Source organism: Cupressus sempervirens, chromosome 5 (genome assembly GCF_028749045.1).
Source record: "Cupressus sempervirens isolate cs-2001-9-10 chromosome 5, ASM2874904v1, whole genome shotgun sequence".
Classification (NCBI taxonomy): Eukaryota; Viridiplantae; Streptophyta; class Pinopsida; order Cupressales; family Cupressaceae; genus Cupressus; species Cupressus sempervirens.
The window spans coordinates 569,113,541-569,257,719 of NC_143122.1; the positions used below are offsets into that span (position 1 = coordinate 569,113,541).

At 34.7% G+C, this 144,179-nt stretch overlaps 1 protein-coding gene across 5 annotated transcripts; it reads left to right on the plus strand.

Annotated features, from left to right (window-relative positions):
- Positions 1-14,412: 14,412 nt before the first annotated feature.
- LOC149557203 (uncharacterized) lies at positions 14,413-73,606 on the plus strand. Of its 5 annotated transcripts, none has more exons than XM_089831920.1 (4): positions 14,413-14,651; positions 14,833-14,925; positions 56,489-57,736; positions 73,186-73,606. In XM_089831920.1, the coding sequence occupies exons 3-4, from the start codon at positions 56,678-56,680 to the stop codon at positions 73,402-73,404; spliced, it is 1,278 nt and encodes a 425-aa protein (XP_089688046.1). In that variant the 5' UTR covers positions 14,413-14,651; positions 14,833-14,925; positions 56,489-56,677; the 3' UTR covers positions 73,405-73,606. The 5 variants fall into 5 exon arrangements, with proteins under 5 accessions (XP_089688046.1, XP_089688048.1, XP_089688049.1 ...); XM_089831923.1 differs by lacking the exon at positions 73,186-73,606 and adding an exon at positions 57,841-58,177 and having other exon boundaries at positions 14,416-14,651; XM_089831924.1 differs by lacking the exon at positions 73,186-73,606 and adding an exon at positions 57,845-58,177 and having other exon boundaries at positions 14,420-14,651.
- Positions 73,607-144,179: the final 70,573 nt, after the last annotated feature.

Sequence of the window (144,179 nt, forward strand, 5' to 3'; positions counted from 1 at the left end):
TTCCTCTTCTTCTGGATCTAAAATTGCACCTCATAAATCTATAGTTATTGGATGGGTTGATTAGCCTCCTAACTAGATTGACTAAAATGGTTGGATCTAAAATTGTTCCAGAAAGATTGTTAGATACATAGGGATACCTTTCTATATTGAACCATCTAGAAAAGAGATGTGGTAATTTGGATTTATAATCAGATTGAGAAAAAGCATGTAAAATGGCAAACTCACATGATAAGTTCTTATCTCCCATGCAATCTATTACTCATTCTCTTGGTTATTTGCTAATTACTAGTTCAATAAGTTGGAAAAAATTTAAGAGACTTTTTTTGGTTTGATGGTGTGGGTAATGGAAAGAGGCATTGTGTGAAATGGGAATGGTGTTGAAGTCTCAAAAGATCAGGAGGTATTGATATCATAGATTTGAAGGCTCAAGGGGTGGCTCTTAATACTAAGTGGATTACTAAATGTTATGAGGGAGATGATCTATGGAAGCTTAAAATTAAGAACAATATCATTAAATCTAAACTGAGAAAAGGAAAATAGTGGAAGGACATCCCTTTCTTTGTTCTCTTGTTTGGTCATTTTGAGATCAAGGTGTTTGACTCTAATATATTTTCTTCTCTTTGGAAGGATTGGACTAATATATTTTCTTCTCTTTGGAAGGATTGGACTTAGGTAAGACACTTTCTCTTCTCTAGTGATTCTATTAGTAGGTAGCCTACTATCTCTATTACAAATATGTCTATATAGCAGGGAATATACCTCAATGATAAACTTCTAGCCTTAACCCAATGTTGTTTTGCCAAAGGCTGGTATGATAAAGGGATTAGATATGTTAGAAACCTATTAGTTAACAACTAGCTAGGTTATTGGGAGAGTTTGAAAGAGAAATTTAACATTTTTGTCATACAAAAGAAAACATATTCTTTGATTTTCAAAGCTATAGGATCATTCTTCCATAGTAAAATCATTAATTCGAAGCAATTGATTCAATAGTTGACATGAATTGATGGTAATATATTTTGATGGATCTACTAAAAGCATTTATAACATGATTAAAGATAGTAACTCTATTGTTGATTGTATTAATCATAGCTTTAGTTTTGGTTGGTCCCTTTCTAAATGACATCTTACTCTTGATTGGTTTTGGTAGTACCCTTGTGAACCAAACAAGGTACATTTTAAATGGATGCTTTTACTCAAGAAACTTGTTGTTGGTTATAAATTAGAGTCCTTTTGTCTTGAGGATGGTGCGTGTTCATTCTGTTGGAAGCCTAAGTCTTATTAACACCTTTTCTTTGAATGTAAATTTTCTTGTGAGATTTGGTCTTATTTTCTTTGAAAACAACTAATTTGGAACTATAATAGTGGCATGCAATTCTTTCTAGTTTTGTTGAACCTTTCACTATGAGTTTGAGTAAGTTTTGGTTTGTTCTTAAAGTATGGAAATCCTTTGGTTTCTTTGGATGAAGATGTTTTTTAGCACACAAAGTAGGAGCTTATTGGGTTTAACATTAAACTTACCCATTGGTGTTTTTCAAAGAAGATGTGCATTCCATCTATTATTTTGACTTATTTTCTAACATGCTCAATCAAAGAGAAAGAGAAAGATTGAACACTTATCTACATGTCAATAACCTTAACAAGGAAAATGACAACCAAACAGAGCAAGAATACTATAATGTGTAGGGGTTTGAACAACAATAGGAGGCTTTGATCATAGTCACTAAAGCAATTAACAAGCTGTAATATTAAGTAGTGTTGTAATGGTTTAATATTATGGTCTTTTTGTATATGATCAATAGTATTGTGATTATGTTAATGATGTGGTTTTGGGTGACTTACCTCCTGGACAGTTGGGAGAGTCTCCCAATCTTTTGATAAAATTTTTGTAATTTCAATCTTCAAACTTTATTAATATAATTTTTTTTATTAAATTAGAAATACTTATCAATTATAACTAGCCTATAGATATGGTTGTAATCAGTAGAAATCAAAGGCATGTCATAAAAAAAGTTATCTTTATCTCCATTAATTGTATTAGTAATGACAAGTTACACCAAATTCCATGAACCTACATATCCACAATCTTGATTGATGTATTCAGAATAATTCTCAACAATGCAATAACAAAGAAAACATTAATAGCCTCTCATTTACAATGTCCAATTGTGATAATTGGTACTCATATTAGAATCTAAGGATTGTGCTTTTCTATCCTCTTACAACCATGAATAATTTTTTTATCCACACCTAAACTGTTGAGATAATGGGTGTTGCACACATTGCATAATATTGTTATATTTCATTATTTTATTTTATTATGTAATGTTGTGCCTAGATGGACGTGCAACATGTAAAGATTCCCATTGGATATACTTGATGAGTTGTATTGTAACATTGTGATAATATTTTATGTAATTATTTAATATTGGGGAAAAGAGTTATATGCCCAATATTAAATGTGGGGTTAGTGGGTTAGGTAGCAAATGGTTTTAGCACATGATTTATGTAATACCACTTAGTGGTTTTTTGTGGGGCTTTCTACTATATAGGCAACCACAAGGGTAGTTGTGACAAAGAGTAAGAGTTAGAAAGGCAAGAGTCGAGCGGGACAAAGCTTGACAGGTTAGCTAAGGGAGCATTTGTGAAGTTTGGAAGCATGGCATGGGATGTGTGGATTCATGCTTGTTCACATAGTTTTCTCAGTTGTGGCTATGGCCATGAAGGCTTCCATGGTTGTATTGCAATGGTATTTTTGCTGAATAATACATGGTGATGGATACTTTTGGAGGCTGGGTTTTTCCCTCAATGAGGGTTTCCTATGGTATATCTTGTGTTACAATTTTGTGGGTATGTTGTCTATTCTCTTGCATGTGGGTTTTAATTCCTTATTTATTTCAGATCTATTATGAGTTATGTGGAAATGGTTATATTCTTTCTTGCCAAGTTTCCTTACAAGTGGTATCAGAGCTATGGTTTTATTATTGTAACCCTAGATTGAATCCATGGGAATGCATGAGAGGATAAAAGAAAATGGCAAGATATATGAATGATTTATTATAGATCTAAGGGTTTTGGATTTGTTGTTATGATGGGATGTTAAAAGATTTTGGCATGTGAAATTGTTGGACAAAAAGAATTTTTTGCTTGTTTCATTTAAATGAGGGTTTTGGGGGGGTAGCTTGCAGAAATGACCTCCTGGGTAAAAACAGACCTCACCATTGGATCTAGGTCGACATTTCCATAAATTTTGATATATAATATGCCCTAGTTTGGCCATGTTCAGAGAAAATGAAAGAGTTTTTTGATTTCAGCCCATGATGGCTGTCAAATTTAATCTCATCAGAATTTTCATCACAAAAAAAAAATTTAAAAATGAAAAATCGCAATGAAAATGGTAAAAAGACCGTCTTAGTAAAATGGCCATAACTATCTCTTAGAATATTGAATTTCAGAGTTCTTACAGGTGTTGGAAAGCTAATTCAGAGCACTACAACATGGTATAGGTTTGGTTCTATGATTTTGATATTTTGTCAAGTTTTAAGAGCTCTAAATTGAAATGTTTTTTATTTTGAGCATGGATTAGGGCATAACTTGGGCATGCAGAGTCAGATTTTGGACTTCGAGTAGTCAACGAAAAGCTCTTGCAGAGCTCTACACATTGGATTAGATTTGGTGCAAGTTTGGCATGATTTATTTGGTGATATATTGATTTGAACAATTTATGGTATATATTTTGACTATGGTAACATTATGAGTTTATGGCATTGGAGATTTAAGTTTTGATGTCATTGTATACTCAAGTTTGGTCTCATGATGATATGGTTATCAGTTTTTGGTTTGGATATGTATGATGACTTGTTGGATCTACAAGTTGTGTACTATTGTAAGCAATCTATACTTACAGGTTGCATTTATAGCTTGGTTATGGGTTGTCTTTGCCCAACGATCTTTCATTATTCATGCATATTCGGATTGGTGGCTTGGATTTGGGTTGTCTATGCCCTAAGTCACATAATTTACTATTTTTTTCATGTAGAAGGGATGATATATTGTTACCAGGTATAGTCATGGTGGAGGATTTTGGTTGACTATTTTATGTTGATAGGTTGGACACTTTGAGAGATAGATGCTTGATTCATGGATGTGATCATAGTGTCATGGATTTTTGGCATGACATGATTGGATATACAGGTACATCCTTGATGTTCATTAGCTTAGATTTCTAATTCAGTTATGGTGGTATATCTTCTTGGTTGAGGATCATGGTTATTTAGTTTCTTTTGAGGAGCTCATGATGTACAGTTTGAGTTCTTTGATGGTTTGATGCCTTGGTTGATTCTCATGGTTAGAGGATAGTTTTTCATCATGATGTCATGGATAGCTTGGATACATGGTTTAGTGGGATTTTGTGACAGTGATGAGGTGATAGTGCAGGAATAGTTCTTAGTTTGATTTGGATTTTCATGTAGAAGATGGATTTTATAATGCCATAGGATACTTGGTACCATGGTTGAGTGGGAGTTTTTTGGCATTGATATATTTATTGAGTGTTTGCAGATGTCAGAGGTTTGTCTTAGATCATGTTGCTGCAGAAGCATCTTTGACATTTGCATGGTGCACTTTTTATCTTCATGGTGTGTGAAGATGGATAGATCTTAAGGACTCATGGGGTTCTTGGTTATCTTCATGGTGTCTGGAGATGGTTCTTCCTGGTATGTGGAGATAGTTTTCTTCATGGTGTGTGGAGATGGTTGCATCTTGAGGACTCACAAGGTTCTTGGCAAAGGTGTGGTTTATGCTTTTATTTGGCATGTTATCCTTGGTATGAGGATGGTTTCATTATTATGTCATGGTATACTCTTGATACGCATTTAGAGTTGTGACATGTTATAGTATGTTCATGTGGAGCATGTTATCTCTTTGGTTGAGATGGTTAGATCATGTTGTCATGTTTATGTTCTTGAGGCCATGGTTGAAACTTTGACATTGATCTTGGTTTAATTTCTTGGTATTGAGTACACTGATCATAAGCTGAATACTTCATGATATTGCTATGTTGCATTTGGAGTTGGCATGGATTGATTGGTTACAGGTGCTCATGGATACTTAGAGACGGTAGTGATGTTGATTTCTCTTGGATTAGAGAAGTATTTGTTGGGATGGTTGATGGTTTTAGTAGGAAGTTTGAGGGGTAGCCACTTGATATGGACTTGAGAGGAGATTGTTCTTAGATGAGTTTTTGTTGGAGACTTGGGTATCTTGATGAGCATTCTCATTCCCTACTCTTGGTCTACTCGATGGTTTGCTACTTGAGAGGTATAGCCCATTATTGTTCTCAAGTGCATTATATTTATGTTTGTCTTTCATGGATATGGATCTTGAGCTATGGTACATGAGTTAGTTTTGGAGGGTTCATTTGAGAGATGGTTTAGCATTGGTTATCTCCATGTGCATATGTTGTTATGTTGGTTGAGTTTGGGAGATGGTTTTATATTGGGCATATTCCTTGGTCTAGGAATGGTTTTATGAGTTTGATCTTCTTGTGAGAGGCTTACATCCATGATTAGCTATATGATGTGGTTTGGGTATTGTTGAGGCTTCTTGTTGGGGTTTAATGGAGGAGATCATACTTGCACAATTTACATCTAGAGGTGTGTGTAGAAGGACATGATGCAGGTTATGATTTTCATGGTTGCTCTGGTCTTGGTTATCTTCTTGGATGTTCAGTTTTGCCTACATTGGATTTGAGATTGGTTAGAGATTGTGATCACTAGTTTGTGCTCATGTATGTCATGTGAGATATGACATGGTTATTCTTTTATCTCTTTCCTCTATTGGTTGTGGAGAATTTGGGAGACTACTGGAGACTTTTTTATGAGAATTGTTCTTTCAGGATATCAGTTTGTGTATTGTGGATATCCTTGATACTACATGGATTCACTTCTTTGAGATGTTGTGAGTGGATTGGTTATAGATTTGACATTATCTTTTGCAGTGGGAGCTTCTTGGTATATATGTGGTAGGTATTGCTCTTGAGGCTTGTGATTGTAGGTTACAGATTGGATATGTCGGTGATATGAGATTTACTTGTTATATCTTTGAGGTATGGATAGTTGGATAGGTTTGACACTTGTTGTGGGTGCTATTCCAGCTATGGATATTTTGACAACTACGAATACATGTGATTACCTTTGGATCAGGTACTAGGATAGAGAACTTGGTGTATTTTGATCCATGATGGTGGATGTGCTGGGAGGGATTGTTCCCTTCTTCATTTATGTGGCTACAGATTGACCCTATGCAATGTATACAACAAGTGGGAGATTGTTGAGATAATTTGTGTTGCACACATTGCATAATATTGTTATATTTTATTATTTTATTTTATTATGTAATGTTGTGCCTAGATGGATGTGCAACATGTAAAGATTCCTATGGGATATACTTAATGAGTTGTATTGTAACATTTTGATAATATTTTATGTAATTATTTAATATTGGGGAAAAGAATTAAATGCCCAATATTAAATGTGGGGTTAGTGGGTTAGGTAGCACATGGTTTTAGCACATGATTTATGTAATACCACTTAGTGGTTTTTTGTGAGACTTGCTACTATATAAATAACCACAAGGGTAGTTGTGACAAAGAGTAAGAGTGAGAAAGGAAAGAGTCAAGCAGGACAAGGCTTGATAGGTTAGCCAAGGGAGCATTTGTGAAGGTCGGAAGCATGGCATGGGATGTGTGGATTCATGCCTGTTCACATAGTTTGCTCAGTTGTGGTATGGCCATGAAGGCTTCCATGGTTGTATTGCAATGGTATTTTTGCTGAATAATACATGGTGATGGATGCTTCTGGAGGCTGGGTTTTTCCCTCAATGAGGGTTTCCTAGGGTATATCTTGTGTCACAATTTTGTGGGTATGTTGTCTATTCTCTTGCATGTGGATTTTAATTCCTTATTTATTTCAGAGCTATTATGGGTTATGTGGAAACGGTTATATTCTTTCTTTTCAAGTTTCCTTACATAAACACATATATATTTAACATAAAAATTAGAAACAAATTATGAATAAAATACATGAATAACTTTTAAACAATAAAAAATATATGTGATTAAAAATATACATGTGCACCCTCACGGGTTAGGTGAGTTGGTCTAAGGTTGTGGGTAGATCCCTATGGTCTCGGGTTTGACTCCTTGGCCCATCATTACCCCTCCATGGATACTTCGGGGGTGGGGGGGTATGATCCCATGATTGCAGGATTAGTCTCACCCCAAGTTCACCCCATAAAGAGAAACTGCTAGGCTTGGGTTGTGGGGATACCTGACAAAAACAAAACAAAACAAAAAATTAGACATGTGCACAAGTACTTGGTATCTCCCAAAAGACTCAACATAGTGTTTCTTGACTCTTTCTTGATGATGTGCCAACCTCGTTTGATGCAAAATGTGTCTTGCATCATTCAACAACATCATGTGCTTTCTTTATGCAAACTCCCTTATAATTTTGATACTTTCGTAGAGTACATTTGATGAAAGCTCCAACACCATCATGTTCACCTTTTCCATGCCCACTTTCAAAGAAGCTCCATACATGTGATATGTTTTCATTATGATTATATCTACAAAGTGTATAAAATGGTCCAAATGATTTGAGTTGTGCAACACACCAATCTGAACAAACATAATGTTTATCTATATTTATGCCTCCTTCTTTCAGATTTGCAAAACTTTTCTTGAAATAATGTTCTACATAATTGGCATTCTTTATTGATGACTTGTGTTTTATTTGTGCCTTGAATAACATCCAAATGTAATTGTTCCTGAAAATGACACACATGTACCATAGTAGTAACCTGCTTTGAAAAATAGTTGTCTAATTGAATAGCCTTTTGATGAACAAAAGAATAGTTTTCTACAAAATCAATAACTAATAAAATAGTTCCAAATAAAAAATTATCTCTAAGTGTTTGAAAATTTTGTGCTTACCACTTTGCAAAAAACATGATGAATATATGGTTGAATCAAACTTTTAAATTTGTCCATAAATGCTCCAACATGTATCTCTTCTTCAATATATTCTAACCTTTTGGATTCTTTCCCAAATTTATTTGCATTCCTTACATACTTGTAATCCATGCAATTTATCATTTTTGTGACATCAACATCTTCATTTTTCAAAGGAAAAAGAGCCAAATTAGCACTTGTTTCACATATTCCTTTAACACAAATTATTTGACCAAATGGATCATCTATTTTCTTACATAAAATAGATGAGATGAACTCACTTCATCTACTAGGAGGGGCATTTTGATATCCAAAAGTATCTTCCACAAACTTTTGGTAAACTTGATAGTGGAGATAAAATTCAATATGATAATGAAAAAAACAAGTTTCAAACACTTTGTTTCTCCTAACATTTTAATCTTTCAAATAATATCTTCCCTATATATATATATATATATATATATATATATATATATATATATATATATATATATATATATATATATATATATATATATATATATATATATATATATATATATATATATATATATATAAAGATTTGAACTACAAAATGATACATTCATTTCATGTAGTGTTTTGTCCAACCAATGTTTTGCATGATGTTCATAATGATTATATCTAACCCTGTGTTTAATAACATCTCTAGTATTGAATGAATGATGAGTAAATTATCATTCCAAAATGATATTACCAAATTCTTAATTCCATCATCAACCCTATAACAACAAGGAGCTCTACACATAATTGCCCAATTTCCTTCCAAAGTGATATCATCCAAAAGCATTCTCCTCTTATCATATAAATTGATATTGTTTTTCTACTAAAACCAATATGTGATAAATTGAAGATATTTGTTTGTTTTGAGGTATAGTGCTACCAAAAATGGATATCAACATAACTCTTCTTGTTATGGTGTTATCTTTACTTTGACTTTGCTTCCCTATGGAGCTCAAACCTTTCCTAGTATCTATGCTCAACAATTTTAACTGCTCTTGCAAGTTTTTTCCTACAAAAACACAAGTAATCACATGGTATTTTTCAAGTGTTTCCAAATCATCAAATTTAATTGTTATTTATTTTACTATCTTATTCAAATCTCTCTTATTAGAAAGACTTAACAGTTTCATATTAACAAGTGATCTCAATTTGTTCACATCCATTACAAGTAAATGATCTGAATTTCTATAAGTTATATTTTTCTTTATACTTTTAGCTAGTCTTATGTGTACATCCATACCAATTGGAGCAACTAATCCTAGCCCTTCGCCAACTTCCATTGCTTGAGCTTTTGCATTGTCACATCTTGAACCTGCTCCGACATCTATTTGTGCATCTTGTAATTGCTTTTTGTGAGCTACATAAACAAAAATAAATGAAATTAGAACATATTATTTAGAATGTTTAAAATAGATAGTTATGAATTTACAGGTGCATACCTTTTTTATTTCGATAATAAGATGTCATTGTTAATACATGATTTCTTTGTTCTACACCAAACAATCTATTTCTTGCATGTTTACTTTGTCTTTCTTTCTTTCATCCCATCTTCATTCTTCACAAAAATTGTGATATGTAATTCACAAGTCCCCTTCCCTTCTCTTCTAAAATAGAGAATAAAAAAGATTTCAAGTTGCTTTTAAAACAAAAAATCTCTTACATTTTATAAGTCTCTTTTTTTCTTGAAAAACAATGAGCTTGAAGAAGATTTCAAATTGATTTCACAAACGAAAAATCTTATTTATACCAAATACAAAAAAAGTAAAAAATAAAAAAAGATGGCCGACAAGGGCTTCAAGCGAATCCCCCTTGGTAGAAATTTGGTGAAGGAAAAAATAATCAAATTTTCCCCTAGGGGCTTCGAACAAAGCCCTCTAGGCCATTAGACTTGGCTTGTAGGTGAAGGTCTCATGGGCCTTTTGTGTGAAGGGTTCTTTGTGCAAAGGCCCCATCGGCCCTTTGTGTGAACACATCAAAATAGACATTTGTATTGAAGTCATTGAATTTTATGACATTTTTTTCCTTCAAAGGGCTCAAAAAATGGTTAAATAGGACCATGTTTTCGTAAACTCAAACTCAATACAAGATTACTGTACTTTCAACAAGTTTTCTAATGACTATACTTTTAGTATGTGTCATGTCTATTGTGATGTTTTATTTTTTATTTTATTAAATATAGGTTGTCTGACCATTTCACTAAACTTTATTTGAAGCTTTAGGAAAAAATAAAAAATAACAATTTTTTTTTTTTGAAAAATGTGTGCTAAAAAGGTATATGTGTTACCTTTCTAGCAAAACAAGAAAAAGTGTATTTTGATTTATACAAATCAAATTATATTTGTAAAAAATAATATATATCTAAATTACAGTTAAAGAGACTTTGCCATTGAATAAAATCTACAATCTTTTGTGACAATGAATGAAACCAACTAAACTTGGTAGGTATCAATGTTACCATTCTAGCCTTCATATTTTTGTCATTATGATATTTTAAAAAAAAAAAGTTATGTTGATCAAAAGAACCATCACTCTTTGCAAATGTTGATTTTTCATATAAACCACTTCTCAAATTAGAAGGAAAGATGGACTTCAATCAATTCAATTTTATTTTTTTAACTATAGTTAGAAAATAGAAACAAAATTCAAAAAATCACTAGTTTACATCATCTTCAAATTCTTTATGATTTTTAGTAACACACATTTAAAAGTGAAGTTTTTAAAAAAAAATTTGTTTCAAAGTCAAAGTTGGCCAAAAAGTGGGAACCAATGTATACATACATACATGTATATAAATTCAAAAGGATATTATTCGTCATTTCTTAATTTTGTTCAACCATTGTGTGTGCAATTTATTTCAAGTTTGAAGTTTTGTTCAAGTTAAGGTAGAGAAACATTGAATTATCTTATTAAGGTAGAGAAACATTGATCTCTCCTTATTTTCTCGTTCTTTATGTTACAAATTGGTTTCATTTTATTATACTTTAAACCAAGTGCTTTCATTGATAAAAACAATACTTTTCCTAAGATGGCCGACATTGTTTATTTTTGCACTTTGAAATATTGAGGTTTCAAAAGTCCATTCATTGTGAAAAGCTATAAATTAGTTATTGGACAATTTTATGATTTGATTCAAATGTGGAATTTGAAGAATTCAATATATATTCTTGTGTGGCATATTAGAAAAAAGTTTGAGATTTTATTTTGGAATCGATTCATAATCATTTGCATATGGATATGACCAATTGGATAAATGTAGATATAAGTGAGTAATGATAAATTGGGCAATTATACCTTGAGTTTGGAATTGGAAATTCATTTGATATTAAGATATAAGTGAATAATGATAAATTGGGCAATTATATCTTGAGTTTGGAATTGGAAATTCATTTGATATTCATTTTTATTTTGCTTCATGGAATTTTGGGCTTGCTCCTTAATATGGTGCCTCCCTTTGATTTTAGTGTTACTCATTGATATTGTTCCATTTTTTGTGATGACTTATTAATGTTGGAAAACTTGATACTTTAATGTTTGTCCATCACTAATTTTTCTTTATGATCTTGTATGGAAAGCGTTATCATGTACAATGTGTAACATTCATGGTTAGTGTGTATGCTCTATGCTTGGAAGTTGTATAAGTTTGTCTATCCTCGTGTGATTTTTGTGTTTGAGTCTTGGGTTCATGTGATCGTCTCCATGAGTGTAGTGGGGTTGACTTAAGGGTTTCACATGGTTGTGTGGTTTCGCAAAGCTACAAATAATATAATTATACTTAAAATGTAGTTTTATACTTTAAATATATATTGGACACTCCATCTAAAGAATGATGTAATTTTATGATATTGATATAGATTAGAGTAGTTTTGCATGTGCTAGTGTTGGTGGTGCACAATTATTATGTTATCTTTCTTTATGAGAAAATGTTGTATTTTGGTTAATAGTTTAGGCAAAGAATATTGGTGCTTAAAATTTAACCTAGGGGTACCATGTGGTGTCTTAACCCCCTCTTAGTTTTTTCTTCTTATGAATTAAAATGAATCTATGTCCTTAGACATTTTTGACATTTTCTATTCCATCAAGTACTAGATCAATATATTCATATTTTTCAAACATGTCTTAATACCTTGTAGTGTTGTGTTTCCTCACTATCTTAGGCATTAGCATGTTTAAAGGGTAGTAGTGTAAAAATCAATCATCTAAGGACACTAGCCGAGAGTTTGAATACTAGTGCAAGTGTAGGATTCTAGAACATCTATAGGAATATGACAAGTCATGCTAGAGTCCCTTTAGCATGTTTGTGTCTTGATTAAGCGTATAAGTCCCTTGTTGGCACTCGCTCTAGGGTCCTAAGAGTGCTATTTGACCTTGAAAAAGATGATATCAAAGTTTTCGGGAACCATGTAAGGGGTTTTGAGTATGTTTAGAGTTATTTTGACTAGTGTTGGTTGTGTTTTTGTGCGAGTTGGCAATTGCTAGCCACACATGAAACATATGACCTAGGAAAAGGTCTAGTTTTCTAAGTTCACACTTGTAACTTAGGGGAGGGTCTTGTGATTCCAATCACCATGTGAACCTTTTCTAATGTTTTAGGCAACCTTTCCTCTAGCTTGGTTAGCTTTTATGTTATTAAGTCTCTCACTTGTTTAGTGTTGCATGTTGATAAGTTAACCTAATTTTGAGGTTTGAGCTTTACAACTTTTTGTGATGCATGTGTTTAATGCAACCTGTCAACAAAAAGAGATCCATGATTTATTATGAGTGTTTAGGGCTCGTTTGGTTACTGGAATAGGAAGAGAAAATTAGAATATGTTTTATATGCACTGTTTGGTACACTCAATTAGAATTGGGAATAGAAGACATATTCTAATTTTGCCCCTAAAATGAGTATATGTCTATGCCAAAAAAAAAAATGTTATTGGAATAGGCCATTTCTATTCCCAATCTTATTTTAGTTTTTTATTTTTATTTTTTATCTTAATTTTTTTTTTAAATATTTTTTTAAAACATTTTCTTTTAAATATATTTTTTATAACATTTTTAAATTATATCTATTTGTTTAAAAACATGAAATAAATTATATTTCTCATTAACTTCAATGAAATAAAAATGAAAATAAATTAACCTTTTTATCATTATTGAAAAAATTAACCAAAAAATAATAAATTAGAATAAAGAAATTTAAGTGAAATACTTTTAAAAATACAAAACTTGACCTTATTCCTATTCTATTTTTGTACAACCAAACAATGGATTAACATATTCCCAATCAAATTCCAAGTGAACCAAACATGATCCTAAACCCTAATACAAATTGAACTATTCAAAAGAATCTTGGACTTCTCTCAAAACATTTTTCCTTGAAACCTTTACGATATGACTCATGATCAAAAGGAAACTTAACTTTGACTATTTTGACAATCTTAATGTTTCAACATATCATGACTAATATAAACTTTCTTAAGGGTGAGGATAGGACTCAAGGACTTATGTTTATGGACAAAACACTTATTAGACTCATTTGACCCTTAAAGTCTAAGACATCAAACAACCTTACATAATGATAACAAACAAAACAAAAGAGGAACCTACACATTGCCTATTTGACATTATAAGGAAAAATATGTGACAATTTCCATCAAATGTTTTTACCTATTCCATTTACCTAATATACCATCCTATTTCAATTTCTCTAAAATATACCACCCTATTCCACTTTATGTCAAAAATCCTATGATATTCCATTTTTCCTAATAAATTATTTTCCGTTTCCCCAAAAATAATGTCTTGTTCGTTTTATCAACCAGAGTTTCTTTGTTTTGTTTCCGATCAATGTTAACGTTTGCATAATTTTGTCTAAAATGTCTCATCATGTTTCAGTTTCCCTCAAGTTTCGACCATCTCGTCCTATTTCCTTCTCTATAATCATGTCCCACTCCATTTTCGTGAAAATACTTCCCTTTTACGACGTGCAATCCTTTACCTTATTTTGGGATTTAATATTGAAGTTTGTGAAACTAGATAGTAGATATAACATCAAGACGCAGAAATATCTAAAACTCATCCCCATCCTACTCTGGTTTCGCTTGAAAATCTTTTCCTGTTCTATTTTCCCCAAATAACCATATTGCATACCAAATCTCAGATATCATATCATTTTTCACATTTAAAAAAGTTTCATAACTACCTAGTGAAATATTTTATATTCAACTTCTTTTACTTTTGCACGGTTTGTAAATTTGATTCAAATATTAATATTTTAAGAAATATTTCGCCAAAATTGAAGACATGAACACGGATTATACGTAATTGGTGGGATAATGGATCGACCCATCTTGTCTTCACTGATGGTAAAACCTCCCCCTACCCCACGTAAATGCAGGGTGGCATTGGAAAAGTTTATTCCCGCGCTGATTGGGGAATGGATCCTAAGAAGAAAGTAATAATAAACGAACATTGTGGAGAGTGTAATTATGATTTATCAGTAGGTTTGTCATGTAGAGCTCAATCTTACTACATTGGATTCTTGAAAGGGTTGTCGTGGCTTTTTGGGTGCTATAATTCATTGAACTTCACTGTCGGAAGAACTTGTTGCAGCGCAGAGTGGAAGCATCAAAGCAAGGTTTGTAAGCATCAGTATAGAATTCACCTATTCCATTCTATTAAGCTTCTGATGGTTGCATTCAATTTGGGCTAATTTAGTGTCAGTTTCATTTTTATGGTTGAATTCAGTATCCAAATACTCGTGTTAGTTGCAATTTTGTATTGTAAGCAATGAAACTTTCTTTTCTGTTATTTTAAAGGAAAGTTCAAGCTCAATCTGTCGTCATCATTTGTTGAAGTACAAGACCATAACCATAATATTTGCGACTATCTTCAACACAAATTCTGAAGAGGTACTAAATTCTTCTTGTTTATTTTCGTCTATCTTCAACACAAATTCTGAAGATGTACTAAATTCTTGTTGTTCCTGCATCTTAGGCCACTTAAATGACATGAAATGCTCATTTTATCAAGTTAGAACTCTTTCACTTTTATTCTGTGTGGAGCTTAGTGTGAGCTGCATGCTTAACATTTATAAACATGGGTTACAGTATAATGTATGCCATGTTGTAAATAAGCCATATCGGACCGATAATTGGCTGGCCATAGCAGGACAGTCGTCCAGTTGGTAGAGCATTCAAGGATCAAATAGAGTATCCTAGATTGGCATCCTAGCTATATAGCTCAGGGTGTAGCATCGGAACCAGACTAGTCCTAAACACCTGCTGTACGACTTGAGGAGAAATAAGCCACCCCTAAGCTTACAGTGGGCTATCTAAAGGAGCCATTAGCTCAGTTGGTCAAGCATTCCAGTGAGAAATGAGAGGACTTAGATTTAAGTTCTATTTGATTCATATATGCTGTAGCTCAATATATTATAATCATTGGACATCACACCACAACCTTGTCAAATTGTCTATTGGAGTTGTGGGTCACTGTATTGTGGGTGAGGAGATTAAACTTCAGTCATGAGAAGAGTTTCAGGACAGCTTATTAGGGTGAGTATGATTTGAATTTGGATTGCCTCTTGGATCCTGGCTCACTTTATTGCTTGTGAGAGGCACTTGAATTATAATAGCCCCTGGATATATGTGACGGCTTACTACAGTGAGAGGAATTCAAACTCAGATCAGAACAGGGACCGTGAGACATCTTATTGTGTTTGCAATTTGAAATTGGATTGTCACTGGAGTTTAGTGTTTTAAGCTATTGTAGCTCAGTTAGCAGGATTCAACTATGGTCAACGCTGAAATCATGGGCCACCATGGTGCTGGAAGGGGAATTTGAACTGGGTCAACTTATTGTGCCTTCGCACAAATTGCCCCTACTCAGCAACCACTTTACACTAGCACTTTGATCCACTGCTTCTCTATTTAAATCAAACCTATAATGAGCGTTTACCTTTTTCTGAGAGAGGGGCTAGACAAACATGTCGAGCAACCTGCCCAATTCTGCCTTCAACATGGAGAGTTCCCCTTGGCTGGTGGGTTTGTATGCAAGTGTTATCATTAAGTGAGGATAATGAAGGAATCATGAACTATTGTGGCAGCTTACTGGGTTTTTCCGTAGAGGTCAAGGTAGTAACCTATTAAAAAATAAGAAATGAATATGTTTGAGCCTTCAGCTTGACCAGCTGTAATAAAAAATTAATTTGGAACGACATAGAATTCATGTCAAGGGCCTGCAAAAAATGCCCACAGCCCTTCAAATTCTTTCATCTTCACTTGACTCAACCAGTTGATTTGGGACCTGTTGATGTGAGTGTTGTTCCACTAAAACATGCAGAATCAATCGCTGAATGTTTCGAAATGAAACATCAAACACCCAATCCTCTCTTGAATAAGGTCGCTTCTCATGCTAAGCTTGCAAAGTAAGATCATGAAATGACTTAAAGGTTCCCATCAATTGTGGATACTCACTCAATGAAATAATGTGATTTGTTTGTTTCTCATGCTAACGCTTAGGGGATGTATGCTGTTTCTCAAGACTTGTCAATTGGATTTAAGATTTGGCTTCACAAAGTGCACTGGAAATATAATTTTTTGGGTTTTCAATTCTTGAACGTAACTTGAAATTTACTTTTATTTCTAATTGTGAACGCTACGAAGCATGGATGAACTACAACTCTACTAAGTGCAATCTTGTCAGCAACAACATCAACCTACTACAAGATGCTAAGGTATACTTAAATAATTTTCAAATGAATATTTCTTCCTCAATTCCATCAAATAGATGCAAACTAAAGATTAGATATCAACTGAAGTTAAGTCTTCTAAATGACTAGCTAATTACACAAGACACTTACAATCAGCAACAGGCTAGTGGCCTAGTTTAAATCGAGTCAAGCAAGTAAACATCCAACTACACTACTTAAAGAAAATTCTATTCTATTTTATCTCAACGAATTGAAATGAAATCTATTTAGTGAAGATGAAGATAACCATGCAATCATTTGAACTTGATCACAACTAATCACCATGCAAAACACAACAATGGTAAGTAAAGAAAATTTGAGATTATCTTAGCAACAATTCTCCAATATCTCTCTTTACTAATGGGAGGAGCAGTCCTTATATAGGGAGCTTAAGTACAATGAACAACCAAGATTAAATTAGAATCAATAGCCCAGATTGAATCCTACAAACCCTAATTAGGGTTGCCACCCCATTGGTCAATGAGATTCAAGCACCTCAAAATGGACCAATAGCAAAATTACATAAAAATTGCAACCAACCAAATCACACCAACATGTGGGCCAATCGGAATTAAGCATCTAGACTACCAACCAATAAGAAAATAGTTTGCCACTTAGGCTTATGTAACATCCCGCTTTTCCGGGTCTAAATTAACATCTAATGTACTCAAAGGATATAGTTATTATTTCGTTTCATAGGAAGACAGTTATATCATTCATGTTCATGTGAATAAGATTTACCATTAAAATCAGTTAGACAATATTTCTTAACTAAAAATTTGAAATACCATCAAATGAAATTACTATAGACATTGAAAACCACATACCTTGGAAAACTGAGACCGAAATCAAACTAGGGATGCTTCTGCAACCACCTGGGTTAGTCCACAAATACACTATAACAATTTCACATAACGACTAACATCTAAAAAAAATGCTATCTCAAAATTAAATGATAATTACAATTAAATACCACTATATTTTAACTTAGGGCATCACATACCACTGTATCAATTAGGGCATCATTTACTATCAGTTCATTTAGGGCTTCTGATACCACTATATCAATTAGGGCTTCTGCTACCACTGATTCAATTAGGGCTTCCGCTATCATTGATTCCATTAGGGCTTCCGATACTGTTGTATCATCTAGGGTTCTTGCTATCACTCAATCAATTAGGAATTCGGATTCCTTTCCTTTCAATTACTTAATTGTGACAGTAACTCAAGATTAGAAAATGTACTTATATTCATTATTCATATAAATGAAAGTAAAATGATGGTAACAATGAAATAGCTCAATTTAATCTTACCTCCTTCTATATAAGAGTGATTATACCTGTTTCCGATACACAATTGAATGTATGACTTATCTTTGTCTAATGCATGTCTGACAACTTAAGGAGAGGTGAAACATTGTCAAGGGCTTAACCACCCAACCTCAGACCAAATCTTATCCCCACACGATCCCTAATGAGAAAGGCCCTTCCTACCCAGAATAGACAGGGGTCATTTTGCCATACGTTGGGCATTCTGGTATGCAACACACCATACGACTTGGTAGCAGGACATCACAATAACAGGAATATACATGAGCTATTACTTAATTCATATTAAAAATGATAAACGATGTTATGTCATATCTGATACTGCGTCATATTATTACAAATTCCTCTCTTTCACCTCGTCACCCCTTTTCTTGGCTATACAACCGGGTGAATCCTAGGTGTTAGGAATTCTCAAATCAACCGTTCTGTCAATTTTACATGCATCTAGTGTTTCACAATCTGTGATTACATAATTATGTTCTTTAAAGATTTCAAAATTGAATGTTTAATTAATAAAATTAATCATAACCGAATTCTTTTCTACATTAACTCCACCTCTTCATCATTTCATGGCTTCTTTGCCGGTGAATTCCTCGGTGTTAATAGTATTCTGAATTTGTTCAGAAAATTGTGATAGCATGTTGATTCTCTTAATCAATTAGGTTTTTAAACACTACTATTTGAATTCATTAGGAAACCAACAACTTGTGTGTGTGTGTGTGTGTGTGTGTGTGTGTGTGTGTGTGTGTGTATAGTTCTCAACTATTATGCCTAGCCGGCTAAGGATGATTATCCAATCAGAAAAGAAATGAGTTGGAACATATTTGATTCCTTCTCTAACCCATCATTATGTACTGACTGAAAATAGATTTTATACTCAGTGAAAAACAAATCAAGAATTACAATACTTTACCTGATATTGGAAATCGTTTAAACAACCCTACCTAACATGATAATAACAAAAAACTGATGCACTCATATGTAACAGACATGGGACAATAAAAATTAGCATTATATTGTCATGAACATCAATTGAAGAGCACCGATGCATACACTTGAAGAAGGCAGCAATTCATCATTCTAAAACACACACATACAACAGATAATACTTGCACTTCAGCATTGGTAATGGCACTCGTTTCATAATTGCCACCCAAGGAGAAGAACAGTTAGTTACCCAAATGATGAGTTACATGGATGAGGTACAAATTATAAAAGACATGTTGGTTCAATACAACCCCTCATTATATATTAAAGACAAGGTCTTACAATAATTCAAAGGTGGGAATAGAATTCATTTCCACCTCTGTGAGATATAAATGAATGTAAATAAATCTGAGCTGAGATAATTGTGTATGCATGATTGATGCACTATCATGGCTAAGAAACATCAACAACAGTTTTGGCAGATTCCATGTTTTTAAATCTATTTAATATCCCTTGAATTCGGTCTGAAAATAAGTAGACATCAACATTATAGGTTTTATGCAATACGGACACAAGGATACAGCTAATGTGATATATGGAAAAGAATGAATGAAAACAAGTCTCTAATATATTTCTACTTTACGGATACTCCATGAACCAGACGAGCTTAACATTACAAAGCAAACACAAAAGGATCATACACTGAATCAACAACAGTCTTACTTGACACACTGAATATGTTTGGGATGCTCTAAAAACAGGAGTTCCGACTCCAATACTGGTTCGGAGTTTCCCACAAGCAAGAAACGTGAAGGAGAGAAATGGAGGCAATAATCTCAGTTGGAATCACTTGTAGACGGAATTAATCTGACTGGTCTAATCACAGTTACGTGAGAATCACCGATAACGGAAGATAAAGATGGAGAATAAAAGGTTTAAAAGATAGACAGCCGATACAATCATAAGACTCTAATATAAAAGAATAACTTGGCTCATCGGCTTCCAACAGTTACAAGAAGCCATTCGAATGCATCACAAAAATAAAAATATATGAAAAAGAAACAAGGAGGGAAAAGAATAAGGAGTTGAAGAAAGTTGGAAAGACAATTCGAATTGCCAAATATTAATTGATTAATCATGCCAAATGTTAGCATTTAAAAGCAAAGAATATTAAATTCAAAAGAATAAAGTTGGAAGGTTGTAATTCAAATATTAAAATAATTCTAATGTTATTATAACTCGAATATTATTAAAATCTTATATGTACTTATAAACATCACTTTATTAAATTATTAAAATATAAAGTTGCCAAATCTTTTTTTTAACATTTAAATGCACGTATTTAATCTTTTTTTTAAATAATATTTTAACTCAATTATTTTAATTAAATTAATTATTTAAATAACTCATGCGGTTCCACAAATGTACCTTGTTTCAATTCGCTAGGTTCTCTACCTGCCTGCCCAGTAATGGTGATGCCCTGCCTAATTTTTTTCTAGCAATGCTTCCACCCCTTCAACATGTTTCTTGCAAGGAATTTCTCCGTAATTAAATTATAAATTATTTAATCATAAATAATCATAACAGATAACCTTCATCTCAATTTCATGAATTCGTGATTAACGATCAATTAACATTTCATCTTCACTTGAAACCATAACGACTAACTATCTTACCATTTCGCCAAATTATAACAAATTAAACTGCCAACTGACTTCATGCGAACTTCAACGGCTATGTTTCAAGCTAGGTCAAATATTGGGATGTAACAGCTTACATCAAATCATCATTGAAAATAATATTTCCTTTTCCTTTCTCTTTCTTTGCCAGTTTGATGAACCTGGACACCGTATTATTGAGCTCATTCATTTGAGGCACGAGTGTATTTCGAATTCTCCAATCTATTAAGTTCATTTCAGTTTTGGCTGTAGCAACTATTTTCTCCCATTCAGTTGCATTATCCTTGACTAAAGCCATGAGAAGCTTAAGAGATGAAAGCCCTTCCAAATGCTCTGTTCTAATGATACTAACCTCCCCAATGTTGAAAGCGCTCAACTTCTCCTTCAAAATCTCTAAGTTTATGTTTTCTTCCCTTTTCTCCTCAAAGTTGAAGGCAATCTTCATTACAATCAAAGTGTCTGCAATCATAGTATGAATGGAAAGAGCAGGCTGAGCACTATTTTTCCTTATCCTCTCCAAAGTATCCTATATTTGGACTGAAGAAAAGTACCTTGATCATGTTTCTCATTCATCCTACCTTGATCACCTTACCTCTTACCAATAGCTTCTCAGGAACATCAGCCATAGCTTGTAGTTGGGGCATCATTTTATCCTTGATGGGCTGAAAATAACCCCAAAGATTGCTGAAAACATGAAATCTAAGTGTTGAGTGTCTGATATTGCCTCACAAATCTTGGGAGAAATGCCAATCTCTCTTGTAAAACTCTTTCCATCCAAGCTTAAATTTCTTGAAGTCAGATCCTTGAACCTTCTGCATTATCATTATCTTCCCTCTCTCGTACAAATGTGGGATCTCTTTGCTGGATTAGTTTGTAGACACTCCTAAAATATATCTATAAATCTCTAATTCTCCTCCTTATACTTGTTCTTCACAACTTCCTTGTTCACCCTATTTTGCATGGTCTTAAAAACATCTTGAGCTTCCTCATATTCTATTTTCTTTGTAGTAGCTCCCAAGTCATGTTCAATTATTTCATAATCTTAGGGCTGGATGTTATCTCTTGTTTTTTCCACCTTAGGAATGACTATTTGAACCTTACGGGTACCTGAATCATCTCTGACCACCTTGGCTACCCTTCCTCCTAGTTGACTTGTTCAACTTGGTGTATAAGATCTTCAATGTTCTCAACTGGTTCAAGCTCATCAACATTATTCTTCCGTTGAATCATATCCCATAACCAATAAGGTGTTGTGCATTCTCCCAATTCCAATTTGGGCTCTTCTGTTCTTTGGCTTTCAATTGGTATGACTGCAATATCTTAACTTGGACCTTCATTATGTGGTGAAAACATTCCTACTACCTCAGTGGGACTCAAAGAAGAATATCTTGAAGAACTTTGACTATTGTTGTCCTCTGGCTTAGAAGAGATCTCTTGATGCACTTCCTTTTGCTTAGATGGAAGTCTTTCTTTGCTTCGAAGTCATACTTTCTTTGGACGGAGGAGCTCTTTGTTTATGTCTCTTGGTTTCTGGCTCCTTAATTCTAATTCCCTTTTCTTTTGGATTCCTGCTTGATGGAGCCTTTGTAATATTCTTCCTTTTCTTACTAGCTTCACCTTGCTGCCCACTTGATGCTTGAGGCTTCTTAAATGATTCTTTGAGGCTTCTTAAATGATTCTTTTTTGTTAGTCTCTTCAACCTCCTTCATCTTATCATATGTCAGGGATATTCTTCTTTTCACTTAATTGGCCACATTCTCACCTAACCATTGTTGAGTGAAGAGGGAAACTAGAGTCATCAAAGCCTTAAGGCTGACCTCCTTGTCATCACTCCAATCAATTGGTTCCAACTCATGTTTGTAGTGGTGTCAAAGTCTTCCCTAATGATGTTATCATCTTCTTCTAACTGATCAAGAACTGAGATCCCTTTCCACTTTTAATTCTAATCATATCCACTATCAATCTTGAGAATGACCTATTTATGATCTCCAAAACATCTTTTGCACCATCCCAATAGTCTTCTAAACGTAGCATGTGAAGATATATGTTCCCATATGTCTTCTTGATCTTCCTCTTAGGATCAAAGTGAGTACTATGGTAGAGTCTAAACCGTAGTACTCAAATTCCTCATCTATTGTCTTAGCTGCCTCTTGTGATGGACAAGTCTTACTTCCCAAATTGAAGTTGAATTCAACCCACAATCTTTGTTTGTTCTTTTGAAATCTTTGATAGGCAAGTAGTTGCCTTGCTACCTCCATGATAATCATCTTGTTCGTAGGATATCTTGGAAGATTTCTTGGACAAGCAATACTTCCAAATATTCGAATGTATGTGAACTTGTCATATTGGATGTACCATGATCCATATTCTTCAATCAATTTCTTAGCCTCCTCGGAAGGCCTTGCATGTGGAGCCCCTCGCAACGGTCTCACAATCTTCGTGGAAAATGCATCATTTAAAATTTTGAGATTCTTGTGATTGTGAAGGTATAGTTTTGGGTAGCATTTATACACTAAGGACTCATCTTAAGTTGTTCCACATCTTCCCGAACTTGACAATCCTTGGAAGTTGAATACTCTAGCCAGCAGCAGACAAGATAGGATATCATGTAGAATGCCTTCATGATCTTCATCCTCCTTGGTCACTTTGTTCAACATCACAATGAAATCACCAATATCTTCCTTAGAAGTCCAATATAGTTAGTTTGGTCAACTTAAAGATTTTGGAATAATGAATCCACAACTCAACTATCTATTCATCGTTCATCCTCTTTGCACATGCATCCACGTGATCTTTATAGTGTTTCAAAGCTTTCTCCTTAGCGCTAAAGATTTCCTCCATGTGAAGTGGCATGTTGAAAGACATCCAGATAGCCTTTTCTGATAGTAAAGTTACAATCTTCGTCTTCTCTTTCCCATACCTAATTATGTTCTTTTGAGCATTATAATTCCTTGCACATTCAAGAACCAATTTGATGCATTGCATGGTAGGAGGCATAGTTGGCATAATCGCTGAAAAATCGGCGAGTTTCTACTAATTGCCGAGTTTTTTTGACCGGCGAGTTTTTCCCGGATTTAATTGCGATTCGGCTGGAAAAAATCGCTGATTAATCGCCTCAGCGAGTTTCTCAAAATAACTCTCTTTTTTTAATTAAAGTATTATTTTTTTAACAAAAGGCAAAAAGCCTATATATATTATATAAAATAGAGAATTATAGTATGCTAGTAGGGTTGGGAAGAGGGAGATGTGATTGTAATGATGTATTTACTTCTAGTTTGAAACAAACTATTTATTATTTTGCTTATTGTCATCAGCATTCCCAATGAGAATGCAACTTTTTACCCACTATGCATTTATATATATCTAAACTCTACATGTTTCTTTTGTGTTCTCTTTAGTTAACTCATTGCATGCATCTTCTCATTGAATTTTGCAAAAAAATGTATTTTTAATTAAATTTAAGCAGTTTTTTAGGTTCTCGAGTTTTCTGAGGTTTTTCGGAAAACTAGTCGATTTTTTCCCGAATAAACTTTTTGGGGTTTGGCAAGTTGTTACCAAGTGAGAATTTTCCAACAACGGTGGGAGGAAAGGCAGTTGCATGAACTATTCCATTCTTCCTCATCATCTTAGCCATCCTAGAATTTAGATCCCTAGACATCCTTTGCTTCACTTGTATCATTTTGATGGAGCCAAGACGAGTATCTCCAATCTTCTTGTGCTTTGCAGCGAAACTGGATTTTGGTGCCATCTCTTCAGGGTCTTTCCTTTGTAGATTCAGACCTATGATATACTAAACCAGATTGCATCCCAATTTAAACCAATCTCAATTAAAAAGGAGATTTGAGACTCACTTGAATCCAATTCAGATTTCTGCTTTATGACACCTAGTATCTCAACTTGGAGAGTGGGAATTTAACTACAAACAATTCAAATCTGCATCATGAAATTTGAAAGAAAATTGAAGTCTTAAGCCTACTAACAATTCATTATAGTGCAATATATTCAGATTTAAATTTTTTATCCTCCTCTAAATCTAATTTAGAAATGAGTTCGTCCAGATTTTCTGCTTTCCACAATTTTTCACCTTCTCGTATGCTATTTTCTGCCTATCAAAGATGCAGTTTTCTGAAACTAGAGGGCAACTGGCCACCCACTGAGAAGTATTTTGCTGCCTACTAAGATGCAGCTTATTTAGGATTAATTTGCTGCTCTTTCTCAGGTGTATTTTGCTTTGAATTGGTAAGAAAATGATTTGGATGCCTCCCCATTTATATGAGATCAGATTTGAAGGGGCACAACCCCCTAAATAGGCCAACCTGGCCTTTTAATTAACCAACAAAATTATCTATTTAAATTTTTTTAACCTTGCTGTCCAACCTTGCATATAATTTGACCAATAAAATTTATTTATTTGAATTGTTTTCCGGCCTCTATAGGTGGACTTGATGAGGATTTTCAAAGGATATTAAAAAATGACTAATCCTCCCTCCAAATCGCTGCTATCTTGATTGCCTGAGTCTCACTGTGAGGCAGAAATTAGCTGTTTGAGAGGATAAATAATCCTCCTGGGAGGGCAGAATATTCCTTCCACTAAGGAATTTTCTTCATCAATTTCGAATGCTCATCACCCCTCAACACTTGGGTAGAAAAGACTATATTCAAACATCACCATCCTCAAGGGAGGATCTTCATGTGTTTGGAATTATTGCAAGGAGTTGGGTGGAATTTTGACATAGGAGAGGATAAAATCCTGGGTAGAGGGCGGATTCCGCTCCTACTCAAGGATTCCAATATTATTGTCTCAAAAGATTTGTCTTAATATTATCTCTAATTCTTTGCCGAGCTCCCTAACTTTTCCTTTTAGCCACCCAACTTGTCTCATCTCTAAAAAAGATTGGATTGCCCATATTTTAATGGGTTAGAGATTTGTACATGGAGAGGATTTTATCCTCTGGCTGGGCGGAAATACTATGTGGATGAGGATTTCTTTTGTTCAACTCTCCTTCCTTCTTCCATAAAATCCATGCTCATTCAATTAGCTTCCTCTCAGTAAACTTCTCTCAACTTTGACCTCATTGCTGCTTTAACTAGCTTATCTTGGGATGGCAGAAATTCGGCATGCTTGAGGATTGTTCCTTCAGCTGTGAAAAAATTCCTCTAAGATGAGGATAAAATCCTAGGTAGGGGGTGGATTCCGCTCCTATCCAAGGATTGTTACATTTTCTTACTTCATCAATTCTGCTTAGCTCCCCCACCTCCCCCCAGCTCATCATCAACATAAGACTTCATCTTTTCATCACTAACTCATATCATGCCCTCAAGAGATATCAGATTTTGTAGGGTGGAATTATGGAGGCCCTCAGGATTTTGTCCTCTTGCTCACTCATTCTTCTTGTTAAGGAGATATGTCAGTTTGCATGATGCCTTATCTTTTTCTTTGCAACCAAGTCACGATTCACCTCTTCCATATTCATGTGGTGAAAATCTGATATGTACGAGGATAAAAATCCTGGGTAGGGGGCAAATTCCACCCCTACCTGAGGATTCAAACACCTCCACTTCATCAACTTTACCATCATTCCTCTTCAATTCATCATAAATCCTCAAGACTTGACCCTCAATTCGCTCAACATGCATCATGTCACCAAAGAGAGATCATTGCCATCACTTAATGGGGCGGAATTGTGAGGGTCCCAAGAATAAAATCCTGGGCAGGGGGTGGATTCTGCCCCAACTCGAGGATTCTATTCTGCCCCTACCCAAGGATTCTAGTGTTTGCACTTCAACAAATTTTCCTCAACTTACCTTGGAACACAAGACTTCATCCCCAATCATTTGACTCGTCATATTTCATCCAAAAGAGATGAATTGCTAAAATTCTGAGAAGGCAGAAATCAGGGGAAGGCCAGGACTAAGAATCCTGGAGGGCAGGTGGATTCCACCCTGCCCCTAGGATTTTTGCCTTTTCTTTTGTTGCTCCATACTTATCCATTTTTTCTTGGCTATTAAACTCCCTCAAGCCTAGACTCAAATTCAAGGATTAAACTGATCTCCACTTTCTCCTCATTGTGGTCTCAACATGATCAAAAGGAGAACCCAAACATGCTCCAAAACCCAGTGCTACAAGGGCAAGTCAGAAAGAGGGGTCCCCACTTGCAGTGGGGTGATGGTGTGTAAACCTCACAACCAGACCTAGAATCGGTATCGAGATGTTTATTTTTCAAAATTTATAAATGACAAGATAACTGTCTGATTTAGCCTTCTTTTCAATATAACATTCCTTTATTGGATTGTTGATTCATGCAATGTCATATTTTTGTGCGACCCTTTGCAAATTGCATTGGCAAAGAGTCATGCCTGCTGAGTTTTGAACTGTAGGCATTGTGGCAGCAAGTCCTTTACCATGCAGCCTACCACAGGCAATCAGACTGACAGTTACATTATTGTAGCCCTACAGCATAACAGTCCAAGTGACCACCAGTTATTAGGCCAAAAGGAAACATCATTACAACCACCACTGAGCATCAAAAACGAAGATGGAACATAAATTAAATCTAAATGTCACTGCAGCTTCCCATTCCTCCGGAAGTCAAGCTGATGTTCCAAACAAATGTATCCCTCCCCTCCTTTGTCATTTGGTCTTTCATCTTTTTGCCTCTGATTTTGGAACTGGGACCTTCATTCCCATATAGATAGTAGGATCTCAATCCTTCCAATAATAAATTGATGCTGTTAACTAATTCTTTATAGTTATTCTTCCTATGTTTCTATTTGTTTGGTGTTTTCACCTTTCAATCTTTCAAATTCTTCCATGCCTTCCCAATGCCTAAGGTTTAGCAATTCTTCATGTCTTCAAAGGAGTGCCTCACTAGCAAATTTATTGATCATCAAGGAAGATTTAGTATTCATTCTGTAATTTGTAAGAAGAACCACTTCAGAATTTTATTATGGACAATAACTTCCTTGGGCAAGCAAACAAACTTATGCTGAGAACTCTAGTTTTAAAAAGCCTTGTTGGAACTTGCATGATTTCCTGGCATTTTTGTTTTTAGACTTAACTGGTTAACCTTTGTATTCATCTTCTGTAGCTTTCATGTAATTCTCCTGTAAAACATTCAATGAGTTTCATAGTTCATACTAAGAGCCAGTGGTGGCTGGATTATTTTCTATTATTTTGTTGGAAGCATTTTCCATTTGTTTTCCATTGGGATTGGATGTTTATAGCACTTAAGTAGAGTGTTAGATGCTTGTGTCTGGCATGATTTCTATGTAAGGGTAATGGAGTCTGTGATTGCCACTGGTTCTGTTTGTGTAGTACCAAGAGTTTGTTTTTTGAGTTGTTTCGGCTTATTGTTTAAAGTGTATCCTTCTGTTTGCTGCTTTAATTCCGTGGTTGTTTGTTGCCATCTTGTTTTATTTTAGTTGGTTCTAATTGGAAGCTTCTTTAAAAGGTTCTCATATTTGTGTAACATAATCTGCAACTAAATCGGATGCTTGCTTAGGTCACAGGTTGTTTCCATATATGCCATATTCTATGTTTTTATTTTCTCTGGATTATGATTTTCTTAGTCCAGATGTGTGAACCACAATATAGTTGGTCGATGCGTGATCCTTAGTAAGATCTGAGGTATAAATAAATTCACCACAAGGGCTCTACCTGGCTATTCTTTCATGAGAATTGAATTATGTAGTCCTTTATTTCAAAATAAATTCTTCTTTATTCATAAACACGTACTTCCATAAGAAGCTAGTTCATCTTCTTTTCTGGCAAATAATATGGTGAAACATCACTCAGGTTGAATAGTTGTAAAATGGCATTGTCCAAAGAGACTAGCAATAAGTCTTGCTAGAGACAGTGATTTCACACTTTTGTGATCTTTCATGAGATTATCATTCTTATTAAAATAAGATCCTATTTGAGAACTATTATTTCCTCGCATTAACTCCTTCCATGATAACTAATTTAAGTGCAAAAAAGCTCGATAAAATTATCTATTCCTTAAGTGAAATAATTCCCTTTCAGTGAGAGCATGTTATTTCATGAACTGGGCCTTCCTTTCTATTGAATAATATGATGAAATATCACTCAGTTTGTGTAGTCTTAGATCTGAATCCCCTGAAAAGATCAAGAATTCCGTAAGTCTAAATGAAGGTAAATATGCCATGCTTATAAATCATTGCATGAAGTTTTTAATCTTATTAAAATAAGATCCTATTTAGCAATCATTTCCTTTCCATATCATCTTTTGTGGTCTCAAATTTAAATGTGAATATGCTAAATGACAATTATCTAATCTTAATTGTAAGCAAGACAAATTCATGTTGCTGAGAGCATATAACCTCATTAACGGTGACTGTAAGTACTCGAAATTGTTGTGATGCAGCTTCTAGTTCCAACAATGTTTGATAATCCTCCAAACACTAGTAGTGTGTTCCATTCAGAAACTTGTTTGCTTGCTCTGATATGCTGCTTTCTGTACTTTTCTAATCCTTTGCACTCTTGTTTTCTTTCTGTTAGCTACGTTCAATGTGGAGGTCCTGTTAGGATCCTTTCCTTTGTCTATTTGCATTAGTGGTGAAACCACTGCTTGACGGTGGTTGTGTATACACTCCATGCTTAAAGAGGTGCTTGTACAAGCACTGTGATTGTTACAAAACTTCTAGTCCACTAAAACTGGAAGTTTTGTAAAAGGAAGCCACAATGCAGAATAATGCTTCGAAATGTAAATCCCAAAGGAGTGAATGCAAATTTCTTTTGCAAACCTCGGAGAAAACTTATAGATAAAAGAAACACAGAAAATGAATTTGAGACTAAAAAAAATTTAAAAACATAACACGACTTATGTGGGAAAAGCCTTCTAGAAAAAAAACCCACCACACCAAAGCACAGATCAATTATATTACAGTAAAATGCTATGACAAACAATATGCATGCTCTTGCATATGTGTTTTTAATTCCAGAATAATTCTGGCAGCATAACGACTTAACTCAATAATACTTCATTCATTTCCTAAAATAACACCTTGTATCTATATAGTTTTACAATGCACAGGAAAAACAATTGCTTCTACATATTTCAGAAACTTTCTTTATGCCTAACTTTTGCATAAAAAATATTTTAATACAAATATTATTTTCTCACACATACAAAATGTCCAGATTCCAAACCTTTTTCCAAAACTTTTGTATATTTACTCCACATCTTCCTGTATGAAAGATTGTGTTCCTACCAAATCGCCTTCCCAAATCATCGTAAAGAATGAAAACAAACCATATTGCCACTTGTTGCAAGGGAGGAATTTGAGGGAGCTTCCTTTCAAAACTTTTCCTAAACTAGTCTCCTTGTGACACATGGCACAAACTCTCTTCCTGCCCAATTTTAATTGCATTCTATTCTCATTGGACCCGAGAATTTAGCTGTGCACTTTGGGAATACTAAATATAAAATTAATTTTATTTAAAAACTGAACAGCAATAAAGGACCATTAAAAATATTTATTTAAATCAGCATGGGGCCTTGATGAAAGCCTTATCTGAGTCAAAAAAAAAAAAAAAAAAAACTGTCATCTTCTCAAGGCCCCAAGGCCCATAGAAACAACACGCCATCTGAACTTATCAGTGTGCATTGGCTTTGTCCATGCATCTGCAGCATTTACCAAAGTATCAACTTTTTCCAGCTTTACCTTTCCATCTTCCACCATATTACGAACAAGATGAAACTATACATCAATATGCTTTGTCTTGGCATGGAAAGTAGCATTTTTCACCCAACAAATAGCACTCTGGCTGTCATAACAAATAGTAATTTGACCTGCATCAAAACCAATACCAGAACACAATCTTTAAAGTCAAATGACTACTTTACAAGCATGAGTTGCTACCATGTATTTTGCTTTTGTAGTGGAAAAAGTGACTACAATGTGTTGCTTACCCATTCAAATAACTGCACCACCAAATATTGTGAAAACATATCCATTGGTGGATCTTCTACTATCAATTCCCCTGCCCAATCTGAAGCCACATATTCACGAATACAAATTGAATGTTGAGATCGGATAACCATGAAAACACAAGGAAACTCTCAAATACGTGAACACACTCTTAATTGCATCCCAATGCACCCTGCCAAGATTATCTATATAGTGATGAACTCCCACTACTTGTGCAATGTATGGTCTAGTACAGACCATAGCATATCTGCCAACAATACTCACATAAGGTACATTAGACATGTCCTCCATCTCAATAGAAGATTTTGGGTAATCCTCTACATATAGTTTTATCCCTTATAATACTAGAACAATTAATTGTCTACAAGATGTCATATTAAAATTCCTCCAACACCAAGTTAACATACTTACACTAGTTCATCCAAACCATTCTGCTAGCTCTATCTCTACTGATCTCAATCCCAAGAATATATTTTGTTGCACCTATTTTTGTTTTTTCAAACCATATTGCTAATTGAGACTTCAAATCTGAAACCATTCTTTTACTATTTCCAATAATAACATATCATCCAAATACAGGATCATGATAAGAATGTAGATAGTATCTTAACTACTTCCTTTTTTAATTCTCTTCCTTCTCTGGTTGTAAATCAATAGTGGAAAGTTTCAACGGACAAAAGATCACACTTCTGCTATAGAACACCTTCTCTGCAACTAAATCCCAAAGCTTGTAATCTTTCACACCAACACCATAGCGAATAAAGATACATTTAAGTTTTAACTACTACGTTCTCCAATATTGATCTTTTTTCACTTCGCACATATGCATATGCCTGACAACCAAAGACTCTGCAATGTTTCAATGAGGACTTCTTCCCAAACCACACCTCCATGGGTGTCTTCTCAACAAGTGCTGAAGTAGGGGATCTATTAATAAAATAGCACGCAGTGGCTAGAACTTCAGCCCAAAACTTTTATTCAAGCCCAACACCACTCAACATACTCCTAGCCCTCTTCATCAATGTTCTATTCATTCTTTCTACAACTATTTTGCTTTGGAGTGTATGAAGTTGCTTTATCTCTTTCAATCCCATGGTCCTCACAAAACCTACCAAATTTTGGTGACAAAACTCATTTCCATTGTCAAACCTCAAATACTTAATTTCTCTACTAGTCTAATTTTCAAGAAAGGATTTAAATTGCTTAAACCAACTAAGAAATTCAGATTTATTTCTAAGGAAATGAACAAATGTCTTTCTACTATAATCATCTATGGGTGAAACAAAGTACACAAATCTAGAAATTGAATGAACATTAGCTAGAATGAACACATCTGAATGAATTCCAAAACCCAAAAAGACTCATGAGAACTGGAATAAAAAGGAACATAATTTTGTTTACCATAAACACAATGTTCAGAGAATTTAAACTTGAAATTACAATCATCAAGGCCTTCAACAAGACTCTTATTTTTCAAAGTTCTTAGGTCCTTCTCACCACTGTGACTGGGCCTCTGGTGCCATAACATTGTCTTCTCAGCTAGGAGCTTCATTTCCAAAGCATTTGTACCCTTAGGTACCCAAAAAGCATGACTACCAAATGGAGATACAACTATCTTCTTTTTTGTTGGATTTGATGGTAAGGATGAAAAATCTACAACCCTTTTCTTGGAATTCAAAGAAGCACTATTGCACTGAACCGTGCATGCATCCATCCTGTACAAGGTTCTAATCTGAACACTCTTAGCAACCACCATAGAGCCTTTTGTCATCTTGCATCCAGTACTTCAGAAAATGACCTATGCACTACATCATCCATTTTGCCAACTGAAAGTAGGTTTTATGCCAACCCAAGAATATGTAATACACCATCAATCCCCTTCACTCTACCATCAAGGAATCAAATCTTGACTCGTCCACAACCAAAAATATTCAGGTGAGATTTATGGCCCAGATATTCCTTCTCACCATCAAACCCTCCATACTTTGAAAACCACTCTTTGTGAGAAGTCATGAAGAAAGAGCCAACTAAATCTATCAAACACACATCTTTAAATGTATGTGTTGCCAAGGCTGCAACAAAAGCACCTACATCATCATGAGAGGATTTATCATACTCAAAATAAAAGCAATTCTTTTTTACTTTTCTTTTTCTTCTCCCCCTTGCACTCTTTTCATAGATGACTAGGTTTGTCACAGTTCCAACATTTTGCCTTGGACTTTTTACTAGAAGACTTAGATCTCCTCAAAGATTTAAAATTATCCTTCTTGTCTTTCTCCACTATTCTTCAATGAGCAACTAGGAACTCCTTAGCCATTTCAGAAGATTTCCTTCTCATCTCTTCAAATAACAATGAACCAACCACATCCTCCAACTTAAAAGTGGTTGTTGTGCTTCAATTGGCCATTACAAGGTGATCTCATAAGTCTAACAAAGAACATAACAATAGCATACATTTATCTTGATCATCAATTTTTTCACTCATAGAATTTGATTTAGCAATTAGCATATTAAATGTTTTCATGTGATCTGTAAAAGATGTTAAGAATTGTGTCTCAACCTTGCAAGTTTTTTCTGGAAAATTCTAGAATTTGTTTGTGGTAGTCTTCCACATGTTTATGAGTTGTTAAAAATGTGTTTTGCCCCTATTACAATATAGGAGGGCTATTTTACAATGTAAAGAACTCATTATATGACTATTACAGGGGTCTAAACTAGAGGACAAAATTATGGATGAAAATGTTATTCTTGGAGTTACAAATGACAAGTGGTTAACATGTGGCATGGTTTGTTTACCCATGGTTTTGGCCCATGGTTTTGTAAAACCACAAATGGTTTGCAAGTTGTAAATCACTATAAAAGAAGGGCTTGGGGAGGTGTTTGTATCATCAAGTTAAGTTTGCAAGACTAGGTGCTAGAAGGAGTCTCTCTGAGTCCGAGTCCGAGTTTGAGATGTGGTGATGTACTCTTCTAAGAACTTGCATTGCAAGTGTATTGTAATCTTTTTGATTTGAGAATACATTGTGCATGTTTTGGAAGGTGGGGTTTTTCTACCGGAAGGGCTTCCCCATGGTAATCATTGTGTTATGCATTCATTGTTATTTTGATTATATTATTATGCTTTTCTTGAGATCTCTACAATAGTTAGTTGAGTTTGCATAATCATACTCTCACAAATAGTGTAGGAAGCGATTCTGCACACCTTTTCTCCCTTACAAGTGGTATTAGAGCCTGGCCAGTTTTGGTTCTATTTGTTGGTTACAGGGTTTTTTTAGCTAATCAAGCTTTGAGTGAGAGCTTATGCAGAGGTTTTTCATTTCTGTGTTGCAGGATTGCAAAGATGGCAAGCATATCAGGGAGGATTGATGTAGAGAAGTTTTTTGGCACAAATTTTGAGATGTGGAAGCTGAAGATGGAAGATCTATTGATTGATTGAGATCTATGGGATGCGATTGATGAGAATAAGTTGAGGCTCGAAGATTCGACTTTAGCCGCACAGTATGATGTGACAGATAGAAAAGATAAAGGCCTCATCAGATTGTCTCTTGCAGATTCGATTCAAATTAATGTCCACAAAGAACCTACCACAAAGAAGCTTTCGAAGAAGCTAAGTGATATCTATCAAGCGAAATCACTTGTGAACAAGATTTTCTTGAGGAATAAGTCGTATTCTTTGAGAATGGAAGGTGGACGGATTTCTGATCATCTTGAAAGTTTTAATATGTTGGTGACTCAGTTGACCTTAGTTGGGGTGTCGATGGATGAAGAAGAAAGGTTGCAAATCTTGCTATGTTCATTGCCAGACTCATGGGACAGCCTTGTCATGGCCATAGAGAGCACTTCAGTTGTCTTGAAGGTGGAGGATGTTGTTGGTTCTCTACTTTCTGAGGAGATGACAAGGAAAGTCTCTTTGAATGCCAAAGAGGCTTTGAGTGTTTGAGGAAGACCAAAAGAAAGAGGCAAGAACGAAAAGCAGCATGACTGCTCTAAGTCTAAGAATAAGGGGAGATCAAAATCTCCTGGTAAGTCCAAGGCGATTTGTTGGAATTATGGAAACCTTGAACACTTCCAAAAGGACTGCAAAGAGGAGAAGAAGAAAAAGAAGAAGCAAGATTTTGATTCTCGGTCCAAGAAGGAAGATGGGGATGTTTTCATCGCAGCCTTGGCCACTCATGCAGGTGACAATGCATGGTTGATAGACTCAGGTGCATCTTTTCACATGACTCCTAATAGAAATTGGTTTAGTAAGTATGAAAAAATTGATGGTGTTAAGGTGTATTTGGGTGATAACTCAATTCTTGATATTGTTGGTCATGGAAGTATTCATGTGAAATTTTCTGACGGAAGAATTAGAAGATTTGATGTTATCTTACATACCCTGGGACTAGCAGGGAATTTGTTATCTATTAGCAAACTAATAGATGTGGGTGTGCATGTACAGTTTTTTGAAGCAGATGTGGAAATGGTGAGAGGTGCTATAATAATAGCAAGAGGAAGCAGATTGGGTACATTGTACCAACTTGATGCATGCACGGTTGAGTGCAATAGTACTTTTGAAAAGATTGTGAAGAGGACTACTTTGTTGGAGAAGGAGAGGGTTTCTCTTTCAACAGATGGTCGTCATTTTTGGGTACCCAAGGGTGCTCTATCTATTGAATCAAAGTTGCCTACAAAGAAAACTATGTTATGACACTGGGGACTTGGCCACATAGGCGAGAAGGGTCTATGAATCTTAAAAAATAAACACCTTGATGGGTTGAATGACTATAATTTTGAGTTTGATTTTTGTGAGCATTTTATCTATTGTAAACAAAACTACGTTCAGTTTTACTCAAGTTCTCATAAGTCCTCGTGTATTTTGGATATAATCCATTCTGATTTATTTGGTCCAGTTGATGTTCCTTCTATTGGTAGACCAGTTTATTATGTTTCTTTCATTGATGATTTCAATAGAACAACATGAGTTTATTTCCTTAGAAGGAAAGCTAAAGTTTTCAATCGTTCCAAAGAATTTAAAGCAATGGTTGAGTTGCAGACTGGAAAGAAGATAAAGTGTTTGAGAACTGATAATGGCGGTGAATATTGCTCTAATGACTTTGACACATTTTGTAAAGATTGTGGTATTAAAAGAGAGAAGACAACTCTGTATTTTCCACAACAGAATGGAGTTGCAGAAAGGATGAACAGGACCTTGATGGAGAAGAAAAGGAGTATGTTGAGTGGAGCGGGAATGGAACAAAAGTTCTAGATTAAAGCTGTAGCCACTGCCTACTACTTGATAAACAGATCTCCTACATCAGCTCTTGTTGATAAGACACCAATGGAAGCATGGTCGGGCCACAAGCCTTCCCTTAGACATCTGAGAGTTTTTGGTTGTGAGGCATATGCTCATGTGCCAAAGGAGAAGTAGACAAAATTGGGCAACAAAGCTGTCAAATGTATCTTCACAGATATAGTTATGGTGTGAAAGGATACAAGCTTTGGGATCCTGTTGCACAAAAGTTATTTTATTCTAGAAGTATTATATCTAGAGAAACTAAGCCTTCTTTTGGTACGGTGCAGTCAAAACGGATAGAAGAAAAGAAAGATGTGATTCAACCGCTTGCTACACCTAAGAAAGTTGAATCAAGGCCCTTAGAAAGACAAAATGTTGAAGAGAGCTCTACAAGTTTTGAATCATCAGAGAAAGAGGGAGAACCTTATCATGAACTTGAATCTAAACCAAATCTTGTTCGAAGGTCTAGTAGATAGAGGAAAGCACCAGAAAGGTATGGATTTTCTCCTGATGATTGGAGGTGTATATTTGCTTTGAATGCTAATATTGATGAACCAAAATCTGTAGAAGAGGCTCTTGGTATGAATGATTTAGATTCTTGAAAAATAGCCATGGAAGAAGATATGGCAGCTCCTAAGAGGAATGACACGTGGGACCTTGTACCATTGCCTGAAGGACTGAAGTATGTTGGTTGCAAACGGGTGTTCAAAAGAAAGATGGGTTCGGATGGAAACATTCAGAAGTATAGAACACTATTGGTTGCAAAACGTTACTCCCAGGTTATAGGAATTGATTATGGTGAAATTATTTCTCCTGTAGCAAAAACGACATCCATTTGAGTTTTACTTTCTATTGCAACAACTTATGATCTAGAAGTTGAGCAGATGGATGTGAAGACAACTTTCCTTCATGGACATTTGGAAGAAGAATTTTATATGACACAGCCAGAGCACTTTGTGGTGAAGATAAAAGTCATTTGGTCTATAAATTGAATAAATCCTTGTATGGTTTAAAACAAAGTCCTAGGATGTATTGAGTTTGGGATTTGTGTGATCCAAATCTGATCACTGTATATACTACAAGTCCGATGGTGATTATTTCTTGGTTATTGCATTATATGTTGATGACATGTTGTCTATTGGCAAAGGAAAAGGTTTGATTGTAGAATTAAAATCTCAGCTCTTAGCAAAGTTTGAAATGAAAGATCTTGGTGCAATAAACTATATTCTGGGAATGGAGATTACAAGAGATAGGAAAAACAAAAAGCTTCGGCTAGGCCAGAGTAAGTATGTTGGTAATATTCTGAGAAGATTCAATATGCAGGATTCCAGACCATTGAGTGTTCTTATTACTATGGGAACAAAGCTTTCTAGCTCACATTGTCCTACATCCCCATTAGAGATGGAAGAGATGAGTCGAGTACCATATCAGAGTGTTGTTGGAAGTTTGATGTATGCTATGGTTTGTACAAGACCAGACATTGCCCAAGCAGTGGGAGTACTTTTATGTTAGATATCTAATCCAGGAAGAGCACATTGGGATGTAGTAAAAAGAGTTTTCAAATACTTGTGGGGTACATCAGAATACTCTATATGTTTCCATGGAATAGGAAATGAGCATTCCTTGGATATTCAAGGCTATGTGGATTCAGACAGGGCTAGTGATGTTGATAGATGAAGATCCACCAGTGCACATGTATTTACATTATTTGGTCGTGCAATCAATTGGATGAGCAAGCGACAAGTTGTGGTCGCTTTGTCCACTATAGAGTTACATTATATGGCAGCTACTCATGCCTGCAAAGAAGCTATTTGGCTTAAGAGACTGTGTTCAATATAGTGTTCAAATAGGGTGCAATGATAATTTATAGTGATAGTCAGAGTGCAATTTGTCTAGTGGAGAACCTGATATTTCATGCTAGGACCAAGCACATTGATGTACAATAGCATTTTGTGAGAGATATGTTCAAGGATGGCAAGGTGTAACTGGAGAAGGTAGAAACTTTGGCGAATGTTGTTGATGCATTAACTAAGCCCTTGAGCATAGAGAAATTCAAATGGTTTTCAGAGTCTATGGGCATCTTGGCCCGTAGCAATTAAGTCTATGACACTTTGGATCCCCTGACTCTTGCAAGGTGTTCGACAAGTGGGAGAATGTTGAGAATTGTGTCTCAACCTTGCAAGCTTTTTTCAGAAAATTATAGAATTTGTTTTTGGTAGTTTTTCCCATGTTTATGAGTTGGAAAAAGATGTATGAGTTGTTAAAAATGTGTCTTGTCCCTAGTACAATATAGGAGGGTTATTTTTGGAGTATAGACAACTCATTATATGACTTTTATGGGGGTCTAAACTAGAGGACAAATTTATGGACGAAAATGTTATTCTTGGAGTTACAAATGACAAGTGGGCAACATGTCGCATGGCTGTTTTGCCCATGGTTTTGTAAAACCATAAATGGTTTTCAAGTTGTAAATCACTATAAAAGGAGGGCTTGGGGAGGTGTTTGAATCATTGAGTTTTGTTTGCAAGATTGGGTGCTAAAAGGAGTCTCACTAAGTTTGAGTCCAAGTTTGTGTTGTGGTGATGCGCTCCTGTAAGAACCTGCATGGCAAGTGTATTGTAATCTTCTTAATTTGATAATACATTGTGCGGGTTTTGGAGGGTAGGTTTTTTTTTGTCGGAAGGGTTTCCCCACGATAATCATTGTGTTATGCGTTCATTGTTATTTTGATTATATTATTATGCATTTCTTGAGATCTCTATAATAGTTAGTTGAATTTGCATAATCATCCTCTCAAGATTAGTGTAGGAAGCGATTCCGCGTACCTTTTCTTCGAAGCTTTGATACCACTTGTAAGGAAGCAAAGGTGCGTGGAATCACTTCTTACACTAATCTTGGGAGGACGATTATGCAAATTTAACTAACTATTGCAAAGATCTCAAGAAATGCATAATAATATAATCAAAATAACAATGAATGCATAACAGAATGATTACCATGGGAAAACCTTTCCAGGATTAAAACTCCACCCTCCAAAACCCTCACAATGTATTCTCAAATCAAGAAGATTACAATACACTTGCAATGCAAGCTCTTAGAGGAGCGCATCACCACAACTCAAACTCAGAGAAACTCCTTCTAGTACCCAATCTGGCAAACAAAACTCAATGATTCAAACACCTCCCCAAGCCCTACTTTTATAGTCATTTACAACTTAGAAACCATTTGTGGTCTTACAAAACTATGGGCAAAAAACCATGCCACGTGTTACCCACTTGTCATTTGTAACTCATAGAATAGCATTTTTGTCCTCTAGTTTAGACCCCCCATAATTGTCATATAATGAGTCGTTTATAATCTAAAAATAGCCCTCCTATATTGTACTAGGGACAAGACACATTTTTAACAACTCATACACCTTTTTCCAAATCATAAACATGTGGAAAACTACCATAAACAAATTCTAGAATTTTTCGGAAAAAGCTTGCAAAGTTGCGACGCAATTCTCAACATTCTCCCACTTGTCGAACACCTTGCAAGAGTCAGGGGATCCAAAGTGTCATGGACTTAATTGCTAGGGGCCGAGAGGCCCATAGACTCTAAACACCATCTGAATTTCTTTGTGCTCACGGGCTTAGTTAATGCATCAGCAACATTCACCAAAGTCTCCAGCTTCACCTTGCCGTCCTCAACCATATCTCTCACAAAATGATATTGTACATCAATGTTCTTAGTCTTGGCATGAAATGTCTAGTTCTTTGCTAGGCAGATTACACTCTGACTGTCACTATAAATTGTCACTACACCTTGTTTTAACTCTATATCTGAACACAATCTCTTAAGCTAGATAACTTTTTTATAGGCATGAGTAGCTACCATATACTTTGTCGCTGTAATGGACAAAGCGACCGCAGCTTGTCGCTTGCTCACCCAACTAATTGCACCATCGAATAATGTAAACACATATGCACTGGTGGATCTTCTTCTATCAACATCACTAGCCCAATCTGAATTCTCATAGCCTTGAATATTCAAGGAATGTTCATTTCTTGTTCCATGGAAACATATAGAGTACTCTAAGGTACCCCACAAGTATCTAAAAACTCTTTTTACTGCATCCCAATGTGCTCTTCCTAGATTAGACATGTAACGAGAAAATACTCCCACTGCTTGGGCAATGTCTAGTCTTGTACAGACCATACCATACGTCAGACTTCCAATAGCACTCTGATACGATATTCGACTCATCTCTTCCATCTCCAATGGGGATGAAGGACACTATGAGCTAGAAAGCTTTGTTTCCATAGTAACAGGAACACTCAATGGTTTGGAATCCTACATGTTGAATATTCTCAAAATATTACTATAATGTCCCCACTAACTAGGACATTAATATCTACCAAAACCAAAGTTAGAATTTATACAATAATATAATATAATATATTTTATTATTCTATCCTCTATCCTAACCCAACCTTAAAGATATCTCTAGATTGAGTTCCTCTGTTGGTCAATCGTCTTTTCTAGAATGCACCCTTTAAGACTCACATATGCATATGTTGACATCATCAAAATATTTTAGCCATTATCCATTCCTCATCTAGCCATTCATATAGGATTACTCATCTCTCACACTGGCACGATAGCCATTCATACAAGGATCTCATTCCTATACTGGCACTATGAGATTCCATTTACTCATCTAGCCATTCTTATAGAAACGTCCTCAATCTCTATACCGGTACGCAACCATTCATATAGAGATGAGCATAGATCCTACACTGGCACTATGAAGATTTTATCTATTAGTTTATATACTTAACCCATATCAAAAATTAAGTGTTCGTTATATTAAATTGATATCTATTTGTATTTTAATACACTTACATATTTATCATATACTTGTGACACTATATTTGTGTAAGGTGAAATGTATCACATATGCTATAGTATTCTATTTAATATTTAGTACTATTAGAAAAGAACAAGTAAGATAGAAATAACTGCAAAATGTTATACCTTAGATGTTTACCTTAATGCATGATTTCGATGCTTATACTTTCAATGTTACTGACCTTGCACTTTCCAAGGAGAATTCATAATATTTAATCTCTATCTCCATGCATATATGCCTTGTTCAATATGTGCTAATTTATTGGTGCGTCATCCACCGTCTGTATTGTTCTCAAATTATGTCAACCCTGCATTTGTATTCGTGTTGGGCAGGTGTCTAGTTATTTGCCCGCCTATTATTCCTCCTAGTCAACATGGCCCCTACACCTGTATCAACTTGCTTTCTATGCTCCTTCTATGGTCGTCCTTCTTCGACTGACGTGTCTACTTTGATGTCCCAAGGCTTCCATCTAGTTTTTCCTCCATGATGTTAGGTTATGAAATTTATAAGTTCATTCGATGATCCCCAAAAATAGTGCTCTTCCTTCGCGTGGTATGGTGGTCTTAATAATATTGTCTTCCTTCTATGCAAGGTCCCAAATACTCCTGTACTCCTTGGTTTTGGAGTTCAGTCCACGTGGTGTGTACAATGATGTGTTTGCTGTGTCAATCCTTTGCTTTTTCTCCCAATAAATGCCTTTCCATTTACCAAACAATTTCGCTCCTTTTTTATATGTGTAGATCCGAGTGGTCATGTCCCTTCATGGGATTTAATAATATAAGAGGCCCCTTTCATTATGATTATTATTTTGTTTATTTGTTTCACCGCTTTTAAGTCTTATTCAATATATTAGTTGGATAATTAATATTATATTGGTGATTTAACAACTTTGATATTTGAGAAGGTATAATTTGTGTAATTATTATTCTCTCACTTATTTTTATTTATTATGGATAATCATTAATAACATTAATACTATGAATACGTTCTTGATTTATTGATTAGTTATTATATAATGTTAGAGACTCAAGTCTAAAGAATAGTTCTTTAGAACAATGTACATACATATGTATTTGAAGTATCATTTAGAAGTCAATTTAGGCTCATGACAGTCCACCCCTCCCAAATTTGCTTGTCCTCAAGCAAAACTAATCTCTAAGGTGACTTTGTTTCATTCTCGTAGAATGTTCCATTGATTTGAAATGGATTATCCCCATCTTCTTTAGAAATGGTAGTTAATTTTCCATGTTCTTGTTCATCGAATCTTGCCTTCTTGTTGGGGGTCTCTTCATATGTTTCTTTTATCCAATTTATTTGTCCTCTTCTACATCGATGCCCATTCTTCCAGGGTTCCTTATATCTAAAGCAAATGTTCATCTTGGCTAATTTTTCTTTCTTTTGACAATGATGTTCCTTGCTCCAAGGTTCTTTACACACGTAACATGATCTCTCTTGGTGAGTTCCTATTGACCTTTCATCTTGATGAGATCTTTGGGATGTGAAATTCTTAGACCTTTCCTTAGGTGTATTAGACTCGACATTTTTTGCCTTCCTAATGGCTTCCTCTATATTTTGCGGTTCAAGGGGTTTTACATGGTTTTTAATAAAATCTTTTAGTCCTTCTATAAAGATATAAGTGAGTTGACCTTGGGATAGATTTGGAACCATTATAGAAAGATCTTGAAATTGATTTGCATATTCTTCTACCAACCCTGATTGTTTTAGGTGAGTTAGTTGTTGGAAGTACCATTCAAGATCTCTTAGATCAAACTTACTCATCAATCTTTGAGTGAATTCACTATAGGAGGTAATTTTTTTGAGCCCTAGTGAAACTTGGCCATAGTGTCACCATTTGTGGGCTGATCCTCTTAAATGAAGTATGGTAAACTTGACAATACCTTGTTCGGTCATAGGACTATAGGATAGATATGTATCTAACTTTTGGACCCATGATTGAGCAATTTCTTCTCCTGACCCATCAAAACATGGTAATTTTAGCTTATTTACCTTCTTCTGTAGGTCTTCATCTACATGATGTTTCTTTCTATTTTCCATGAGTTTAGATTCATAGTATTCTTTAAAGGGAATAAGTTGTCGAAGGTTGGGATCCAAACTGGCATACATTTGTGCAATTTCTTCCATGCTATTAGCGGTCATTCCATTTTCCGCAACAGGTTCTCTTGGAATGAACGAGGGAAATGTTTCTCGTGGACTGAATTTTGTGATGAGGGTTCATTTTCCTCATGAGTGGAATGATGGTTCCTGTATGAGATAAGTCTCTCATTTTTGTTATTATTACTACTTAATTTTGTATAGTTTCCAAAAGTACCTTATTGGAATTTCCGGTCCTTTCAAATCTCTTAGTAGTTTGTTCTACAAAGTTCCTTCTTGGGCTAGTTGCCTTGTCGTTGTTCTTTAAGGTGTGACGATGCATGGACTAACCAGTTCCACAGGAATCCAGGATTATGCTCTAATACCACTGTAATGTCCCCACTAACTAGGACATAAATATCTGCCAAAACCAAAGTTGGAATTTATACAAAAATATAATATATTTTATTATTTTATCCTCTATCCTAACCCAACCTTAAAGATATCTATAGATCAGGTTCCTCTGTTGGCCACCCGTCTTTTCTAGAATGCATCCTTTAAGACTCACGTGTGCATATGTTGACATCATCAGAATATTTTAGCCATTATCCATTCCTCATCTAGCCATTCATATAGGATTACTCATCTCTCGCATTGGCACGATAGCCATTCATATGAGGATCTCAGTCCTATATTGGCACTATGAGATTCCATTTACAAATCTAGCCATTCTTATAGAAACGTCCTCAATCTCTATACTGGTACGCAACCATTCATATAGAGATGAGCATAGTTCCTACACTGGCACTATGAAGATTTTATCTATTAGTTTATATACTTAACCCATATCAAAAATTAAGTGATCATTATATTAAATTAATATCTATTTGTATTTTAATACACTTACATATTTATCATATACTTATGACACACTATATTTGTGTAAGGTGAAATGTATGACATACACTATAGTATTCTATTTAATATTTAGTACTATTAGAAAAGAACAAGATAGAAATAATTGCAAAATGTTATACATTAGATGTTTACCTTAATGCATGATTTCGATGCTTATACTTTCAATCTTATCGACGTTGCACTTTCCAAGGAGAATTCATATTATTTAATCTCTATCTCCTTGCCTATATGCCTTGTTCGATATGTGCTAATTTATTGGTGCGTCATCCACCGTTTGTATTGTTCTCAGATTACGTCAACCTTGCATTTGTATTTGTGTCAGGCCGGTGTCTAGTTATCTGCCCACCTATTATTCCTCCTGGCCGTGGCCCCTACACCTGTATCAACTTGCTTTCTATGCTCCTTTTGCTGTTGTCCTTCTTCGACTGATGTGTCTACTTTGATGTCCCAAGGCTTCCGTCTGGTTTTCCCTCCATGATGTTAGGTTATGAAATTTATAAGTTCATTTGATGATCCCCAAAAACAATGCTCCTCCTTCACGTGGTATGGCAGTCCCAAATACTCCCGTACTCCTTGGTTATGGAGTTTAGTCCACGTGGTGCATACAGTGATGTGTTTGTTGCGTCAATCCTTCACTTTTTCTCCCAATAAATGCCTTTCCCTTTCCCAAACAATTTCACTCCTTGTTTATATGTGTAGATCTGAGTGGTCATGTCCCATCATGGGATTTAATAATATAAGAGGCCCCTTTCATTATGATTATTATTTTATTTATTTTTTTCACCAGTTTTAAAAGTCTTATTCAATATATATTATTTATATATTAGTTGGATAATTAATATTATATTGGTGATTTAACAACTTTGATATTTAAGAAGGTATAATTTATGTAATTATTATTCTCTCACTTATTTTTATTTATTATGGATAATCATTAATAACATTAATACTATGATTACATTCTTGATTTATTGATTAGTTATTATATTATGTTAAAGAATCAAGTCTAAAGAATAGTTCTTTAGAATAATGCACATACATTTGTAGTATCATTCAGACATCAATTTAGGCTCATGACAATTACCAACATACTTACTCTAGCCTAGCCAAAGCTTTTTGTTTTTCCTATCTCTTATAATCTCTATTCCCAGAATCTAGCTTGCTACACCAAGATCTTTCATTTCAAACTTTGCTGAGAGCTGAGATTTTAATTCTGCAATCAAACCTTTTCTTTTGCCAATAAACAACATGTCATCAACACATAAGGCAATAACCAAGAAATAATCACCATTAGACTTGTAATATATATACAATGACCGGATTTGGATTGCACAAATCCCAAACTCAATACATATGTATCAAACTTCTGGTACCACATCCTAGGACTTTGTATTAACCGTACAAGGATTTCTTCAATTTACAGACCAAATGACTTTTACCTTTCACCACAAAGTGCTCTAGCTGTGTCATTTAAATTTTTCCCTCCAAATCTCCATGAAGGAAAGTTGTCTTCACATCCATCTACTCAACTTCTAAATCATAAGCTGTTGTAATAGAAAGTAAAAATCGAATGGGTGTCATTTTTGCTATAGGAGAAAAAATATCACCATAATCAATTCTTGCAACCTAGGAGTATCCTTTTGCAACCAATCGTTCTTTATACTTCTCAATGCTTCCATCTAAACCCATCTTCCTTTTAAACACCCATTTACAACCAATAGGCTTCCATCCTTCAGGCAATGGTACAAGGTCCCATGTATCATTCCTCTTAAGAGCTGCCATCTCTTCTTCCATGGCTATTTTCCAGGACTTTAAATCATTCATACCAAGAGCCTCTTCTATAGATTTTGGTTCATCAATATTAGCATTCAACGCAAATATACACCTCCAATCATTAAGAGAATATATATACCTTTCTGGTGCTTTCCTCTATCTACTAGACCTTCGAACAAGATTAGGTTTAGGTTCAGGTTAATGATCAAGTTCTCCCTCTTCCTCTAATGATTCAAAACTCAAAGCTGTCTTCAACATCTCATCTTTCTAAGGGCCTCAATTCAACTTTCTCAAGTGTAGCAAGCAGTTGAATCACATATTTCTTTTCTTCTATCCATTCTGGCTACACCATAAGAGAAGAAGGCTTAGTTTCTCTAAAAATAACACTTATAGAATAAAATACCTTTTGTGCAATAGGATCCCAAAGCTTGTATCATTTCACATCATAACTATATCCGATGAAGATACATTTGACAGCTTTGTTGTCCAATTTTGTTTGCTTCTCCTATGGCACATGAGCATATGCCTCATAACCAAAAACTCTTAGATGTCTAGGCGAAGGCTTGTGGCCTAACCATGCTTCCAATGGTGTCTTATCAATAAGAGCTGATGTAAGAGACCTGTTTATCAAGTAGCAGCAGTGGCTATAGCTTCAACCTAGAACTTTTGTTCCAGTCCAACTTCACTCAACATACTCCTAGCCTTCTCGATAAAGGTCCTATTCATTCTTTCTGTAACTCCAATCTGCTGTGGAGAATATGAAGTTGTCTTCTCTCTCTTAATACCACAATCTTTACAAAATGTGTCAAAGTCATTAGAGTAATATTCACCGCCATTATCAATTCTCAAACACTTTATCTTCTTTCTAGTCTACAACTCAACCATTGCTTTAAATTGTTTGAAATGACTGAAAATTTCAGCTTTACTCATAAGAAAATAAACTCATGTTTTTCTAATGAAATCATCAATGACAGAAACATAATAAACTGATTTACCAATAGAAGGAACATCAACTGGAGCAAATACATCTAAATGGATTAGATCCAAAATACATTAGGACTTATGAGTTGAGTAAAAATGAACGCAGTTTTGTTTACCATAGATACAATGCTCACAAAAATCAAACTCAAGATTACAATCATTCAACCCATCAAAAAGGTTTTTATTTTTTAAAGTTCATAGACCCTTCTCACCTATGTCGCCGAGTCTCTAGTGCCATAACATAGTCTTCTCTGTAGGCAACTTTAAGTCAATGGATAGAGCACCCTTGGGTACCCAAAAACCATGACCATTTGTTGAAAGAGAAACCCTCTCCTTCTCCAACAAAGTAGTCCTCTTCACAATCTTATCAGAAGTACTATTGCACTCAACTGTACATGCATTGAGCTAGTACAATGTACCCAATCTTCTTCCTCTTGCTATTACCATAGCACCTCTCACCATTTTCAAACTTGCTTCAGAAAATTGTACATGCACACATGCATTTATTAGTTTGCTAACAGATAACAAATTCCTTGCTAATCCTAGGATATGCAAGACACCATCAAATCTTCTAATTCTTCCATTAGAAAATTTCACAGGAATACTTCCATGACCAACAATATCAAGAACTGAGTTATCACCCAAATACACCATCAAACTTTTCATACTTACTAAACCAATTTCTATTAGGAGTCATGTGAAAAGATGCACCTGAGTCTATCAACCATGCATTGTCACCTGCATGAGTGGCCAAGGCTGCAATGAAAAAATCTCCATCTTCCTTCTAGGACTCAGAATCAGAATCTTGCTTCTTTTTTTCCCCTCTTTTTAGTCCTTTTGGAAGTGTCCAAGTTTGCCACAATTCCAGCAAATTGCCTTGGACTTACCAGGAGATTTTGATCTCCCCTTATTCGGACTTAGAACGGCCATGTTGCTTTTCATTCTTATTTCTTTCTTTTGGTCTTCCTTGAACACTCAAAGCCTCTTTGGCATTTAAAGAGACATTCCTTCTCATCTCCTCAGAAAGTAGAGAACCAACAATATCCTCCATCTTCAAGACAACTGAAGTGCTCCCTATGGTCATGACAAGGCTGTTCCATGAGTCTGGCAATGAGCATAGCAAGATTTGACACCTTTCTTCTTCATCCATCGACAAGTCAACTGAGGTCAACTGAGTCACCAACATATTAATAATTTCAAGATGCTCAGAAATCTATCCACCTTTCATTCTCAAGGAATACAACTTCTTCCTCAAGAAAATCTTGTTCACAAGTGATTTCGCTTGATAGATCTCACTTAGCTCCTTCCAAAGCTTCTTCATGCCGGGTTCTTCATGGACATTAATCAGAATCGAATCTGTAAGACACAATCTGATGAGACCTTTAGCTTTTTTGTCTATCACATCATACTATGTGGCTGAAATCAGATATGCAGTCCTCTTCTTATTCTCATCAATAGCATCCCATAGATCTTGATCAATTAATAGATCTTCCATTTTCAACTTCCACATCTCAAAGTTTGTGCTAGAAAACTTCTCTACATCAATCCTCCCTGATATGCTTGTCATCTTTGCAATCCTGCAACACAGAAATGAAAACCTCTACACAAGCTCCCACTCAAACCTTGATTAGCTCAAAAAACCATGTACCCAACAAATAGAACCAAAACTGGCCAGGCTTTGATACCACTTGTAAGGAAGTAAAGGTGTGCAAAATCACTTCCTACACTGATCTTTAGAGAACAATTATGCAGTTCAACTAACTATTGTAGAGATCTCAAGAAATGCATAATAATATAATCAAAGTAACAATGAATGCATAACACAATGATTACCATGGGGAAACCCTTCCGGGAGAAAACCCCTACCCTCCAAAACCCTCACAATGTATTGTCAAATCAAGAAGATTACAATACACTTGCAATGCAAATTCTTACAGGAGTGCATCACAACAACTCAAACTTGGACTCGGACATAGAGAGACTCCTTTTACCACCCAGTGTTGCAAATAGAACTTGATGATTCAAACACCTCCCCAAGCCCTGCTTTTATAGTGATTTACAACTTGGAAACCATTTGTGGTCTTACAAAACCATGGGCAAAACAATCATGCCACATGTTACCCACTTGTTATTTGTAACTCCAAGAATAGCATTTTCATCCATAATTTTGTCCTTTAGCTTAGACCCCCATAAAAGTCATATAATGATTTGATTATATTCTAAAAATAACCCTCCTATATTGTACTAGGGATAAGATACATTTTTACACATTTTTCGAACTCATAAACTTATGGAAAACTACCACAAACAAATTTTAGAATTTTTTGGAAAAAGCTTGCAAGGTTGAGACACAATTCTCAACATTCTCCCACTTGTTGAATACCTTGCAAGAGTCAGGAGATCCAAAGTGTCATGAACTTAATTGCTAGGGGCCAAGAGGCCCATAAGCTCTGAACACCATCTAAATTTCTCTGTGCTCACGAGCTTAGTTAATGCATCAACAGCATTCACCAAAGTCTCCACCTTCTCCAGCTTCACCTTGCCATCTTTGATCATATCTCTCACAAAATGATATTATACATCAATGTGCTTGGTCCTGGCATGAAATGTCAGGTTCTTCACAAAGGTGCACAGAATCAAAGGTGCGTGAATGTTGCTGATGCTTTAACTAAGCCCATGAGCACAGAGAAATTCAAATGGTGTTCAGAGTCTATGGGCCTCTCGGCCCCTAGCAATTAAGTCTATGACACTTTGGATCCCTTGAGTCTTGCAAGGTGTTCAACAAGTGGGAGAATGTTGAAAATTGTGTCTCAGCCTTGCAAGCTTTTTCCCGAGAATTCTAGAATTTGTTTGTGGTAGTTTTCCACATGTTTATGAGTTGGGAAAAGGTGTATGAGTTGTTAAAAATGTGCCTTGTCTCTAGAAAAATTTAGGAGGGCTATAGTTAAAGTATAAACAACTCATTATATGACTTTTATGGGGGTCTAAACTAGAGAAAAAATTATGGACGGAAATGTTTTTCTTGAAGTTACAAATGACAAGTGGGTAACATGTGGCAATGTTGTTTTGCCCATGGTTTTGTAAAACCGCAAATAGTTTCCAAGTTGTAAATCACCGTAAAAGGAGGGCTTAGGGAGGTGTTTAGATCATTGAGTTCTGTTTGCAAGACTAGGTGCTAGGAGTCTCTCTGAGTCTGAGTTCGAGTTGTTGTGATGCACTCCTATAAGAACTTGCATTGCAAGTGTATTGTAATCTTTTTGATTTGAGAATACATTATGCGGGTTTTGGAGGGTGGGTTTTTTTTCCTCCTGGAAGGGTTTCCCCATGTTAATCATTCTATTTTGCGTTCATTGTTATTTTGATTATGCATTTCTTGAGATCTTTGCAATAGTTAGTTGAATTTTCATAATCGTCCTCTCAAGATTACTGACCAGTGTTGAGATTTGTGTCTCAACCTTACAAGCATTTTCCGAAAAGTTCTAGAATTTGTTTGTGGTAGTTTTCCACATGTTTATGAGTTTGGAAAAGGTCTATGAGTTGTTAAAAATGTGCCTTGTCCCTAGAACAATGTAGGAGGGTTATTTTTAGAGTATAAACAACTCATTATATGACTTTTATGGGGGTCTAAACTAGAGGACAAAATTATGGACAAAAATGCTATTCTTGGAGTTACAAATGACAATTGGGTAACATGTGGTATAGTTGTTTTGCCCATGGTTTTGGCCTATGGTTTTGTAAAACCACAAATTGTTTCCAAGTTGTAAATCACTATAAAAGGAGGACTTGGGGAGATGTTTGGATCATTGAATTCGGTTTGCAAGACTAGGTGCTAGGAGTCTCTTTGAGTCTGAGTTCAAGTTGTGGTGATGCGCTCCTATAAGAACTTGCATTGCAAGTGTATTGTAATCTTCTTGATTTGAGAATACATTGTGCGGGTTTTGGAGGGTGGGGTTTTTCTCCTGAAAGGGTTTCTCCATGGTAATCATTGTGTAATGTGTTCATTGTTATTTTGATTATGCATTTCTTAATCTGCAATTGTTAATTGAATTTACATAATCGTCCTCTCGAGATTTGTGTAGGAAGCGATTCCGTGCACCTTTGCTTCCTTACAAGTGGTATCAGAGCCTAGCCAATTTTAGTTCTATTTGTTGGGTACAGAGTTTTTTGAGCTAATCAAGGTTTAAGTGGGAGCTTGTGCAGAGGTTTTCATTTTTGTGTTGCAAGATTGCAAAGATGGCAAGCATATCAAGGAGGATTGATGTAGAGAATTTTTTTGGCACAAACTTTGAGATGTGGAAGCTGAAGATGGAAGATCTATTGATTGATCGGGATCTATGGGATGCGATTGATGAGAATAAGCTAATGCCCACAAATCTGACTTTAGCTACATAGTATGATGTGACAGACAGAAAAGCTAAAGGTCTCATCAGATTGTTTCTTGCAGACTCGATTCTCATTAATATCCATGAAGAACCTACTGCGAAGAAGCTTTGGAAGAAGCTAAGTGAGATCTATCAAGTGAAATCACTTGTAAACAAGATTTTATTGAGGAAGAAGTTGTATTCCTTGAGAATGGAAGAAGGAGAACAAATTTATGAGCATCTTGAAAGTTTTAATATGTTGGTGACTCAATTGACCTCAAAAGGGGTGTCGATGGATGAAGAAGAAAGGTGACAAATCTTGCTATATTCGTTGCCAGACTCATGGGACAACCTTGTCATGGCCATAGGGAGCACTTCGATTGTCTTGAAGATAGAGGATGTCGTGGTTCTCTACTTTCTGAAGAGATGAGAAAGAAGGTCTCTCTGAATGCCAAAGAGGCTTTGAGTGTTTGAGGAAGACCAAGAGAAAGAGGCAAGAACGAAAAGCAGCATGGCCATTCTAAGTCCAAGAATAAGGGGAGATCAAAATCTCCTAGTAAATCCAAGGTGATCTGCTAGAATTGTGGCAAACCTAGACACTTCCAAAAGGACTACAAAGAGGAGAAGAAGGAAATGAAGAAGAAGCAAGATTCTGATTTTGAGTCTGAGGAGGAAGATGGAGATGTTTTCATCGCAGCCTTGGCCACTCATGCAGGTGACAATACATGGTTGTTAGACTCAGGTGCATCTTTTCACATGACTCCTAATAGAAATTGGTTTAGTAATTATGAAAAGTTTGATGGTGGTAAGGTGTATTTGGGTGATAACTCAATTCTTGATATTGTTGGTCGTGGAAGTATTCATGCCAAATTTTCTGATGGAAGAATTAGAAGATTTGATGGTGTCTTGCATATCTCGGGACTAGCAAGGAATTTTTTATCAGTTAACAAACTAATAGATGTGGGTGTGCATTTACAATTTTTTGAAGCGGGTGTGAAAATGGTGAGAGGTGCTACGGCAATAGCAAAAGGAAGCACATTGGGTACATTGTACCAGCTTCATGCATGTACGGCTAAGTGCAATAGTACTTCTGATAAGATTGTGAAGAGGATTACTTTGTTAGAGAAGGACAGGGTTTCTCTTTCAACAGATGATCGTGGTTTTTGGTTACCCAAGGGTGCTCTATCTATTGAACCGAAGTTGCTTATAGAGAAGACTATGTTATGGCACTGGAGACTCGGCCACATAGGTGAGAAGGGTCTACGAGCCTTAAAAAATAAAAACCTTGTTGATGGGTTGAATGAGTGCAATCTTGAGTTTGATTTTTGTGAGCATTGTATCTATGGTAAAAAAAACCACATTCAGTTTTACTCATGTTCTCATAAGCCCTCATGTACTTTGGATCTAATCTATTCAGATGTATTTGGTCCAGTTGATGTTTCTTCTATTGGTAGACCAATTTATTATGTTTCTTTCATTGATGATTTCAGTAGAACATGGGTTTATTTCCTTAGGAGTAAAGCTTACGTTTTCAGTCATTTCAAAGAATTTAAAGTAATGGTTGAGTTGCAGATTGCAAAGAAGATAAAGTGTTTGAGAACTGATAATAGCGGTGAATATTGCTCTAATGACTTTGACACATTTTGAAAAGATTGTGGTATTAAAAGAGAGAAGACAACTCTGTATTCTCCATTGCAGAATGGAGTTGCAGAAAGAACGAATAGGACCTTGATGGAGAAGGCTAGGAGTATGTTGAGTGGAGCTAGACTAGAACAAAAGTTTTGGGCTGAAGTTGTAGCCACTGCCTGCTACTTGATAAACAGGTCTCCTACATCAGCTCTTGTTAATAGGATACCAATGGAAGCATGGTCAAGCTACAAGCCTTCGCTTAGACATCTGAGAGTTTTTGGTTGTGAGGCATATGCTCATGTGCCAAAGGAGAAGCGGACAAAATTGGACAACGAAGCTGTCAAATGTATCTTCATGGGATATAGTTATGGTGTGAAAGGATACAAGCTTTGGGATCCTGTTGCACAAAAGCTATTTTATTCCAAAAGTGTTATATTTAGAGAAACTAAACCTTCTTCTGTTACAGTGCAGCCAGAACAGATGTCAAAAAAGAAAGATGTGATTCAACTACCTGCTACACCTGAGAAAGTTGAATTGAGGCCCGTAGAAAGACAAGATTTTGAAGAGAGCTCTACAAGTTCTGAATCATAAGAGGAAGAGGGAGAACCTAATCATGAACTTGAACATGAACCTAAACCTGAACTTGATCTTGTTTGAAGGTCTAGTAGATAGAGAAAAGCACCATAAAGGTATGGATATTCTCTTGATGATTGGAGGTGTATATTTTCTTTGAATGCTAATATTAATGAACCGAAATCTATAGAAGAGGCTCTTGGTATGAATGATTTAGATTCCTGGAAAATAGCCATGGAAGAAGAGATGGCAGCTCTTAATAGGAATGACACATGGGACCTTGTACCTTTGGCTAAAGGATGGAAGCTTGTTGGTTGTAAATGGGTGTTCAAAAGGAAGATGGGTTCAGATGGAAGCATTAAGAAGTATAAAGCACAATTGGTTGCAAAAGGATACTTGTAGGTTGCAAGAATTGATTATGGTGAAATTTTTTCTCTTGTAGCAAAAATGACATCCATTCAATTTTTTACTTTCAATTACAGGTGCTTATGATCTAGAAGTTGAGCAGATAGATGTGAAGACAGCTTTCCTTCATGGAGATTTGGAGGAAGAAATTTATATGACACAACCAGAGCACTTTGTAGTGAAAGGTAAAAGTCATTTGGTTTGTAAATTGAAGAAATCCTTGTATGGTTTAAAACAAAGTCCTAGGATGTGGTACCCGAAGTTTGATACATATGTATTTAGTTTGGGATTTGTGCGATCCAAATATGATCACTGTATATACTACAAGTCTGATGGTGATTATTTCCTGGTTATTGTCTTACATGTTGATGACATGTTTATTGGCAAAGGAAAAGGTTTGATTGCAAAATTAAAATCTTAACTATCAGCAAAGTTTGAAATGAAAGATCTTGGTGCAACAAGGTACATTTTGGGAATGGAGATTATAAGAGACAAGAAAACCAAAAACTTTGGCTAGGGCAAAGTAAGTATGTTGGTAATATTTTGAGAAGATTAAATATGAAAGATTCCAGACCATTGAGTGTTCCTGTTACTATGGGAACAAAGCTTTCTAGTTTACAGTGTCCTACATCCCCATTAGAGATGGAAGAGATGAGTCGAGTACCATATCAGATTGTTGTTGGAAGTTTGATGTATGATATGGTCTGTACAAGACTAGACATTGCCCAAGCAGTGGGAGTACTTTCCCATTACATGTCTAATCCAAGAAGAGCACATCAGGATGTTGTAAAAAGAGTTTTCAGATACTTGCGGGTTACCTCAGAGTACTCGATATGTTTCCATGGAACAAGAAATGAGCATTCCTTGGATATTCAAGGCTATGTGCATTTAGATTGGGCTGGCGATGTTGATAGAAGAAGATCCACCAGTGCATATGTGTTTACATTATTCGGTGGTGAAGTCAATGGGATGAGAAAGCGACAAGTTGTGGTTGCTTTGTCCACTACAGAGGCAGAGTATATGGCAGCTACTCATGCCTACAAAGAAGCTATCCGGCTTAAGAGATTGTGTTCAGATATAGAGTTCAAATAGGGTGTAGTGACAATTTATAGTGACAGTCAGAGTGCAATCTGCCTAGTGGAGAACCCGACATTTTATGGTAGGACCAAGCACATTGATGTACAATATCATTTTGTGAGAGATATGGCCGAGGATGGCAAGGTGAAGCTGGAGAAGGTAGAAACTTTGGCGAATGTTGCTAATGCATTAACTCAGGAATCAAAGGAAGCAAAGGAAGGGTCTAAACTACAGGACAAAATTATGAAATCAAACGAAGCAAAGGTGCGCGAAATCACTTCCTACACTAATCTTGAGAGGACAATTATGCAAATTCAACTAATTATTGCAGAGTTCTCAAGAAATGCATAATCAAAATAACAATGAATGCATAACACAAGGATTCCTTCCATCCTAGGGGAGAAGAACTGGTGCTAAGCTTTAATATTGATATCTTTGATTGTATGCTTTGTTATTGATGTGTGCTTTTTTATTGATGAATTTTGCCATCACTGACAAAAGGGGAGATTGTTAGAATGTGAGGTTGATGCTATTCATGTTGTTATTGATATCAACAAATCCAATTCATAGAGGAGATTTATTTATGATTTGGTAGTTTTCTTGTATCAGTTGATGTCTATCGATATCCTTGGATTATTGGTAGGTGTATTCACTAAAGGATGTGCTTTAAAAACTTTTCCTTATCTATTTCGGTGATGGTTCAATCCCATGTGCAACATATGATGGATCAATTGTTTTGGTTTGGTCCTATTTAGAGTGTGTTCATTCATGTTTCGGTCCTAGTAATTACCGTGTAATGCATTGTTCTTATCCATTAGTACCGAGAGTCTTGGAGATAGGGTTGCATGTTGACATGCGCGAGGCGTGTTGGATTAAGCAAAGTGGACTATGTATCATTCTTTACCACAGAGGAAATGTTTTGGTCTGACCTATTTTAAATCAGCTTAGGCCTCCTTGGTTGTGGACATCAAGCAGTATAAGAAGAGCAAAGATCTTAGTTGTTTGTAATGATTGCATGATGCTTATATGTGAGTAATATGAATCTGAAGAATCTGTGTGTTGAGTTGATGAAATCGGTAGCAGATCGTAATATCATTCATGTATTGCAAAGTGTCAGCGATAGTTTTCTAATTTCTTATATTTTAGCTATAAGCTTGATTGTATTTACAATGGACCATTTTTGTATCTCTAGGTAGTTAGACCAATCAACAATGAGTCAATCGGCAGTAAGCCAAATTGCAATGAGCAAACCGACAGTAACCCACTTGTAATAATCACCCTAACCGGTGTTCATTTTGTGAGAATCAGTTTCTCCATGGTTTTTCCAAGTTCAGGTTTCCAAGTAAACCCTGGTGTTCTTTTTGTTGGTGTTTCCGTGCTTACATGTTTACATCTGTTATAAATGTTTGATGTGGTTATGAATAGATCAGAAGTTGATCTTTATCGTTTGTATGAGTTTATCAACAAACAATAATTTTAGAAAGTGTTTTAGAATAACTGACAGAAATGAAAAGATATTTATACACCCAAGAAAGTTGCAATCCTCAAAAAGGGAACTGAAGTCATTACTGCAAATTGAGATGTATGCAATGCAGATGTTGAACCAAAATATCATATATAAACCTTTTGTGCAATGAGGTACACATATTTAAATATTTTTAGAGGTTCTTATCTGGCTATTAGCTTAGCTAGAAAATGATTTACTTGATTCTGAAATCAATTGGATTGTGATGTAGAAGATGAGTTTATTATTTTTTCTAGATTGATTCTATTTAAGCAGTAAGAAAGTGTCATTTTGAACTAAAAAAAATGGTTGTTTAAGCAAGATGTACATTAATTCGGGCCTTTTATTTGTCTCAGATGATTGAAAAGGAAATCTAACAAGCACCAGAACAATAAGGATTTGCATTCATGGTATAGAGTGAGAGGTTTACTTTTCTTTTAACTGGTCTAGAAATCTAACTACTGCACTCGAAGGATAGTGCATATATAAATGATAGAGGCAAACTAGAGAAAATTGGTTCTTTTGAAGGATAGTTGAAAACGATAATGGAGATTGGAGATACATTAAAAGCACAAGAAAGACTGAATATCATGGAGATCGAAACAATGCAGTTGAAAAGTTCACTGGGCGACTCTCAATCCAAAGTTATAAAACCTGACCAGAGTCTAAAATTGTCAGGAAAGAAAGTAGATGATCTGACAACAAATGTTCCAGCCTGGAGAGAAAAGGAAGCAGCATTGCAGGAACAACTTGCAGCTGCTGAGTTCAGGGTAAAAATAGCAGAAGAGAAATTTAACATGCAAACTGAGCTTCTACAAAAGGAAATTAAAATGAGGACAATGAAGGACGATGAGTTAAATGATGGAAGAGCTGCATTTGATAAACAAGAAATAGATATCACACATTTGTCAGAGAAGTTGCAAGATCTAGAGAGTCAGTCCAAATCATCTCACAGTAAATTTGAGAATCAAGAAAAACTGACTAAGCTAAAACAGGGAAAATCTCTAAATGAAATCAAAGGGGCCTCAAAATTTGATGAGAAGTTATCTGAAATAGCTGAACCAAGGACAAATCAAGTTGAGCATATCATAACTAGACTCCAAGAAGACCCCTCAGGGTTTCCAGTAAGTTCTTTTTCAGGTGAGCAAACACATGATGTTGTGAAACAAGCGGAAACAAATGTATATGTGCCACAAAAAGAACTGAATCAGTCTCAAGAACAAAAATGTGAGTTGGGACCGTATTTGAGCACAGTTGAAGCTTGTATAGATTCCAAAGATAGATTGGCTGCTGTTGAATTAGAATTGAAAAATGTTCTACTAAGAGAAATTGATCTTCAGAATAAGCTGAGAGTTTATGAAGAACAACTGAAAGCGAAAGAATGTATTATAAACCAAACAACAATTAGATGCATGGAACTTGAAGAGCTGCTTGAATCACAGGCGAAAGAAACAGAAATTAAGTTCCAAGAGGCAAAAGAAGCCTTTATGTCTGCAGTTATAGCAGCTAAGAGACTTCAGGAGAAGTTAAGGCCACTCGAAATGCAAGGGAATCAATCTGAGAACCAAGCCGAACAGACAACTTCATCAGCTGCGGGCAATCAGGTTGGCTGGACATTTTGACTACTCTTTCTCAATTCTTTCTAATAGCCATCTGATACTTAATCTTATAATGTTTGCATTGTTGTTTTCTGATGTAATACTTGCAGACAGTTTTTATTATATGCAGGTCTTGTGTGTTCAGGGTTGTTTCCATCTTGCCAAATCCTAGATTACGAAGCTTGATCTGCATCCTATTCTCAGATTCCCCACAATTTATTATCTAGAAAGTTTTATTGATTTAGCGGATCATAAACTTAGAGAGCTAGGCATATTTTTAGAACTTGAATTTATTGTCCTCGGAAGAAAACTGCAATCTTCCTGACATGTTCTATTAAGTAACAGAAAACATTATTTTATAATGCAGCAAGTAGAGTTTTAGTAGCAGACAGTGTTTAAACTTTTCCACAAATCCTTAAAAGTAATTTTATCATAGTTATCAGGACATCTGTACCTCAGCATTTAGCACTGGTTACCCATACTGGAGATGTATTCCAGTCTCAAAGAACCATATGGAGAAATCTCCAGACATTAGGAGACTTCAGATGAAGTTTATTTTGCCTCTGATAGGAATTCTTTGAGAGTTAGGTAACTTCCAAGAGAGCTTTCTTAGATATTTAACATAATTTATGCTGGATTGTCTTAACTGCTGATAACTGGTTGAGAAAAGTTAGAAGAACTAAACAAAAACACTAATAGACTTATAAATAAGTTTTTTTCGAAGTAGAAAATCTCCTTATTAAATTCCAAAGAGGTGAGAATAAGAAGCAAACAATAATAAGTCTTGCAATGTGTACATGCTTTGAGATTTTATCAATTGATTGAAAATATAATCATCTTCAAGGTCTTCTGTATTATGTTTTTGAAAATAATAACATTCCCCTCCTAGTTTGTCTATCATCTTTAGGTGATTACGGTTGTTTTAAAATTTCAACATCATGATGATTATTAAATATCAATATGATTAATCTATTTCAACATATTAAAATGTTAGTTTTGTTTCAAATTTAAGCATTCTTCTGTCACATTCTCTAAACGTATTCATCATGTGTGTGCATGTCCATCTGCATCCATGTGTAAATGTAAATGAGAATGCACATGCATGCATGTGCATCTTTTGGTAGCTATGAATTTATTGATTGATCTAGCTCCAGTTGCCAAAGAGGCTTGCTACTAACCTTTGGCTAATGTTGGTAGAAACTTGTTGAAAGGAAACTCAAAACGTCTTGATATTTGATCTCCTTTTGTGTAACCTGCCCAACACTTAATCTCCTTGGCCGAGTTGCATTAGAAGCCATCTATATCATATCCCTCTATTTCTGGGTCTTATAAATTATGCATAGCTTTGAACCAGCCATTCATCCTTACATTCTGTAAGCCTTGAGGCTAAAAGACATCAAGAATCAAGACTCTTCACTACCATAAATCTTATGCTTTAAATGTATCACAGCTTTCTAGCACATTGAGAATGAATGGAATGGCAAAGCCTAGTTGATTCACAAGGTTGATCATGAGGACTTAACTGCAACCTAAAAAACCACCTCAACATTTCATATTGAGAATGATATATACCTAGTATGGCTTGCTTCATTGTGTTTGGGTAGAGCTGTCATGTGATTACTAGAATCAGTAAAATGGCTGTAGATTCAGGGCGTGGAAGAAGTTAAAACTTAACAGTGATGACTTCTGAATGCGAATCATTGCATAGCCTATAAAATCAAGACACGGTGTTCAAATATTGTAGAAGTCAAACAAAATATAAACACAGCACTTAAATTGATATTGAAGCGTGGAACTTTAGAGTAAAAGATAAAAAACTAATATGATATTCATATTTTCCAAGGTAACATTTCTCTCCAAAACCTGACTGAAGTTGCTATCTTTTCACAGACAAAAAGTGGACCATGTTAACCATAGTTAGCTCTTGTTGAGTCGAATTGCAGATTTAGGTGGTGGCCCCTAAAGCATTCATACTATATTTAGTTGGTTAAGTAGGACTTTCAGAATTGTTTTATGTTTGTGTTTGTTATTGTAGGCTTCGCTATAAATCAAAGTAACGAGACTCGGACCCAGCTTGGACTCGGCAAGGGTATCTCGACTCGTCATCCAGCTCGGACTTGGCAATGACATGGCAAACTGACAAAACCCTTGAAATTTTGAGATTTTTTAGGATTTAAAGAACATTCCATGCACCCATTATTGAATAAAGTTTAATGACACAATAACAGCATGAAATAGAAGGTAATTTGATCACATACTTAAAACATACATCGACTACATAGGTACAAAGGTAAATTGCTAAATACTAAATAGTAGCTGAAGGAAATAGAAAACAGAGATATATAAAATCCATGAAACCCATCAAAATATATATGAAATCCATGAAATCCATCACTTTTAAAAAAACATTTTTTTATTGTTTGTCTTAGCTGGAACTTGACTACCACAGCTGGGTCACGACAGTCGTGACCCGCGAGTCACGCCTTGACTCGTGAATCAAGGAAGTCAGGCAAGTCACTTGACTTGACCTGCCGAGCCCGAGTCACAGGTCATTTTGACTTGGCAAGCCTTGCTTGACTCGCCAACTCAAGAGACTCCCCTGACTCACGGCGAGTCTCGTTACTCTACTATAAATATAAGAATAAATAGTTTAGTCCATAGCAGCAAAAATCATTTGAGGAAACTTGGATTTTCCATAGGATTTGTGTTTGTTATTGTAGGCTTCACTATAAACATAAAAAATTGTAGAAAAGAGACAAAAACTATTTTTTTTTAAACAAAAATACATGGGAACATTTCCCACGTCCCCAAATCCCCCATCCCCATCCCCTCCTTGTTTCAGTCTTCAGGGATAGGGGATGTAAAGGATATGTCCCCCAATTGTTCTCAATAGCCAAAAGCTGTCAGAAATGGCTAGGGAACGCCAAAACAGCATCCCCAGTCTGTCCTTAGGGTGGCCCCCACACCTTGTAACGATTTTGGGCTTAAAAAAATAGAACACACACCTTTATTTAATTCTTTTTGCCAAAGAAACAATGTTTGGGGCCCATAATGGCATGCATTTGTCTTCTTAAGTCTAATATGATAAATAGAGATAAATATGAAAACAAATTACTTCTAACCTTATCTGACTGATGTAACCATTTAAGTTTTTTGATTTACTGTTGTGTTGTAGGCTCTCGCCTAAGGTTTCCCTCTTTTTATCTATATTATCTAAATATATTTTGAAAAAAACAAATTATATATATATATATATATATATATATATATATATATGTGTCCCTTATTTTTGGCCTTTTAAGAAACGCCCCTGAAACGTGTCCTCCTCATCCTTGAAATGCAGTGAAACATAGTTTTTGAACTTAAGGGCATTTCCATAGCATAAAGATATAGAGAGCAAATAAAACAGAGTTTAAGCTATGAAAAAATGGATTTTATTGTGTATATTTGTATTGTTGATTACATAGACAATTATTCTGTTGACTTTTTAAGAGGGTCACCAAATAGTTGTCTAAGTCTCAGGACAGTTGGTAAGTTGTTTATGCATAGTAAAAGATTAGGAAGTCACTGATTTTAACAATACTTAACTTGCAGCTACTATCAGAGACAAATGTTAATGATAAAATTGAATATATTAATTAAAAATTGATTTATTTTTCTATTGAAGTAGTGTACAAAAATATACATTATAAGGAGCCAGAGCTCCAATTACTTCAACCAAAAACATCTAAGAAGATCTTAAAAAGAGATTAACAGTCTGATTTATCCGCTTACATACAAAGTTACAAAAAGATTTACACTCTATATCGCCCACATGATCTCTTAAGTACGCTAAAACATGTTACAATGATTACTTAGTCTCCAGAACTTCCTTTCCTTTGTTGTGACTACATTCAGCTTGGTCGCACTCAAAAGTGCTGCACTATTAGGTTCGGATCTCTTTGGACTGCTCCTAACTTGAAATCTGTCTTCTGGGGCTCAGCAGCCTCCCCTGGATCTGGCTTCTTAATCTTCTTCTCTTCCAAGAATTTGTCAAGTAGTTCAATCCCATCCTTGTTCAAATTGTTCTTACAACGTGGGAAAAAGTGAGCGTATTCGATCTTTGTTTTGTAAACAATAGATGTTACTTTCTTCAATACAATCATGAAAGGATCATTAAGCTCTCCATGGTAGCTGAGACCTCACCACATTATTCAGAAAGAGCTCACTATGGAACTTAGTAAGATAAGTCCTTTTGTTCTGAAAAAACTCCTCCATTTCTCTTCTTTCAAAGTGAGCCAAAACTTATTTAATTCGGAATTGAAAGCATCAACATATCCAGCAAGGACTTCATGCCATGACGGACCAAGTTTAATTTCCAATTAACAGGTTAATCCAAAAACAATGATTACAGAGACAACATATTTACAAGTTTAAAAAATGCTCAAAAGACTCATTGTCATTACAAATATCACAATTTCTAGTTTACAGACCCATATCATTCGTGTCATTTCCAATAGCACATTTTTAAAAAGAAATAGCCAACAAAAATAAGCTGATTTGGGCGCTACAGAGTGTTGCTAGATATGAGACAATATAAAGGACTGTCAGGTTTCAACCCAATTAAGGTTCCAGGTACAGTTTAGCCAGCTAATGGCATCCCCCGAACTAGTGAGCATCTGGTAAATTATATTCTCAGTGACATCTTGCGGATTTGAGCCATCTTTGCAACCCTCTGTTGGATAAATCTTGTTTCTGTATCATCTTGTGAGGAATACCTCCCTTAATCCCTTTAAAAATCATGGAATGAGACTTCTTTTGAGATTCACGAAAAGAGAGTTTGCAATTGTTCACAAGGCTATAATTGCCCCTTACAAATAACGTCATTAAAATTGTTAATTACTGTAGAAAAACTCCCCAAACCCGAACAACCTTGTGAGAGAGCAAGAGTTCTGATGCTCCACCACGATGATCTATAATGTGCATTTCATTTAGATGGACGAGTTTAAGCCTCCCCATTGATATTGAAGTGCCTGGCTTTTGCCCAAGCCTTCCATGGTGAAACAAATATTGTAGAGCCACACTCTCTTCTCTTTGAAAAAAAGCCAAAGTATATTTCACGAAGATGAACATTTCCCCACTCGCTGCCCTTTCTCGACTTAGAAAGGGCTAACTTTAACATAATTAGCACCTTTCTAGGGTTCATTCCCTTCTAAAGCTTTGAAAATTCATTTAATAGCTAAGGCCAAGCCTTTAATTTTCAGTATTTTCAGTTCCTTTATGTCAAGCCCTCTCCTATCCTTGTGGGAAAACAACACCACAACCAATTCACATGATGCCTCTTCTTCCCGTTCACCATTAGACCACAAAAAAATCTCTCATAATCTTTTGGAGTTCGTGAGATTGGTAATTTGCAAAAAGCCAAGCAAAGGATTGATACGTCGTTTTGTCATTTGATGTGTTTATTTATTTATATATTTTTAAATCATTACCACATAGCTTTGAGAGAAAGATCTATAGAGAAGGTAGTCCTTGTTCACCTTATTAGGGCCTAAACACCCTTCCAGCACTAACCACTTTGGTGGTTTGTCATCCTACCCCATCCCTATAGATTTATGGGGAACAAGTTTGGAGCCCAAGGCATAGCAAAAATGTCTAATCTTATCATGGTGCTATTAAAGTTTCTCTCTTCAAGCCTGATCAACAAAGTTGTATCCTCAATAAACTGCGCTTTAACCAATATCTCTTGGTTAGGTCATCTTAGCCCCTTGATGGCTAGAGATAGAAAGCTAGTTTTTGGGAATCTTTTGCAAGGCATCAATTTCAGTGACAATTAGGGTAAAGGCAATAAGGTAACCCTTCTTGATTGATCTTTGGAGAAAGATGGGCTCTATGAGCTCACCGTTGATATCAATCTATATAGAAGAATCTCTAAACAAAATGTACAAAATTTAGGAGGTAAACCAAATGCTCTCAACATATCCAGCACAAACAACCATTCAATTTTGTCATAGGCCTTTCAAAGTCTAACGGGATCGTACCAATGTTTTGCTTATCTTTATTTTCTTAGCTCATTTCTTTTAATAAGATTCTCCAAAATATATGTATTTAATGAACACGGATTGGGTCACGTAAACTACTTTATCCAATATCTCTATCAGTCTTCTTGCTAAGGTTTTACAAGAATCTTATAATTAGTAGAGTGATAGGTCTCCAATTCTTAACATGTTTGTGGTCTCCCTCCTTAGGAATTGATTTAATGGTACCAATGTTCGTTTTATATCCCATAGCCTTTGCAAAAATATATCATTATAGATGTCTAGAAGTTCTTTTCCAATCCAATTGGGGTTGGCGTTATGAAACTCCACTATAAAACCATTAACACAAGAGCTTTCCCATTTGCTAGACATTTGATGGTATTGCAAATTTCCTTCTCTAAAGGGCCTTTTCATAGGACCTAATGCCCTCTAGTTTAATCTTGTTAGGTATCATTTTGATGCAAAATTCTCTAACCTCCCTAGCCTTGCCATGGTCCTTGAAGGAGAAAATATTACTAAAAAAGAAAATAAGGCGTGTTTCACCACCTCTGGGTCATCAAAGCTAACACCATTGTATTAGATGGGGCCAATGAAATCTTTTTAAAGTAGATTGAAAAAATATTTAGCACCTAAGTCACCCTCTTTGAGCCCATTCATCCCCACCCTAATTTTTTTGCCCTAGAATGTGTAGTTCTAAATCTTTTGCAAAAGGCCTTTAGTTTTTATTAACATAGATTCAGTATGAATATCTAAATTAGGTGACTGCAATTGAGCCTCCAAACTATAGAGGTTTTGGTGCAGGATATGCCAAATCTTCATTATTTCCTTAGCCTTATTTCTATCTCAAACAAGTTTCTTCACATAGAGACAAGGGAATTCCACTTAGCAAGTGACAACACCAATTAAGCACTTTGGATAAATTAACAGTCATCCTAGTAGGCTCTATATAGCCTTGATCATTAAGAAAAGAGGATTTGAGTTTGAAAATAGATGCCTAGGAGGAGGATGGAGTAGAAGAGTTTTGTTCAAAGAAAATGGAGGTTTCAATTGGTGAGTAGTTAGATATGGATAAGAGGATAACTGAGACCAAAGAATTATTATGGTTATCAGGAAATATGATGTGCTATTTATTCTCATAAAAAATGTCTAGCTTGATTATTGCACCAAGTACTGCAACCATAGGTGGAAGCAGCTCTACCCCTTTCAAGGGGATCCACTAAACTAAGACTTATTTTCATCTTGGTCCAAAAATATAGTTCCTCACATTTCCATATATATAATCCACCATCATCTTTATCAAACTTGTTTTCAACCATATTAAAATCACCTAAACGCAATTGATGGATATTTGGTAAACAATCCCCATCTAATTCCATAAAGTGACCCTTTCTCAATAGTCATTGGAGGCATAAAGAGTGCATACTCCAAATGATTGTCACCATCATCAAGCATAACCCATACTGAGTTTGTTGGAAGGAGACTCCTCATTTATCAATATTTGCTTGCTTTTGAGATGGATAAGAATAGTTGCACTGTCTTTACCCCTATCACGTTTAGTGACAATAGATTTGGCATTTTTTCAAACAAATAAAAAACAAAATTGGCTTGAAACCCAACAATATATATTTGTTTGAACACAAAAATATATTTAAATCTAGGTCAATGATTTCTCATGAACCAAGACTTTTCGTAGGGAAAACTTGATCGGCTCTAAGATTTGTGAGTACTACGTACAATCTTGATTATTTGTAGATTGTTGCTTCTTTGGTTTAGTTCATTTTATTTCTTAGTTAAACAATGATATAACAAAATGCATGTAGTTTAACTAGATTACCTTACTCTCTTTTTTACCAATTAATAAATTTAGGGGGATTTTTAGGATATTATAAATATAGAATCTATGTAGCAGCTCCTCCTAGACAATTGAATAAAGACTACATTATATAACCATAAAATAAAAACAAGTAGAATATAGAAAACCAACAAATGCACAAGTATATCACTTTAAGTTATTGTTATGAATAACTTATATCATAAGCTAAATACCACCACCTAAGACCATACAATTATGCATACAATACCTTAAAAGATGCTAGTAAACAAAACTAAGGGAACCAACATAAACATTCAAAACACCATATAGCAACATAAATGAACATAAACTCTACGAATGTTCATAAGCATTATTACTCCCATGCTTTGAAACACAATTATACACCTCATTCCTACAAACTTGTGTAAATTCAAAGATGGGCCAAAATACCCTAGTAGTTGACAATACACCATATGTTTATCCCTATAATAGTCTCTATGTACTTGACAATTTGAGTTAGAAAACCATTCTGCAATAATGACAGTATATGACCATTGGTCAACTCCAAAGGGTCATCCTGAAAGGACACCACCATATTCCTTATTGTCATTCTTAGGTCCTAATAGGACTCCAAATCTTGTTGTCCACTCTCAATCCATGCGCACTCCCTTACAATTGTAGTATTGAAGCTTCTGTTGGTGTTTGAAAATGCTGGAGGGTTTTCAATTATCCCACTGAGAAAGTGACACATCTAGGGGCAGCTAACTCCCATTTTCAACATGCTATTTCTGACAACAGGCCAACTATAAGGCATGACCCTTCTTCTACTTTAGGCTCTACTAAACCTAGGCAGGTGGACTTGAGATTCAATTGATACCGTACCAGTGCAAAACATATCCCTGAATCTATTAAGCAGATGAAACCCTTATATCTCCTAGTAACTCATGAAATGACACAGATCTGCAGTAGCTAAATGCAAATCTAGAATATTCACAAGTTGAGTGAAGGCATTCTATTTAGGTCCTTCAACATAAAATAGAAAGAATGTTCAATTGATAATGTTGATTTCAACAAACCCTCAGATATGCAGCAGCAAAAACTAAGTGACCCTGTAGCTGATCAGTGCCTAGTCCATTGGGCAAATTCATGGATCACAAACATACATATGAATATCTGAGACATATGTGTATCTTCAAATATAGATCTATCTATTTAATTTGTAAATAGACATCTATGTTCAGTTTAAATCTCATTCTTACCTAATATCCTCCTCAATAAATCTGCAACCCTGTTGATTTCTATGAAGCTTTTACACAATTCCTTGAATTATCAGCAAAAATGAAACAACATACAGTCTTAAGGGACTGCAACTACGACCTAGGCTCTTTGTTCAGAGATCGTAAAACATTGAAACTCAATGAGAATGGAGACAAGATTCAAATGGAACTTAATCATCTGCTGCTCTTTGCATTATTTCCTTGAAATTATACAGTCATATGCATGAAATGAAAGACATGAAACAACCTAACAGATCTGAACTATCGGTATTTATCTTCCTACTACTGTTCATACAAGAAGAATTTGCTGAAGAATGTGGTCATAGTCATGGGAATGCATCAAGAACTAGATCCAAAACCTTGGTATCATAGTAATGTGCCAATTTTTTCCAAAGAACTGGAACCCTTACAATGAGAAAGAAAGAGATAGATATAGCAAGAAGGAATTCCCAGATTCAATCTGCAATTGACATCTGTCCACTCAGAAATCCTTCCCAAGAAGTAGAAGAAACCTCTCTCCTTAACTGAATATCTGATTTGGTTTCATCATTTGGCCTTTACAAAGCATAAGGAATCTTAGATATTTTGATTTGGAGAAATAACTGACTTCTGATGTCGAATTTGAACTCAAAGTGAAAGGTAAAAATCAGTTATAAGACCTCAAACGCAAAATAAAATTTTCGGATTAGTTTTTCTCCATACCCAAGATTCAACAAGCCTTCACATCTGCCTTTTAACCACTCTCAATGATCAATGATGAGTTTTGCCCATTCTGCTTCCAGTACCCCAGATTCCACAAAATGACTTATAGCATGAACTAGTAAATATCTGTACAAAAACCGACCTTAGATTTGAAAAATTCAGCTCTTCCCAGTTCTGATGGTATATTGGAGTGCTAGTTTTTGATAAAAAACACCCAGGTTATGGCCCTCTGAAAATCGGGTCTTCATTCTTGGTCTCCATTGCATTTGAAAACTTCAAAAATTTATTTCTTTATATTGTTTGAACTATATAAATAATGTCCAGTTTTATTTTAAAATTGACATTTGCATGTGATCTTGAGGAGAAACAATTAAAAATGAAAATTTTAAAACCTTTGAAAAATCCCTCACAATTCCATTCGGGTCAACTCTGTTTGACCATTGATGACACATGGCACGTTCTAACTGGACATCTTCATCAGTGCCATGTGTCGTCTTATCGCTAACTCGCTATATTATCTTCCCTGCATCTTTCCCATAGCAAGTTAATGACTATCCTCGGATTATCCATGTGTCGCAATTTCCTTCCATCTGAATTCATCCATCTTTCGCCAAATTTCTGAATTTTTCCGACGACTCGCTAAGTCGCTAGCCGGATTATTTGGGATTTTCCGGCTAGCGCCATAGCGACTAGCCAGATTTTTGTCCTTTCCGGCGCATTAATCCTTTGCTAATGTCATCGACCCTTTATTGCCACTTTGTTCAAAAATTAATGTTTTTCGCCTCTGACTAACAGCATTCACGGGCTCCGCATTATGACCTACGGCTTACAAAAGCCTCTTTCTTCAAGATATCTCTCTAGGGTTGTAAAATTGTATTTAAACATTAAAACAGCTCATCATATAGACAATGTGGGATAAATGGGTTTAAGACCCTGCTCACAGTGGCTTCCCTTCATTCTTCGTTGACTGTTAATCCATGATTGTTCCTTGCACGGGACGGATTCCTCCTTGCTCGGCTGCCACAAAGACTCTATCTTCACCAACAATGGAGCTCCCTCTTCAGGCTATGGCTAGATTCTTATGGCGTCTGCTTTCCTGACATTTGGCGTGAGTTCTTTGTTTTCTTTTGGCTGCAGGTTCTTCATCTTTGCATGGACAATGTGATTCACTTTATGTTCAACGTTTTAAAACTTCTTTTGTTTCAAATATTTGCTGGAGGTTTTAAAACTTGGCGTTTTCAACTAAATCATGCCGTCTATTTCCTAGCAGCTTCCTTACAATAGCATGGGTTTCAAGCTTTACTACGGCTTCATCCTTTTTAATTGATGAGCCAGTTGCTTTGTTTCACATCTAATAAAACACTTTCTTTTAATTGCTTGAATGTCCCCTGTCCTGCCGAATCCAAACGGCTTCTTCTAAGCACAATCTTCCACTCTTTTATGCCTGAGATCTCTGTCTTTTGCATCATGTGAGTTTTTTCTTTATACTGGCATGAGTTTCATCTCACTGGTTCTGCTCAGGTGCTTTGACATGTTATATCTGCTAGCATGGGGCCTTTTAATATGTGCATGTGTATTTTAAAATCTGCCGCTGCTTGTTCTCTGTTATTTTGCTATCCCCTGCTGCGTGATACTGCTCTTTTTCTGATCCTTATTGGATGCAATAAGTTTCCTTTGGATATGGTATGAGGCTCAGCCTTCTTCATGCGTGAAACTTCTTTATTGTTGGGCAGCCTCCTTTTTTATTTGGGAGCATTTCCTTAAAAAGACATGGGTGTATATTTCTTTTAGAGAATATGAATCCTCTACCTGCCATGGATCTCCAAGTCATAAGTTTGTTTACATTGTGGAGGCCAGTAGCTTCACTTTGCTCCCTGAATGCTTAGGCGTGCATCTTCTGTCACTGTTCAATTCCTTTGGCTTGCCTGATTTCCATGTATACTGCTTTCAAATGCTATGTGTGAAAAAATATCTGATGTAAGACAAGAAAACTCTTTTAAAACATTAATTTCGTTGACACCTGAAGATACCAAATTCTTCCCACACTACAATTTGAGGAATCATGCACTATTTTCCTAGTGCTCTATTTGTAGTGGCTTGGTCTCTTGGCACATTTCCTACTACGTGGGAGCTCCTTTCCTTTTAATCAGTGAATTTTAGCATTGCCACAGCCTTTCCTCCTTTAAACTGCGGCTTTCCTCCTTTTTTGTCTTTCTAATTGCTGTGGTTGCCCTTTTAATAGGATTGAAATGCTTCGGCAAACTATATCTACTCCATAGTTTGATCATTAGATCAAAGCATACCCCAAAGAAATTATTTAACATTGATAATTTGTGACTTCTCCCCTGCTGCTCACGGCTTTAAGATGGGGCTGCTTTGTTTAATTTATGTAATGTTCCTGCCCGTGACTTCTACAAAGAGTCACGCATTCATTTTTAAAATTTAAAAATGAAACTACATTGCCTCCCAAAAATTTCTTTAACGTCATATGGTGGATTCATCAAGTAGACACTCTTTCAATGCATTTGAGAACATTAATCATGTATTCAAATAATTTGAATTATGATAATGTTTATTTAATATTCTCAATCACCCATGCCCAAAGAAATTAGTCGGACCCCAAAGCGGGTCTGGCTAAAAAAATTTTGCCTTACAAACAAATGACATCCTCATATTTGTCACTTAACCCCATTTGACATCTCAGATTGACAAGATTCAAATTCAACCATCAATTCAATATTTAAAACTCACTTTTAATCAAATCTGCAAATCGTGAATTTGTGTTTGGAGGCTTGCCAGTTGGCCTTAAAAACTTATTCAATCAAGTAACCAGGCCACAAAAATCGGCATGAGTGTTCAATCCTACATGCTCTACCATACTGCAAATTCTCAGCCCATGACGAATTCCCAATCAAAAGATTTTAATTGCCGAACATCCATACTTCAAATATCCTGCAGGCAAACAATGTTAAAAACATAAACTAGGCTCGGGTTCAACATTATAAAACTGGGTTATTGACCACTTGGGGTTCTAAAAACTAGGATATAAGTTCTTTGCCATGAAGAGAATATAATTCCATGTTTTGGGCTCATGATGAATCACACGGCACATTCGGCGAATTTCTAAAAATAGGCACTTGGAAATTTTAACTGGAAAATGTGTCAAAAAGTAATTTTTGGCAAATGTACGGACATATGAAAATATGTAGATGGATTCGTCATGATTTAAGAACTGGCATACTTCAAGGATTTCTAGGACACAACACGATGGTATAATCAATTTAGGCTTACCAATCACGAGATCAAAGTTATAATGTACCGAACAGGGGTATGAATCAATCTGGATACCTTAGCCGTAACAAAACAATGCAAACTAGGTTTTAATCATGTTAGAAAATTGATCAAATGGATTCGTCATGACCTCAAAATTTGAACATATGAAGTATCTAACCCCTAGAACACAGCGCAAAAAGAATTTCTTCATTTGGGTCAACTGGGTCAAAGATATCATTGGTTGAACAGGGCTTCCTAGAATTGTAAACAACTACACAAATGTACAAAACAGTAAATGACCAACTTTGAGGGGTTGGAAACCTAGCCAAACGAATTCAGAACGACTTGAAAACTGAAACATAGGTTCTCTGTTATGGACACTAAACACTCCCAAAGTGGCTAGTCATGACACATTCTTGGGTAAAAGATATTGAAATGCAAACTGGGCCTCTGGTTGCTATTTGACACCTGGGCAGAATTGCAAATTTTGACACTAGCGCAAAATGGGACTTCGCAGAATGGTTCGAAATGTCAATTTAACTTCATAGAACACATAGACGCACTAAATGAAAGGTGTTAGAAACATTAAACACCTCTTAGGCCTCAGACTAACAACCAAGTACAATCTCATTTAAAAGCATTTAAGGGCTTGATTTTTTCAATGGTTCTCAAAATTGACCATGCAATTTTTAGTCCCAACAGCTTCCAACACTAAAATTGAGGGATGGCATCTCCACTTGTTGAATGCATACATGGGCTCCAAAAAACATTGGGTGTATTTTACCTCCTTGCTACTTTCCACCTACACTTGTATGACTATTATGCATTACTTGATATCTACATTCTCCACAACCTATTATATTTTCTACTTAAAATCTACGAGAATTGTATCACATGTACTAAAATCACCATTATGGACCAAACCCTCCTTGCCTAAAATAACCTTCACAAGCTATTCATGAACTACCTTATCACAATTAAAAGTCCACTTGTATTTATGGTCTAAGACTTGGTCCTTCACTTAAGAAGTCTTGTGATGACTCATCCTTCAAGGATAAATATAAATCATAATTAACTTGTTAGAGCCTTGCACCTACCACCCAAACCAATTTATAATAGCCAGTTGATCTTACTAGAATAACATTGCAACAAGCACTTCTAGATATCATGATATCACTAATAATATTGGCTAGCCCTTGGATCTCTTATAATCTCTACAACATACAAGCTATCTTTACCATTTTCTTTAAATTTCTTAGTTCTATATAACAATCCCTTCCTCTCACAATGACATTGAATCACATAAAATAACCTCATGTTCAGCTAAACCAACTTTATGATTGTGGCCAATTTATCCCAATCTTTAATCTCACTTCTTTCTAGCAAGGTACAATCTTCATGTTGCTACTTTGATTGGCAATTAAGTATGTCATTGTGTTTTGTGACATGTAGCAATGAGATAGCTAAAAAGAATTATATTTTGAACACCTTAAATATCACTTTTGTGTTTCCTCTCAATTTCTAGCTTGGACGCTAACCTTTTTAATTACATTAATCTTGTTCCACTTTCACTTTCCCGTAATTTTCTCTAGACAATATTTGTTTCTAGTGTTTTGTCACATGTAGGAATGAGATGGCTAAAAGGAGTTATACTTTGGTCGCCATAATACCACTTATGTGATTCCTCTCAATTTCCAATTTGGAGGCTAACCTTTTTAATTACATTAATCCCCTTCCACTTTCACCTTCCTATAATTTTCTCTAGCTATTTTGTTTCTAGACTAGCATGTAATGCTTCCTATTTTCTATGATTATTTGTTCACACCCCTATAAAGATAGAGCCTCCAAGAAAAAAATGTGTTTTTTGTTATGCAATAGCTCATGCCTTATCATGGTTAACTTTTGATGCTCAATTAAAATTGAGTTTTACCTCCTCATATAGGATCTACAAGATAGAGCCTCCAAGAAAAAAATGTGTTTTTTGTTATGCAATAGCTCATGCCTTATCATGGTTAACTTTTGATGCTCAATTAAAATTGAGTTTTACCTCCTCATATAGGATCTACTATTTCAGTGTATCCTTATTGTTGTTTATTACTTTTCACCTAGACTATAGGAAATGATGTGAAATACATTTTTAAATTTCCTTGGTTCTTCCTTTAACTGTTTATGTAATCTTTAATCTAAATTTGAAGACATTTGGAGAAGACATTCAATTTCTTAGTTTTCTTTTGCAATTTATTTGTTTGTTTGATTGAATTATTCATCTAGTTTAGAAGAAAGAAAATATTTTTCTCGTATTAACCTTCATGTAGACTTTTTGCAACTATTTCTTTCTAATGTATCCAAGTGGATTTGATTGTTGATTTACAGGTAAATGGATTTGTTGGAAAAATGCATGATATTGCAAGAAGCCTTCTTTATTTTAGAAATAAGAGAGATAGGATGTTGGAAATTGAAAATGTCTTTGCCAATGACGCAAGGATTGGGAAAAGATATAATCATTTCCTATCTTTAGGTTTTAGTTTAAATTTTTTATTTGGAGTTGGTTTACTCTCTATAGTTATAGGTTTTATCATTGGAAAGTGTTAGAATCTTTATCTTCAAATCGAATGATGAGCCTAAAACAAAACTACTACTTTTCAACATAGGTTACTAAGTTTTATCAATTTGATCACAAAAAAATCATAAATTCTTATGTTAGAAATTGACATTTCTTAATAGTTAACTTCATAATTCTATTGTTATGAGTGAGATGTATAATTAGGCATCTAAATGATATTTTTTTCTCTTAGCTAGTTTGTGTGGTTATTTTCTTTTGGATTTTTTGTGTGCTGGATTTATTTGAGTTGTATGGCTTCTACCATATAGAATAACACATGCATGTCTGTGTTCATGAATGTGTTATCCAAAAAACCAAATGGTCATCATCTACAAGGTAAAAACTATAGGCAAGTTATTTCTTGAATATTAGGAAAAAAATTACCAAGAAGTCAACTTAAGGTCGTAAATCACAATTGTTAGTTATATTTGTGTATGCAACTATAGTTGTACTGAATATTTTTCTTATGATATGCATTTATTCATTAATCTTCATTTTGCTTCTTTCTTTGAATTTGTATTATCTACTATACAACACAAATACAAGTGGTAGGTGCCTACTCTTCTTAGACACAATGTGTCTATGTCTATGAAGCGGGGAGGAAGAACAAAAGAAAGTGTGGTAAATGGGTTGATGAGGGACGGGGTTGGGGGTGTGGTGAATTAATTAATTCTTTGAAAAATTATTTTTCGCTTCAAAAAATGCAACAAATAAGGATATGCTCAATGTATATTCTTATGTTGAAAATGGGTTGAAAATAAGGATTCATTCATTCCAAAAGAAAGGACTAAAATAAACAAGATAATCACCCCTATGAGTTTTAATAAAAAAAATGCTTCTTTTATTGATCAAATATTTCCATATAAATGTATTCTACATCTCCTTGCACCAACTATATATATATATATATATATATATATATATATATATATATATATATAGTCATGCATAATTACGAGGGAGAAGTTCTTTTCAAAGCTAAGTGATAGTCACATGTTCATTCTATCATAAAATTGACTTAATGCATGATTATCTATTGCTATTGTTATGTATGTGTACAGAGCAATGCTTTCCTATCTATTACTAAACACTAATGGTAGAAATTAAAACTATTAGATTTTGAAGTATTCATTTGTTATGTTTCCAAAACATGAAACAATAGAAAACGAATGACATGGCCATAATGAAAATGCACTCCTACATTGACAACTTAGATTGGTGCTTGGTCAAAGGAACACAAGCTTTGGTACATCTACAAAATATTTGGTTTTGAATCATTATCCCATTGTGAAAGACTTGATGCCAAGAATTCATTCTACTATTGTGACCACCGGGAATGCTTAAAGGCCTTTATGATTGAATGTGGACTATTGCTCAAAATAGTACTTCAATTGTTTAGGTAGCATTTATCACTAGTGGAAGTTTGCATAATCTAGAATTTATCTATAAATCTCAACATTTGTATTTCTTTTTATTTTCATATGCATCATTTATTGATTTAGAACTTCTAGTAATGCATCAAAGATGCTAACAATTAACCAAGTAAGCCAAACTACAATGGTTGATACCAAGCTAGAGTAGTTGCAATGGCTTTAGTACATTCCATAACCAACTACATTAAGGCACTATAGTTATAATGAATTTTTAATATGTGCTTCACAGTTGGTTGTTCCCTTTTCCTGTAATGGTTATATAAAATACATTTATGTTTTAGTTGTGTTTCTTCCTCAACTTTTTGGTGTTTTCCTCTATTTGATACCTTTGCATGTCTTCTTAAAGGTTGTTCCTTTCTTCCACTTTTCTCTTGCTCTTTTGTTGCCTCTATTCCTCTTCAACTCTAGTGGTCGCATTCTCTACATGATGCTTCTCTTTTACTATATGAATATTCTAAATCGATCTCCCTGAATTGATGTTCTAGATCATCTCCTATGAGAAAGTAACTAGCAAAGTGTTGGCTTGTGATTCAATGGCACCAATGTTCACCTATAAGAGCTCATTTGGTATCTTAAATTGTTTGTAAAGTGTTACATCAATCAACATATTTGATCACTCTAAGATGATTTCATCTTGCAATTTGTGCAAATGCAAGCTTGCTTGAAGCACATTTAATGACTTCCTTGGTGTTGTACATCAAAGTTGCAATTGTGTGCAGTTGAGTTATAAAATGAGTATCATGTTTTGATAACAACCTATTGATTGAACTAGCTTAATCTATTGTAACTCTCTAATCTTCTTGTGCCATGGTCAACTTTTCTTTTAGTGACTTGCCTATTTTATTTGTATAAGTTGCACTAGTAGCATTGTTGTTGTGTAGCTTCTTTATTATCTTTACAAAAACTAATTTAGACACCTAAAATCGTCTAATACCTATATACAACAATTTTACTAACTTTCTTCTTAATTGATTGGATTGATTTAATTATTAATTATTTTGTTTTTGGATTAAAGTAAAAATAGGTTTTGAGGGGACCCAAAACCTCATACAAATCAAGCATTAATAAAATAAGTGTCCATAGTACCAACATAAACAGTAGGTTTTATAGGAACCTGAAACCTAAGAATAGATACAATTACAAACAAATCAAAAATCCCCAAAGGGAAAAAGCAAACAGTTACCAATGCACAAGCCTAGGACTAGAAACCACAAACCACAGACCTAGACCATAAACATCAAAGTCCAACCAAAAAAGGACAAAAAAGTACCTCACTAAACCAAGTCCTTTGTAACTCTATTCAAATTCTTCCCAATAATAGCAACTTCTTCAATTGAATCTTTCATAGTCGAACCTGAAGCTGCTTCAATGACCTTCTTGGTACTCAGCATCATAAGCTTGTTGGGACCCCCACTCAGTGAAGTAGCCATAGGGGAAATTATCTCCTTTGCACTTCTCCTTCCTAAGCTGGCAACAGTAGCACATAAGCTTGAAGTAACCATATCCATATGCTTCCCACTATCCTTGATGACTTGGCGCAACCTAGCCTCATAGTCCATAAGCTTACCAAGGATAGTCCCAACCTTTGCTTCTAGCTTGATCCTTTCATTTTTTTCAAGTTTCGGGCTAGTCTATAGATCCCCCGCCATCTTCTTCAAAGAGTTTATCTCATTGTATATCCAAGTGCCTTCCACAAGGGAGATGCCATCCTTTATCTTAGCCTTACGGAGAAATTCCAAGTTACCACTACACTCGTCACCGTCCATTGCACCAAGTTACCCAATGGCCAATTTACCCTCAAGAATACCTTGACCACTATTAAAATATTTAGGCATAGCATCAACCATTCCTTCCAACGGGGTCTTCTCATTCACAACAACTATTCTCTCACCTGGGTCATCTACATTCTGGTTTGTAAGCTCAATCTCCATAGGATTTTGTAACTAACTGATTGAAGCTTGCAAAGACCCATCCTTCCTTTCCTTAGGCTGCTCTTTTTCCTCCCTAGTCTCATGCATGGAAAAGTTATCCTTCGTAGGGTTCTCTAAAGTCTCCAAGGGAGTAATATCTAGAACTTCAGTCCCCACCTTCTTCGTTGATTTTGGGGTTTCAGCAGCATTGTCCTTGTTGTCAAAGACCCACTTCAAATCACTCCCTATTCTCATAGTTCTTATTGAAGCCTCCCCTGCCTACCAGAATAGCCTTCATTGTTAGAGCCAGATCCCCCGCTATCAGTCTCAACCTCATCTTCATGACAACTTACAATTTCTTTTGTTTCCTCTTTCTCAGCCTTAGTTTCATCTTCTAAGTCCATCTTTCTCATCTTCTTTCCCATCCCAAAAACCTTCTTCCTCTTTTTCTCCCAAGTCATCACCTCCTCCTCTCCAGCTTTAAAAACACTCTTTGACTCCATGTCCATACCTCGAGCCTCCATAGCCTTATTCTCATCATGATCCACCTCCCCTTTCTTTACATCAATCTTTTCCAAGGAACCCTTAATTAATTTACGTTTCTACTTAGCCAAGGACATAGACACCCCTAGAGTCCTATCCTTGCAAAATCTTGCAATGAGTAGGATTAACCCCTCATGGAGGACAAGTCTGCTCTCTTTTTCATGATGATCTCTAAGCCCCTGAAACAAAAATTATTTTAAATAAAAAGGAAACAAGATCGTGTCTTTATACCTAAAATGGTTCAAAAAAACAAAATGGTAATTGTGAACCCTTTTAGATCAACCATCTAGGATGAAATACTCCCTAACACAAGATAGCACATCCTACCAAATTTCCTTTATTTGATCTAAATCCAAAAAAACCCCAAACTTCACCAATTTCTTCTCCTCATCTAGGGTCTTAGGAAATTTCTTCAAAGATGCATTGTAAATTTTCATTTCCTTTTTGAATTTTATCCCCATGTTGGGAAGCCCAGTTATCTCGACAAGAAAATCCTCCATAATTGACACAGAGACCCCATACATTGTCACTTTCTCTCCAGACAAGTTTTTAAAAAATTCCTTTGTTATGTGTAGCTTAAAACCATGTAGCTCCTCAAGATAAATAGTTACCTTACCTTTTTTAAGCCACTCCCAAACAGTGGCATTCTCCTTCCAATGCTTACAGCTTGAAGGCTCCTACTTCCTCGGCTCTCCTCCCATCTTGCAGACTGGACTCGTAGTTAACTTTCAGTGAGATACGATGACACTTACAAAAATAACAAAATAGTTTTTAAAATGGGACTTTGGCAACACCCAAAATACAAGCCAAATTAAAAGAGTATTAATGAAACCATACACCCTCGAAGTCTGATAAAACCCATAATTATTAGCCAATCTCTTGGGCCTCATATGAAAATAAGTATTTAATCATTCCCACAATAACATTTCTCATATCAAAATTTGTTAGTCCTTTTAGCTCCAAGTTATTGCTTAGGTCATCCTTTCACGTCAATTGTCTCCCTGTGCTAATGGTTATGTTCGCAATCCAGTTAGCCACCTTATTAGTCTCTTGGTAGCTATGAGATATATGTAGCTTATCAAAATTATTCAAGAGTCTCTTGATTTCCACCATAGTCACTTCAATAGTCCAAGTGGTAGAGTTTTTATTATTTAACTCATATTGATTATGTTTAGAGAGTCACCTTCCAACCACAAGTTCTGATATCCAGTTTCCACTGCCCTTCTAACCACAAACACCGCAACAGTTGCCTCCACTATGTGACAAGTAAAAATACCAATAGGAACTACAATAGCATCCAGAACCCGACCATAGAAATCCCTTAAAATTCTTCCACATCTCGCCCTACCTAGATTACCTTTAACAAACCCATCAAAATTAGCTCTTAACCAATCCATAGGATGGGGAAACCAGACTACACCATCCCTTTTTGACTTATTCTTCATAGTAGTATTCATTGCAGGGTCTAAAATATAAAATTCCTCTCTACCACCATTTTGGGATAGGAAATTCTCCTTAATAGCCCTTATGATTTTATGACCTACCACCCAAGATGGGGATTCTTTATCCCTAAAAATCTTATTATTCCTTTCTTTCCATATACCCCAACACAGGTGGGGTAGAGAGAAATTCCAAAGAATTTTAGCTTCAAGATTTTTCATAGGGCACTTCCAACTCTCAAAATAGACAGTTGACTTCTCTACATGGACCCAAGAGATTTTATAATATTCTAGAAGGAGTTTCCACACTTCTTGACTAAAACAATAGCGGATAAAGAGGTGATCAATATTTTCATTAGCTTTCTTACAAAGATTGCATCTATTAACTAAATTAAAAACTCTTTTATTGAGATTCTCAATAGTAAGAATTTTGTTTTGAAGAGCACTCCAAAAGAAAATCTCTATCTTGGAACAAGACCTTTCATCCAAGCATTCACCCAAGGAGGAGGTCTTTCATTCATTTTTTCCCTAAATATTGTAGCCATCTTGTATTTCCCACTAGGGTGGCTGCCCCAAACAAGCATATCTTCAGAGTCAAAATTAATACAAGCATAATTGAGAGAATTTTGTATAAACTAGAGGTTCTGATTTATTTCCACAATATTAACCCAACTCCCATCTTTCTAATAATTAAAAACATAAACTCCAAAACTTGGTTTGCATCTCTCAATAGTCTTCCTATCATTATAAACATTTTCCAAAGGGTGCTCTAGGAGCCAACAATCCTCCCAAAATCTTACTTTTCTGTCATTACTCGGCTTCCATCTACTTCCTAAAGTAATCATTTCCTTGGCCCCTTGAATTGCATTCCAAATGGCAGAGGCATTAGCAATTAGGGGAGAGTTGATGAAATCTCGAATCATAGAGGATTGAAATGGGTATTTTTGTTTCCAAATAGTACTCCACTCCTTAGCATCTCTAAAAGTCCTCTAGCACTACTTAGACAAAAAAGCTTTATTCATAAGTCTAATGGCCCTAATCCTAAGACCACCGACACTTTTTGGCTTTCATACATTCTCCCAAGAAATTAAAGGCATTATTTTCTTTTCCTCTGTCCCCATCCATAGAAAGTTCCTATGAATTCTTTCAAGAGCTTCTACATATTTAGCTAGGATTTTGAAGAGACTCAAGGCATAGGTAGGCAAACTTTGAAGTCAAGAATCCAACAAAGTTACTTTACCAGCTTGGTTAAGAATATTGCCTTTCCAGTCAACTAACCTCATATTGAACTTATCAAAAAGTGCCTTCCAGAAGGATTCATGAGGTTTTAATCCAAGGGGAAGGTCAAGATAAGCTCCTAGCATAGAGGCAATAGAGCAACCCGTAATATCAACAATCTTTACCTATCTATGAATGGGGGTATTGTTAAAAAACAAAAAAAGCTTTTATCCCAATTAATTTTTTGACCAAAGGTATTAGAGTAAAGATTAAGGGCCTTTTTAAAACTTCTTGCTTTTGTGACATATGCAATACTCATAAAAATAGTATCATCAACAAATTGTTCATGATAAATAGGATGAATGCACCTTTCACCAAATCCAAAAGCCCATAGCACTTTAAAAAGGAAGTTCCATTCAACCCTATCATACACCTTTGCCACATCCACCTTCATCACAAAACCGTGAGAGTTAGAGGTCACCACGGAATGAATATTTTCATGGACCTCGATGATAGAATCTAGAATCTTCCTACTAGGAACAAAATCATTTTGCTTCTCAGAAATGAGATTGGGGAGAACCTTAAGAATTCTCAAAGTAACAACCTTAGAGATGATCTTATAAATAGAATTACAAAGGTTAATCAGTTGAACAAATAAGGAGAATCTGCACCAATCTTCTTAGGAATCAAACAAAGAAATTTGGATTTAATCTCCTTTAACATTTTCCTTGCCCCAAATAACTCCTTGAAAACATTATAGATATCCCTACTAATCACATCCCAGAGAATTTGGAAGAAGAACATAGAGAAACCATCTGGCCTGGGAGATTTGTCCCCTTCAAAGGAAAAGACCACCTTCCTAATTTTCTCAACAAATAGGATTGCCACTAGCATTTTATTTTTCTCTTCAGATATAACTAAGGGAATGGCTTCCAAAATTTTAGCCTAGATTTCTAGAGAAATGCTCAAATCTAAAGATAATAAGGAATTTAAAGACATCATTTCATTAGTAATTTCTTTAAAAATATCTTTAGAATCAATCTTTAACCTAGAAATTCTATTTGTGGCCCTATGCTTCATAGTAGTTAAGTTGAAATAGAGTTCCTATCTCCTTCCTTAAACCATATAGCCCTCGATCTTTGTCTCCAAAAGACCTCCACCTTGGCAAAAATATCATGATACCTAACCAACTTGTCATTCTCTACCTCAAAAATATCCATAGTACACCCTTCCACTTGGATTCTATCCTGTATATCTTTTAATTCCCCTTTTAAAGAATTTTTCACTGAAAAAAGTTTGCAAAAGAATTTTTATTCCACACTTTCACCATACCTTTTACATATCTCAATTTTTATCTACATGAAAGAGAGTAGAGCCTTCCACTTTGATATTCCACTACCCTTCAAAATCTTGCAAAAAATTAGTGTTGAACCCACATTTTTTCAAATCTAAAAGGGAAGTTTATTTTCCCTAAGGAAGAGCTAGTCACAAAAACCAAAGGAAATTTATCAGAAGCCACCTTAGTGTTGGGTGATGCGACGCGCTCCCCTGCCCACAGGTGGTTAATTATGTGGTGTTCCATGTTCACTAACAGTCATGGCTTTTGGTGCAATGGCAAATGGGCCCCACAATTGGTATCAGAGCCTGGTTTTGGCTTGGTCATGGGTTCAAATCTCTCTGGTGCCTTCCCGACCCGTGTAAGCACCTGGTATGCACGTCGAGGGGGAGATTGTTGGGTGATGCGATGTGCTCCCCTGCCCACAGGTGGTTAATTATGTGGTGTTCCATGTTCACTAATAGTCATGGCTTTTGGTGCAACGGTAAATGGACCCACAAGTGGTATCAGAGCTATGGTTTTATTATTGTAACCTTAGATTGAATCCATGGGAATGCATGAGAGGATAAAAGAAAGGGCAAGATATATGAATGATTTATTGCAGATTTGAGGGTTTTGGATTTGCTGTTATGATGGGATGTTAAAATATTTGGGCATGTGAGATTGTTGGACAAAAAGAGTTTTTCGGATGTTTCATTTAAATGAGGGTTTTGGGGGGTAGCATGCAGAAATGACCTCCTGGGTAAAAACAGACCTCACCATTGGATCCGGGTTGACATTTCCATAAATTTTGATATATAATATGCCCTAGTTTGGCCATGTTAAGAGGAAATGAAAGAGTTTTTTGGTTTCAGCCCATGATGGCCGTCAAATTTAATCCTGTCGGAATTTTCGTCACTAAAAAAATTAAAAAATTAAAAATCATACTGAAAATGGTAAAAAGACTGTCTTAGTAAAACGGCCATAAATTTCTCTCAGAATATCAGATTTCAGAGTTCTTACAGGCATTGGAAAGCTAATTCAGAGCACTACAAGATGGTGTACGTTTGGTTCTATGATTTTGAAATTTTGTCAGGTTTTAAGAGCCCTAAAGTCAGATGTTATTTATTTTGAGCACGGATTAAGGCATAACTTGGGCATACGGAGTCAGATTTTGGACTTCGAGTAGTCAACGGAAAGCTCTTGGAGAGCTCTACACATTGGTTTAGATTTGGTGTAGGTTTGACATGATTTATTTGTTGATATATTGATCTGAACAGTTTATAGGTATATTTTGACTATGGTAACTTGTGAGTTTATGGCATTGGAAATTTAAGTTTTGATGTCATTGTATACTCAGTTCATATTTCAGATTGGTCTCATGATGATATGGTTATCAGTGTTTAGTTTGGATATGCATGATGACTTGTTGGGTCTACAAGTTGTGCAGTGTTGTAAGCGGTCTATACTTACAGGTTGCATGTATAGCTTGGTTATGGGTTGTCTTTGCCCATTGATCTTTTTATTATTGATGCATATTCAGATTGGTGGCTTGGATTTGGGTTTTCTATGCCCTAAGTCACATTATTTACTATTTTCTTCATGTAGAAGGGATGAGATTTTGTTACCAGGTACAGTCATGGCAGAGGATTGTGGTTGACTATACTGACAGGTTGGACACTTTGAGAGCCAGATGCTCGGTTCATGGATGTGATCATGGTGCCATGGATTTTGGCATGACATGATTGGTTATACAGGTACATCCTTGATGTTCATTAGCTTGAATTTTTTTTATTCAGTTATGGTGGTATATCTTCTTGGTTGAAGATCATGGTTATTTGGTTTCTTTTGAGGAGCTCATGATGTGCACTTTGAGTTCTTTGATAGTTTGATGCCTTGGTTGATTCTCATGGTTAGAGGATGGGTTTTCATCATGATGTCATGAATAGCTTGGATACACGGTTTAGTGGGACCTTGTGACAGTGATGGGGTGACAGTGCAGGATTAGTTCCTAGTTTTGATTTGGATCTTCATATAGGAGATGGATTTTATGATGCCATAGGTGACTTGGTACCACGGTTGAGTGGGAGTTGTTGGCATTGATATATTTATTGAGTGTTTGCAGATGTTGGAAGTTTGTCTTAGATCCTATTGCTGTAGAAGCGTCTTTGACATTTGCATGGTGCACTTGTTATCTTCATGGTGTTTGAAGATGGTTAGATCTCGAGGACTCATGGAGTTGTTGGTTATCTTCATGGTATGTGGAGATGGTTCTTCCTGGAATGTGGAGATGGTTTTCTTCATGGTGTGTGGAGATGGTTGCATCTTGAGGACTCACAGGGTTCTTGGCAAAGGTGTGGTTTATATGTTATCCTTGGTGTGAAGATGGTTTCATTATTATGTCATGGTATACTCTTGATACGCGTTTAGAGTTGTGACATGTTATGGTGTGTTCATATGGATCATGTTATCTCTTTAGTTGAGATGGTAAGATCATGTTGTCATGTTTATGTTCCTGAGGCCATGGTTGGAACTTTGACATTGATCTTGGTTTAGTTTCTTGGTATTGAGTACATTGATCATAAGCTGGATACTTCATGGTATTGCTATGTTGCATTTGGAGTTGGCATGGATTGATTGGTTACAGGTGCTCATGGATACTTAGAGACGGTGCTGATGTTGATTTCTCTTGGATTAGAGAAGTATTTGTTGGGACAGTTGATGGTTTTAGCGGGAAGTCCGAGGGGCAGTCACCTGATATGGACTTGAGAGGAGATTGTTCTTAGATGAGTCTTGGTTGGAGACTTGGGTATCTTGATGAGCATTCTCATTCCCCACTCTTGGTCTACTCGGCGGTTTGCTACTTGAGAGGTATAGCCCATTGTTTCTCTCAGTTGCATTATATTTATGCTTGTCTTTCATGGATATGGATCTTGAGCTATGGTACATGAGTTAGTTCTGGAGGGTTCATTTGAGAAATGGTTTAGCATTGGTTATCTCCATGTGCATATGTTGTTATGTTGGTTGAGTTTGGGAGATGGTTTTATATTTGGGCATATTCCTTGGATTAGGAATGGTTATTCCTTGGTTTAGGAATGGTTTTATTGAGTTTGATCTTCTTGTGAGAGGCTTACATCCATGATGAGTTATATGGTATGGTTTGGGTGTTGTTGAGGCTTCTTGTTGGGGTTTTATGGAGGAGATCATACTTGCACAGTTTACATCTAGAGGTGTGTGTAGAAGGACATGATACAGGTTATGATTTGCATGGTTTCTCTGGTCTTGGTTATCTTCTTGGATGTTTATTTTTGCTTACATTGGATTTGAGATTGGTTGGAGATTGTGATCACTGGTTTGTGTTCATGTATGTCATGTGAGAGATGACATGGTTATTTCTTTATCTCTTTCCTTTGTTGGTTGTGGAGAATTTGGGAGATTATTGGAGACTTTTATGAGAATTTTTTCTTGCAGGTTATCAATTTATGTATTGTGGATGTCCTTGATACTACATGGATTCACTTCTTTGAGATGTGTTGAGTGGATTGGTTATAGATTTAACATTATCTTTTGCAATGGGAGCTTCTTGGTATATATGTGGCAGGTATTGCTCTTGAGGCTTGTGATTGCAAGTTACAGATTGGATATGTTGGTGATATAAGATTTACTTGTTATACCTTTGAGGTATGGATAGTTGGATGGGTTTGGCACTTGCTGTGGGTGCTATTTCAGCTATGGATATTTTGACAACTACGGATACATGTGATTACCTTTGGATCAGGTTTTTTGTGCTTGGAATTTTAGATGGTACAGGATTTTATGATCTTCTAATGTGACAGGTTGGGTGGTTTTCTCTTTGGATGGCTTCTATGTATGTTCAGTGGGAGTGGCATAATAGGAGGTGAGATCATTCATGTTTGAGATGCTAGATACTTTCAATTTTGTTGCGGGTACCAGGATGGAGCACTTGGTATATTTTGATCCATGATGGTGGATGTGCTGGGAGGGATTGTTCCCTTGTTCATTTATGTGGCTACGGATTGACCCTATGCAATGTATACAACAAGTGGGAGATTGTTGAGATAATGGGTGTTGCACACATTGCATAATATTGTTATTTTATTATTTTATTTTTATTATGTAATGTTGTACCTAGATGGACGTGCAACATGTAAATATTCCCATGGAATATTCTTGATGAGTTGTATTGTAACATTGTGATAATATTTCATGTAATTATTTAATATTGAGGAAAAGAATTAAATGCCCAATATTAAATGTGGGGTCAGTGGGTTAGGTAGCACATGGTTTTAGCACATGGTTTATGTAATACCACTTGGTGGTTTTGTGGGACTTGCTACTATAGAAGCAGCCACAAGGGTAGTTGTTGTAGAGAGAGAGAGAGAGAGAGAGAGAGAGAGAGAGAGAGAGAGAGAGAGTGACAAGGAGAAGACAAAAGGCAAGAGTCGAGCGGGACAAGGCTTGACAGGTTAGCCAAGGGAGCATTTGTGAAGGTTGAAAGCATGGCATGGGATGTGTGGATTCATGCTTGTTCACATAGTTTGCTCGGTTGTGGCTATGGCCATGAAGGCTTCCATGGTTGTATGACAATGGTATTTTTTGCTGAATAATACATGGTGATGGATGCTTTCGGAGGCTGGGTTTTTCCCTCAATGAGGGTTTCCCAGGGTATATCTTGTGTCACAATTTTGTGGGTATGTTGTCTATTCTCTTGCATGTGGATTTTAATTTCGTGTTTATTTCAGATTTATTATGGGTTATGTGGAAACGGTTATATTCTTTGTTGCCAAGTTTTCTTACACTTAGGGATATAGGATAGAGACCAGGAAAAGTTCTGGATCTAATATGGAGAAACAAACACTCTGTCAAGACGAGCTTGGATGTAGTTCTCCCTAACTTTTTAATTACTTCATGTAAAATTTATACCTTGAAGATCCATATCCACCATAGCTTCTTGATTTATAAAATCAATAAGAACAAGTCTTCCATCCAACTCGCTCATTTTTCCTCCCATCTTTTCATGATCATATAAAGGGACATTAAAATCCCCCATCATAATCCAACTCCCAATGTTAACCCTTTTTTCAAGTTAGATAAGTATCCCTGAAAATTTTTCCTAGCATTTTTATTATTTGGTGGATATATATTAACCAGAATCCAACTAACATCTAGTTTAGAGTGGTGAAGCTTGAGAACCAACATATGCTTATTAGAATCAATAATTTTACCATTTAGCAAAGACTGGTTCCAAAGCACCAATGTACCTCCATATGCTCCTTTTGAGCTACTAACCATTGCCCCACAATTTTTTAAAGGCCCCATCTTTTCCTCTTTTTCCTTATCCATCTTGGTTTCCTAAAGCACAAGAATATTCGGCTTTTGGTCATGAACAAGATTCCTAACCACATCAATCTTCTAGAGGCTATTAAGCCCCCTTATATTCCAAGGGATGATTTTCACTTCTCCTTAGGGGTAAATTCCAAAATAGTAGCCTGCTTTCCATCAGCTATATTTTGTAAACTTTTTTATTCTCTCTTGTTTTTAAGACTTTTTCTTCCCACTTTACTTGGAGAACCAACATCTGCTTTAATAATAAGGGATACTAGATCTATTTTCTTTCTTCTAGTTGATACCCTACTAAAAGACGAGGAGGAGGACACTTCCTTCTCTATCTTTTTTCTATTTCCAATCTTCTACCTATCATTTTCCTTTATAGCTAAATCCTCTATCTTAGAAGGTAAACTATCCTGAGGTTCCTCAGTCCTAATAGAATCTTCTAGGTTAGTTGACTACACAAAATCAATAGAGGGGGAGTCAGAACCTAAACATGCACCTTTTTGTTCCCCATACTAGGGTTTTGACTCTAGAAGATTACCTTTCACCTCTATTTTCCAAGATTCTAGATAGATCATCATTATCATTCTCCAAGACCTTCTCCTCCTATTTATTCTAAGATTGAGAATCCAAAAAGTCATGCTCCTCAACCATGTTATATTTGTCATTGCTCCCCTCTAAGGGAAGGTAAGGGGATGCTTCATCCATTGCATCAACATTTTTTTCCATTCTGAGCAACTAACCCCTCCCCAATAGTAACCTTATCTTTGGCCATCTTCGTAATATCTTTATGTATCTCATGCCTTTGTTCTTTAGTTTGGTCCCACACAACCTTTGGTTTCCATACCATTTGTTGGGCTTTCTTCTTTTTCGGCTCTTCCTTCTTACTAGGTTTTGATTTTTTAGGATATTTTGTAGCCAAATGTTGCACTTTTTTACAATAAAAGCGGGCATTAGGTAGATCTTCAAACTCCGCTTCCTGAGTCCAATTTTCCAGTTTTGAGAAAATGTTAATCTTATGGGGCAAGTCCTTCAATTGATACACCTTAACACACATTCTTGCATACACCAGTCTTGATTTGGTTGCCATCTTATTATCAGTAGCCACAAGCTCTCCAAAATATCAAGCTAGTCCTTTAAAAAAATCTTCATTCCAAAACTCCAATGGGGACCATGGAGTTTGACCCACATGGGAGTTGTTAGGAGGAAAGCATCTGAAAGATCCATATTAGGTTCCCATTTCTTCACAATCATAGAGATTTTCACAAAGGACCATGGGCCCCCACATAAAACCATATTCATATCTTCTTTACAGGCAAAAAGAAATGAAAAAAACCCTTTGGTCATAGCTGCAATATCACCTTGACCATGGAGAGCCCATTTCCTTTTGACCATATTCCTCATATTTTCAGTGTCAAGCCTCATTCCCAAAAATTTACCCACTAAGGTTAATTCCATCAAAGATATCGAATGATCCACAATGGGATTTGGGAAAAAAACTTGGAACTCGCCTTTTTTCCAGTAAGATTTAGAAGTGACAGGTGGCAATGAGGACTTACCCATAGGCTTTTTCAAAATGAGGACCAGAGGGGACATATTTCCAACATCCTGACCCTCCTTACTAGTATCATGTAGAGCATTAGCGACTTTATTCTCTACATGTGAAAGACCTCCCCCTCCAGACATTCCTTGTGGAGCCTTAGGGACCATAGAAACTGCAACATTGTTAACAAGACCCGACTAATTATTCAGATTTGCATCATACTCTATCTGCTTCCCTTCACAGTTGCAAGTCAAAACCCCATGACCATTACCCACTTCCACCTTCCCACTCGAATTATTTTGTTATGATTGTAACTTAGAATAAATAATCAACACTCCCTCAAATAAATAATCAACACTCCCTCTTTTCTCATAATTAAATATTTTTAAGTATTTAACTATATTTTTAAAAATTAAGTTTATGGCAAACTCTTTAAAGTGACTAGTGATGCTAATATGACACATCCTCAAACTTTGTGTGGGGAACATCATCCCTTTAGTACAAAGCTTAGGTGCACACTAGTGAGCACATTGGATAAGCGAAGGCACAAACTCATGATCACAATGGCTAAGCAGAGGTTTGAACCTAGGTGGGGACAACAACAATACCACCACCACATAACCAACACACTAAGTGGTGAACCTTGTCTAATTTTATTTTAACATTGATTAAGTTATTTAATTAATTAATTGTTGCCACTTTAATTAAATAATATTTGATAAGATACATTCTTCTAATATTCAAGCATTCTAGATGAATATGAAAGTAGACATAAAATATTTTGTTTAAATGAAAGGTTTATACTCCTGTATCAATTAGTATTTATCAACATAAGCTCATATTTCCAAAGTCATTATCTCATGCATTAAATTCAATCCAATTCAAATCAAAACTCAACTTATTCCTAGCAGATGTGCCTAAAATCCATTTTACCGTCCCAAATTAGCATCTTTAAAAATAATTTCTACAAGTCATATTTAAGCATGCAAATTGATCCATATGGTTATGATAAGGAAGTGAAACCATAGAAAATAATATCAATCATGTCTAAATTTCTCATATGCAAACATTAATTCATATGCCTGAGTGGGGTCATAAGGATTAAATTGTATATCTATAAATATGTTATAATGGTAAAAATGGGTTATACCATCACAAATGTAGCTGGACCAAGATTCTGCCATAAGGGATATCTAATTAGTACAAAAGGAAGTACCAATTTGTGATCCTTGTGATATGAAGGTCCCATGGGTTTTGTTCCTCCTTTCCCTAAGAGAAGGAATTGTAATGTAATGAAATATAATTTATGAAAGTAAGTGATATGTAATGACAAACAGGGAAAGAATCCCACTAAGATTCAAACCTAAAAATAGACTATTAAACTTTTGAGGAAATTGAAACTAAGAAAGATTTGAGACTATGAGACTGAAATTTGAAAACCCTAAAAATTTTGATGCTCCAAGTAAGGGATGACCTAAAGGGTAAGGGATGACTTAGAGGGGCTTTGGTAAGGTCTAAAGTTAACCTTGAACTAGTTTGCACAAAATGTTTTGAGATCCAACGCTTTGACAAAATCTGTAACACTATATCTCAAATTCTAACCTCAAAAGAACCTGTAACATGTTCCAACACACAAAAAAGGGGAATTTCTTTGGTGGAGAGGATATTTCCTCTTGAGGAATCAACCTTAAATTGAAATAGATATAACTGAAATAATTCTATCATGTAGTAGAAGTAAATGTAACAATGGAGAATATGATATCAATGTAAATGCAATTATGTTTAATATGTGATCAAATGTGTTAATGCAATAGTCTTAACTCAACAAAAAAACTAAAATTCAATCTTGTAAGAAAAAACCAGGAATGCTTGCAACTTGCCCCAATGATAAATACTTGGATGCATGAAATTGAATATCCTTCTTAATGGCCAACTCCAATGGAGAAAGAAGCTAGACCTAGGAGAAGAAACACATAATGCAGATCTTTAATGCAATGAATGCTTTGATTATTTGCTTGCTTGAAAAATCCTTGAATGCACTTGCTTGATCACTTGAGTGTGGATGCTTATGAATATTGTGGATGTCTTGGATTGTTTATAAAGCTTGTAAATGATCAAAATAAAGTGGGAAGGTCTCCTTTTATACCAATTTTGGGAATGAAAATGGAAAGAGCCAACTACACAAGGCAGGAAAATTATAATATCTTGCATCAGGATTAGGGACCAATAGAAATTAAACTCCCAAGTAAAGGGACAACCTCAGCCCTTACCCCAGGTAAGGGTCAACAACCTTGATCCTTACCTAGAGGTGCAAACTCCTAATTTGAAGCCTTGGGTCCAAGAAACATTGGGGTATCCGAGGAAATATAATGAGGTATGCAAAAAAAAAATTGGAAATGCATTTGAACCATGATGTTTGTGATTATAAAAATAAATGGGAAGACTTTCAAATAAACTAATGGTGACTTAGAGTTTTGAGAAAATTTGGAAAAAGAAAAAGGACCTTGATTTAAGTAATTAAATGCAATACAAGGTCTTAATGTACCAAACCACACTAAGGAGGTCTAAAAGGTCTTGCAAGGCAAGTGTGCATTTTTTACGACTCTCTCTCTCTCTCTCTCTCTCTCTCTCTCTCTCTCTCTCTCTCTCTCTCTCTCTCATTTTACCCTTCCAATTCCAGCAAAAGCCTTTCCTACAAAGCCTAATTTCATAAAAGGTTCTATTATAAAGATTTTAGATCTTATTATAATAATATCAAACCATTTAACCATCTTACTTTTAATTCCAAATGGTAAGCCATTTCAATATTATATATAATACCTCAATCCAAATGGTATATATAACACCATCCAAAACTTGTATGTATATTTTACATATGTGTATGTGTATATGTATGTATGCATACATACATACATATGTGTGTGTGTGTGTGTTATATATTCTAAGCATATGATGTATTTACTCCCCAATGCTTCTAGCTTCATTCACAATAATGTAGTTCCAAGATGATTGAGCATTGTTCTATATAACAATTCACCAATCCCATAAATATAATCAATCTTACTAAAAAATAACTTCAACCATAATAGTGTCCAAGCCTTGGAATATAATTAAGCTCAAAGCCTATGAAATTCTAATTATGGGGAATAATTGCAACTTCATACCTTCTTGATGCATCCAGGTGTTACTTGGTCTGTTAATGGCATGCTACATCATCGTTCAACAATCATGATTACAGAAAGTGAGCTTAAAGGATCCCTAACAAGGAAATGAAACCATATCTGAAAGAATGCAAAACCAAGTTGTACATAATGAATTAGCTACCCATTAGACATATAAAAGGTCATAACAAGCAAATATGTATATATACATACACACACACACACACATACATACTTGCCAATATAATTAAAATATATATAAAATAAGAGAAATAAAATAGACACCAACAAAACACCAAAGAAAAAGAAAAACAAGAGGAAGATATGGGAAAGGGAGAATAAAAAAGGGATGAAACAAATCTAATAAAATAAAATGAGACATGCAAAAATATAAATATGTATGTATGTATATATATTTATATATATACAAACAATAACAAAAGCGAAAAGAAATTGAGATAGGTCGAACAAAAGGAAATAAATAGATAAAAGATCACACCAGAAAAAGAACAAAGATAAATAAAGGGAACAATGGAAAGAGAGAAGAAAGCATAACCAACCCAAAGAAACAAGGTACTGTGGAGGACCAAAACAAGAGGAATGGCCTATAGGAAGATCAAATGGATTGAACCAAGCCATGACAATTTACAAGGTCATCACCAAGAAGGCCAAGAAATAACCAAAAGAAGCAAAAAGAGGAGAAAAAAATTTAAAAATCCAACCAAAGCAATGAGGCCCAATAGACATGGGTCAAAGGGGAGAAGGGAACCAAGGAGCGACACAACTAGGAAACACAAAACTAAAATCCAATCCTCAAGGTAGTCAAATAAAGTAGCAAAAAATCAAAGATAAGTCGTCTATCTCATAGAAGGATAGTACCCATTATAACTTTAGGACTAACTACCTCAAAAAACTTTCTCTATAACATTGATGCTAACTCCATCAACCCCTAAGTTAACCAACTCATCATCCATCCTATTACCTTATCTATAATTGTGATTACTAATAAAATGTTTGAAAAAATTTAGAATTTCATAATCCTTTCTACAAAACCATTTAACTTATAGTTGTACTATCTTAATATTGAAGTACTTCATTTTGAGAGCTTTTATCCCTCCTTATTTTTGTTTTGGTCTCTCTTTCTTCTCCTAATCTTGCTCAATTTTTTAGGTCAACTCTCATTTTCTTGCATGGCCCTTTAGGTTTTATTTTACCATCATCTTGGGCATATCTTCTAGTGGCTACAATTTTTCCCTAAATCTTTTCTACACTTCCTTCGATACCTCAAGGACCTTTATTGATGGACCTCCTTGGGAAAAGATCAACGTGTTCTAGAAGAGGATGAACCAAGTTGACCTCTTCCCAAGGGATTTAAATCTTAGGGCCCAAAGTGTCTCATCTCTCTCAATCATTTAATTTGGCTCCCAAGTCAACCTATTTTGTTTTCAATCCTGAAAACAAGTATATAAGGAGGCTTGGGCATCATCGATTGGGGCTAACAATATGCTCAATTGCATACATTTTTTTTTCATGTAAAAATTCTAATTCTTGTACAAGTCATTCCCTAAAAGTGTCCTTATCAATAATCTCATCAAAGGATACACAGAGAGAATGGATCTCTAATTATAAAGCCATAATAACATGAGCACCACAAACAAGATTATAAGGAGAAGTACTTGTAGCCATACAAACACTAGTCTTGTAATCCCACAAAGCACATGTTAATTGAGTATGCCAATCATTTCCATGTTTATTAACTATTTTATGTAGGATTTTTTCAATGACCTTATTAGATGCTTCAACTAGCCCATTAGATTGAGGATAGTAAGGCATAGATAAATATTGATGAGTTCAATATTTCTCCATAAATTTCTTAACTTTCTTATTTTTTGAAAGAAGTACCACTATGAAAAATAATGGTAGAAAGAATACCAAAGTGAGAAATGAGATTTTAAAGGATAAAATCACAAATAACCTCAGTTGTAGTAGAAGGAAGAGGGACAATGTCAACCCATATTATAAAGTAATAAGTGTCTATCAAGATGTCTATCCTTATGAGGAAGGAGGAGAAAACATGCCAATAATGTCTAAACCCTAGACACTAAATGGTCAAGTGGCCGCCTGAGTATGAAGTGCAATAGGAGCATGAATAAGAATACCATGTTGTTGACGCTACAGACATCTTTTGACAAAGGAAAAATTGTCTTGTTACATTGTTTGCCAATAGTATTCCATTCTTAATAATTTATTCACCAATGATTTTGCACCAAAAAGCTCTCCATGTAGGATCCTACATGAGCTTCTTGTAATGCTATCGAGATTTCACCATTGCATAGACATCTTAGTAGATGACCATAATAAGATCTTTTATAAAGAGTGTTAGCCAAAATGATATACCACACAAATAATTTTCTAATACAATTATGGACATTATGGTAGGCACATTCAAAAAAGTTCCATCCTTCAAGTATTAGAAGGTATTACAAAACCACACATCTAAATGTAAATTAAAGCATTGAATCGCCACATGACCATTTTCAAAATGTGCAAGTTCCAGGAGAGTATGAATAGTGAATTGAAAATCCTTATTATCATCAAGGCATAGTAAAGATGCAATACTAGCCATAGCATCAACATGTCTATTATCCTTTCTAGGTACCAATTAAATATCATAGGATGAAAAAAAAAATCAAGAGCTAGTTCATGATACCTTGCCATGTTATCATTCTTAGCTTGATATAAATCTTTTATTTGTTGCACAATCAATTGTGAATCACCAAAAATATCCAAGTGCTTGATTTGAAGGGATAAGGTCATTTGTAATCCAACAACAAGAATCTAATATTCTACAATATTATTTGTGCATTGAAATGTGAGCTTATAAGTAAGAGGATTAAGTTTCTTAGAAGGACAAACTAAGATCACACTTGCACTAGCACTAGTTTTACACCTAGATCCATTAAAATACATTTCTCAAGCATCATCTTTACTCATAGGTAATTTTCCTACATTGGGAAAATTGATAAGAGTAATCATTGTGTGTGAAGAAGGAGCCTCAGCTAAGTGGTCAGTCAAGGCTTGCCCTCTGATTTATTTTTTAGAGATAATTATTAAATCAAACTCTATCAAAATCATCACCCATTTTGCAAGACGTCTAGATAGATTAGTTTTAGAAAAGAGATATTTTAGAGGATCAAATTTAATGGCATTGAATTCTAAATTAAGAAGATAATGTCTAAGTTTATGACATGTAAAAAATAAAGTAAAGTATTGCTTCTTTGTATCTATGTATCATGTCATATAGTCAATCAAGGTACAACTAAGGTAGTAGACATGATTCTCTTTATTATCATCATTGGTTTGAACAAGAACAACACTTAAGGTCTTAGGAGAATTTGATGTATAGAGATAAAGCTTATTAGGTTGGGCAAGTTGTAGGATAGGAGGATTAGCAAGATATTCCTCAAACTACTCGAATAATTGCTTACATTTGTCATTCCAAGAAAAAAGTAGAATCATTTCTAAGCAAGGAAGTGAACGGAATAGTCTTGTCAACTAAGTTTGAAAGAAATCTTCCGATAGCTTGAATCTTCCCTTGTAAACTCTGAATTTGTGAGATATTCTTAGTTGGAGGCATGTTGACAATAACCTCTAACTTGTCAGTATCCACTTCAATACCCCAATTAGAAATAATAAATCCCAACAATTTTCCACTGTCTACCCCAAAGACACACTTGCGAGGATTCAACCACATATTATAGCTTTGTATTCATTCAAATACCTTTCTAAGGATAGAAATATGTTTGTTGCATTTAATAGATTCAACAAGAATATCATCAACGTAATCTTCAAGGATCTTATGCATGTAATCATGAAATGTAAGAGTCGTGGCCTACTAATAGGTTGAACCTGTATTCTTTAATTCGCAAGGCATCATGACCCAAGAAAAGGTTTCCCAAGGTGTTATGAATGTTGTTTTAAATTGATCCTCTAGGGAAATAAATATATGATTATAGCCAAAAAGTTCATCTATGAAAGATAATAAAGCATGTCTATTTGTAGAATTTGTTATCATGTCAATATTAGGTAAGGGAAAATCATATTTCAAGGAATCTTTATTTAAATCTAAAAATTCAATGCACATCATTATTTTTGGAATGTTGGATGGGATGTTGAGAGGGGGGTGAATTAGTATCAACAAAATTTTACCTTATAACTTTCAGTGAATTCCTTTCTTCCTTTGTCACTCGGTTGATACTAGACACATATCATATAACTAGAAATTGAAAGTAACATTAACTAATCTAATGATATTCAATCATAACCACATAAACATAATTCATCACAAATAACACAATCATTTTGGTATCACGAAAACCCTTAGTCAAAGGGAAAATTGTGGTGGGGATGACACTCGCAAATCCATCACTACTACTGAAAGAGGTTTCCTTGTTAGTGCTACAATTTTTAGTCGCTTCTAGTGACTTACTCTGTTAGAAGTACACAATAAGATTAGTTAGATATAACTTTGACCAAGATTTTTACAACAATCTTCAAATGTGTACTTGGTTAATAGATTTACAATAGACTATTAGGACTACCTTTTGGAAGGATTTATAACTACCACAATGATAAGAAGGTAGTAGAAAATGATTTGTGAAATAGCATCTTACTTTGCTTGATCATATCTCTCTTCTACTCAATATTATATATCACCTCCTATGATTTCTTTATCTAATCCTCTTTTACTACGTATGATTTCTGAGCTCTGATGTGTTCAGCTTTGTCCTCTGTAATAAAAAGTATTCTCGCTTCAATTCCCCTCTTTGTCAAACTTAACAACATAAAACTATTTCAAACTAGTCCTTTTATACTTTTATTTTTTCTTTATGCTCTTTGACCTATTTAGGGTTTTGGAGCCCTTTAGAATATATATCAAGTCAAAATTAACTCTTCTAGAATCATCCAACCTTTCCTTCCTTTTCATCTTTCTTTTCATTAGTTGGCTCTACCTTTTAGTCATCAATAATCAATTCACATACCTCAAGAAATCTTCTCAAAACTTTTCCTTGATTAGTGTAAACTATTCTTAACTCTCAGTAAGATCATGTCATATCAATTTTTGTGCTTAATCAAACTTTTATGTAGTCTTTGTTTCACACGGTAAGTATTGTGTTCATCATGTTGTAGTTTGGTGAAAAATCTTCTTGGGTATAACGATTCTTGCTTGATAATCTCTATTTGGCTCGGTGAGTATTCAATTGATCAGGAATCACTAAATGCTCGGTAATAACTGTCTATTTGAACTTGACTTCCTTTGTGTTTGGTCATTGCATAACTCAACTACTATGTGAAACAACTATCTTTTTGGCATTGAATGACAACACCGTTCTTATGAACATTCATGGGAATAACAATAATCTTATTTTCTCCCCTAGAAACAACAACAATATTTGATATCCAAGGAGAATAATCAATAGAGAGGATAAGTCCAACATCCAAAAATTTCTCAATCTATTCTTTAACAAGAAGAAAAGTACTTGGATTCATCTTATGAACCCTTTTCTTAACATGTTTAACACTTGATGTAAAAATAATATTATGCTTCACAATTTGAGGATCAATACAAAGCATATTTGAATAAGACCATGCAAAGATAATTTTGAATTCGATCAAGAGAGCACTAAATTGTTCATGTTCTTCTTGAGTTAAATATTTTCCAATTTTAATCACTTTTCTAGGATCAATTGAATCCATTTGAGCATCAACAATCTTTGTTATAAGAAAATTACTTTTTGTAGAGTATTCAATTGGTAATTTATCATCATATGTGTTATAAAAACCATGTTTTCCCCAAAGTAACAATCAACATTTAAAGGTTGAGGATTAGTTCTTGTCTTTTCCTTTTCGACTGGCTTTTTGTTTAGACTTTTGACTGTTTTGTTTGTCTTGTCTTTTATGTTTGGCCTTTTCTTTGGCCTTTGTTTATTTGGCTGGGCCTAGTGCGTATTATTAGCCTTTAGACTTGTTACTTTTGTGGTTGGGCTTCTAACGCTTATTTTCAGCCTGTTTTGTTTTAACTCTTAGGTTTCAGGATCCCTATAAAACCTATTTATCTAAGAAAAAAAATCAACATTTAATCAATATGGCTATCGCTTCTTATGACAAAAAGAAGGAAGATTATCATAGATCCCTAGAAAGTTCATTCGAGCCTCGTCATGAGGAAAAAGATCCATTTTAGTTTTTTGTTTCAAGATCTAGAAGATCTAGGTTAATCAGTTTTAAAGGTTCATTATAAATTTTATTAAGATTCAAAGGGAATAGTGAAGGTTGTTAATAAGGATTAAATTCAATCCCATATGTATGTTTAGGAAATTCACCATCCAAAAAAACTTGTATGCATTGTTCAAATCTTCCACAACCTTTAGCATTAAATCCAAATTTCTTCAACAAAGTATAACCAAGACCATCACACTCATCCATGTTTTGAGGAGTTAAAGGTGCTTCATAATTCTATGTATCATAACAATTAGGCTTGGTAGTCTCTACAATTTCTTCAATAGAAGCATGCAGAAAGGTATTTTTCAATTCACCCATAAGAAGAGTGGAAATAGATGATTTCTTGTTGTGGTTAGCTTTCTTTTTCATGAAATTTAAATCGAACACCTTGTATTGTCTAAGAAAAGTAGGGTTGAAATATAGAGTACCTCAATCATCCTTAAAAATAGGAGGAGGCTTTTCATTATGTGTAGGTTCATCTTCAGTTTCAAGTGTCTTAGCCTCTTTTTTAGAAGAAGGTTGAGTATATTTTGTATTTAAAAAAGGTCGATTAGGTGCATCATCAGCATGAAGAGTATACATGAGATTATTGTGAACAAAACATAGCTTTTGATGAAGAGTAGAAGTAACAACATGCATAGAATGCAACCAAGGTTGTCCCAAAATAAGGTTATAGTTCAACACTCTAAGAATAACATGCATAAGAGTATCCAAGATCACATGACCAACTTTAATAGTTAACATAATAATACCCAAAGTGTGTTTAGCAATATTATCAAATCCATGAATAGGAATATGATTAGGCTAAATAGTGGAAAGATAAACTCGTATATCTTTTAACATATCCATGCTACAAATAATCAATCCTAAACCATTATCAATTAGAGTGATACATATAGTCTTCCTATTAATAAACACAACTACCATAAGAGCATCATACTTGTTTTGAATTTTCAGAGGAAGATCATCTTTAGTGAAGACAATATGGGGAATGAATGGTAAAATATTAGCATTTTTATTACGTGGGGGAATGGGAAGAGTAGATAAAGCCTTTTACAAAGCTTTATGATAGGTAGGTGAAGTTTGAAGCAATTCCCAAAGAGAAATATTAGCAGGAGTAGCTTGAATTTTTTCCACCAAGTCATACTCCTTAGAAGTAGTTGATAATCGAGGTGCTTGAGGAAGCATGGGTTGAGGTGGTAAAGCAACTGGAGTAGTAGGTTTACAATTATTTTGAGTGGGATAAGCATGAGGAACATAATTTAAATTGACAAAATCATTCAAATGATTTATAAGTTTACCTTTAATAGTAATCCTAGGATCACCCTTAATAGTCATCAAAGGTTTATCATAGCATACGCAAGGTGCATTAATGGAGCAAATAGTTGTGGAAAAAAGAAGCCATGCACACAACTTGTCATAGAAGTTGGTTGAAAAAGATGTGGAAGAAAGTAGAATATGTATAGTGCCTACCCCTAGTTTTCTTTTATGTTATTTTGTCGAATTCTTTTAGGCCATGAGTTTTCATGATGATGTGATTTGATTTAGTGGTACTTGGTTACCTGATTTGGTTGATATTGTTTACATGTTTGGACTATATAGTTGATGAGCTACTCTAAACTTACATATTTGATGTGTTCATGGTTATTCTTTTGATGATGATGTTTTGCATACTTAATATAGTGATTTTAGTTGCTTTCATGATGACAATTATATGGATGATTTATATAGTGATTTTAGTTGCTTTCATGATACCACTCCTCGCCATTGTCTATTTAGTTTAAATATATATGCATATGTACATGTTCAACTTTTATGCAAATTGTCAGTACTGAGAATTGACTTCCTTGAATTATTAGGATGAGCATGTCCTATCATAGTATGTCAATGGTAAAAGAGGGGAGATATTTCTCAAGTCAAAATCCTAAACCCAAGCCAAATTGTCCTAGAATAAAGGACAAATACTTGAGTTCTTCACCTTTTTGAATTTGTCAAAGTGAAGTGAATTTGAGATTTTAACCTTTGAGTTTGATTTATACTTTTTCTTTTTAGTCAAGTTTTATCTTATTGAGTTTGTGGGTATGTTGTGCTTTTCAGGTATAATTAAATCAACCAAAGATATTATTAAATGATTTAATTTAACTAAAATTTTATAAAGAAAAAATATTTTATTATATTTTATTTATTGAGAAATTAATTAAATGAAAGAAATAAATTTAAATATTTAATTGAAAGACTAAAGTTGGTGCAATTATATTTATTTAATTTAATATTAATAAATTTAGAAGTTACACTTAAATAATGGACTTCAAATATCATTATTAGTTAAATTAATAAATATGTTTTCTATAAATGTCTCTCTTATTAAAAATGAAGTGAGAATAATTTAAATAAAGTTTATTCTAATTAAAGGCAAAAAATATGCAGAAGGGAATTAAATAAATTAAAATAATCAAAGTTTATTTTAAGGAGAGGCCTTTGCATGTTCAAAAATTGAAAATCCTAGATAGAGTTAAAATCTTTATTAAGAGATTCAAGCTTATTCCTACACAGAGGTTTTGGGAAGCAAAATTTTGAATTGGAGCAAAAGAATTGTTGAAAGTTTCAAAGGGTTTGGATTTGCATGCATTCACATGTTGTCTCTGATTTTAGATGTTGTTTTGAGGTAGTGTTTGAAAACCCAGTTTAGAATATTATTGAAAGATCTATCTACTTTGTATCTTCCAGGGTGTGCTTGCCTAATGCTTATTAATTTATTGTATTAATTTTTGGATAAAAAATTACATTGTGGATTTTGAAAAAGTAAACTTATTAATCAAGAAAACATGGTTGAGAAAAACTATAGAAAAATTTAAAAAATTATTATGACAGAATCTTTTAAAACTCTTTCTAATATAGGAAAAAATTGATTATAGAAAATTGGTGTAAGAATTTTCCTTAGGGAAAAATTACCCAAGACCAAGAAGTACAATAACTGGCACAAAATAGACCATCAGAGTATGATCAAAATAAAAATATGATATTCAATTGATGTTGTATATTGATGCATGTATATAAAGGCCTCTAGAATGTTTTTAGAATGTCTAGGAGTTAGGAATATGATAAGCCTCATAACTAAGCACATGTCCACCAAGAGTGGATTATCGTCCATTGAGCATAGGAGTTAGTGCAATGATGAGAGGTTAAGCCTACATAGGTGTGTCATGTAAAATTATGTCATAGACACCATGTGCTAAAATAGAGTTGCTAACTCTTGTGTTGTCAACATGACAACTCATATGAGTACATAAACTCCTAGGTGTCTAGTAAAATAATGCATTTAGCCTAAGTGAACTTAAGTAAAGTGTAAATAATAATTATTTACACTAACAATTGGAAGAAAAAAAAAATTAAATAGCTAGAGTTTGAACTTAATTTTGTCATGTGATTGTCATGGATTTTCTAAATAAAGATAAATATTCTTCTTATATCTAAAATAATTGGATTGCAAAATTTATTAGAAAAGTAAAAGATTAATTGAGAGAAAATCATGTTGTAGCTAAACTTATACATGCATGTGAAAACAAATATACTAAATATAGAAAACTAACTATATTATAGTTGCATGATTTGAGATATCAAAGGCATGCAAAAATACTTATTGCATGTTTATTTTTATTTTATAAAAATATAATTTAATTTTCAGATTAATTTATTTTAAAAAAAAACTTTTTTATGATTAATTATTAATTTTAAAAATTAAAAATAATATGTTATTTATTTATTTTGAAAATTAAATAAATAAATACTACTTATTTTCTTATAAGTGGGTTTTAATATTAATTATTTTTAAAAACGCTGAGTGGGTCATAACTTGTTATATATTTATTAATGCATTAATAAATTCTTGTTTGATCTCCTTTTCCTATCAATTTACCATCAGTATCATAGATTTTTGCAATTTTGTTTCCAAATTCTACTTTGCATCCTACATTGCCTAATTGTGAGACACTTAGCAAATTGTAGTTTAGGCCTTCAACATAGTATGCATTGCCACATGAAATTTGCTCTGTAAGTTTAATGAAGCCTTTTCCTTTGATTTGACATTGAGCATCATTTCCAAATCTAACACTATTTCCATCATATTGAGTAAAGTTAACAAACTTACTTTTGTCTCTTGTCATGTGATGTGAGCATCCACTATCTATGATCCATCTGTCATTCTTGTTCATACATGTTACCAGTGTTGTAGTCTCTTTTTCATCAGACTGGTCCTTCATGGCCACATAAACAACTTCATCATCATTATCATCAGAATCCTCTTTAGCAATATAGCACTTCTTACCTTTGTCTTTGTAAACTCTCTTATCATCTTCTCTTTTGTATTTGTACTTGTTGTCTTCCTTGTATTCCTTTTTTTGTGTACACCTTGCAGCAATATGTCCTACTTCATTGCAATTGAAACAAATGATAGGCATCTTACCTTTGAACTTTCCTTTACCTCTGTGAAATCTTCTAGCTAGTAAAGCTTCCAATTGTTCCACATCTTCCTCATCAGTGCTACTATCACTAGATACATATTTCATTTTTCTTCCCTTTTTTGATTTCACCTGTTCAACATCTTTCAGTGATATTTTGGCCTTGAAAGCATATTCAACATTCTCAAGTTTGTAGTTGTCAAAGTTAGATAACTCAAATGCAATGAGTCTACCCACTATTCCTTCAAAACTTAGATTGTTTCCTAGTACACATCTCAGCTCTTGTATTGCAGATACTCTAATAGCATATATAGGGAGCAAGGTTCTTAAGAACTTACTATTAACAATATCTTCATCCAATTGACCACTCAAACATCTTATTGCACTTACCACTTCCTTTATTCTAGCGGCATACTGAGCAGCATTCTCACTTTCCTCCATTTTCATATCATTAAACTTTCCTCTGAGGCTTTCTCTTTTTGCTCTTTGGACATTCAGATCTCCTCCATAAATGTTTGATAAGGCTTTCCACATTTTGAATGCAATGTCACATCCTTTGATATCATCGAATTCAGCATAGTTGAGTGCAGAAGCAATCTCCAGCATTGTCTGATTATGTTCCTGCTTGTTTTTTAAGTCTTCTACAGTAAGAGTACTAGTTGGATCAGTATGTTCAGTAACAATTGAATTTTGGGCATAATCTCCTATGGATTCAAGATGTAGCTTCATCAAACTTTTCCATGCAACAAAGTTGTCTTTGTTGAGCTTGAGAACTTCTCTCTTCGGCATTGTGATCTTTTCTGCTTCTAGTCCCTTTAAATTAAATCAGCAGTAAGTCTCTGATACTAATTGTTAGAATTCTTTAGAATAATTGAGAAGGGGGGTGAATCAGTTATCCAAGGTCTAAATGCCCTAATAATACTTTTTCACAAATTATAGTGAGCCCATTAAACTATTCATTCATCCAAGCTTAAAACATCCATCTTAGCAAGTTACAGCAAATCAACATGCAGGAGTAAAACATGCAAGATTAACACATGACACAATGATTTACATGGAAACCTAATTTGGAAAAAACCACCAATAACCTGCTACTCAATTCTCACTCTTCTGAAGTGATGCCCTGTTAAAAGCTTGCCCTATTAAAGGCTTACAACACACTGTTAAATGTGACCTTGTTAGAGGATTTTACCATACTGTTAGGAATGGGCCTGGTCAAAGGACTTTGGAACATTTACTTGGAATGTCACCCTGTTAAAGGATTTATAGCATGGCTATTAAACCAACCTAAGTCCATAGGATTTATACTAATTGTTACAATTGGTAGAGAGTAACAATAATGACTTTTGATCTGATACAACTTACAACATATCTTGTAGATTACAGTTCACACTTTAGTTCAATCCTTTGTTTGGCTTTAATCAGTATGGATCAGACAGCTTGTCTTTCCTCTCAAGCTTCATCTCCTTGAGTCTTCTTACTCATCATACCAATGCAACCATCCTTGTGGTCATCTATCAAAATAGAGTTTATGTGTTTTCTTCTCCTTAGCACCTTCTTCAGCACTTCATGCTTTCATGCTTGACCAACTTATTGTTTCGTGACCTTATGACTCCTTAAATAGAAATCTGGAATACCTTTCCCACTCGATTCTCCCTCTCTAACTTTAGGGTTTCAATAGATTAGGTAGGATACAATGTATTTGTCCCATATCTCATCTTCATCTAGAAACTTTCATCTAGAAAATGTTTTACATAGAGTTCTGTGCCACTAGCTCATCATTCTTATATTCTATTTGATTCACAAAATTCTAGCTAACAACCTTGTCAGCTCAGATCTGGCAAATCTTTGACTTTCAAAATAATGCAGCAACTCGGCACTATTGATTTATTGATGCTTAGCACCCTCTATATTACTCGGCTCCTATATTCTGCTCGGCATCTGATCTTTACTCGACATCTGATCTTCACTTGGCACTTGATATTTACTCAGCACTTGAAAATCACTCGGCACTTGATATTTACTCGACACTTGAAAATCACTCGGCACACTCTAAAGGTGAACTTGCTCAACTTTAACTAAGAATCTATTCAGCACTAACTAGCTTGCTCGACACTCTCTTATGAACTTAGTTAGGCTTTACAAATGACTTAGCTAAACCTTACATCTTTGATGTGTTTTAGTGTGTCCATTCTTTCTTTCTTAGAGTATGTCAAAAATACACTATTTCATCAAAGGCTTAGCTGATCCTTATACTTCATTGCAACACCATAACTTCAACCTTTCTCTAGGTGTTCTAGTTACATCTTATTGATTGCCACCTCCTTGTCAATCAACCAATTGATAGTATTTGGATCACTAAAGCGATTGTCATTCCTGCAAGTAGCAAGTTTGACATCAATGACAAAACAATGATTGAGAACATTCTTTACCAATTCCATTACTTTTCATTCATGATCTATTCAATCATTTTCAACAAAAATATTAATTATATGCACCTAAAAGCAAGCTTAAGAACTAGAATAATAAATCACTTAATCAACTAAATCAAGATGATCTAGTTAATAAGTGAAACAAAATAATTACTCTAGCAATTTTTGATGGGTTATCTATTGGTGCTTTCCAGTTGCTTGTATAGGACTAAGGTGGATATTGTGATTTTCTTGGTGTACCCTATGAAGTTTCAATCAATTATCTATTGGTGCTTTCCAGTTGCTTGTATAAGACTAAGGTGAATATTGTGATTTTATGAGATATAATTTGTATAAGCTAAGGGTAGATTATCTATGTGTATGCTAGGAAGTTGCTTGCAATGGAGGTTGGAGCCCTAAAGAGGCTTCCTAGGGATCCCATTGTAAGTTGTATTAATAAGTGATAACATTTCATTAATGGGGTTAAAATGAATTAACAAGAGTTAGTATATTACCTCGTTCATGCCTCAAGTGCTATTACAAGCTAGGATGGGAGTAGAGAGGATGCTCGGTTGTGCCTTGCCTCATTAGTATACCCTGTCTCTAAGAAAGGATATTGACGTTGCATAGAGTCACTAGGGGTTCAAAGTCTAGAGAGATTGTCAAGGTAACATTAGAGTTGACTCAAGGGATGACACTTTCCCACATGCATATTAGGTTTCCTAAATGTCTTTGTTGCCTCTAGGACTAGATGTTTCTTGTGTACTTAGTACCTTTGAGATAGATTGTTGTTAGGATTCCTTGACCTAGATCCTTATTATGACTTTTGGATTGTTATCTATTTGGAACTTAGGATTATCTCCTCAACATGCTGGGAGTGGATCATTTAGGTTCCACAAGGTCGGGTGGTAGTGTTTCTTATACCATTGAGATCTAATAGTTGGATGCCGATGTTAGATGTACCTTGTATGGTCATATTATGGTATATTTTACTTTGATTATTTGAGATCCTATGGGATGTTGTATCTTATCATGTTGTATATTCTTTTAACATTTCATACCCTACAACATGTGTAGAGGATGAGTATGCATTCGGGTTATGCTATGTGGCATCTTATCTAATTGTATATTCTTTCATGTGATTTTGTATCTATGGTTATTCTATGACATGCACTTTGTTTACTTATCAAATTTAATCTTAATAAACTTATGTGTGTGATTCAAAATTATGGAACCCTTAAAAGATGTAATTGTTATTGTATTGCTTATGTATGTATATAAGTTGTTTCTTCCACTATGCTATCTCTTGTTTGTTTTAATCTTATTTTATAAATGTTTAGCAAACTTAGTGACATTATAGGTTAATTTCTCTTAGGCATTACAATATAATCATGAGAAACCTTATCCAACATATCATCTATACAAGAAAAGTTCTTATCTAAAGTACTATCCTTATGCACTACAAAGATATCATCAAAGTACTCATAAAGGAATAAAACATCTTGGAAATAAACTAAATGACCAGTGCAAAAAATATATTTCTTTGGTTCTAAATGATTTTTTTGTATTTTAATATAAAGATTAAAATAACATATAATAAATGGAACCTAATATGCATGCAATATCTAATCTTAAATTAAATGAAACATTGAGTCTAACTTATAAAAGAAAGAGTTGTCACAAGTGGGTTCACCAAATATATGTAGGGAAAATTGTGAATCAAGGAAATAAACCCCTAAGTTCACCACATAGCCTAACACTTGAAGAGGATGTGATCAAGGAGAAGAATTTTTTCAACCAATCCTATGGATGTTAAATCTTAGTTGGTCAATGTAATCCAAATGATAATAGAGCACCAACTGAAAACTAGATCTAAAATGTATGAAAATAGGTAAAAGAATGCACTATGTCCTTGAGATCCAAGTAAATTAATCCTAAGTATACGAAGTAAGAATGCAAAGTAAAATAAAAATTACTAAATTAACAAAATAAAATGAAGTGCTTATCTCAAATGAGTCTAATAATTGAATCTAATTTTTTTCTTTTTGTGTTGCTCTCATCAATAAATAGAGCTAGATCTAACCTAAAACTATCAAATCTTTCAAACACAAAAATCTTTTGTCCTTCTGGTAGAATCAACTTTTCTAAGTAGATGTGACTTTTCTTAGGGAAGAAATATAACTTTGGAGAATTGTGTCCGAATCCGAAACTAATTTCACACTTCTAAAGTTCCACAAAAAGGGTATCTAGATCTATACTTTGTTCTACCTTATAAGATTTATTCATATCTTAAAATGGGGTATTTGGGTGGCTAGGGGTTTTCCTTAGTCAACCCCATATTTTTTTGGTTGCCACCTCCACCAACAACTGTTGAATCAATTGTAATGTGTGTGATGCTTGTGTATGAACTTTAAAAATTCAATGCCAAGTTCTAAATCCCTAGATCCAAACCGTAGCATGAAGCTTAAACTTGAATGATGATGAAGAAACAATGCATATTAGAGGATAACCTAGAAAACATATCAATCCCCTAAGGCTAAAGTATTACAAGCCGTACTCATTGTACATTCTTAAAATGGATGTACTTGCATTTTAGGACCTTTTAGCACCCTTTTCATAATTCCTTTTTGGGATCATGGATAGACTTGTGCTCAATGTCTCTTTTTCTCCTCTCCTCTTACATTTCATGTTTTTTTGTCATCTCTCTCTCTTTTGACATGGCCTTCTAGGTGTCACTTTGATACCCTTTTGACCATCTCTCCTAACTAGTTTTTCATCTTTGAATTTCACCTATACCACCTTCTAGAGCTTTATGGGGCCTTTCTAACCTAGTCCCTAGTGATTGTGGCTTTAGGGCCCAAAATTCCTCGAGTTTTCCAATTAATTAATTTTATTCCCCCATCGGCCTTAGTTTTTTTCTTTCCTGAAAACTAGTATAAAAAGAGGCTTATGTGCTTCCTTTTTAGATCTCATTCAAGACATCTCATTAGCACAAGACTTAAACAAGGCATCAAGCAAGCAAGGCAAGGAGTTCAAGTATTCAATCAAACAAGTGTCTTCAAGGATTCAAGGATTTTTTTCTTAGCATTTCCCCTTCAAGATCTAGCATATTGTTGGTTATAAAGGGAGGAGATATGTATTGAAGTAATCATTATCTTCTTCATTAATATTTTCATGCATGGATCCATGATGTGGTTATGGTAGATCCATTGCAATTGTGGAGATATCTTACATCCTTCATACCAAATTCAAGATCTACAATATACATCACGAGAAATCCTTATTGACAAGAGTTTTTACAAGCAAGGTAAATATTTGCATTTATCTTGTTACCTTTACATTTACATTTATCATTTATGGTTAATTATTAACCTAGGGCTTCACCAAGGCAATCCCTCCCCCAAAAAACCCCCCAAAACCCTTTTGTGTTGATTTGCAAGGATATCAAAGAAAGGTTTGCATATCTAGAACCTACTTTTTGGGAGCTTTCTATAGAAGTTAGTTTCAAGTCATCAAACTATGTCAACCGGGTTGTAGGATATTCTTCCAAGTCAAATTAGTCCTTCAGTCTCCATTTTCAGAGATATTTCTACGTTTTTTCCTTTCATCATTTTATCTTGAGATTCATAGAAAAATATTTGAAAACAATTTAGATCTATAAGTTTTGGAGCTAAAATACATCTTCCTCTACAAATTTTAAGTGAATCTTTTATATTTTAGTTCCTTCCATATATTTACCCCATATGTATATCTTAATTGGACTAATTGTACTCACATAACATCTAAATCTACATTATTTAAGCAATTAGTTCAATTTCACATTCACATTATCTTATCAAGGGACAAAGAGTATATGTCCTTCTATTGTAGTCCCCTCTATAATTCCAATTTAGTATTGGCACCCTTCTTCCTTTGGATTATAACTAATCTAGTTTGGATCATATTTGGAAATTCCCCTCTTTCCCACACATGCATATTTGAATGGCTTAGTGGACCCAGAATTAGGGAGACCTATTGTTTTATTAAAGTGTCTCCCTTTCACACTAAACATTTTGGTAAACCCAATGAGTCCCTTTTTTTTATTTTAAAGTTAGATCCCTTAATTTTTGTTCCTTGACCTCAGATTCACCTAATCATTTTGGTGAACCCAACTCATGCCCCTTTCTTATCAGAGTTAGATTCCTTTTTTTTTGGCATTTACCTTCTTTTTCATTGACTTCTTGTGGATTTTAGGGTTAAATCCTCTAATCTCCCTTATTTCCCTCTTTGCATTAATAGCATTTAGATCTTTTTATTTATATCTCTTTCTCAATATGGCATTCATATCATTACATATGTATTTCTCATGCATGATTTTTGGATGGTTCATAAAAATGTGATTCATTGGATCTATTCTACATGCACTTCTCTTTTTCTCATGTTTCACAAATCCTTTTAAAAATTCTTCAAACATCTTATCTTTGACATAAAGCATCACCCTCCTATATGCTTATCTTTACCATATAATCTCAATGAAGATAGTCCTATATCTTCTTTTCCTTCCCCCTTCATGGACTTTACTTTGACTTATGATGATTCTTCTTCTATGGTGTGTTACATTGATAGAGACATTCCTCTCATTGATAATGTCACTATTTTGGATGAGCCTCTAGACAAGCACTTTGGCTATTCCCTTCCCCACAAAAAATACAACATAATGATTGATACCTTTTCTTTTCAATGTGTCTCTTCCTTTCCTAATACATCTCCTCCACTTAGTGACATTTTAGAGCAAGAGGGGGACATTATTAATGCTTTTATCAATGTGATCTTACCTTCATTTGATTCTCCTAGTAGAGAAGAACCATTAATGGAAATATACAATCCCTATTCTAAGGCTTCCTTCGAAAAAGAGGATAATGTAAATCTCCTTAATACTCTCTCTTGTAGTGATTTGTCTATGGAGCAGCAAGATCTTAATCAAATTTATCTATCTCAACCTATTCTCGCTCTCAAGGGTTACCCTTCATCAAATAAACCCCTCGTCACCCTCAATGGTTGTCCTTCCATAACTCTTAAAGGGAAATCTAGTGAATCTAAGGATTGGCATATGGTGTCCCACACCTATTGTATAAGGTATAATCCTCAACCTACTACCTCTCTTTCACCTTATCAACTCATTCTTTCTCCTCCACCATGTCTTCCTCAAAATCTTGGATTGGACTATGATTTGGTATCCTAGTTATGTAATACCCCTGCTAAGTACATATCATGAAGCATTAAAAATTCTTTATCTACTCTTCCTATTCCATCTCCTAATCAAGATAACATCAATGTCTTTTTGCAATGCATGATGCTAACATCATTCCACCTCAAATTGTTTTTTACCCATGATGATTTACCTCCTAAGGAGATTCAAGATCATAATGATGCTCTTATGGTAGTTTTTCTTGTCAATGGTAACTTTATTTGTTGAATTCTAGTTGATAGTTTATTTGGGTTTAATGTTTGTAGCATGGATATGCTCAAATTATTTAATTTTTATCTCTCAAATGTCAAACCTAATAGTACCTCTATTCATGGCTTTAATAACATTTCTAAGAAAATTTTGGGCACTATCACTTTACCTATCAAAGTAGGTCTGGTTTTTTTGAATACTCATATTCATGTTATGCCTGGACCTGTCAATTATAGTATTCTTTTGGATAGACCTTGGTTACATGCTATGCACATTGTTCCTTCAACTCTTCATAAAAAAATCAAGTTTCTCTATAATAATGTGATGTACACTCTTCATGTGGATACTAAGCCACATAGTTGTCTAAATTTTGAGGAACAACAAAATCAAGAATCTAATGATGATCGTCCTTCTACAAGTACTCTTCTAGGTAATGATTGGGGATCCTTAGATTTCACACCAACCTTTATTCGACAATATGAGTTAAGGACCTTACATTTATGAGAGATCATGCAACTCATTTCTTCACCAAATTTGTTTCTAGTTATGATGAATCTATTAAATGTGGTAATAAAATTCATATTCCTTAGGAAATGGGGGAGAATAGGAACTCTTTTAATACCATTATTGATCATAATTTAGGATGTGCGCAATAAAATATTGAATCTCATTATTTTTCCACATACTATCACATATATCTTCCTACTAATCAAAAACTTATTTCACATAAAATTCTTCATGCTAAGGTGACTACTAGGCCTAAACAAAGAAAGAAACATCAAAAAAAACTTATGAGTATTTCATTTTGCATACATGTATCACCACTATCATGATCACTATACTAATGATCAGCTTTACATTATAAGATCCAACAACTCATTAATAATGAGATTATTCACATGTATCCTCATAATGAGCTCTCTTTTACTTATGATTTCCTTAAATAAAATTTAAGTCCCTATTATGTTTTTCCACACCATGTAACATTGTTGGCCTTCTTTCTAGGGTCTAATTGTCATACATGGTTTTCTTTGTGAGTACCATAATAGATTTGTTTTATCTTCTCTATTCTTATACTTGGAGGGTAAGGGAATCATTTCCTCCTTTTTCACTTTCTCACAGATCCACAGTTTCCTTTGGTTAAGTGTCATTTGTTTATCATGTGACATTCAATCTTACTTCATTTGCAATTGGATTATCATGGTAGATAAATCACCTACCTTGGAGTTTCATAATAGTATATCCATATTTTCAAGGATTTTGTTTCACTTCTTGCATAGTATCATGTTTCTTTCTACCTTTCTATGACCTTGTAGGAGTTGTGACCTCTCTAGTTTGGATTGGGTGTTGCATGTGGATACTATCTTGATGCTGAAATTATTTTATCCTTCTTCATCACTTCCTTAAGATTCCAAAATAAGAAATTATTTTTCCATCTTAAGGGGTGGGCATACTTGGTCCCCTTATCCTTTCCATATATTTTGATTTTTCAAACACACAATATATAGTACACTAACATGACACAACTTTCTAGGGTCATCTATTCTCTCTTTTTCCACATCTTAGAATTGGTTGACTAGCATGCCACACACACTTGCTATACCATTTGACCTATCCAAGTGCATACATAAACCATTATGATAATACAGGATTGTTATATCATGGGAATATGAAGCCACCACAAGGTGCAAATTTGTGGGATTGACTATCAAGCACACAAACTCGCTAGACCATTCAGTCCTCCCCCTTTATTTTCATTGTGAGATTGAAAATGGGAACATAAACCCATTAGACCATTTGATCCTACCTATTTTTGTTTTTGTGTGATTGACTATTGTGAACACATACCCACTAGACTATTCAATCATATCCCCTTTGTGTGGTTCACAATAAGAAACACAAACCTTATTGAGCAAGTTGATCACACTTCCTTCTCTCTCTTTATTTATTTATAGTGATGTCTCTCTTGTTATTATTTTTGGATATGATGAAGAATCAACTTCCTTAGGGGAAAATATAGATTCTGAGTATGGCCTAGAGTACTTTAGCCTTTTTGGCTTGATATGATTTTTGGGTTATCTTCAAATCTGTGCATTGTTCCTAGCTTGATGATTTCTTTGTCTCCTAAGTTGAGATAAGATCATATTTTAGTTTTTACCTACTTTACCATGAGATTGAGGTAACTCATACTCCCACAAAAGTGGGGGCTAAATGTATCATATTTAAATGGATGCACTTGCATTTTAGGAACTTTTAACATCCTTTCCGTAATTCCATTCTTAGACCATGGATGGACCTATGCTCAATGTCTTTTTGTCTCCTCTCCTCTTCCATTTCATTCTTCTTTTTCATCTCTCACTTTCTAACATGGTCTTCTTGGTGTTGCTTTGATAACCTTTTAACCATATCTCCTAATCAATATATCATCTTCTAGTTTCACATGTACCACCTCTTGGATCTTTTGATGGCATATTTGACCTATCTACAAGGACTAGGTCAACCCAAATTGACCTAGTCCCTGGTGATTGTAGGGTTCGGGGCCTGAAAGTCCTCGAATTTATCAATTAATTAATTTTACTCCCCCATCAGCGGAGTTAATTTCCCACTCAAAAACTAGAATAAAAGAGGTTTAGGGGCTTCATTTTCATATCTTGTTCTCAAGACATCACATTATCACAAGACTTACAAAGGGAATCAAGCAAGAAAGACAAGGAGTTCAAGTATTCAAACAAGTTTCTTCAAGAATTCAAGGATCTTTTGTTAGCATTTCCTCTTCAAGATCTAGCATATTGTCAGCCATTAAGGGAGGAGGTCCACATTGAAGTGTGCATTATATTATTCATTAATATTTACATACATGGATCCATGATGTGGTTATGATAGATCCATTCCAATTGTGGAGATATCTTACATCTCTTATATCGAAATTAAGATCTATAACATACATTACAATAAATCCTTATTGACAAGAGTTTTTACAAGATAGGTAAAAATTTACATTTATCTTGTTTCTTTTACATTCATATTTATCATTTATGGCTAATTACTTAACCTAGGGCTTGACCAACGCAAGCCCTCCCCCAACAAAACCCTTATTTTTGTGTTGATTTGTAGGATATCAGTGAAAGGTTTGCAAATCTAAAACCTACTTTTTGGGAGCTTTCTAGAGAAGTCAGTTTCAGGTCATCAAACTAAGTAAACCTAGTTGTAGGACATCCTTCCAAGTCATCCTAGTCTTTTAGTCTCCATTTTTGCGGAGATTTATAATTTTATTCATTTTTTCATTTTATTCCAAGATTTGCGGATGAATATTCAAAAATAGTTCAAATCTGTGAGTTTTGGAGCTAAAAATATATCTTCCTCTATGCATTTCAAGGTGGGTCTTTTATATTTTATTTCCTTTCACATATTTACCCTAGATATGCATCTTGATTGGACTAATTGTATTCACACAACATATTGATCTACATTATTTAAGCAATTAGTTCAATTTCACATTCACATTATCTTATTAATGACCAAAGAGTACATTTCCTTCTATTGCATTACTTAAAAGTTTAAATTTAGTATTAGCATCCTTCTTCCTTTGGGTTATAACCAATCTAATTTGGATCATAAGTGGAGTCATATTTGGAAATTCATCTCTCTCCCTCATATATGTATTTGAATGGCTTAGTGGACCCAGAATTATGGAGACCTACAGTCCTATTAAATTGTCTCCTTTCCCCCCTAAACACTCATACTCTATGTTTGCTACTCCATGATTCAATATTGAATGCTTGAATGACAACAAGGCCTTGATGTTCTTGGGAACATTGTTCAGTCCCTAATATTGCTATATTAAATTAAGTTCTCAACTACAAGGCGGTTCTTCTCATGGAGAATCCCACGTTCAAAGCTTTAAATGGATTTCATCTCATCCCCCCATTTCACAACAAGGAAACGACAAATAAATTATTTTTTTAATTTTTATCAAAATCATCCTATCAGCATATATCCTACATCTTTATCCTATCTTTAAACCTATCCAAAAATCCCAAAAAAATCCTACAAAGTTTCTAAAATCCCACCCATTTTTCCACCACATCCTAAGGGTTCAATTTAAAAAGAAAAATCCCCCATTTATCCCTCATGTCCTTCATCATATCTCACAAATTTTTCTAATTTGTACAGCTAATCTCCACTTGTCTCATACTCCCACAGTGAGAGTATGAGAAAATTTTTTAACTCTTTCATCATTTGTGTGTGCTCCATCTCATCCAAATTTTCTTACTTTTTGAGATGTTTTCTAGTATTGTTTTCTCTCCTTGTCACTTTCTCGAGGGGGCATCGCACAAACAATCTTTTCTCAAGATTGAGGTAACCCAGTTGCTTTAAACATCTTCTTTGTGTTGTCTATTATTTAAAAACATCTTTACAATAGTGTTGTATTAACACTATATCAAAGAGGGGCAAAATATAGTTACCTAAATTTGATCACATAAATTTGTTATAAAATTTAGTCATCTTCTAAATCATATTTTAATTAAATATTAAATATTAAATTATTTTAGCTCTATCCCCTAATTAATTAGAGCCCAATTATTAAAATAAAAATGACCAATAGTTTAATTTAATAATAAAATCCCCCTTTCTCTATTAAACTAAATAAATGAAAAACTCATTTAATTTAATATACAAAACCCCTTAATTAATTAAATTAATTAAATCCCTTGACCCACAAACTTGTACTCTAAACCAACAGTTGCACAAAGTCAACACATGTACCAATAATTTCTCTTTAAAAAAAAAAATCATTTATTTAATCTCATGCACCAATAATTCGTCTTTTAATTAAATAATTCATTTATTTAATTAAATCTCACTCACCAATAATTCCTTTTTAAACTAAATAATTATTTTATTTTATTAAATTTTATGCACCAATAATTCCTCTTTTAATTAAATAATTCATTTATTTAATCAAGCTCACCCACCAACTTTTTTTCTAACAAATCCATCCACCTCCCACATCATCTAGTCAACTGGGCCACCTCACCCACCTTAATTGAAACACTTCACCTCCTCTTCCATGCCTAAAATCCCTCTCTAGATCACTTGCATAAAATAGGGTTTGTTTGGCTCACAAATTTGAGTAAGAATTAGAATTTAGAATTCTAAAAAATTCCTAATCTACTTTTTGGGTTTGCAAAATAGGAATTGGAATTTAGAGAACTGTGGATTTGGTATCCCTTTTTGCCTCCCAAAACAAGAATTCCCTCTCCCCTCAAAATACTTGTTATTTGGAATCCATACTTTAAATCCCAAATTTTCAAGTCAATGGGGGGGCCACATCATCCTCGATCATGCTTGTGTGTCTACCTATTGGAAACCTCTTGGTATTCAAGGTGATTATGAAGGAGAGATCATCACCATTAAAAACCATGGGTTTCACAAAGATGGTGAAGACGACGGTGAAACTCATCAACCACATCGTCACCAATTGGTGATAAAGATTCTTTTCAATCATGCTCAAAAACACCACGTTTGAAGTCATTTCATTTGAAAGAGAAACATTTAAAGTGGTGTATGGATCAAGTGTAACATCAGTATAAGCCTACCCAACCAAAATGGAAGTGTTCGCCATGTATATCAGTTGTTGGTTATTGTTCTGCCTGAAGTAGGCAAAGAAGAAACTAGTGTTATTATCATTTGTTTGTTGTGTGTAGAAACCTCAAAAACAAAATGAAAGCAAGCTTATCATATCACAACAAACCCACCTCTTCAACATAATCAAACTCTTAGTATATATAACTCTCATCTTTTACATTACATTGGCACCCCAAATGTTTTGAAGACTTATTATGAGACTTCACAAAATAGGCACATGATTTATTTTTAAATTTAGGGAAGCATGTTTCTATTTTTAGAAGTCAAATAGGGCATTGTCCACATTGGAAATTAGGAATATTTTCTAACGATGTCAAGGAATTGTTGTAACCTCTACAAACTTAACTTGGCATAGGTCTGTCTCATTGTAACTTTCTTCTTTCTTCTAAACAACATATTTGCATTTTGAACCAAACAGGCTTGGAATAACAAATTCTTAATATCAATTTTTTTTTTTTGGTTTGAATCAAATGGTCCCAAAATAAATTCTAGAAATTGTAATCTAGATTTCAAGTTCTAGAATCCCAAATCAAGGATTATAAATGCCAATTCTCATATTAGATTCTAGCAACCAAACAAGCCCTTAAGGCATGATTTATTCCCTTTGACTAAGGCCCAAGTCCACTCTCATGCCACATCTCCCTCATCCACCTCTAAAAACATATGTGCATCTGCTCCACCTATCTCATTTAAGTCAAGCATATCTCACACCTCAGTCAATTAAATTATTCATCAATAATTCTTATCTCCTCCGCATTCAATTACCTATAAATTTAACCCTTTTCTCCTCACAAATAACCCACCTTCTTAGTAGAATTTTTATATCATTTTGAGAGATAATTATTTTCAAAGTGTTATTTGGAGATATTCATATTTTCATGCATCCATCCATGATCATCCATTATTGAAGCATCGAGCATATAGTTGAGCACACATCCATAATCATGACCATATCCACACATCGAGGAAGTTTTGGAGATACAAGGTTTGCATGTTTTCTTATTTTGTTTCCTTGTTTGTTATTTTGTTTCCATTTTTGGCAATCTATTTTTTTTCCTTTATTATTAGTCTATGAATGCTCAATTTATTCTTTGTATTCTTAGCACACTAATTTTATCGCATACACCTAGATCTCATTTAATAAAAGTGTAAGGGAGATATTGAAATGCATCCTAAATATAGATTTAACATTAAATGGCATTAAATAGTTGTTAAACAATCATAAATTGAAGTGCTTCCAATTTAAGATAGTATAGGTACATATTTATTCTAGTAAATTATTATATGTGATCATGGTTCTATGCATTCTTGACAATTTGTACTTCCCATGGGTCTGTGTAAATTTTGATTTGAGATTTATTTTTCTTGATTTCTTGGGAGTATTTTCATTATCTACTTCCTATTTTTTTCTAGTTGACAAGATTGTACTCACCTCCTCTTTAGGCCTCAAATGAATATAGTGTAGTTGTTCCTTGAGGATTGATTAAGTGTCATCTCTGAGAAGTCACATGTCATTGACTATCTTGGTTTGTTGAAGTCTATGGCTTTTTGTTTGGGATTTCAAGATGAAACCAAGGGACATAATCATGTATAATATACTAAATGATAGAGTAGGCCTTCCCTACCACATGACATCCACACTCTTATGCACCAGTATCCCCTTTGTATGTTAATGGAACCTCCATCATACTATGCACCCTTCTACCATACCACACATACACTTCCATTATACTAGTCACACACTTCTCCCATACTAGTCACACACTTTCATTGCACTACTCAACATATTGCACATTACACATTGTACACTGCATAGTGTTCATTGTATGTTGCACTCCACCTTTGGCATCTTGTGCCTTCAACACTTAGTAATTGACAAGTGAATATTATAGTTTATCTATTTAGAAATATGAATGAATACTATTATAATCCAAGGTCAAATAATACATTGTAGATAAGGGCATATGCAAACTATATAAATAGAATTCTATCTATTGGATACTCATATTCTTAGATTATATCCAGATTCACAAATGTGTCTTCGTAAGAATACTTCACAATTTTGACAATGAAGTACACAGTGAAGTATCTAAAGTGATATCTCCTATGGTAGACTAGGGTGGCTACTAACTACCAAAATTGCAATCACATACTATGAAGGGTATTCCACCTCTAAAATTGTACACAAGAATCAATTCCAATTGCAATAAAAAAATACACAGGACAATATCACTCCAAGGTGATTACCTATAGTACTAAGCAACATCTTATTAAAGAATCCAAGAACCTTCTATAAAGTTACAATGGGCCAACTTTATTTATTATTTTAATATTGTATTCCCTTTATTTAATAATTAAATTAATTAACTAAATAAGTCCTCGTGATATTATTTAATTTTTAGAAATATTTAATTAATTAAAATTCTCTATTAAAAGTTGGGACATTACAGTCCTTGCCACCCAGAGATTGCTTGCCCTTAATTAATTTATCATCATATTATTTGCTAATTGCAAAGCTACAGGATCCTAAACCAAAATATTTTTCTAAAATATTTATGTCACACCATGACTCAAAGCACTACCTATGAATTCCCAACAAGCTTCCACTGCTCTACTATGATATAAACATTTCCTTGCTAAGAGTTAACAAGCAATTCATTAGAAGCCAATATATTATCTCCATGGAGATGCCAAGCACAAGGAGATGTGATAATTATACATTCCTTATGCCCAATCAAAGAAAAACTTCCAACTCAGCCAACATAAGAGATTCCTCATTCAAACGATCATTGGCAAAGTCCCCATCTCCATGAAATCAATTGACCAATATTGGCTTCACAAGCTTAGTTCAAGAATCATCCTTACCATTGTGTTTATCTTGAAGGATTTAGTAACCTCTACTTGAATGGATAATTTTGATTATATCTTTTTTATATCCTCTTTTCATTGAAGTGGATCCATAAGCATGTATTTATCCTCTTTATGATTTAAGGTGTTGTGGAGACCATTATCAATCTCTCACTTTAGATTATTATTGTAGGTTGTATTACACTAAAGAATGTATACTTCATTCATGGGTCTATGTAGTCCTTAAGAGATATTACCATCTCCCATCTACCATTAACCTAATCCTACTTGAATTGCTTTATAAACTTAACCAAAGTGGATGTTTTCATTTCTTATTGCTTGATCTTGGGAGGGGAAGTTGGCATCATCTACCTTGTGTTAAAGCACTATTACTTTTCCTTCTTCCTTAATTTTTTAAGTGATTGAGTCTCTCCTCCATCTGTTAGCACCATCTTGAAAGGGTCTTACTAAGTTGTTGACTTCTTTTCACCCCCCTCAACATGGTTATCATATCTAGATGTGCATTTATTATTTCATCACTAGGTGTTGTGATTTTCCTAATAGGCTCCAATAGGATCACTAGCACTAATATCATGCTAATGTACTAAATGAAAGACTAGGCCTTTCCCATCATGTGACACCCACACTCTTCTATAATAGTGTCCCACTCATACATTAATGAATCCTCCACTATTCCATGCACAATTCCTAGATATTGTACATATTTCTACTAATCTATGTACATTCCATTGTACCACACACGCTTCCACCATATCGCTCAACACATTGTACATTGCATGTTGTGCTCTTCCTTCAACACCTTGCACCTTTAGCACTCAACCTTCAACACTTGGTACTTGGTGTCTGAATATTTTACTCAATCTATTCAAAAATATGCATGACTACTATTATAATCCAAGGTCACACAACAGATCATAGATAAAGAATTATGAAATCCACATAAATGAAATGTTATTAATTGGAGAATCATATTCTTTGATTATATCCAGATTATTAAACGTGTCACAAACTTGACAATGAAGTACATAGTGAAATTTGAAGTGGTATCTCCAACAATAGACTAGAGTGGTTTCTAACTACCAAAACTATAATTATAGACTAGAGAGGGTCTATCATCTCCAAAATTGCACATGTGACTCAATTCCAATTGGAATTGAAAATACATAAGAATAATAAGTCCAATATTATTTACCTATTGTGCCAACCTATGCCTTTTAAAGGTCTCCAAGAAGCTTCTAGAAAGAGATAATGGGGAAACATAAATTTATCTATTATTTTAGCCCTTTTATTAAATAGTTTTTTTTTGATGAATAGTCCTTTTCTATTAATAAAAATATACTAAGAATTTAATTCACAAAAAAGGGTCAGGGGATACAAGAATGAGTTCACACGACTATAGCTGGAGCAAAAATACAAGGTTGCAACTGGAATCATACACTATTCATCAAAAAAACCTCAAGTGGCCAAAGCAGTGCTGGCGTAGGGTGGTGGTTCATCCCTATCATGGAAGCCCCAATCATCTTTGGATTGGGGGGAGGGATAGGAACGATCTAGTCATCTTTAGTAGTAGTAGCAAGAGGATCAGTGGCAGCTACAGAGGAGAAATTGCCAAATCTAAGTGAGGTCATTTCTAGAAAAATGCCCGACAAGCACCAAGAGGAGGAGCCATGGACCAACCAAAACCACCATGGGGTGAGGAAGTTGAGCGGCACCTCCATCCACCATCGCCACCGCTGGGAGAATGGTGGTAGGAAGCGTGGGAGTGCAAGTGTGCAAGTGGTGACCTGAGGAATGATGTCATGAATGACGGCCATGAGGAATTGAGGGTCTACCAAGGCATTAGGAGGAACTCTGGCAATAGTGCAGGGGGCATTGCCCTAGTGGTTCAGCAGCTCCTGTAGGTGAGCTACCTCAAGGGAAACTTGTTAGCTTGCACCTAAATCCACATTATTACATTATTACAAATGTCTTGGTGTACATTGCATGTCTTAGTGTACATTATTACATATGATTTTTCAAGCCATTTAGGGCTGACCCTTTTCTTGGTTTAAATAGTTTTTTATAAGTGATATGTTTTTAATTATTAATTATAAAGATTTTTCATTTACAATACCAAAAAAAAAGGCTTGAAAGCTTGTTTTGGCCATTTTTCACATATGTTGTTGGAAATGATTGAAATGATCATAAGAAAAGTTGTTGGAGTAATATATAGAACTGGTAAAGAATGTCCTCAATCATTGTTTTGTCATTGATTTCAAACTTGCTACTTGCCGGAATGACAATTTTTTTAGTGATCTAAATACTATCAATTAGTTGATTGTCAAGGAGGAAGCAATCAATAAGATGTAACTAGTACACCTAGAGAAAGGTTGAAGTTATGATGTTGTAATGAAGTAAAAGGATCAGCTAAGCCATTGATGAAAAAGTGTATTTGATGACATATTACAAAGAATGGGCACACTAAAACATATCAAAGATTTAAGATTTTAGCTAATTCTTTTGTAAAGTTCAAACTAAGTTCATTAGAGAGAAGGATCCGAGCAAGCTAGTAAGAGCCGAGCAAATTCCTAGTTAATGCCGAGTGTAACAAGTGTCGAGTATTAACAAGTGCTAAGTATTAACAAGTGTCGAGTAGAACCAAGTGCCGAGTAGAACCAAGTGCCGAGCAGAATCAAGTGTCGAGCAGAACCAAGTGCCAAGCAGAACCAAGTGCCGAGTAACATAGAGGTGCCGAGCACCAGTAACTCAATAATGTCGAGTTGCTACATTATTTTGGAAATCAAAGATTCGCCAGATCTAAGCCGACAAGGTTGTTATCTAGAAGTTTGTGAATTAAAAGGAAGATAAGAATGATGAGTTGGTGGCACAGGACACCATGAAGAACATTTTTTTTTAGAGGAACAACTGGCAAAGTTTCTAGAAGAAAATAAGATATGAGGTAGATACATTGTATCCTACCTAATCCATCTTGAAACCCTAAAATTGGAAAGGGAGAATTGAGCAAAAAAAGGAAAATTAGATTTCTATATAAGTAGAGATAAGTTAATGAAGAAGTAGAGTGAAAATAGGAATAAGGAGAGAGAGGTGGTCAAGCATAAAAGCATGAAGTGTTGTAGAATGTGTTGAGGAAAAGAAAGCATAGGAACTCTGTTTGAATAGACAACCACAAGAATGATTGCATTGGCAGAATGAGTAAGAAGACTCAAGGAGACGAAGCTTGAAAGGGAGACAAGCAGTCAGAGCTGAAGTGATTGAAGCCAAGCATAAGGATTGAATTGAAAGTGTGATCTAAAATCTGCAAAGTATGTTGTAAGTTATATCAAATCAAAAGACTATTATCGTTACTTTCTAGCAATTGTAATAGTAAGTCTAAATCCTATGGACTTAGGTTGGTGTAATAGCCATAAGATAAATCCTTTAACAGGGTGACATTCCAAGTGAATGTTCCAAAGACCTTTTACCAAGCCCATTCCTAACAGTTTGGTGAAATCCTCTAACAGGGTCACATTTAACAGTGTGTTGTAAGCCTTTAACAGGGTAGGCTTTTAACAGGGCATCACTTCAGAAGAGTGAAAATCAAGTAGCATGTTACTGGTGGTTTTTCCCAAATTGGGTTTCCACATAAATCATTGTGTCATGTGTTGATTTTGGATGTTTTGTCATTGCATATTGATTTACTGTAACTTGCTTATATATTGGATGGATGAAAAGTATATGGATTCATTAAAAGTAGTAAAAAGGTATTAATAGGGAATTTTGGACCTTGAATAACTGATTCACCCCCCCTCTCAGTTATTCTAAAGAATTCTAACAATTGGTATCAGAGCCAACTGCTGATTCAATTTAAAGGGACTACAAGCAGAAAAGATCAAAATGGCAAAGAGAGAAGTTTCCAAGCTCAACAAAGACAACTTTGTTGCATGGAAAAGTTTGATGAAGCTACATCTTGGATCCATAGGAGATTATGCCCAAAATTCAATTGTCACTGAACATGTAGATCCAACAAGTGCTCCTACTATAGAAGACATGAAAAACAAGTAAGAACACAACCAAACAATGCTGGAAATTGCCTCTGCACTTAGCTATGCTGAATTTGATGATATCAAAGGATGTGACACTGCATACAAAATGTGGAAAGCCTTATCGGACATCTATGGAGGAGATCAAAATGTACAAAGAGCAAAAAGAGAAAGTCTCAAAGGAAAGTTTGATGACATAAAAATGGAAGAAAATGAGAATGATGCTCAGTATGGTGCAAGAATAAAGGAAGTGGTAAGTGCAATAAGATGCTTGAGTGGTCAACTGGATGAAGATACTATTAATAGTAAGTTCTTAAGAACCTTCCTCCCTATCTATGCTATTAGCGTATCAGCAATACAAGAGCTAAGATGTATACCAGGAAATAATCTAAGCTTTGAAGGTATAATAGGTAGACTCACTGCATTTGAATTATCTAACTTTGACAACTACAAACCTGAAAATGTTGAATCCGCTTTTAAGGCCAAGTTATCACTAAAAGATGTCGAACAGATGAAATCAAAGAAAGGAAGAAAAATGAAGTATGTATATAGTGACAGTAGCACTGATGAGGAAGATGTGGAACAATTGGAAGCATTGTTTGCTAGAAGATTTCACAGGGGCAAAGGAAAATTCAAAGGTAAGATGCCTATCATTTGTTTCAATTGCAATGAAGTAGGTCATATTGCTGCAAGATGTCCACAGAAAAAGGATTCCAAGGAAAGCAACAAATACAAGAAAAGAAGAGATGATGACAAGAGAGATTACAAAGAAAAAGGTAAGAAGTGTTATATTGTTGAAGAAAATTCTGATGACAATGATGATGAAGTTGTTTATGTAGCCATGAAGGACCAATCTGATGAAGAAGAAACCACAGCACTGGTAACATGCATAAACAAGAATGACAGATGGATCATAGATAGTGGATGCTCACATCATATGATAGGAGACAAAAGTAAGTTTGTTAACTTTACTCAGTATGATGGAAATAGTGTTAGATTTGGTAATGATGCTCCATGTCAAATCAAAGGAAAAGGTTCCATTAAGCTCACAGAACAAATTTCATGTGACAATGCATACTATGTTGAAGGATTAAACTACAATTTACTGAGTGTCTCACGGTTAGGCAATATAGGCTGCAAAGTGGAATTTGGAAACAAAACTGCAAAAATCTATGACAATGATGGTAAACTGATAGGAAAAGGAGATCAAACAAAGAGTAATTTGTTTTACCTTGATATGGATGATGTTTCTTGTCTATTTGCAAAATTTGATGATGAATGGTTATGGCATAGAAGATTATGTCATGTCAACTTTGACAATCTAGTCAACATCAGTAAAATGAAGAAAGTCAGAGGTCTACCAAAATTGAAGAAGCTTGATAATATCATGTGCAAACAATGTCAGCTAGGAAAGATGACAAAATCAAGTTTCAAAAGCAAAAACTATACATCTAAAAAGATACTTGAGTTAGTTCACACTGACTTATGTGGTCCAATGGAAATACAAAGCTATAGAGGAGATAAATACATAATGTTATTTGTTGATGACTATTTCAGGATGATGACTGTTATGTTCTTAAAACAAAAATATGATGCTTTTCAAATGTTTAAGTGGTATGTGGCTAGAGTTGAAAAGGAAACTGGAAAAAGCTTGAAATGCCTAAGATCAGATAGAGGTGGTGAATTTACATCAAATGAATTTGAGATATTCTGTAATGAAAAAGGGATCAAAAGACAAACGTCAGCTCCTAGAACTCCCCCACAGAATGGAATTGCTGAAAGAAGAAACAAATCTGTAATTGATTGTGCCGAAACATTAATGATCGAAAAGAATGTTGCTCTAAAATACTGGAGAGAAGTTGTAAGTGTAGTTGTTCATACACTGAACCGAGTACAAGTCAAGGTACAAATACAACACCTTTTGAATTATGGTATGGTTACTCACCCAATGTAAAACATTTCAAAGTGTTTGGTTGCAAATGTTTTATCCTTAAAGATGTTAGAAATGGAAAATTTGATGCAAAAAGTGATGAAGGTACATTTTTTGGTTACTCCACTAGAAGTAAGGCATATAAGTGTTTGAATATTAACACTAACAAAATTGTGGAAAGTGCAAATGTAAATTTTGATGAGCACACAGAAGTCCAAGCTGAAATACCAAAGAAAATGGAAGAGTACAGAACCTTTGTGTATTCTTATGAAGGAATGATTGATGAGAATGATGTCAATCAAATTAGAAATCAACAACAGGTATCAATTTCAGCTGAATCACAACCAGTAAATGCCGAGTTGCATTCAGAAGCTCAGTTGCAGAATGAAGAAAATGCACAATCTGATTCTGAAAATAGCATACATGATGAAGAACAACCTGACAATGAAGTGCATAGTGATCCTGAATCCAAAAGATCAAACATGGAAACAAGGACAGAGCCGGTTATCCAAATATGTAAAAATACATCACCCTGCTGAACAAATAATTGGTGACAAAGATGCAAGACCAATGACAAGGAACAGACTAAGACATGAATCATGTCTGATCAGCCAATCTGAACCCAAAAAAGTACATGGTGCATTACAAGATGATGACTGGTATAAAGCTATGGAAGAAGAAATTGATCAAATAAGAAAAAATAAAACCTGGAGTTTGGTTCCCAGACCAACTGACAAGAATGTGATTGGCACCAAATGGGTATTCAGAAACAAACTAGATGAGAATGGTGAGATTACCAAAAACAAAGCTAGACTAGTATGTAAGGGTTATGCTCAAGAAGAAGGAATAGACTATGGAGAAACATTCACTCCTGTTGCTAGAATGGAAGGAGTAAGAACTTTACTTGCATATGCTGCCTACAAAGATTTTAAAGTCTATCAGATGGATGTAAAATCCACTTTCTTAAATGGTATACTAGAAGAAGAAGTCTACATTGAACAACCAGAAGGATTTGTTGATGAAAACAACAAGGATATGGTGTGTAAGTTACATAAAGCACTCTATGGTTTGAAATAAACACCTAGAGCATGGTATGAGAGACTTCACAAGTATCTAGTGCAAATTGGATTTGAAAGAACTGATGATAACAACAACATGTACATCAAAGCAGAAGAAGGTAAAGACATTATTGTATCTAAAATCTTTGTAGATGACATAGTGTTTGGAGGTAAGGAAGTACTTTGCAAAGGCTTTGCTGACAAAATGAAACATGAATTTAAGATGTCTATGTTTGGAGAAATCAATTTTTTTGTTGGAATAGTGGCTAGGTTCTCTGCTAATCCTAAAGAAAATCATCTCATAGCAGTAAAAAGAATAATGAGATATCTTAAAGGGACTAATGACTTTGGTCTATACTACAAAAAGAATGGAAAATTTGAGCTCAATGCATATATAGATGCAGACTGGGGAGGAAACATTGATGACAAAAAAAGCACAAGTGGAGGTGCATTATTTCTAGGCAGAAGGTTGGTTACCTGGACTAGCAAGAAACAAACATGTATATCCCAGTCCACTACAGAGTCAGAATATGTGGCAGCTGCAGTCAATTGCACAAACATTGTATGGCTCACACATCTATTGAATGGAATGAAAGAAGAAGTAACAAAACCTGTGATATTGTATTGTGATAATACAAGTGCTATAAACATATCCAAAAATCTAGTGATGCATGCAAAAACCAAGCATATTGCAATCAAGTATCATTATGTCAGAGAATTGGTAGAAGACAAACAAGTGAAGTTGGAATACATTCACACAAAGGAACAAATTGCAGATATCTTCACCAAACCATTGCCCAAGGATGCCTATGAATATCTTAGAGGCAAGTTGGGGGTCATACCCCTAACTCAAGCTACTTAAGGCAACAAGAAAGCTGTCTTGCATCAATTGGAATAAATTATTGTAATATTAACAAGTCGATGCAAAGGATGACAGCAGAAACAGAAACTCCAAATCAGTCACAACCATGGTGACAGAGGGAGAAAATCAACTAGAAGCCAAAGCTTATATTCTGCATGATAAAGATGCTACATCTTTGGCATTTATGTCAAAGAGGGAGAAATATGTAGAAAACTGATCAATACAAAGTAAGAGGGAGATATATATGAAAGAAGGAGATATATGAGATCAGTAGTGAAATGCAGCAAGCTAACGTATATAATCTTGGTGGTAACTGAATTGATTACTTGATCAGTTTGGTTTTCCATCAATGCTAAAGAGGGAGATTATTGGAAATGATTGAAGTGATCATAAGAAAAGTTGTTGTAGTAATATATGGAACTAGTAAAGAATGTCCTCAATCATTGTTTTGTCATTGATGTCAAACTTGCTACTTGCAGGAATGACAATTGCTTTAGTGATCTAAATACTATCAATTAGTTGATTGTCAAGGGGGAAGCAATCAATAAGATGTAACTAGTACACCTAGAGAAAGGTTGAAGTTATGATGTTGTAATGAAGTATAAGGATCAGCTAAGCCATTGATGAAAAAGTGTATTTGATGACATATTACAAAGAATGGGCACACTGAAACATATCTAAGATTTAAGGTTTTAGCTAAGTCTTTTGTAAAGCTCAAACTAAGTTCATTAGAGAGAAGGAGCCGAGCAAGCTAGTAAGAGCCGAGAAAATTCCTAGTTAATGTCGAGTGTAACAAGTGTCGAGTATTAACAAGTGCCGAGCAGAACCAAGTGCCGAGCAGAACCAAGTGTCGAGCAGAACCAATTGCCGAGTAGAACTAAGTGCCGAGCAAAATCAAGTGCCGAGAAGAATCAAGTGCCGAGCAGAATCAAGTGTCGAGCAGAACCAAGTGCCGAGCAGGTTTAGGTGCGAGTAACATAGAGGTGTCAAGCACCAGTAACTCAATAATGTCGAGTTGCTGCAATATTTTGGAAATCGAAGATTTGCCAGATCTAAGCCGACAAGGTTGTTATCTAAAAGTTTGTGAATTAAAAGGAAGATAAGAATGATGAGTTGGTGGCACAGAGTACCATGAAAAACTTTTTTTTTTAGAGGAACAACTGGCAAAATTTCTAGAAGAAAACAAGATATGAGGTAGATACATTGTATCCTACCTAATCCATCTTGAAACCCTAAAATTGGAAAGGGAGAATTGAGCGGCGAATTGCAAATCAAATTTCTATATAAGTAGATATAAGTTAATGAAGAAGTCGTGGTCAAGCATAAAAGCATGAAGTGCTGTAGAATGTGCTAAGGAAAAGAAAGCACATGAACTCTATTTGAATAGACAACCACAAGAATGATTGCATTGGCAGAATGAGTAAGAAGACTCAAGGAGACGAAGCTTGAAAGGGAGACAAGCAGTCAAAGCTGAAGTGATTGAAGCCAAGCATAAGGATTGAATTGAAAGTGTGATCTGAAATCTGCAAAGTATGTTGTAAGTTATATCAGATCAAAAGACTATTATCATAACTTTCTAGCAATTGTAACAGTAAGTCTAAATCCTATGGACTTAGGTTGGTTTAATAGCCATAAGATAAATCCTTTAACAGGGTGACATTCCAAGTGAATGTTCCAAAGACCTTTTACCAGGCCCATTCCTAATAGTTTGGTGAAATCCTCTAACAGGGTCACATTTAACAGTGTGTTGTAAGCCTTTAACAAAGCAGGCTTTTAACAGGGCATCACTTCAGAAGAGTGAAAATCAAGTAGCATGTTACTGGTGGTTTTTCCCAAATTGGGTTTCCACGTAAATCATTGTGTCATGTGTTGATTTTGGATGTTTTTTCATTGCATATTGATTTACTGTAACTTGCTTATATATTGGATGGATGAAAAGTATATGGATTCATTAAAAGTAGTAAAAAGGTATTAATAGGGAATTTTGGACCTTGAATAACTGATTCACCCCCCCTCTCAGTTATTCTAAAGAATTCTAACATGTGTTGCAGCAACCACGCCATCCACCTAAACTTTACAACTTCATCAACACATAGAAAAAAACTATCCTAAGCACAAGAGCAAATAATCCCTACTATAGAAAATAAGCATGCAAACAACACCAAACTATGGCATTTTTTTACACTTTGTGTCCCCAATGACTCAACATTTCTTCTCTGGACTCATTCACCATGATACATGCTTTCATGTTCACCTTTCCTTGCCTATGACCCAACACTAGCTTCAGCACCACCATGGAAGGATCCCCTATAGCTCAATCCCTAACCTTTCTTGGAGTAGATTTTCTCTTCCTCTTCCTTTCTTCTATCATTCTTCGATTATCCTCCTCCCACTATGTTATGTAATGCAACAACTCTATCCATGCTTTTCTTGCCTCTCCAAATTTCTAAATAATAGGCACCAAAGTACTAAAGACCATGAAAGGTTGAAATACTTTTGCAATGACTTTGACATGCCTCTAGTGACCCTCCTATACACAAAAGCCATTACCAATTTCAGCTATATCCAACCATCATTGTACACCCAAATACCAAATTGACTCCACCTAAGTTTCTACCATCTTTTCACCTTATATTTTCTCTTTGACCTAAGAAAGGTGTAACAATGAAATAGAAAGGATATATCCACATTTGTCCTTGGTTAAAATTTCTCATTGATAAACTCCTTCCCAAATAACTAGCTAACAATTTGAAAGAACTGTTCATCCACTCAAAACACCTCTATTAATCATACAAAAAACAATTTTAATCAATAGGATCCAATGTTAAATAAGAGTAGAACTTGGATCTCTAGAATCCTCCACCAACTCAGCTTGATCATGTATTCTCACCCCAACATTGTTCATCTTATCGGCTATAGCATTCTCTTCTCTCAAAGTGTGACTAACATAGAATTCTTCAAATGCCTCCAAAAGCCTTATTATCCTCCTAATGTACTTATACAAAAATTAGGTGTCCATCTTACCTTTAACTATTATGTTGATCATTTTTTGAGAATCACCTTATAAATGAATTCATCTTCCACCACTCTTCTTAGTCTATCAAGGAGTAAATGTTACCACCAAACATTCTACAACATTATTAGTCCCATTTGGCAGCAAATTTGCTCCTAGAATCAAGATGTTGTCTTCAACATCTAAAATTGCACAACCCACACCACATCAACTTGGGTTTCCTTTGGATGCCCCATCAAATCATACTCTAATCCATCCTTCTCCTAATTTTCTTACACTCTCCTCTCTGACACAAATCTCATTAGAAGGATTAACCCTTGAAGCCCATGAACAACCCTGCATTATTTAATATTTTAATTAATTAATTAATTCTTTATGACATAATTAAGTTTTAGGACCATCTAATTATTCAGTGTTATTTAAATACTTTTTTCAAATTTGGGACATTACAACATGTCGTTCAAGTTGAGTGTTTCTAGTGGTATGGAGAACTCTTGAAAGTGTTGATGACACTTTTTCTTGTGTCAATTTCTTGGCAATAATTGTGTGTTTCTTTATTTTTTATGTAATGTCACTAGATTATGCACTTATGTCATTAATTTCATAGGCTTTTACAAGGCCAAAAGTTATTCAATGCTTGTTTGTCCCTTCCTTGGTAGGGCACTACAGTTCATTACCTTTGAATATAATATGATCTTTCACATATTAGCATTATCAAGGATGAGAGGGTCTTTGAGTTTGCAATCATCTAGGTTGTTGAATGTATCTTAATATAGCAAATAGATAGTTTTATATTGCATGTTCACTATGAGCATCATTATCTTGATGTTTGAGTTTATTTCAATCTCTTATGTTATCTTTACAACAAGTGGAAGAATGAAAAAAAGGGTGGATAATGTTTTGAAAGGGAAAATTCTTTTGACTCTAGGCCACAAACCGGTTAGGTTACAAATGAAGAACATCATCTCTAGTATAATAATTCAACAATTATACATCCCAAAGAGGGTTGGAACTTGACAACAAGAAAAACTTAACCACCACACCATGTCAATATTAGTAACGAGAAAAGTGTGTTGTTTACGTTGCATAATAATAATTTTAAAATTCAAGAGCCTACAATGTAATGGTAAATTGTGAGCTTCTCATTGAGGAGGTCTTGGGTTTGAAACTATTCGAGATTAACACAAAATGATAATAATAATTAATCTTAGCAATAATAACAAATGAATAATATATAATCTAGGCTTTGGTCGATTAACTATCAAATAATAATAATAATTTTTAAAATATAATATAATATAGGTGTCATATTGAGAAATTTCTAATGCTTAGAAAACATTTTGTTAAATGTTTATTTTGGGGTTACATGGTTTAATAAATACATTGTTCCTAGGCACGTAGTTTATTATACAAAACACATGAGTAATTATTTAGGTTGCATCTTGTTGGATAAGATTGAATTTATAATCTATTTTATATTGCATTTATGAACCTAGAGGAAACATAGATCAATATATGTAGCTATGTGATTCTTATTTACTTGTTCATGTTGAGGAATACAATTGGGTTGTTCAATACTTTGTATGCCTTTCATGGAAATGTAACAAGTGTATTCTATCAAAAAAATTAAAATGATATATTAATTTGTGGGGTACTTTTATGAGTGTTTTTTATAAGAAATTTTTCTCATGAGACATTCAATGTTTGCATATGGTATATTTGTAAAAAATTTTGCATTATAAAATTTGACTACTTATTTTATGTATTTTCTCTCACAAGGGTTTTGTCAATATATATTATTGTTGCATTTTTCTCTCACTCGTAAGGATAGCCAAGTGCAAGATAGATATGTTACTAAATTACTCATTACTTATTACTCATTTGACCTAATTCAATGCATGCAAAATTTTAATAAATGTGAATGACTAATTTTATGTATAATCATGCATGGATTATGCATTGTATAATGTGAGGAACTATCTTTCATAGAGTTTTGATGTGTTTATTACTATATATTGAGAGTACAAAAGCACATGGGCCAAGTAAATGGCCTAGGTTGTAGTTATGTGCATAATTATGCTTATGTCGCATCTTCTATCTATAACCTTCTTTCAATTTCAATCACTTTATGTGGTCACATATTTTTTATTGAAACATATGTATTGAACCTCATGTCTAGAATCACAATGCAATATACAAAGACACCCTTTGATAGGTTAAGCTTCCTAAAAATCACCCAGCTCTTTTAACCTTACGTTCTCCATGCATGTTGATGAAGATTTGTGATGTCCATGTTTATTTAATTATATTAATTAAATTATCTTTACTACCATCTTAAGATTTCATTTTCATGCACTTGTATTAGTTACATTTAATAATTATATTAATTAGTAAATATTTTTACCTCTTACAGTTTCCCTTTTAGGTTTTGATCTCCTTCTATAATGATTGATCCATCATATATTTTACTCATTATCTTAGTTTGATAATATATTCTTGCATATTTTTAGAGTCAATCCTTGTCCTTTTCTCCTCTCTACTTCTATGTGATAGGTTCTTGCATGCAAGTGTTCTTTGAGTTCTGTGAATTTGTATCGCTTAAAATTATATACGGTATCAAAGCCAAATCTATTGCAACTTGTTCAATTTTGAAGGAATCTAAGAAATGAGGGTTGAGTGGATTAGATATACAATTTTAAAGTTTTTTTTATTACAATAGGGAGTTTACTAATTTTTGGTGCACTTTAAGCTCAAACAGACCTCATCATTGAGCTTGCAACAGACAAAAACCTCTAAATTTGATTTAAAAAATATGTCCAAAGGTGATATTTAAAAAAAAATAAACAAAAATGTAAAAGCTCTTTTCTTAAAATAAAGGTTCAAACCAGTCCTCACTTTTTATTTTTTTTAAAAGGCACTTTTGGCTTTTTCATGCAAAAGGGTGCCTGCATCAGCAAAGGATGTGTATATACTGATAGGCCTACACAAATGCTAATGTCAATGAGGTATGGGTGTTAATGTCATCTTTTTTAATTCCAAAATTTGACGATCTTCAAACTGTCACTTGTTTGATCATTTTTTCATAAAGAGAATCCTTTGATTTTCTAGTCGTATCTTGAGCATACAGACTCTATTTTTCAAAAATAAGACATCACCAAAAATATGGTTTGGATCCGGTCACATCCATGGCATTCATTCTAGTGTTGTTTTTAGTATTAGTACCTATTTTTCTATTGAATCCAAATGAGATTTTATGTACTCTAGGGGGCTTAATTTACTCAAATTAGCTTTGTTTATCAATCTAGAATATGTGTTGGAGAGCTATTCTTGTACTCTATCTAGATGCTTTATCATTTTCATCAAAAAAAATTCTTAAATACACTTATTCAATTTGAAGCATGTATTACTCTTTTCCTATATTAGCTATCTACATTGATTCTAAGGTTCAATTTTTTGCATCGTGGGGGAGTTTTTTTTTGTCTCTATCATTTGCATTAGAAAACTAGAAATTATTCAAAAACAAACCCTTCTAAAAAGTGGTCGAGACCTCTTCTTATCTAAATCCTCTAACCATACATAACTATCATACATGGAAAGCCATCATGATACAACTCTATTCAAAAGGATTGTGGTCTTGTTTAGATGGAGTCCAGCTAGTTTTATAGAGGCCCTTTGAGGTCATGCAACACAAGAATAAGATGGATGATGCCATGGGTTTGATTTCTTTGCATGTTTTAGATAGCTTACAATTTCATCTTGGTGGGTGTAATACTCCTTGAGAGATGTGGGCCAAGTTTTAAGGACTTGTTTAGTATCATCAATGAGTTCAAAGCATTTTGAATTAAGGTTGAGATTACATCATTTGTAACTGATTATTTTCCCTCCATTGAGGACTTTTTGATGAAGTTTCAAGAGTAGGAACTTTTTCTACATAGTTGTGGAAATATTAAGACTACTAAAGAGTGTTTACCTAATTCTATCAAAGCTTTGAGGGAACTTTTAGATTTTCTCATATAAATATTACTCTACTATGGATGCTTTGGGTCCTTGATCCACCATGCCCACATTTGAGGTTTTATATGATCGGTTTACTAAAGAGAAGGCAAAGCTTACATAGTTGAACTCTCTAACAAGATAAAAGAACCAAGCATTGGTTTCTCAAACATCTACAAGAAAGTAAAAGCATGAATTAAAGCCCAAATCATATCCAATTAGTATTGGTAATTCCTCCAAGCCAACTCCCAAATAAGATACACAAAAAAATCACTTTTAAGGGTAAAACTTTTAAGTCTAATGAGTCTTCCTCTAAGACTAAGAAGTTCATAGTTGATCCTTGCAGTTTTTTTGGTAAGGAAGGGCATCCAGTTTTCAGGTGTTGGAAACTGCTCAAGGTTCTTAAAGAGGCCATGCAAAAGTATAGTATTTCTTCTTTGAAGTCACCATCTTCTCCCATGGAGAAATGCCATGCTCTTTATGTGCAAGCTTTTTCTTCTATTGTTACTTAGATCATTGACTTTGGTGCTTCACAACATATGTCACACTCACCTTATTTGGTTACTTCACTTAATTAGAGTGCTACCTTATGTATTGTAGTTAGTGACTCAGCATAAGTTTCAATTGCATATTCTGGCATTATTTCATTGGATGGTGGCTCTCTACATGTTTTTTTTTTTGTTCCAATTATTTCTATGAACCTCCTATTTGTTTATTGGATTTTTCATTCTAGCTTTGGTAAAATAGTTGAGTTCTCTCCAAATGATGTGGTTATTTAAAACCTCCATGATCCTGATTTGGTTGTTTCTATAGGGAGTGTTAATTTAGAGACTCACTTATATAGGTTTGTTGGTTCGAGAGATATGGTGCTACATGTGTTTCTCTTGTTGCTCATGCAGACACAGTGAGAAAGTTTTGGCATGAGTATTTTGGCCATGTCAACTATAGATATCTATAGCAAATGAGTATACAAAAGCTAGTGATTAGGCTACCTCAGATATCTTGTACTGATGGTGTTTGTTCAGGTTGTTCTCTTGTCAAATATCATAGAGATCATTTTCTAAAAGCTAGAGCCTTACATGCTAAATATCCATTGGAGTTGATAAAAAGTGATCTTATATTGTTTCCCACTACTTTTTATGGTGCTCGTTATGTGCTTACATTCATAGAGTTTTTTCAAAATGCACATGGGTGCACTTCTTGAAGTACAAGTCTTATGTCTTTGATTCATTTCAAATCTTAAGGACATTTATGGAGAAGTACTCTAGTCTTTCTATCTATGAGATACACACTAACAATGGAGGGAATATGTGAATCGATCTCAAAGAGATTTTTGCATTGAGCATGGTTTACAAAATTAGTTTTTTGTTCCTCATACCCCTCAACAAAATGGGCTTGCTAAGAGAAATAATAGAGCATTACGAGAGATGGACAATTATATGATACAGTCTCAAGCTATGAACTCTTCATTTTAAGCTAAGGCTATAAATTGTGTCAACTATATTCAAATTTGGATGCCTCATAATGCATTGCAACATTTGACTCATGTTGAGGCTTGGACTCATGTCAAGCCTAATGTTTATACATTCAGAGTTTTTCATAGTGCAACTTAGGCATTTATTCCAGATGCTTAGAGGAAATCCATGGAGAGGAAGATATGATCACTCATATTTTTTGGCTATTGTGAGGATGTGAAGATGTATAGGTTATTTGATTTTAATTCCAAAGATGTCTTGTTTTAATGAGATGTCTAGTTTGATGAGTACTATCCTCAAATAGAAACTCCATCACCAGTTTCTCCATTACTATCTAGTACTTCTTCTTCTCCTCTTTAGGAATCCATATCCTCTAAGGATGAATAAAATGATGGTCCACCTTCCCCACCTCTATCTAATATCCAATATGTGCCTAAGTGGGCTCCTGATATTATTGATGCAATTGGACCTTTGGTAGGAGATCCTTCGTATTCTTGTCACACTCATGTTTAGAAATTTGTTGTTGGTCTTTTGAGTCATGTCATTTTAGATGATCCTCAAAATTTTTTAGAGGTGACATGACATACTAAGTGTGATAGGGCTATGGATGAGACATAATCTTCTTTGATGAAGTATCACACTTGAGATCTTTGTCATTTAAAACTAAAAGGAAGAAATTTGATTTGCTGCAAGAGGGTGTAACATACCAAGTTTTTTTGCAGATGGTTCTATTGATAGGTATAAGGAATGCCTTGTTACAAAGAGGTCTTCATAGATGGAGGTTATTGACTACTCTGAGACCTTTTCTCTTGTTGCCAAGATGAATTATATTTACCTTGTGCTCTCTCTTACAATGTCTTGAGAATGGATAGCATATCATATGGATGTAAAGGGTGCCTTCTCGCATGAGGATCTTCATTAGAAGATCCATATGGAGCAGCCTTAGGGTTTTGTGCATGACTCTTCTATGCCATGAAAACTTAGGATATCATTATATGGTCTCAAATAAGACCCTTGGGATTAGTATGAGAAGATGGACTCTTTTTTTCCTTGTCTCACACTTCACACATTTTCATTTTGATCCTACAATATACATTCAATGTGATGGGGTTGATTTGGATACTTGTGTTATATGTTGATTATCTCACTATTACATATAGCTCATCCTCTATGATTAAGAATATTCACAGAGTTTTGATAGAGCAATTTGAAATGATAGATCTTGGTCTTCTATAATATTTTTGGGACTCCAAATTATTCAATCTTTGGATGGAATTTCCTCACTCTAGTAAAAGTATGCATTTGATTTGTTTTAGAGCCTACACCCACACCTTTTAAGTTAGGTGTTGTTTTATCTACCACTTTCTCTAACCCCACACTAGATTCCACATTATACAAACAACTCCTAGGTAGTTTTTTGTACCTCTCACACACTCGTCCTAATCTTTCCTTTGTGATTGGACTTGTATCTAGGTTCTCACATGATCCTCATGAGAGTCATTGGAAAGTTTTCAAATGTATCTTGAGGTACATTTGGGGCACTACATTTTATGGAATTCACTACATATCAAGAGTTCTTCACATTGTTGGTTATATAGACTCAAATTGGGTTAGTGATATTGATGATCAAAAGTCCACTTTTGGCTTTGTCTTCTATCTTGGTTATGATCCTGTCGCATGGTCTTACAAGAAGTGGACAGATCACGCATTATCATTGACAAAGGTAGAGTATCGAGAGGTTGTGCTAGTTAGTCAAGATTTTTTATGGCTTCAATAGTTGATGACATAGTTTGGCTTCCCTCGTGATAGTCCCACTATTCTTTGGTATGGAAATCATAGTGTTATTCATATTTATCACAACATAGTGGAGTATCAATGGACCAAGCATAATTAGCTCCATATGCACTTCATCAAGCATTTGATTCAATATGTTTCTCTCATCTTGGAGTACATTCCCACTACAGAGCAAGATACTAACATCTTCACTAAACCTTTTGCATACCTATGGTATCTTCAACTACATTTTATGCTTGGGGTGAAGGAAGTTATCCTTGGGGGTTCTTAGTAAGGCCTCCCTTCCTTCTTTTTTCAACATTATTTCTATCTCTCTTTGGAATAGGGTTTTTCCCATGTGGTTTTTACTATTTTTCCATTTCATAGAGATTTGGTTGTGATTGGGTACCTCATTAGGGTATGTTGCAAAGACTCAAGTTTGCTTTCACCATTATAGTTCCTTTGTTATCTTTATTGCATTGTTACTCATCTTAAGGGGGGTGTTAGGGTAAAGTATTAATTTAATGATATTAATTAAAGTAACTTTACTAATGTCTTAAGATTTCACTTTCATGCACTTGCATTAGTCACATTTGATAATTATATTATTTATTAATTATTCTGACCTTTTTTAAGGGTTTCCCTTTTAAGTTTTGGTTTCCTTCTATAAGGATTGATCCATTGTATATTTTAATCATTCTTTTAGTCTGATAATATATTCTTTCATATTTTTAGATCCAAACCCTTCTCCTTTTCTTCTCTCTACTTCTCCTTGGCAGGTTCTTGCATGCAAGTGTTCTTCAAGTTCTATGAATTTGTATTGCTTGAATGATACAATCCCCTCTATGCTATATTCTATCTTGTTATGTGTTTCAAATGCTCTGTCTCTCCCCCCTTGTGTGGTAGTTATTACCTAGTAATCCTCTCTCTCTCTCTCTCTCTCTCTCTCTCTCTCTCTCTCTCTCTCTCTCTCTCTCTCTCTCTCTCTCTCTCTCTCTCTCTCTCTCTCTCTCTCTCTCTCTCCCTCTCTCCCTCTCTCTCTCTCTCTCTCACTCTCTCTCTCTCTCTCTCTCTCTCTCTCTCTCTCTCTCTCTCTCTCTCTCTCTCTCTCACACACACACACACACCCACACCCACACACACACACACACCTAGTAAAATATATGGAGAACTCCTATAGCTGAGTCAAAATGGTGTACCTCCTCTTTCAAATTCTAAGTGATAAGATGAACTCAACAAATGTGTACATTGTGATTATTTCACCTCTCCCACATATGTTGAGAAATGAAAGATGGACCCATACACTAGTTAATATAAGTGTATGTATTTTTATATCTTCTTTGATTACATCACAATTGATAATGGATAAATGTCTTAGCTTGAGACTAACTTGATAGAATGATATTTTAATCATTTATAAAATGATCAATGAATTGATGAATAAATCTAGATCAAAATTGATAGTTTATGATTTGTCCTTAGTAAAATTTATGCATTACTCTTCTTAGATATAATGTAGTGCCTCTCCCAGTTGAATTTTGTAAGTCATCGTGATGGATGTAACCTTGATGTTCTTACTTTTTGATTGATATTGTTGTGACCCATGAGTGGTCTACATACTAATGGTGATTTGATTTATGTTACTATATCAATAGGATTGATTATGCTTATGCCTAATTTATTGGTGATGGATTATATGGTTTTATTGAGGTTTGTGTTAGTACTTTATCATGGTGTTGTTCCATGATTACCCCTGAGATGTGAATAGTGGTTACATATATGTTATGTGGTCTATTGTAGCTGAATTGGGCTCCTATAGCAGTGTTGACCCATGTGTCTAATCATGGTGATCAGTGATACTTTGATAGTATTTGTATGATGGTTCCTTTTAATGTTATTTATTGCATTTTATGTTTGAGGTTTATCATATGGTTTCACTAAGGTTTGTGTTAGTAGTTTATCATGATGTTGTTCCATGATTACTCCTGAGACGTGAATAGTGGTTCCACTATGTGTTATTTAGTCTATTGTAGCTAACTTGGGCTCCTATAGTAATGTTGACCCATGTGTCTGACGATGGTGATCAGTGATACTTTAACAATATTTGTATGATGGTTCCTTTTGATGTTATTTAGTGCATTTTACATTTAAGGTTTATCATATGGTTTCACTAAGGTTTGTGTTAGTAGTTTATCATTATGGTGTTCCATGATTACCCCTGAGATGTGAATAGTGGTTACACTATGTGTTATTTGGTCTATTGTAGCTAACTTGGCCTCCTATAGTAGTGTTGACCCATGTGTCTAATGATGGTGATCAGTGATACTTTGATAGTATTTGTATGATGGTTCCTTTTGATGTTATTGTGCATTTTACATTTGAGGTTTAGCACATGGTTTCACTAAGGTTTTTGTTAGTAGTTTATCATGATGTTGTTCCATGATTACCCCTGAGATGTGAATAGTGGTTGCACTATGTGTTATTTGGTCTATTGTAGCTGACTTGGGCTTCTATAGTAGTGTTGACCCATGTGTCTGATGATGGTGATCAGTGATACTTTGATAGTATTTGTATGATGGCTCATTTTAATGTTATTTAGTGTATTTTACATTTGAGGTTTACTGTGTATATTGTGTCTCATATATTGTTATGTATTTTATTATTATTTCTATAATTAAATGCTTATGATATTTGGAAATGAGCTATCCATATTGGATTTATAGATTTATGTGCTATAGATATTATCAAGTTCTTATAGTAGAGTTATACAATGATGCAATTTGATTATTTAAATGGAATTAAACTAGATCCTTTATTATGCAATTACATGTAGTTGTTGCTTGGTCTAGTATGTATTATACATCTACACTTGATCTTGTTTGTTTATAGTACATAAACTTATATCCTTGATAGTGGCACATGGATTTAATGATCTAGCTCTACACAAACGATTTGCATATTCATGAGACTTTAATATAGAGTGCAGTTAAAATGACAACGAACTAAACTAAACCCAACAAAATTATTGTCAAAATGAAAACTCTATGAATGTCCCACATTTCCCTAACTATTACTGCTAAGAATGCTCTCAAACCAACATCTCAGTGACAATTCTAGAATGGGAGTATGCTTAAAATGCAGATCTGCAAGAATGTATGCAAGATCTATGACTAAATGCAGACTATATGCATGTAACAATTCTAGAATGCTATTAAATGAATATGCAATAAACTAAACATGTGCTAAAATGACACTAAATAACATGAAAAGATAGCTAAGATGCTATCAAAATGACATGAACTTGCTATAATGACAATGCTAAAAGATGATAACTCAGAATGTGCCTATAGTACAGATGCCTAAAACTTGGGTCCTTTAGCTCTTGAATTTCCCTCCTATTTATAGGATTTCAAGAGGGGTAGGGATAAGAATCAAGATTTTACCTTTGACTGCAAGGTGGAGGTGAAACTGAAATTATCTCATAAGGGACCAGGAAGAAGAGTCCAACAAATTTAGTTTGTGAGGATAAAAGAGGATTTTTCGAATTCTTTTAAATGTAAAAAGGAGGATTTTCACTTTTGTGAAGAAAAATGGATTTATTGATTTAATAAATGTTCCATTTATTTTTAACTTTTTTCTTTTCCTTTTTTCCTTTTTTATTTAATTTTATGATTTAAGAAAAAATAATCATCTTTTTAAAGTGATTTAATTCATTTTGATTTGATACTTGATTGATTGATTAATGATCTAATGTAATAATTGATTTGAGAGTTTGTTGTGTTCCTCTAATTTAATCCTTAATTCACGTCATTTGATTGAAATTGCATTGTTTATGTCTTTGCCAATTTTTGGGTGTCTACAAATGCCCCTCTTTGAGCTAATATGTGAAGCATATTAGTTCAAAGATTGTCTTGATTCTCTCATTGTAGGTCAAATTCTAATGATTGAATGTTTGATCGATGATGTTTTCATTTTTTGAGGTTGATATGATGTCTGATTATTGATAACTTGGTGTCTGATCATTGTTGATTTTGCTGATTCAAAGTTTGATATTGCAATGTTTTGTTTGGATGCCCTAGTTTTGTTTGATTTGATATTTAAAATTTTGGCTAGGGTAGGACATTTTTGATATTTCAAAAATTTGGATGCCCTAGTTTGATATGGATATACTACCCCCTGAAAATGAAACTGGATAATTTGATGTGTAAAAATAGGAATGTTCCAATTTTATTTCTAAAAATGTTGATGACAATAGTTGTGTGGTCACAAAGTAATGTGTATAATCAATTAGATGATATTGGATAGATAGAAAAGTACCCCCCTCAAGATATAGAATGGGGAAAACTAACATGTCCATAGCAGGATACATAGTAGGACAAATAATAGGTTCAATAATGTGCTTCAATAAAGTGATGTGTAAAATCAATTTGGTGATGTTGGATAGATAGAAAACAGTGCTCCCCTCATGATACAAAGTAGGGAAAACTAACATGTTCATCTCAAGATGCAGAGTAGGACAAATAACAAGTTCAAGATAGAACCATTAGCTAAATAGCTAGATGTTGAGATTTGATTGATGTAGGATGATCGCTTATGATGAAAAAATGATGTTGTTGTTTAGTGTTTGGTTTTTTGAGATGGGATGAGTGCCCCTAGTGAGTAGGGACTTTTAGATCAAAAACAGATAGATGATATAGGTGGTGCAACACAGGGTTGATTTGTGGAGCTTTTATTTTCATTTGATTGGCTTATCATGTATGTCATTTATGATGAGGCCCTTTTATGTTAATGTTGATGACCTTTTGATGTTGATGTTGATGTTGATGACCTTTTGATGTTGATGATTTGATCTTTTGATTTATGAGGTAGTCGAGTGTTTTGATGTTCGAACTTGTGCACTTATTATATCGTGGAATTGTGTATGCATGCATTGTTGTGATTTGATTGATATGATAGTTGTAGATATTGATGTATTGTGGATGATTAATATAATACATAGAATAGCATGATATGTGGATAGCGAATGAAGTAGCTACATGGCATGAATGAGTGAAATGTGTTAATGAAATGTGCGAAGGAAATGTTAAGTAACAAGATGTATCAATGAAATAAAATGTAATGAATGAGAAGTTAATGTAATGGTATGAATGTAATGAAATAGGTGTAAATGAAATGTAATGAAATGAAATGAAATTTGGTGAAGTGAGATGTAATGTGATTAAATGTGGTGTGATGTGATTAAATGAAATGTGATGACCTGAACTAAAAAATAATGATGATATGTGATAAAAAGGAAATGTAATGGATGAAATGAAATGCAATGGAATGAAATGAAAAATAGAATGTGATAAAAAAATGTATTGTGGTAAAATGAAATGTGATGTAATGAAATGACATGTGATGAAATGAAGTGTGATAAAAGGAAATGTGATGAAATGAAATGCAATGGAATAAAATGTGATGTGATAAAATGAAATGTGGTGAAACAAAATGAAATGAAACATAATGAAATGTAATGCTATGAAAAGTGATGTGATAAAATGTGAGTAATATGTAATGGATGGAATGAAATGAAGTGTGAGGAAATGAAATGAAATGAAGTAAAGGAGACATGAAAAATGAGATGGTAATAATGAGATAAAGTTTGAAGAGGAAAAATGATGCAAATGAAAGTGAAAAAAATGGAAGGAAATGATTGTGCTAGAGATGAAGGAGTGGGACCTGAACTTTGAGACTCAAAAGTCACAAATGAAACATGAGATCCAAGTAATAAGTGGTGAAATAATGAATGCATGAAATATGATAAATGGTATTATGGATAGTGGCCCAAAATTGTTTGAGATTCGAAAGCCACGCAACGTAATATGAGGTGGAAATAGGGGAAATTAGTGACCATGATTGTTTGAGATTCAATAGACACATAATGTAATAAATGGGATAGATGATACATGAGAACGAAGTGTGATGCACGGTGATAGTATTGTGATGAGACAAAGTCCACAATAGTTGAGTGTTAATCGTGCACAAGTATGTTGTTTTGTGTCATGTTGTTCGATAGCCTTCCTCTAATTATGTTAACCATTTTGTTGAGAATTTTTGTTTAGACTTATGTGTGTTATCCTACTTTATTTTCCAATCGTATATTTTTTAGGTACTCAAGATGAAAACGCAAACTAAATGAATGCAACTAACTATCACTCTTTGTAAAGAGATGCAAATTAACTGCCATCATAGAGTGTTTAATAAAAAGTAACCAAGTACAATCACCACTAGCTCAGCCACAGTGATATCAATATTGTATCACATTGAGAAGTACCATCAAACACCGAAAATGTACATGAAAGATAAGATAAATTATCAAGAAAAAAAGATATAGTCGCAGTAAATGAAATAGGCAAGAATACAATCCCATGTTAGATATGAACCTCACCTAAAATATTAGACAATACTAGTTGAGGCACACATGGCCATCCAGATGAGAGGAGGCACTTACAAGTGGACACCAATAATATAGAAAATCAAAAGATCACTAGAGAAAAATAGTGAAAACCCCAAGGCAAATAAAATATCATGTCTTTATCTTGGTACCTCTAGTCAAGTACATCATCGAGGTACTAGAAGCTCAATCAATAGGAAAACCATAATTTGTGGACCAATAGTGCGGATAGTTGTGTGCAATAGTGTCAAGTTTGTCCAATTCTTTTTGGATGCAACTATTGTAGGAGGCTGGTAACAAAATGTGGGATGTGTTAGTGGTGATTCAGCAGTGGATTCTGGCTGGCGATATGCATCAACATGAATTAGGGCATCTAAGTGTCAGAGTCAAGTGTCAAGTGTACTTGGTTACTAGTGTGATGGGATGTAGGGAACAAACGTTTTGTAGGGCTAGAAAATTATGAGTCAAGGTGAGTGATGGTCATAAATAGGCTAATAATATGTAGATGAAGTGAAGCATGGTGAAAGGTAGAATATAGCTATTGAGTTTATTGAAAAGTCCAAGGGAGGGTATCAGTGAAAGCATGTAGGGCTCACCAGATCAGTCACAACAAGAGTGTGATGTTAGACAAGGAAGGTGGGTTAGGCAAGGATGAAGGGAAAAAAGCACAGTCAGCAGACCTCTGGAGAATTGGTGCATCAACTTAAACTTCAAGTGTTAGTTCATGAGTAGGGTAAATCAAGTCATGCAAGACAAGTGCTAGCACAACCTAAGGATGTGGAAGAAATGCCCTTGTTAGCATTAATGATGTTGTCAAGGAGCATAGTGCAATAGGCATTGAAGGTGGTATTGGATGATGAATTGATGATGCAGGTGGATAATAGTCCACCTGGGGTAACGAAGAGTGTGTTAGTAGCAATCGAGGTGGGGGAGATGAACTCTCCCAAAAAGTTTGCAGGAAAAGCTCTAAAAGAGGTGGAAGATGTTAGCATGGGTGAGGTGATGAATGGAGCATGTTGGTTCATTAGTCTCAAGATTCTAGGCCAAGGGGTAATGAAAGGAGAAACTGGCAGTCTAAGTGTAGAGGAGCCACAACTAGAGTTAGGAGATGGAGATCAATCATTAAGTGACATGGAATAATGATGGGGAATGTTGGTCATAGAGAGAGTCCGAGTAGAAAATGCAAAATAG

Bases quoted from the DNA above. Each gene is read 5' to 3' on its own strand.
- LOC149557203 (XM_089831920.1), top strand. From the start codon at position 56,678: ATGGAGATTGGAGATACATTAAAAGCACAAGAAAGACTGAATATCATG. The intron at 57,737-73,185 runs GTTGGCTGGACA...GTTGATTTACAG, and splicing joins CATCAGCTGCGGGCAATCAG to GTAAATGGATTTGTTGGAAA.